Raw genomic sequence first — 143516 nt, forward strand, 5'->3', positions numbered from 1 at the left:
ATGTTTCAGAAGGAAATAATGTCTTGTATTGTGTTACCTGAGAAATACACCCGACTCTCCCCTTGGAGGCACGTACACCAGCGAAGAGCGCGACGGCTGCGTTGCGTTGCATTGTGCGGGAAGCACCTTGAGGCCTTAACAGAAAAGCTACAAGAAGTATTTTAAAGGAATACATATCGATAACCGGAGCTGCATTACGGGGAAGGAGAGAACTGTTTTCCTCGCGTATCTCGTTCAACCCAACTCACGATCCGGGAGCGTTTGATGACTCCAGAATCAGACTGCAGAGAAGAAAGAAACCAAAAGCAGTCCTGTCTAATTAACTGAACATATTTACATGTGTAAAACTCTCCTGTAGTCCTCGTAATGACTAATGCATAATTATGCACAGACAAATCCCCACAGTAAACACAAATATTTTTGTTTGTGATTATTTATCTCAGGAGGGCTTAGCAATTTGTCAGGGCTTTGCTGAGCTTCTCAGCCCAGCCGAGCGCGGTGTGGGCAGCGGGGGACTGCCCGGGGCCACCCCAGGAGCCGCTTTTGCCATGCAGCAATAGAGGAGGGCAGCCTTTGGCTCACAAACCATTTTTGCGTTGAGAAAAATGGAGGTTTGGGTCAAAAGAAAGTATTTTGCAAGTTTGTTCCAATTTCACAGAAATTACTATGGTTTAGAAAACATTCCCAGACCTTTTCATACCACAACCCTCTTTCTTATGCGCTGCCTGCCCCAGACTGCCGGGATGGGAACGGGCTCGTGTGTGGATGTGACGTTACCGGGTGATGTTTGTCCACCAAGAAAAGCCGTCTCCTCGTGGCTCCTTCTTCTGCCCACGTTCAGTTATCTGAATGGCACAGCTGATCTGCGGGAGGCAAACAGGATTGGCATCCTCGAGGATGTGGCAACCTCTAGCACATTGTGGAGGGGATGTCTGTAGAGGAAAGGGACATCCTCCAGAGGCCAGATCACTTGGTCCCTTCGCTATGAGAGAACCAGCATGGACACAGCAGGTTCCTGTAGGGAAATATTGTATTCTCCCAGGGCCTGCAGGAACAGAGATGAAAAAAACCACATGGAAAAAAATTAATCCTTGTAGCCAATTTGGAATGAAGGTTTTAGCTGGGACAGAGGGAGTCCGTTGGCACGTCGATCCACGCACCCCGCCAGCCAGGGGAGCACTGAGCAAAGCAGACAGCAAGAGCAATTGCAGGGTGGGAAAATGCAGGTTTGAAGTCTTCCCGCTGGCCTCAGCAGATGCTAGATCCTCCTCCTTTGACTTCAGCTTTCGTTGCCCGCTGGTTGCCCCCGGGGCGTTTCACAGCTCAGCTGCAGGGATGGACAAGTCTCCCCCACGCGCACGCCGACCGACGCGGGTTTGACATCAGCTCTGGTGTCCCCTGGTTTCAGTGGGGCACCTGTAGCAGAAAATCCGTAGCGCTCTCCTCTTAGACAGCGCGTGATGGTGGTCCGGAGAGATGTGGGGGAAGGAAAGCAGGAGGTAGCATTCCCAAGCCGACACTGCGGCTCTCGGTGGGCAGGGACAGGCAGCGGTGGGCCAGTCCGCCCAGTGCCCCAAGCTGGCTGGAGATGTGGGAGCTCTGATCCATCACCTGGACACTCCCACTGGTGTCACGTCTCCTCCCTGACCGTGCCACCAGCCTGCCTGGGAGCAGCGTGCGCATCTCGCCCCGCACCGACGCCTGCGCAGCGCAAAGAGCCTTTCCGAACCTCTCAGGAGTCACCAGGCTCTCGGTCTGCTCTCCAAGCCCTCTGTGCCATGTCATCTTAATCCATGGAGCCACGCAACCCCTGGAGAGAAATTCATCACTTAGTCAATGGCTTTCCTCCTAAAATCCTCTTCAGGGAACAATTCTCCTATGTCTGATACAGTGACTAATTGATAACTTTCTTTAAGGGGACTGCACAATAACTTTCTTTAACGCAATATATTATGATCAGTGGGTTTTCCAAGGAGCGGGCTGCTCTCTTAATTCTCACCTTCATTATTTTAATACCTCTGTAAAATGGATTTCTAATGGATCTATATTGCCATAAAACTTTAGGGATGGTGGGTGGGTGTCAATAAATTCTTTGCCATCCGAGCGGCTCCACCAGCGGGTGGGGTGCGGAGTGACGGGCTCTGAGGAGAAGCCGGGTCTTGACTCAGGACCACAGCTTCCAGCGGCCTGACCTTCCCTGATTTGACCCCATGCTGCCGTCTCTGAACACCTTGCAAAACTTCATTAAGCGGCATGACTAGTATCTGTCAGAAGCAATTCTTTCTCTCCCGCCTCCTCACCCCAGGGATAAATCATATCAGCTCTACCAAGAATACAGAAGCTGCCCCAGATCCAATCCAGCCCGAAGTGTTGATACCTGGTAAGTCTGTGCAGAATAATAGTGATCGCATCAGAGCATTTTCACCCAAAGATCCCAAGGCAGGCAGTAAATGTACATTATATTGGTGTCAGCCCCCTTCAAAACGTTCTCTGCTACCAAGGGGATGGAAGGCAGCAGCCACTGTCCCCAGCGTAATCAAAGGAAGGAAGAAGTGGATGTTATGGCCCTCTGAAAATACGGGCCAATTTTAGAGAAGTCAAATAGTTCCCACGGTGATAAGCCGGGACATTGGGAAAAAATCTTTTAACATTGGACCCGTTACCTGGTCTCATGAAAACTGCTCAAGGATCTTATTTTTGTCTTACCCAGGTTCTTGGGCTATAGCAACTCATTTTTACCTCGGACGTGGAAGTAGAGGGACCAGCAATCGCTTAGAAACAAAGCTGCAGCCGTAAGCGTTTGCCATTCTGCCACCCGTTGCCTGGAATAGCCGCCGGGAACAGGAGGTGTCGGAGGGAGGGCGATGCCGGCACTCCCTCACGCGCGGGCTGTGGAGGAGTCCCCTACCAGAAGCGTAGGAGACCCACGTCGGATGTGTCGGCTCGTTTCGTTGTGACCCTTTGAGGTCAGATGTGTCACTTACAGAGTCCTGCTGCAAAACCCCACCAAAGGCTGTCGTTCACGGAAACGGTGTTCGGCTGCCGCTGGCGCTGCAGAGGCAGTACGGGGACAGTGCCTGGCCTGAGGACTCGGGTTTCTTTTTTATCTTAACCATTTCCAAGTCCTTTAACCGTTGTTTTGCTAGCCGTTGGGCCGCTAGAAGATATTCTGCTCCCTACCGCTTGTTTCAGAAGAATTTTCCCCCCTCGGGGTTTTTCGTTCTGGTGCAGCTGTTTGAGCTATCCATGTCAAAAAAAAAGGTCAGACTGGTACATACAGCAAATTAACCTTTTTGTGGACTGCCTCCAACTCTGCTGTATTGCCATCGGGATAAGAGGCTTGCAAATCGGTAGGAAAACCAAAAGCGTCTTGAGCACCTGAGGAAAACATCTCCAGTGCTTTCCACGCACACATGAGGCTCTGTGTGGGGTGAAGATAAAAATCAACCAACTGAAGGAGACTCTGAAAAACCTTTTTCTGAAAGGCCTTTTTGGCAAAACCCCACTGGCACCTTCTTCCCAGTTCATTGAAAGGTTGGGTAATGTTTTTTTGGTTTTTTGTTTTTTTTTTTCCCTTTTCTGCGGCAGGGTTTTTATTACAGACACTTGGCTTGGCGTCCCCTCCGTCAGCCTGCCAGTGCCAGATGGAACAACTTCAGTGTTTTACTGGGGCTTTGCACACTCGGTGGTGGGTTTTCTGTAACATCTGCAGCCGCGTCTGGATGATGAGCACTCTCTGCACCACCAGAATAGGCGGCGTCTTCCCTCTGCTTGTTCCAACCCCCCTTATACCGATAAATGACGTCCGTGAAGGTAAAAACCTGAGCAAGAGAAGCCTGTTCTTGGAAACACTTCTACTATCCAGGAACATGATGCATCTCCACACTTTTTTCCAGCCTCTAGACTTAACTTGGGGTGCTGCGTTCACATGGACAACCTCTAAAATGTTGCCGACTCTTCCCCAGAGTAAGTTATAGGGTAAGCTATAGGGTCAAGTCCTGGGCTCTGCCCCCTCTGTTCAGGGTAGATTATGTATTTAATGTTAAACGACTATCGATAATAAGCAGAACGTGTTATCGCAGCTGCTGTGTGCTGTGGCGAGTAGGGTAGAGAGTCATGTGCTTCTTGCTTGCTTTTTGGCCTCAGGACACTTGTGTTCCTGTTTATACAATAGCTCCGCTTGGAGAGCAAGAATAAAAAATACCTTGTTTTTCCCCCTCACCAGATTGCTGTTTAGCATCATGCTACATCTCTCTCCTGGGAAATCCAGGTTCGAGACTCTCAGGTGGGGGAGGGAATTGAATCCAGATGTTACGTTTTCTGGGCAAGTGTTTGAAGGAATGGGTTATTATACAAAAAAGGGGAACCAGCTCATCCAGCCTAGGGGTAAAAGATGGCTTTCACGCTCCTGTGATGATGCTGGCTGCAGTGGGTTTGCTGAGGTTAAATGTCTGTGCCAGAGATGGGAAGGAACTCGGGGTACCGGGTTTCCAGGAGTCCTTTCTCCTTCTGGGCCAGTGCCACGGAGAAGACATTTCATAGGTGCATACATCCACCCTGGTGCTGGTTGTCTCCCGTCGGGGCATGGTCTCATCAAGTGGGTGAAGAACAGTTATTCTTTTCATGTGAAAACGTGGGGAGAGAAACACAAGTTATTAAAATGAGTTTTTTTCCATAAAAAGAATGATCTGCTTGTTCATTTAAGCCTTCAGCCTAAAGATGCAGTTGTTGGTAGGGTGGCCAGGAGGGATGTGATTGTGTCCTTCAGAGGGAACGGACTTAATGCAAGTGTCTTGCACATCCCTAACTCCCCTGGAAACCTGGGCAAGAGCCTGCTGTGTCCTGGATCCTGCTCCCCCAGTGTGGCCATAGCCAACTCCCTGCCTCCGAGCACCAGCTCAGACAAGGGAGGGCTTTTGAGGCGTAGCTTCCCCTTGCCCGGGCTCTAGGAAATCTTGGTCAGCATCAGAGCCCAGACTCTCCTTGAGGCATGAGGTTGCATTTGTCATTAAAGCACAGCTAGTGCTGGTCTCAGGCTTTGAGATGAATGTTGTGTGTGTGCTTGTTATTGCCTGGTGAGAAGTGCTTGGTGACTGGTTTCACCCACTGTTGTACTTGGTTGGATCATAGTAAAATAAGGAAGAGGTGTAAAGTCTACAGTGGAGAAATACTTTGCATGAAGACCTCTTCTTAGCTTAGCTTTGTCACTCGCAGCAAAGATAACACCGTGTCTGTGTGGTTCCTCACACTCACGTCCATCCATTCAACATGTCCAGCCCCCCCGTGAACATTTTGGTCACAGCCCTTTCGCCGAGACACGGGCGTATGAGGAAATTTGAGGTTTAGGAGGCAGCGGTGTGAGCTCAGGAATTCCTCCTCCGCTGCCGGCAATGAACTTCTGGCGTGGTATGTCCCTTTTCCTTCCCTCCACACTAGATCACATCTGTTCTTACTCATGCGTGACAAAAAAAAAAGGATTACCTGAGCGCTGGGGGGAAGGAGGGGACGCCCGAAGCGATGGCTCCCAAACACAACAGGCTGTCTGTGTCTGTGGGGCTGAGGTTACATCATGCTTTTTACGGTAATTTTTCCAGGGCCGAGAAAACATATTAGTACACAAATCACTTCCAGTTTAATTCCACTTTGACATTTCGGGGTGTCCAGCAGCTTGGCACCACTCCGCGGAGCCAGCCATTCTTGGCAATATTTGTGTGCTAGAAGTGCGTTTTGAGTTACAAACATTTGCACATTCACACCACCTAATTTGGGGCCTCGTTTGACCAGGAACAGTCCTTTGCGCGATTGCCAAGCAGAGCTGGCGGTGGAGGGCAGCCCTCCTGTAGGTGGGGTATGAGGATGAGGACGCTCATCCCGTACGCAGGCGAGAAGGGCACGTGGCTTTGTCTGTTCTGCTTATTTGGGGTTGGTGGCTTATCAGAAGAGCAAAACCTCTTTCGAAAGAAGCAGTGTGGCAACCTCCTGCTGCTCTGGGGCGGTCTTTGTGGGAAGGAGTCTATAGGTGCTGACCTACATTTAAGTAAGAAGAGCGAGCGGGGAGCTGCGCTGGCTGCACCGGGGCTGCTCCCGGGGCTGCGGCAGCCGAGGAGCGTTTTCGGTGTAGTCCAGGTCCGCCGCCATCGCGGTGTCTGAATTCACTCCTGGGGAAAGGTGCTAGACTGATATTCAAAACGTAGGGGGAAAAAAAGAAAAAGCCTCGTTCTTAATAATTTTTTTCCTTTCTTTGTGCTGACGGAGCACAACGGGACATTTAAATCTGATTTTTATAACATTTTGCATATATAGAGATCATGGTCTGACCTGGAGAAGCCACTTTGTTCTGACTACAACGATCTGATATTTCATATTTTATTATTTTGTGTCTTCCCTGTAGTATTTCCACCGCATTCTGGCACAATATGGGCTCCCTCCAGTGGTCAAGGGACTCCGGGCTCCTGCTGCCGCTTGCCCAGGGGCCAGAGGTGGCCCCGTGGCTTTGCTGCGGTGGCATCACCAATCTGAACAGAAACCATATCGGGGCTGGATTTTTCTGCTTTTCCCCCGTCTCCTGCTGCCTTGTGTCGTCCCGCTGGCAGCAGCGGACACTCCGCTCCATAACCCACATTCAGTTAATATTTAGGTGGAACGGCCCGCGCAAATAAAGATTCGGGCTCGAGATTTCCGCGCAGTTCCCGAACCCTTCGTTGGCCGCAGGAGAGGAGCGGGAACCGGAGCGGATCCGCTGAAAGGCTGAGATGCAACAATTTTTAGCAATAAAAAAAAAAAGAAAAAAAAAAAGAATCATTTTGGCCTTCCACTCTTCCCGTGGTACTTCTGACACTAGATCCCGGCTTTCGCCTCGAACCTGCCCACCGCTAATGTGGTTAACGGGGGGGGGGTGCCTGGTGCAGCCCAAGTGTGTATGTACATAGGTGTGTGTGTGCACACGCGTGTGCGTACATAGGCGCACAGCGGGCGCGGCTGCGTCACTGGACCGGCCGGGGCGTGTAGGTACATCCGTAGGCAGCGGGATGCATTTCTAAGGGCGAGGGGCCCCGGCAGGGCCTGGGGGTGCAGCACGGCCGTGTTTTACACACAAACACACACACACACACACACCGCCGGCCCCTTCTCACTGCTCCGTGCCCGCCCCCGCACAGCGCCGTATGTCCCCCGTCCCCCCCCCCCGGTGGGGATTGTGTAGAGTGGGGCTGGTTTGAACGGGGGGGGGGGGGAAGGGGGGAGGGGGGAGTGCACCGACACCCGTTTGCACGGGGGGGTGTGAGTGCGCCGACACCCCGTCACTGCCCCTCTGCACCCCTTTGCGGGGGGGGCGGGGGGGGGAATGGCCGCTCTCCCACTTCCCCCCCCCCCCCCCGCGGGTCGCGCGCCGCCGCGGGGGAGGGAAGGGGGCGTGGCCGGGACGCGCGCGGCCTCTCCGCTCTTTGGCTCCGGCCGCTGCGCTCATTTGCATGTGGCGGGGGCTCCCCTGTCACGTGGCCGCGCGCGGGCCGGAGGGGAGGGGGCGGAGGAGGCGGAGGCGGGTAGAGGGAGGCGGGGGGGGGGGGGGAGCAGACTTCCTGTTTGAGGTCAGCGCGGGGAGGGGAGGGGGAGCGCGCGGCGAAGCCTCCCCGCGGTCTCGCGCTGCCTGGCGGGGCTCTTGTCAGTTAGCAACAAAATGGCCGCGGTGGCAGCAGCAGCTTTGCTCCCGAGGACGGCGGCGGCGGCGTCCGTGGCGGCGGTGGCGGTAGCAGCAGCAGAAGCGGCGGCGGTGGCGGCGGCAGCAGCAGCAGCGGCGGCGCGGAGGAGCGGGGGACCGTCCCGGCAGCACTGAGCCTGCCTGCGAGCGGACGAGGCGAGAGCGAGCGGGAGAGACGGAGAGAGGCGCTGCGGCCCCCCCCCCCCCTCACCCCTTCCCTCTCACCCCAGCCTCCGCCAGCCGGCCCGGCTGACTGACCGGCTCTGCCCGAGGCGCTGCCGCAGCCCCCTGGGGAGACGCTGCCGCCTCGGCCCCCCGCCTCCCCGCGGGCGCCAGGGTCCCTCCCCCACGGCGAGGGGCTCCGCTGCCGCAGCCCCCCCTCCCTGTTCCCCGCCCGGAGAGCCTGCCGGATCCCTCCGGAGGAGACGGAGAGAGGCCGCGGGATCTCTTCTCCTCCTGCCCCCGGATCCCTTGGGCGAGCGAGGCAGACAGACTGTTGGGTTTCCCCACTCTCCCCCCCCCCCTCCTTCCCCGTCGCGTCCCCCCCACCCCCCCACCCCCCTTCGTGAAAGACTTTGCTGGATCCTCCTCCTCCGATCCCCTCCCCGCGCTCGCTCCTTCCTGCGAGAGGCTGCTGGATCCTCCTCCTCCTCCCGCCGGAGAGACGGCCGGATCGCGCCGCCGGGGTCGCTGCCAGAGAGACGCGGATCCTCCGCCTCCCCCGAGAGAGCGCTGCGGCTCCGCCGCCCCTCACAGCTCCGCGCAGAGAGAGATTCGGCGGGACCCTCCTCCTGCCCGGAGCCCCATGTGAGACTCCGGACCCCCCCGTGGCTCCGTGGTTTGGTGTTTGGTTTTTGGGTTTTTTTTTCTTGAAGGGGGGGATCCATCTTAAAAACTGTTTTCTGGGTCCCAGTTTCTCTTTTTAATTTGCACTTTTAAAAACAAACAGACAAACAAAACGAACCCTCAGATGCTCCTCCATGTGGACTGAGAACCCATCAAGACACACACACAAGAACTCATCCCGATCACCTCCAAATCCTTGCTTTCGTGGGTTTTGCTGCAACACATAAAAGCAAGCTTGTATTTAAGACACACTCGTGCAAAAATTTAGCTGGGGACTGTAAGGTGTATTTTGTCTTGGTTTCTTGGTCTTGTTTTTTGGTTTTTTTTTTTTTTTCTTCACTGGAAATCAAAAACTTGTTTTGGAATTGGACCTGCTTTTGCTGCACTTCTCTGGGCTGGATAACACTGAAGCTATTTGCTTTTCTACTTGGATAGTGTTTTCCTGTTGATCTGTTGTTTTCTTCTCCTGTGTGGCAGACTGTTTGATTTTTTTTTTTTTTTTTTTTTTGAGAGGGGGGTAAACAAACCGACAACAAAAAAAAACACCTTAATTTTTTTTGGCCGTGTGAGATTTTTTTCGTATTCAGATTCGTGAAATTACGGGTACACTTACAAAAAAAAAAAAAGAAGCATTAAAATAAGAAAGGAACACGTCAGAAAGACCCCTACACAGTAGACAAAATAATCGTTTCCTTACAGCAAGACTGAATCGAAAGCTGCCAAAGAGCCCCATAAAGAAAAGACTAAAAGGTAAGAAGGGGTAATAGCCTCTCTTAATCCGGGCATGGTAGAAGTTAGCAGTGCAAGAGACCTGCTAAACTAGTGCATACCTCCTTTTCTCAAGTCTAAACCAGTTTTTTTGTGGTTGTTTTTTTTTTTTTTTTTTTTACGGCTTGTTAGTGAATCAAGTAACACCACAAAACTCTTCAAAATCCATTTATGTTTATCAGATGTCTTTTTCTGCTTTAAACAGCTTGCGGAAATTTTTTTTTTTACATGCTAGAATTAATTCAGTATTTTGCTATGCACGTTTTCTCCGTTCTAATAGCAGTTGTGCACAAAATAGCGAACAGAAGTGCCATTTGCTGAAGACTGCTTCTGTTGCAGACATGACCGTGTGCACTTGCTTTATAACTTACACGTGTGAAAATTATTGCTGGGCGTGTTGGAAATGATCCTGAGCCTGGAAAATGAGTGGTGTGGGTATGGTTGAGCAGCAGTGTTGCTGTGGCCGGTGAGCAGCTGAGGCTCCAGCTTTGTCCTTCGTGGCTGCTTTCTGTTAAAAGTTAAGATCTCGAGATCCGTGTGTTTTTTGTGGGTGTTGTTTTTTGTTTTTTTTTTTTTCCCCCCTGTTTCTCCCCCCCCCCCCCCCCCCTCCCCCCCCGTAATGAGATTATGGGGAACTACTGTAATTTTCCCCTGAGTATTCAGAGAGAGATATCTTCGTTTAAACCTGAAATCTCCTCCGGTGGGAGAGAGAATATTAAACAGAATTTATAGTTTTAACTGCAACACTGAAGGGGAAGAAAATGGGGAGGGGTCAGTTGTTAACCTGAGAAATCTTGAAGCACTGGAAGTTTATTAATTGTTTGAATCTTCTTTGTTTGTATCACAAGTTTGTGTCAAAGGTTAATCTTCTTAATATGTAATTAGTTGAAGGTCCAATTATGGGATTTATTGAACTCAATTGGTTTCCCTCCCCCCTACTTCTTTTTCCATTAAATATAACACTGCTAGTCATACTTTGTGGCTGCTTTATTTTCTGCTAAAACTTAAGTGGGAAGGTATTTGTTCAATTAATGTAACAGCCAGTTTAAATTTACAAATAATCTTTAGTACGTCATACCCATGTCTGTTGCATATTTTTTCCCCTGGTATGCATATGTATGTATCTGACTATTTATGCTAATTTATATACTGAGATTTGCTCTGGACATTAGACCAGTTAAGGTAATTAAAAATCCAATAAATCCTACTGTTAGTGGGTTGCTTGATGATACAGAGCTCTAAATCAGGTGGATGGTGGTGGTGCTCTGTGGACCTGAGGACAATGCAAGTGCAGAGGAGCAGGAGAACATCTGCACTGCTCTTGGTATTGCTTCTGAAGAAAGTCAGGTCCTTTAAATCTTGCCGTAATGACATACTGCGGGTGGGTTTTTTGGACTCACCTACGACTGACAATTAAATTGCAGTTTCCTATTAGATATTACTTTTTATCGCTTCAAGAAAGTAGTAGAAAGGTACACGCTGATTCTTGCTGCTTCCCTTGTATGTCTTCCAAGGAAGTAGTGGGTGACTTGCGGTGGGTGCAACCTGTGCTTAGCAAATCACAGAGTTTTCCATAATTGCGGTTCCTCAAATTCGGAAAGCCCTTGGATATCTCTCTGGCTTCTTCATTGTGTTAATTGTGAGCTCAAAATGGTGCTGAGGAACGTGCCCCTGGATGCACTGTTCTTTCTGCTCTGGCTTCTGGAATGATTTCCAGAGCATTAAAGCATCAATGTCAGACTTGTATACAACTAGGGAGAAAAACGGCTTCAGCCTGTGGGATGCTTGTTCTTAAATTTGTAGGATTAATAGTGCTTTTTTGGGGGGAGATTACAGAGGCTGTGTTATGTATGGGTACTGGGTAACCTCAGTCTATGAAGAAAGCTACAGTAAATCAGATTAATTTGAACTTTTTGTAGTGGACATGACTGAGGGGACTAGCAGTAGTGTAACAATGCCTTGTGTTGCTTTGTCCTTATCTTCAAAGGAGAACGTGTCGCTTCTGACTTGAAGTTCCCCACCTGGCAGGTGGCTTGTGCAGTGGCACGGGTCTGGGTTCAGCGCTGGGGAACAGGGGCTGCCATCAGGGGAACGGCAGGAGCGGCGCGTGGTAATAGGAGCTGCATTTGAGGCAATATTCTCTATTTTTGACTAAATGTTTTGTTTCCGGTAATGAAAACAAAAAAAAACGCAGGGCAGACTGAACTCTATTTAGAGCTCTTCAGGCTTGCAGTATAAAATGCTCAGGATTTATTAATGTTTCTATTCTCTGTATGTGTGGGTTCTCGTGTTGACGAATTTAAGTATCGGTATGCATCAGGCTAAAAGCTGACTTGAACTGAGTAGTGTATTATATATGGTTGGTTTATGTATGCTGTTACCTCTGCTACAATACATGGATTATTTTGTAATTAGGCTGTCATGGATGCAAGGCATTAGTCCCACTTACTAGGAATGGACTTATGGGGAACTTTGGTCTGTGCCATTTCTGCTCTAGTAGAAGCTGTTGTGGAATTTGCTCTGGGATGCTGCCCTTGGGCCTTGATTCGGTGTTAAGAAGCATTTGGTAACTTCAGGGTTCGTCCTTTTGACCTGCCATCTTTGCATCTTTCAAAATCTGCCTCTGATCACCTATGAATGGGATGAGGTTTACCTCATGTGCTATTGCACAAGCTTGCTCAGATGAATGAAAAATCCACCTCTCTGGCTTAAATTATTATTTTTTTCCCGGGGTTTGTCTTTCCTGTTAAAATAACAAGCTATGCTTTTGATGGCTTTTGTGATCTTTCGCTGATGTTTAAGGGAAGGAAGGTAATTCTGTCCTTTTTTGTTTCAAGGAGTTTTTGAGACTTGGAAAAAATAATAGGATGAAATTTCCTTAATATGACAAATAACATAATTGAGCATAAGAGTACTTTTAACCTAAATGTTCTTTGTTGAAGTTCTCAAAGGTCCCAAGTTCCATACCTTGCCGAGCTGGAGTAACAATAAAACAGGGTCAAGTTAAAGGTTTTGTCAAGCAAGGGCTTGACATATAAGAGATTATACTCTTTGTGTCTTGAAGCAAACTGTTGCTGACTGGCAACCTTATAGAAAGTATAGCTTCAAATTAGTCTAGAAATAAACCCTCTTATTTTTCTGTTTTTCATTCACTTCATTCAGAAAGGCCAGCAAATTTTATTCATGTAAGGGATTTACTGCCTGCTGTTAGCTCAAAATGACCTACGCCTTTACAATCCGTTCAGATACTATATGCGATACAGACACCTTTTCTCTTTCGTGTTAAGTTTGTTATTAAAAGCCTGAAAGCGGCGTTTACTTTCAGTTTTAGCTGTTAAGACTTAACCAAGACTGGTGTATGTGGGAACGGGTAATATGTTAACTTAGCAGCTGGCCTTGCCGAGATAAACATGCGCTTTTCCAAATGCTGTCATCTGGCCCCCTTCCAAAACAAGCTGAAGGAGGAGGTCAGGGGTGGAGCCATCCTTTGCTTTAGTAAAAAGAGGCTTTCATTTGGAAAGAATTGCTAGATAGTATTGACTATGAGAACTGCAGATTTAAAAATAAAATAGCCAGACCTTTCCTAAGTAAACAGAATAGTCTCTGTTGATTACTTGTATATTAGTGCCTGTTACTGTGCTGCTTCTCTTTGAAGGTATAGTGACTTAAATGTAGAATGCATATTCCCGCTTTTTAAAAAAATCAGTGCTTTATATAAGACTTTGAACATGAGAACTAATGAAAAATTTATCATCTTTGGTTACAGTAGAGCTGTGCAACACAAAAGTGCTATTGTTTTAATTGTTTAAAATTCAGATTACAAGATAATGGTAATACCATTAGAAGGTTTCCCCTTGGCCTAGAAGCTGCAGGTAGGAGCCTGTCAATCCCTTCGTATTAAAGATGAATGATAAGGAAACCTCTTGAATGCCTGTGACGCTGCAGTCTAGCCAATTTAGGATCAGCTGATGCCTTCTAGTGATAATGGCTTGAGGTTTTCAGCTGTATTATGAAGATATCAGCCAGGGCAAATAGTATTTAGAAGTATACTTTATTGAATGGGGAGATGATCTAGAAGTGACAGTAGATTGCATTACAGAATGATCTATGCGCTCTGCACAGTCTCTTCACTGGTAAATGCTAGTGGTAAAATGAGAGATGGTTATTCTTAATGTATGAAAGCAGAGGAATCAAAGTGCTAAAGGAAGATCAAATAATAATCTGAGCTATTTATGAAAATTGTCTACCAAAAGCATGGCTTAGTTCTGCATCTTAATTAACCAGATGTAGCTGTACTTACACTTACTCTATCATTACTTAATCGTGATTAACTTCACTGTGGATTCTCATACACAGCTATAATGCTGTTTTCTGAAACTTTATTTGTGCAGCTTCCTACCTTGTCACTAATATATTTTAAAATCTCCCACACAAGATAAAAATGTCTGAAGTTGTTCATAATAACAAACTGTCTGGTTTTGCACAGAATAGTTACAGTGCTCTTTAAGATTGTATCAGATTGTATCACTTGTGGACAATGCAGCTGTACTTTAAAATATGCATCTGATTCTTTTGTCTTTTGAATGTAACATCTCTCTCTCTTCATCCCAATAAAAAGGCTTCTTTCACTGAAGGCATCCATAAAATAAGTAGCTCCACTAGTCTTGTGGTTCAGGGTACCAGGCATCAAAATCTGAGTTAGTTTTGGTCTTAGCCCTAGATGTGAATCAGCACTGTAATTTTTCAGTGTTGAGGTCTTGAATGTAGCTGTAATTCAAGCTCATAAAATATTAGAAGCTTTGACGGTAGTGAGGTCTGCTTTCTGGAGCTCTTCCCTGTGGGTTTACAGCCAAGGATGGCTTGAGAGTGAGAACAGTTATCTGTGCTGCAGCAGTGATGGTTTATGGCTGGATGCCCAGATTGTCTAGCTTTGCACACAGCTTTATAGTTTGCCTTTGAGGGCTATGGAGGTGGAAGTCATTTGTAATAAACAGCTATCTGCAGCTTGCATTTTCTGTGTTTTGAAATGTACATCCATTTAAAAAATTGCAAACTGGATACACATTTACTTAGATTTCAGTCAGGAAATTGTATGTTTTAGAAGCTCACTTATGAGCAATGTTAACAATTACTTATTGCATTGTATTCAAAATAACTAATATTTATCCCTAGACTGGGCTCTTTTAGCAGTAAGCTCTGAATTGATAGTGAATGAGGGTTTTTTTTTTAATATTTTTTTTTTTGAGAGAAAAATTGACTTGTCAAATCGATTGGCATCCTTTGTGGTAATTAAGCCCCAGAGAAAAATATGTTTATAGGTCTCAAAATAGCTACCATGCAACTACCATCTATAGGCTCATTTAGGAAAATATAACACCCAGCCCCCTTGCACCGCAAGGAAAAAAACCACCCTGGGCTATGGAGTGTTTAGCGTCTGCCCATGGGTGTTTTCCTGAGGCAGATCCATTCCCACCCCCAGCTTCTTGTTAATGGGGTCTGTGCATGTTTTCCCATGGTGACTTTCTGAAGTGATAGTGGGGAGTGCCTTTGTTATGATCTTGGTCAAGAACAATCTCCTGGAATGGCAAATCTGTTTTTTCTTAGATGTGCTGTTTTCCTTCCTATTCTTTTTTTTTCCCTTCCTGTGTTCTGTCTGTGTGTTGTCTGCTTGAAGTTTACAGTTTTCTCTCTAGTACTGCATTTGCAAGACTTCCAGATGAGAAGTGGAAGAGGTTTTTGTTTTGTTTGAGGGATGCAGAGTACCCGGAGTGGCTTGGATACTATTCTGGGTGGTCAGTATGTACACATATCGATTGTTAGTTCAAACTGACTTCTGCCAAGTCTATTTTAAGCTCAGCCAGTTATCTATGTTGTGTCAGTCTGCTTTTCAGTCCTACTATAGTCTTCTACTCTCAGGTTTTTTAGTTCTTCAGAATTCCAAAATGTTTTAATGGCTGATGTTAACAAACGTCATTGGTGCTGACAATAGAGATGCCTGTTTTCAAACAGTAGCTGTTTACTGATAAACAAAAGAGCATCAGCCCACTGCTTTAATACAAACCATTCTAGAAAAAAGCAGCAGTTCAGTGAGAATGCAAAAAAAAAACCAAACCCCGAACTCAAAACAAAACACCAGACCAACTGTAGAGATGCATAATGTGCTGACTGCTATTTTACTTTTACATTTACATTACATTTTCTTACAAGGTCATTAATAAAGGACCATAGAAGGTGGTCTTTGGTATTTCTTGTAATGTTTTTGCTTGAACTCAATGTATGGTAACAATAGCCTTAAAGACGATATTTTGTATGAAATGTGAAGTTAAAAACTTGACTAGCACTGCAAGCACAGCCTAATGGAGTGTATGTAAATCAAGTAAGTGTATTACCAAAGCTAGTCTAAAGCTGAATTCCTCATTATCCATCTGCTAACATCGTTCTTTCTGTCTGTAGGTCTCAACTTTCCTCTTCTCTCAATGTTTTTAATCAATTGCACAAGCTTACTTAATATAGGAGAATTGCCTCCAGTGTTTGTGTTGTCTGATTTCCACCCCCCCCCCCAATTTCAGCTTTGAAATGGATGCTCCACTTGAAAGTTTGTCTCTTGCTGCCTGGCTGTGTAATGAAAGATGTTACAACTGTGCAAATCTAATAATTTTTGTCTCTTTATGGTGTCATGGCTGTAATGCTATAAGTGCACAGTATTGTGCCTAGTTCTTGTTTTGTGATGCTGCAAAAAATTGCTGTCAGTTAAAAATAACCTATTAGCATATGAGTGCTGATCACATCTGTTCATAACATACCTCTTCATTTTCCTGCTTAGGAAACTATTTGGTTTCTCTTTGCATAACATTAGCTGATGTAAACTATAAAGAGGTCTATGGTTTATCTTTTTAAGCCTTTAAAAAATAAATTAACATGGAAAATGCAGCACCTTCTTGTATGGAAGGAGAAGTGTGGTGGTGGCAATCTAAATGCTGTTAAATATTTTCTAGTATGATGATCATAAAATATAGCTGTCTGATCCGGGTGTGGAACTAAATTAGGTCTGTCACAGTAATAGAATTGCTGCTATTGAGGAGGAGAGTCTCTGTAAAAATAGCACTGTTTGAGGAGGAAGATGTTGTTATACGGGACTTACTGGAGCTTGGTGAATGTATGACTTTTACTGTTTCTATTCTTATAATCAAACTTTTTGAAATCCTTCACCCTTGAGAAGAATGATCCAAGTTAAGTCTTATTGGGCACCAATGGTATTATGTCAGTCTATGCTGAGCTACCACGCTTATGTGTAATAATTGAATAAAGCAATGGTTGTGTTATTGGATGGATGCTTATATAAATATTTGCTTAAAGACCCTCACATTTAATTTTTTCTTGCATTTGTGAAGATGGACTGTTCTTTGTAAATTTCTAGGTGAAATATTACAATGATAACAAAACCTCATGTTTTTGAAGCAAATAACCCAGACTGATAGATATCATCTACTTTATCTCAATGATATTGCAGCACTGATAGCCCAGCTGCATTGAAATTGTGATTTCCGCCCTCCCCCTCTCCACCCCGGTCCTTGTCCCTCTGTCAGCATCCATACAGGAGCTGATCTCTCTGGAATTCTGTCTGCATCTACTGATCACATAACGTACTTGGAGACATTTTGGATATATTTCTGAGAATATTTGCTCCCCATGGCATTTCGTGGACTAACTGAAGGCATAAAGTAGTTATTACTAAGATCATAATTGACCATAAATTGATTTCCAAAGTGATATTTACTGCAACTGGTTTTCTTCCTGTCTCGGAAGATCATTTATGGCTATTTCCTTTCCCCATCTCTTCCCCTACTCTGTCTCTCCCTCCCCTGTGGAGATGCTATTCATTTGCTAAGTTGAAAAATGGATGATGGCCCGTTCTGATGGTGGTTCTGATGTTTTAATTTATTATTGGCAGGAATTGATGCTTTTACTGTGGGAAGTGAAGTGGAGGAACAGAGAACTTTGAAACTTGATGAACTTAATGGAAATAAGGATTACCTTTTCAGCCATGCAGAGTTAATCTTTTAAACTCTGGTAGATTTGTGGAGGGAAAGGTGCTAGCTTGGACCTTTCTCTTTCCTTAATTTTGGATGATAGAATTAAGTCGTCTTCTGAATTTTATGGATCCAGTTTCCAGCCTAAAGATAGGTACAGAGTAATGTAGGGGTTTCTTATCTCAGTTGAGTTATGTTGCTATATTAGTTTTTGGAATAGCATTGCAGCTGAAGATGCAGTGGAACAAAAACTAAATTGCTTTAAAATGCATTATCTTTTAGTTGAATGAAATGATCATGGTGGGCAGTGTTTTGGTTTTTGTAGTTAAAACACTAAGAATGTATAAGAAGTGTACAAAACAATTAAGTAGATTTTCTTACATTGTGGTTAAACTTTCACATGTTTGCAGGGCACAACTTTTAGTACAGTTTATTAGTCTATAGTATGTTTTGTCTTCCTTGACTCAGATCAAATTTGGTGTTAACCTCCTGTGGAGCATTCCAGGACCCCTGACACTTTATTGTGACTCTTGATTAGCTCACCAGGGTTCCTGCTAAGAATTCTTCTTTCATTCATTTGATAAATTGAATTCCCTATTCACAGTGCCTTTAAATAGAATGGTATTTGGAAAACTTGAAGACAACAACTTGAATGTTCAATGAGCTCACCCAGCAAATTTAAAAATGCATAAGGAAATTACGGGTTTATGTATTCTGAAATCTTTTCAAAGAATAAACATTTTACAATAACATAAGTCTCCATCTTCATATTACCTTTAATTTTATTTCTTTTCTGGTTCCTACAAGAAGGAGTTCTGTTGACATCTGTTTTTCCTTTTTCATCTTGTCTTCCTTGTTACGTCAGGAGCCGTGCATTTCCCTAACTTAGGTCTGTATCTGAGAGCAAGTATAGTAAGGTAGTATACGCCCATATAGTGGAACTTCAGCTTTCCAAGGCAGCATGTGTGCAGAGTGGAGACCATCTTGTTCTTTACAGCCAGTATACCCCAGCCTAGCTTATGCGTACCATATAGATACCTTATGCCTTTCACCTGCGTTTACTGTGTATCCTCTTACTGTTGCTGGTGATGCTGGCAGGGCTTGTACTGCGGAGAACCGTTCTGAGGTGTACAGCACTGGAAGTAGTGTTGTCACTTTTTTTTTCTAATTCTGGGTCTTGAGGGACATCCTCTCTGTGAGGCCGTTGTCCCTTAACTCCCCCATCCAGGTCTCTCTCCCTGAGCCTCCTGAAGTTGGGGCTGCAGCAGTGTACTGCACTTCCCTACCACTTGTGTGTTCGTTGTGAGGTGACACCTGGAGATATCAGTAGTGAGATGGCAGAGGCCCATTCGCTGTATAGGATGCCATCTTTGTAGAGGCTGTTTTCTGCAGTCTTCTGCCACACGTCTGTGAAACGATTTTAATATCATAGGAAAACTTGGGCTGGAAGGGACCTCAGGAGGTCATCTCAGATAGACAGGTCTGTATTTAAGTCGAGTGACATGTGCATGTCTGGTAACATGTCTGCTGCTACTCACTAGGTTGCTGGCATGTGTTGGTGTTATTCTTAGACTTGTCTGGTACAGTTTCCCTGCCTGTGGGTAGGAGCGAGGGAAGTGCATATGCGATTTTCTCCTGTGCCAGGAACGCTACCTAAAGGAGAGGTATTTCGTCCAGACCTCGTCTTCCTGTGCCTTTTAAACACACTGGAGCCACTCATGAATGTGGCAATGGACGTGTGTGGTTATGGCTGCTGTAAGCTGGGTGTCTGTTGTTGAAGATGTGTTTGGCACCACCTTTTCCGCAGAATAAGCCCAAGAGCAGCATCAGGAACGTATTTGTCTTCAGCATAAATTCTGCTGCCTACCTTTTGATCCTGTAGGTTGTCTCATTTAGCTTGACCTGTGTGAGAGAACCAGCCTGGTCTTCAGTTCCCGCAGTGAGTTGAATATGCTTTCACCTGCTGATAGCAAAGTATAGGGCTCAGAAATAGTTGAGTGCTGGCATGTGACTGCGATGGAAGGTGGGAAAGGAGGACTAGGGGTGTTGGAAATCCCTAGAGGCAAAATGGTACATCAGTTTAGTTATGCAAACTTGCTTTTTATTTTAACAAAGAAGCATAAAGGTTTAGCTGTGCTTGCTTGAAGGGTGTGAAGAAATGCTACACAGCAGCAGCGTTGCTAGCTGTGTGTCCTGTAGTGCGCATTGTCCCTCCTGACCCTATTACTGACGGACGGGTGACGTGCTGACCGGCTCCTCCAGCCTCCGTCCCTGGGAGTGGTCAGCTTGGGCAGCCCGGGGCTGTGCTGCCTGGCAAAACATCCTGTGGAGCTGTGGCTCCTCTTCCTGTTTCCTGGCCTCCTGCTTTGCAATATCCCTCTGCAGCTGCCCCAGGAAGGAGTGCTCTTCTGACATGTTCTTCAAGTCCAGTTTTGAGCCAGAAACCTGTCCATAGGTTGCTTCTGAGTCTAGGTCAGTTAACCAGCGATATTTAGTTGAACAATTTGTCAGTGTGGGGCTTTGCCTCTGTTGGCACAGGTCTCTCATCTTCTAAAGTATTTGCAGAAACCAAAATAGCAAACATAGTGTCTGGAGAGGGACAAACATGCTGCACTCTTGCTGAGCTACTGGATTCCAAAGCTGTTTTCCTTTGTGTATTATGTCCCAGGAAGACTGGGGAAGAGCTCTGGACCAGATGCTACATCAACTGCTGGTAAATACCATCGGGCCTGGGAGGGAGACAGTGCTGTGAAAGCAAATCTAGTTATCTGCACTGTTCACAGTCTGTAGCTTAATTTTCCAAGAGAGGAGTTGTTCCGTGTTTGCTAGGAGAGGAGAGACTTTGGTGATAGGGTGTTTCCTGCTGTTTATAGCCTGCTTTGAGAGGTGAATGTAATGCAGGCTTTTTTGGGGGGTGGTTTGTTTGTGTGTTTTGGTGTTTTTTGTTTTTTGTTTTTTTTTTTTTTTTTTTGTTTTGTTTTGTTTTTTTTCCCTTGGTCCTTGCATAGCCTGAGTGGTGCGCATGATGGGATACTTGAGGCCTGCTGGGGTGTTGTCAGCAGGCTGAGGGAGCAAGTTCTGATACGGTTTGTGCCCGAAATGTGTACAAGGGTGAGGTTTCGTGTACAGTGTTCTAGCCTGTGCCCAGATTTCCCTACTTAAGATGCTCCAGAGTGGAGCTTTTATATATGTTAGTAAGCCTGCATTGTGGAGAGCAACACTTTCACAGAAGAGATGGTGTACCTGTGTGACAACAGCTTCACCCCCTACAGGATCATCTACACTAGCGTGTTAATTTGTAGTGGGAGTTTGATATTTAAGCAAGCCTTCTGATTGCCCTCACTTGCTGTGCTTTGGTTGACATCATGGAGTGGTCTTGGAGTACAAAAGTTGGATTCCTTTTAAGTGAAACTTCACTGGATGATGTGCTCCAAGGGTGCAGTTAATGCTTTCCTGCTGCAAGTGAGCGTTTGGTACATGGGAGCAGACTGCAGCTAGTCTTAAGTAATAAAGTCACCTGAAACGGGGGTAGTGTGGCGATCAAGTCCTCTGCACCAACAGTTTTGCTCTGCAGTTCCACTCCCATTGGTCTGCATGACTTAGTAATGAAGATCTAACATACACCTCCTGAAACACTCCCATTTGGACTCCAGTACTCTCATTAGTATGCCATCTCGCTCTGGTAACAATCCAGTAGAAACTGAACAAAAGGAAGTTTGTAGATGAAAAACAAAAACCCCAAACCCTACAAACGTTCACTGGGTCTGGGGCAGTGCTCGAGTACGGACTTGACAAAATTCTGATGTCTCACCTGCTGCTTAAGAGTTAATCTGCATCCTTAGTTTATAAAGGCTTTTCTTCTCTGGGATTTTTCCTGACTTGTAGTGACTGGTAGTCAACTAGCAGAAGCTAAAACAAGGCCAGATCAGCATGTTTTTTAAAAATGTCTTGAATTGGATGATAGTAACTATCTAGTTTGCTTTATTTGTGTTCTAATCTAATTTACTCAGTAGTTGTTTACCTTGTGTGTACAGAAAGTAGTTAACACACACAATAAGTTAGCACTGGGTGAACTGGAAACTTCCAGTGAGAATCTAGGTCCTGCAGTAAATAGCATCTGGCGCTCTCCTCGAGGTGTTGCCAGTATTTTGTTGCTCTTTAACCAATAATCAAAATTATGCGTTAGAAACACCATGTGCTACTGCTGGAGATGCAGCCTTGAGACAAGGTGTGTAACACAGATGCTCCTCTTTCTTCTGATCATGGATTTTCTATTTTACAAGTTGTAAGAGTAGGATTATTAATTTAGTGTCTTGGGCAACCTAAAATCTACCTGTAGTTTCAGTAAGATATTTTAATATGTTGCTTTTCACACCCCATTCTCAACTAATGCTGTAGTATTCTTGGGTGTCTTTAAATGGTAGCTACATTCTGCTCCTGCACAAATTTCAGTTGTGAATGAAGCTGTCTGTGTGGCTTGCACCTTAGTCTAGTGTGCTGTGATTTAAAGGAAGCTTGGAAGGGAGTATGTAGGGATTGAGTCTTATCCCTCACAATTACAGGCAGCAGTGGAGAAGGGTCCACAGAGCATCATAAACCTGAAGATACCTACCAGTACTCTGTAACAAATCAAATAAAAAAACACAAAAAAGACTTTAGTAAAAGGAAACATCAAGGGCAGTATTAGCGCTCTGTTTCTGTGCGGGAACTTTGGTGGAATTTCGAAGTGACTTCAGAAGTCAGACTGCTGTCCCTGTTAGGAGGTCAGCTGTGTTACATGCTTCAACATAAGTTGACCATATACCGGGAGCATCAAAGTACCAGGCCCGCTGTTGTTGGTTAGCATGGATGATATTTTGATGTTTCAGAGGAAGGGAGGAATCCCCTGTCAAGGCAAATAATGTATTAAGGAGTGACAAGTGGAGGACAGCAACATAATTTGACAGCAAGAAACCCCAAAGCGTGGGATTAATAAATTATAAATTGAGGTCAAACAAAACCACTTATCAGACTTCCTTTATGACTCCCTGTAGGAATAAATTTTGCACCCAGACTTTCAAATTACAGGGTTTAGTTTCAAGCTGCGTGATCACACCTATAGATGTAACTTGTCCATAAACTTATCTTGTCCACAGTGGTGTGGCTGAGGGCTTTTCCCCCATTAATTCTCTTGAAAGGATATTGTAAGGTTTTACTTTGAATGGGTAGAGGCTTCCTGTTTCCAGTATAGTTGTCTTTGTGTCCGGGAGTCGGTGTGGCCTTGTATCAGTGTTACTTCTTAGTAAAACCAAGTCTTCCTTTCTTTAGGTTTTTTTCCTCTTCTCTTCCCTCAAATGTATACTTATAAAGATTTGTTGTGTCTTTTAATGTTGGCTCTTTGGTGGTGTTTTGTTGTTTGTTTTTTTTTTTTTTTTTTAATGCTACAGTGTGGAATGCTCTTCATTATGCCTAATCCAAATCTCCTTTGTTGCAATTTAAATTCAGTGCTATTTACTCCAACTGAAGTAGAAAGATTGTACTCTGTTCTTCTCTACCTCTATCGTTAACACCTATTTGAATAAAGGGGCTGAGGTCTCTTCAGATTAAGTGAATCTAAGTCTGAAGTTTTTTCCAAGGACCCATGCTTTTTTGATCTCTGACCTTTCTTGTTGCTGTTTTCTGGACTCTCTTCAGTTGATCTGTATCTCTGTTGCTGTAGATAGTCCCAAGGTAGACACAGTACAGCAGCTGATGAATTTCTGACCATTTGTGATGTTGTTACTTTGCCTTTGGATTGAGATCTGCTGTAACACCTGGTGTTTCTTCCCCCAAACTGGTGCTTGGACAGTTGTTCCCTATGCTGTATTGATATCTATGATTATTCCTGCCGAATGTGCTACCTTGCACTCCTCCTCACTGAATGGTACTCTACTTTTTTTGTACATCTCAAGTTTATCAGGTTGTTTCGAATACTGTCTGTCCTTAAATGTTTTGCAGCCCCATGACTTGACATATTCCAAAAACTTAGTAAGTGTATGCGTTTTTCCAGCAGCAAAGTGATTAATAAAAATTATGCTGCTGGGCATGTGGCTAATGCAACAAAAATCCACTGGTTCTCTGCCTTGTTGGAAGGGGAAGTGCTGAGGTTACTTGTTTTGTGGGTATTTTATTGTAATTCCATCTAGCTTATGTTCCCTACCTTGTTCTTGAAAATAAAAATAAAGCAACCATGTTCTTATTAACAAAAATTTGCATTGTGCTTGAAAGTCAATAAATTACTTCTGTTGCCTATTTTTTGTCCTTTTCAAAAATACCTGCAACTATGCCACAGGAAAAAAAAATCGGATTTCCCCCCCCCAGATCCTTGTTAGCTATTACTGATGCTTTTATCCCTTCCCCTTTTAAGTTATATGCACAACCTTTGCCGTTTGCTAGTGTTCTGGAGTGCCATTCGTCTTCTGCTGATTCTTTAAGGTAATCTGTAATGACTCAGACACAGTTGTTCTTATGGTGAATTGCATCGGGCCCAGCCAGCGGAAAAACATCCGATTTCTCTAGGGACTTTTTAAGTCTGTTCTTACTTTTGCTGGCCTGATTTCCTGTTTGGAGCGGTAGCAAAATGTTTATTTCAATCTCTGTTTTTTTCCTGCCATTTCATGGAAGTTTTGCTCTGAAGTTGGGTCGTTCCTCCTTCCCAGATTTGGGGAAAAGGCTATTAAGGGTCTTGAGATTCTTGCTTGGAGCAGTGTTCACCAGCCCTTTTGGGCGAGGAAGCCAGAATGGAACATTGCGGTGGTGGTGGCAGAGATCCTGGGGCAGGAGCAGGTTGGTTGTTGGCTCTTCACAGCCCCTGCCACCAGCTTGAAGCAAAGCCTCCCTACGTAGGGAAGAGCACCGCAAAATCCCTCTGTGAAGCTGTCGTCATCTGCAGGCTCAGCACCGGTTCAGATGGTTGTTGGCCATCTGTTCCCAGCTGACCTCTTTAGTGGATGCTAAAGCAGGAAGAAAAGTACTGTCACTTTAGCCCTCATAGGGTCATCTGTCAATAGTCCCCCTTTCCCACTGAATATCAAAATTAATCTTTCCTCTTGCTTATTAATGAAGCACTTAAAGGTTGATTTACTATTACTGTTTATATGCACAATGCTATACATTATTGGCCTTCCTCATTTTTGTTCCCATGTGTTTGTGCTGGTTTTTTTTCCTATTCCTTCTTATTTATTTTGACCTAGTTTCTGTGCTGCTTCCTTTTTTGAGGTGATTGGAGAGCTTGTAATTAGGGACCAGCTTGACTCTTCTTGATTAATGACTGAGCCGAGATATCAAGGGAAAAAAGCTGGCACTTTTTAAAGTCACACCAGCTTTTTGCTTTCACCAGTGTTTACTTTAGAAAGGTCACAGAGAGCTGGGCTGGATAAAGATGAAGCAGGAAACAAAATTAGCAATAGGCAGTTGTGGAGTTTTAGTTTATCTCTTCTAGTAGTCACGAAGACAAGGACTGCTGATGATATGGTGACCTCTTGCTTTATGTGGTGTTCTTCCTATACCTTAGGGTATCAGCATTCTCGTTTAGGTTCTTGGTGATTTCCAAGAAACAATGCCTGTCTCTTCCTATGTGACAGTATTTTTAGATTATCCTGAATTAATTGAAGCCTGCTTTTCCAGGATTCACTGCTCTTTATTTTTGTCTTTCATTCCATTTCATTTCCACCCTTCAAGTTGCTTTCTGCCTTTATGATCTCAGCCACTTCTTTCTTGTCATGTAGAATCAGATCTTGAAGAACTTCCTAAACAGTAATTTTTTTTCCCGTTTCTATTTGAAACTGAATGGTACTAGATTTTTGAGAAATTGGTTACTTTGTGTTTCACATCCATGCTGCCCAGACCCTCTGTTACCACCTGTGAGGATGCATGGCTCTGTTAGCTCCTTCCAGAAAGCCTGGTCAGGATGCTTTGGTAGCCTGCCATTGAGCGATTACTTGTCAGTTCCTTATAATTCTAGTTTAAAGATTGATTCCATATCGCCCTCCCGTCATCATTATGAGGAAAAACGTGTGTGTTCAGAAATGCATTATGCCCTGTTGTATGGTGGAGGAAGTCAAACCCAGAACAATGCTGGAACAATTGCATGCGATTTGTAGGATTTCTGTCAGTAACAGCAACTTTCACAACCAGCAAGGGAGGTTTTTCTGGCGTAAAGTAGGATGTGAATTTCTGGTACAAGAAGTGTTCCAGAATTAAGGTAGGGGAGCTATTCCCTCGTGGGGCTGAACCAGGCAAAGACATCTGTAGACCAAGATTAAGAATGCTATTTTGAAGAGGTATTTCAGACAGTTTTTCTATGCAAATAAACACACATACCTTCAGTGACTTAAATAGACGCCAGCAAAATCTGTTAGGCTGCTAGGTTTGGAGTTGTGTCTCATGGAGGGACAAGAGAGACAGGTCTAGTCCTCAGCTCTTGCAGGAACTTCTGAACCATAAAACACTGTATGGGTAGTAACCCTGCATGCAATAACACAAATAGACCCTGCTTGAAGTTTGTTTAAAAAAATATGATATTCCCAATAGGTGTATTGCAAAATCCTGTTAGAATGTCACATCAGCGTGAATTCAGAATACCAGCTGTGGCTTCAGATGTGAAAGCAATCCACTGTCTGATACCAAGTAGAAAACTGAAGTTCTTACTTAGCTTAAAGAAAATCAGACTAGATTTGTTAATTTTTTTTAAAGGGATCAATAAGCCTTTCTGCAGGAGGCATTGACAGAGCATAGGCGTAGTTCTCAAGTTGTTCTGACCATGACCTGCATTTTGTCTTGCGCTCCTATTCAGAGAGAGCTCTTAAGCATGTGTACTTTAAAGATAAGATAACCTTGGTTTAGGTTTGGATTTAATAAGCTAGTTGCATTCTGTAAAAACAACTCTTGACACTTGATGCTATAGCAAAACTCTTTGCTCTCTGCTCGTAAAAATCCCTCATGATTCTGGTAAATCAGATCCATATATATGAAAAAAGCAAACTCCTACAAATATATTGTAAGACTTCTGGTTTAAATCATATGAGCTTCCTATTCATAAATTTTTTTAGCATGTTTCCTGTAATAAAGATTAAATTGTCGCTCAGGAAGTAAGACTGCAACACATGCCTCTGACAACGTAATCAAACTTTATATAGCAATATTTTTATTGTTCTTCCTTTTGTTTTGCTCTTAGATGACTAATTTCTGCCTAGAAGTGACAGCAAGAGTTGCCATCTGAGAGGCCACTTGAAGCTTTATTTCTATTTTAAGGATATTTAAAGCACATGTGTTCAGAAGTGTCATTATGTAAATCAGTTTTGAAAATTGAATTCCATTAAAAATTATGGTATCATTTTCTGAGTTAATCTGAGGCTATTTTAATCTCAGAAATGAAATAAAAAACAGGTTTCCACTAGGAGTGGCACCTCTACCTCTTATGTTGTAATTGATATGATAATCTGGTAATAAAATACATTGTATTTTTAATGGCACAAAATGTTTGCTCTTCTTTGATTTGGAAAATCCTCTGACATGGTTTATTACCTGCATAAGGGAGGGGGTAACATCAAACAGTGCTTGGGAAATGTCAAAACAGAACCAGCTTTAAGAGGACAGAAAGGCTGGAGGTAGAGAAGTTCATAGCAGGGTCCAGCCTAAGTAATGAGACTTTGGCAGTGATGAAGGGAACTTGATCTTAAGAGGAGGCTTAACAAGAAAGTTGGGAAGTATGTACCTTCATAGTTTAAAGAAAACTTTGCAAATTAAGCCAAATGATGGTGGGGAGTGTTTTGGTTGGGTTGGTTTGTGTGTTTGGTTTGTTTTTTGTTTTTTTTTTTTAATACTGCACTGACTATTAAAAGGGATTTAAATGTAATTGTGGTGGTCTGGAATTGCTGTAATGTCATGGCTTTTCTTAAGTACTAGCAAGAGGAAACCAGAAAATTTCTCACTTTACACTGACTTGTTTGATTCACCTGCTTTAAAAAACAAAACAGGCTAAAACTTCCCTCGGCAATAGCCTGACAGTTTGGGAGAGTTCACTTGAAGACACGGGCTTTGTAGAGTGTGATGTGACTTGTGTAGAGAGCCCTAAAAATGAAGGGACTGGATGGTGTTACTTTGTAGTTACTGAAGTCCTGGGGACTTCTGTTCTTCTCCAGAGCTAACAGGAATAAAGTCAATTCTATTACGGTTTCAACTCAGTTTCTTTTTGGCGGTGTAAGTCATCACTTTTTGCGAAGTCCTAGAACAATCCATTTAAAAGTACAATTTAAAGTACCCTTTTCTTAAGTGTAATACTAAAGTATGTGGTGCAAATATGCCTGCAACTCTTAGAAGCAAATGTTTCCTAAATATTGATTTACAGTATTTGGAAGGTGGCCCTTTGAAATTGGCATAAAGCTGAGCAGTCTTGCAGGTGCTGAATTTTTGGTTATGATGGAAAGTTATTCAGTATTTAAAATACAGATATCTAATGCCACTTTAGATGTCCTGACCTCCAGTTGTGCACCAAGCACTTCCAGATGTGCCTGACCTCCAGCTGCTATTCCAGACTCTGGGTCTTGCCATATCTCTCACTTTTGTAAACAGTGTGAGTGCTGTAAAGTGGCTAAACAGACACTAACACCTATGTTTAGACCTCTGAATTTCTTACTGTAATGTTTATTGTTTTGGGTAACAGAAGGAAATGGAAGCTGGTTTTGGTTTAGTCTGGAGCATTGTGCAGGATCTCTGTAAGCATTAAAGCATCTACAGTGGCCAAAATCTGTATTTGCAGGCAAGTGAAAAAACCAAAAACCACAGCAACCCTCAACAGCTGAAATCTCAAAAAAATGACTATTTTTTTTTTTTTTTTAATAAAAAGGGAAACTCTAAGAATGTGCAGATGTTTTACAAAGGAAAAGAAAAGAAACAGTTAAAAGGCAAAAAGTTTCCTAGTGAGTGTTTAAAGAATCTGTTTTTCTTCCAGGTAAAGGGCAGCTCTCCTCCGCCCCACCCCAGACCTGCTGTGATAAAACAATTGAGCAAACAGTAGTATAACTAAAAAGACCTTTTTTAACAACAACAAAAAAAATCCAAACAAAAAAGGGGGAGTAGTTGTAAACTTTGGCAAGTTAAATGTAAAGCAATAATAAGTCAGGCTAAAAGTGGTCTTGATCTTGAATAATTGGAAGAGATTGAATCTAATAATAATGGTTTCAGCCCATCAGAAATGGAGTATTCTCAGAAGAACTGTAAGGCTGATAAATGATCAGGACCTAAAGAGCTGTCAAGGAAGATAAAATAGTTATAGGGAAGTATATGAATTATTTGCGTTGGTATTTATTTGAAAGGGTGTTGGGGAGGTTCATTGTTATAACCATTTATTACGGTGATGGACATAGAAAGTGTAGATGGTGAGGTTTCAAATACGTTTTCTTCTTGATTTGGGACACCTTAAGTTAAATTTTAACCAAGCTGCTACTGGAACACTCTTGGTTTGTATTAATGTAAATTCTTCAGCTAGAATTTAAAGGATGAACACAAAATACGATGATTTGAATTCATCTTGGCCTTTGTTTAAAATTGCTTGAGAACACCATTGATGCATATGAGCTTATACGATATGTGTTTGATCGAAAAAAGAAAGAGTGGTAAAATAATGTACTCGCTTATGATCTTTAAGGTATCTTGTGAATCATAGCTGTTGAAAGCCATCAAAACTTGGATTAATTACCTGGGGTTTGCTCTTTTTCTTCAGTTTTAGCACATTCTATGGAAGGAAAGTTTAATATTAAGTAGTACTTCTGAGTGGTTGTGGAAAGAAGTTCCAAATAGAATGTGTTCTTTCTGAATTTTCATTCCCTGCTATTTTATTTGTCATTGGTTTCAATTTTGCAACAGCTTTTTAAAATACTCTTATTACAGCTTTAGAAGCAGCCTTTTTTAGACATGAAATGTAGAAAATTAGCTGTATAAGTATGGATTTTTTACCTTCCTGGATAAATTTCATCTTACTGAAAAGCTCTTCCCAACCTTTATTCTTATCAGGGAGAAAGAACAAGAAACACAAGAAGAGGAACATTTGATGGAAGAAAAGAAAAAGAAAAAGCAGGAAGAAAAGAAAAAGAAGGAAGGTGCTCAGAAAAAGGTTTGTTCGTGTTACTGTTTCAGATGGTATCTTCACTTTTACATGTAACATACAGATCCTGATTCTGCGGCCTTTACTTCTGTGAATAATTCTGACGCAAGTGAGCAGTCCGGTTGACTTTGAGGTCAGAAAATCTCTGCAAAAGCAGTTGTGACAGTTCATTAGCACTCCCCAAGCTGCTTACCATCCCCTGATGGTAAGTTCCTGCTCCCACAGCTGTGTCACGTGAATGTTCTTCATCAACGTCAATGCAAAGTTAAATGGATTAGTCTGGACTGATACTGAAGTAACTGTGGATTCCGAGGCCATTGCGCATTTTCTGTGGTGTGCATTCTCCTGCCTCGTTTTCTGGATTACGTAGTTAGTTTTAATCTTAAGTGACCCTTAGGATGTGGATAGGAATTGATCACTGGCTTTTCCAGTATAGAAATTAGGCATCATCAGAAAAAAATAAAGAGTAAATTCCAAACAGATTAAAAAAAGAGATGGATCTTCACTAAATGTGCAGTTAATCTGTGTAAGCTAATAGTATGCATGGATTCAAAGAGGTACTGGACAAATTCACGGAAGTTAATTCTGTTGAGTGTTAAAAAGTTCATAAACGTACTGTTTGGTTCAAGAAGGCTCTGAAGCTCAAGTGACAGGAGGCTGGCTGGTAGATAGCGGTACTGTCAGACTGCTTGCCATGTTTTATACTGTCTCTGGCATCTGCTTTTGGGTTCAGTCAGGCAAGAGCACCCATTCTTACATTCCTAATACGTGGAGTTAAACTAACATTCTCCAGTCCTTAATGAGCACTAATGCCTGATTTATGTAAGCAGTTTCTGCAAAAAGTTAAATCTGCAGCCCTGTAATTGTTAGGTGTCATTTTGAGTATTGACAAGTAGTTGATTTGTTTTGTTCTTTTCTTCTTTCAGGCTGCTGAACAAAAAACCAAAGGTAAATTCCCATTTATTTGTGAATCATTTGATATTTTTGTAAGTTTGTTTACAAAATGCGCTTGTACTTCTTAGTGTCTTCTTAATGGGGAGAGTACATCTTACTAGGACAGTTCTGTTCGTAAAGTTTTGTTGGAGGAGCTGACTGTGTTGGGATTCTCAGCATGAGCTTTGTCTTCGCATGTCTTGCTGGGTGTCGTATAGCACCTTTTTGACAAGAATATATGGATTAAATTTCTGTGAAACATAACGCAACATATGTCATCTTTTTTGTCTAATGTCAAGACAGATGTAGTTTTCCATTTAGTTGTTACTGATCTGTTTCGAAGACAATCAATTGCTGCCAAAAAAGGTATATCTCTCCCCCTGCATGCACAATTCTGCTCAATTTAGTGAGTAAAGTAAACTCATTGAACGTATGAGAGAACTGTTTCTGCCACCGCCACCTACTTTTTTGTTTCCACGTGTATTTTCTGCTTGATAAGCGAATTGAATTGGTTTGCAGCATGGTCCAGGAAGCAGCAGAGGTAAGCAAGGCATTCTCCTTTCTGGGGCAGTGAACTCCTAGGTAACCTAGGAGAAACGTTAATGAAGCTATGGCCTTAAAAATGGTGAGGGAGATAGTCAGGGTAATGCGTCTCTTCTGCAGCTGTAGACTTACGCTTATTATATCTGCTCTGCCCTTTGATTTGCATGGCACCACACAGAACTCTGGGCTGTGGAACAGTTCTGAACGAGTTAATATGCACTGTTATTTATTGCTGGGTAATTAGGTGACAGACAGGCAAGTTGAGCTTCCCAGATTCCCAAAGGCTGGGAATTAGAGAAGAGCCAAGCCTAACATATGGGGTTGACAAAACAACTTATGTTTCAGACACTTTTTATGTGTTTATACAGCAGAAATTAAGTATTGCTTCAGTAATACTGAGTTCAGAAAAATGAAGTTAAACTACATTATGAAGAAACTGTAACAAATAATTTATTGCAACTCCATCCTTTTCTTTCCAAATTTTTCTTATGTGGAAAGTATGAAATCAGAAAATTTTAGTCTTGAGTTCTGTTGCAACTTCCCTATAAGATCTCATGTAGTTTGTAAAGTGGATTTTGCTTTCAGGAGAAGAAGGTGGCAGAAATAGCTAAGCCCCTCGAAATCTTAAGGAGCTGAAAAAAATCAGAATTAAGACACAACAGAATGATTTTTATCTAAATGAAATATTTCTGTTTCCATGTATTACGTTTCATTCTCTGTATCAGCTCACTTCTGTGTGAAAAGGTTTCACTGTTCTATAATGTATTATAATGACTTTTTAATATCATAATTTAATGGCATATGTTTTTGCTGTCAAAAGAACTGAGTTCATTTTCACGTGATAATACAGTGGCTCTCAATTTCCGTTAATATTGAAACACAGTGCCTTCTGCTTTCCTCTGTGGGATATTATTATTTCTGTCTTTGTTGTGACAGCCATGTTTTTAATTGCTTGAAAATATCAAGTTTAAGTTTTTAAAAGTAGCAGCTTTTCAGGTATGCTTGTGAGTTCGTTTCGTCCAAATTTAGGGACTACATTTCTCCATCTGTTCGATTTCCCCCCCCAGCCCCCTCATTATCTTTGTATTTAAGCATCCTATGCTATAAAATACGACCCGGGAAGAGACAACTGTAAATAAATGTAGTTATGTTAAAGATTAAGCAGTTCTGGCTTTTGCTGCTTCATCTGTCAGCAGCAGTAATGCACCTGTAGTTAGGCTTCCGTGGAAAGACTTGACCTGGTCTGTGGAGAAACCAAACCTCTCCTGTTCTTATTCAGTGCAAGGGATGATGTTCTTATTCAGTGCAAGGGATGATGTTCTTATTCAGTGCAAGGGATGATGTTCTTATTCAGTGCAAGGGATGATGTTCTTATTCAGTGCAAGGGATGATGTTCTTATTCAGTGCAAGGGATGATGACCCTTCTTTTGATTTCCCTTGGCAGATGACTGATAGTTGCTTTTAAGCTTGTTCTATGGGAATGTTTTATTTCCACTTTGATAGTGTTTTCTTACATTTATCTTCAGGAGGGACGTATGCAAGCTTATGATAGGTAGCAAGAATGTCTTAAAATATAGAAAATATTAATTCTAAATTAACAAGAGGAAAAAATTAGCTGAACTTTTTTTCACAGGATATTCAAAGTTGACTGTAACCTAATGCAATACTGCACCAAATATTTTATTTTGATACATTTTCAAGGTTGAGTGACAAATGCTATTAGAACTGAAAGGCAACACAGGGATTATAATTGAATTTAGTTAATTTACTTCATATCTGGGACACAGCAATTAAATTCATTGTAAAGACAGAATGACACAGTAAAACTGCAGCAGGTACTGCTGTATTAAATCAAAGATTAAAACCAGGCTGGAATTAAATCTTTTGCAGAATGTCACTATATTCATCTTTTGGTAGGTAAGATCTTTATACGTGTGACTTAATGTAGTTGCTTGTGGTAACTTAGAAGAAAATTTCCTTCTTTTTAGATATGTGTCATTCAGTTCTGCAGCTGGTTTGCTAAAGCAACGAGAGATGCTTACACCATTTGGGTCATACTGGAGAAAAATAAATTATACAACTGGACGTGGGATATGGAAGGATTTTTCAGTTTCTGTTTTTCAGCTGATTGGAGATAATATGCTTACACTGTTTTTTGTTTGTTCTCAGCTGTATTTTTGAAGAAGGCACTTTCTTGAACTAGCTAGGATGGGACAAACAGTGGGAGCCGATAAGCGGCAGGAAAGGTTAGCCCTTTCGGTTGCCTTGTGCTGTACTAGAAACCTATGCTGTGATCAAGCTGCTTTTTTGATTTTTTTAAATCATTATTAAGATTTCCATTTATTTCTCTAGCACAATGGCAAATGTGGAGATCCTGTCCTATCTAGTAATTAACTTGTATGCTTTGTATGCGTAGTTATAAATTGCTGTAAGATGATACTGGCTGTTGCACGTTCAGTGCTGGTGAGGCCTCAGGAAAGAGAAACTAGTAAGGAGGAAAGAGGTTTCCTGTGGGTGTGTGTGTATGGCATGTTGTCAGTTAAATATTGCTCTGAGGCCTCAGAGGGAGCTGAATGTTTCCATTTGTGATGTGGAGCACAAAACCCTTCCAAAATAAACATGCATTTCCACCAATAGAGGAAAGGTATGTGGCCGCTTCTGGAGTTACTTGTCCAGGGGTAGGAAGTGCTCCCTTACACAGCTCTTGCATCCATTTAAACAACTTAAATTGTTTTTTTTTCTGTTTAAACAAGGATCCAACTCTCTAAGTCTTCTCTACATAACAGCTTCTTTGGTTTCTATTTTTTTTCTGCAACCTTGTTTGCCAGAATACTTTTGTTAGGCTGAATCTTTTATAAATACCCTGTTGGCAACAATTCCAGGGAATGTGTGAAAGGAAAAAAGATTGAAGAGCTGATAAGTAGCTGAAATGTTTCTCAATTACTTGAAAACAAATGAAAGTAGTCTTCCTGTTCAGCTGGAGAGGAGCGCTGCAGAATTAGATGAGGTGGGAAATGAACATGTTTTTATTGCGCGCTGTGCATTGTACTTCCATGTTACTGTTCTTTTATGGTAATTTTTTGAGAACAGGACTATTGAGCAGAGCCTATTAGTGTTTATTTTAAATGTGTAAACTCTTGCCAGTTTATATGCACTTGATAAAGAAACTTTGTATATAAAGGCTTTTGTAATGAAAACGTTCAGCTGTAACTACAAGTAAGGGTTTTGTGCTGTATGGTAAATAGTCACTAGTATGGTAAACGGCTGTTACTTAATAACTACAGGGGAATTTTAAGAGAGCTATGTTTGTGATAAATACCACGAGGTCAACGCATTTTGCCGCCTGCTTTTCTTCTAGCTATGTTGCTGCAGGTTTAGTCAGCACACAGGGGGTCAGTTCCTTCACTGCTTTACTCCCATCCCAGCTGAATTCTATGCACTTTGTCTAAACCCAAGTTAGAGTGCTGGTATAAAATACCTTAAGTGGTTAGTTACTCAAACATCTGCCACGGTGACTCAAAGGCAAAGTATTTATCCAATTCTCCAGCATTATCTACAATGATAGTAAGTGTTAAATCTGCAAACATAGAAGTAAAAAGAGTTAAGTATATACCATTTTAGTCTAACATAGAAAATATTTTGGTAAATACTTGATTAGAAATGTAAGTCTGGAAAATACTTCTTTCCCTTTACTCTAAAGCAGAGATAGCGAATCTCTGCCTCTTTGAACTTCATGATCCTTGTACGGCAGTCCTCGGCATGTTCATGGCATGGGACCGACCAGGAAGAGGGACGTGGGCTTTCCAAGGGGAAAATGGGAACTTCAGCTCACTGCTTATGGGATGAAGCAGGATTGCAGAAGCTGGAATAGCTGTGATAATCCCAGGATTCAGCAGCCAGTCCAGCACAGCCCATCCTCTGGTAAAGTGGTACGATGGACCCTGAGCTGAGCATCATTACCTTCTGCTTGTGGTGTGTTTCTGGAGCTTTCCCCTCCCCCATGCTCTCTGTGCCGTGTGTCTTGGGACTCTTCGCTGCATGATGATTTTAATAAGCAACTTGCAGAGTCAGGAAGGTTGTCTGCAGACTGAGAGATGATTCTGCCAAGGTAGACACTTCAATACGTTTTATTTTGGGGCACTTAAAGAACAGAAAGCATTTAACAGTATGTGGTTGCTTGATAAATACGTTTGTGTCGCGAATGTTGGCATACTTTCTTCAGATTCTTCTTAAAGTTTGCATAGCATGTTTTATACTACGAGCAGTACTGTATATTCTATCTGGAGGGACATGGTCAACTGTATTATAAATAGGAGTTAAAAGGAAAAAAAAATGTGGGTGCAAAGATCCCGTCCCCTGCTCTGGCATTTCAATTTAGATGACAGAAGTAGTGGTGTACCTGTCTTCAAAGCCAGGTATTTTCATTTCCAAATCAGCTATGTAGCTTGTTCCGTAGTTTTAAATGGATTCTTTACTTACCCTACCCAAATGGGCTGTTATGTTCTCTGCTTGTACTTGTTTGGATGTGAAGTACCTTTCTGTAACGTACACTCAATTCTGCTCGTACAGAAATGCAGTTTTGTGTACGTTGATAATGTGCTCTTTCTGGTTGTGGGAGATGTTACTGATGTTTAATGGTGGCTCCACAGGAAGTAAGGAAAATTAAACTTTTTAGAGAATCTTACCAGCATTTGAAGTAGAATTATTACAGTGTGTAACACAATTGATCTCTGAAAATAAAAAGTTTTGAGTTCTAGTTTGTGTCATATTATTGTAGGGACCAGCAGAGGTTTTTACATAAGATTAGGAAATGTGTTTCAGCGTACAAATCAGGTATGATTTACAACAGACTTACAACCTCTGACTCATTTGAGTATTTATAGCTTATGCTTGAATATCTGCCTCTGCCATCTTGTTAGTTAAGTGCTATGTTTGTACTGAACTGCTGAACATTGTAGTGACAAAATGTGCCATAAATCATCATTGTAGAAGGAGGGGGAGCACTGTAATAAGTTCTTCAATTAGATCTTAATATGCAGTCATTTGATAACCTAATGATAACCTGTTGCCATACGTTAAGGCTTTATAACACAAAAATGTTTTCTTTTTGATAAACGTTATCATGGTGTTGTTTTGGTATTGTAAGTATCTTTAAACAAACATGAATTTGTTCTTATAACTGACTGAGATACCGCTTCTCTGATAGAGAAGTAATTGCGATTTTACAGTCTGCAAATAATAGAGTCCGAAGATAATTCGTAGAGTCCCTGCCATAATACTGCGTGGAAAGGAGTAGAACATACAAAAAGATAAGAGCAGACAGGTGGAGAGATTTGTATATCCAAGGAGACAAAGCAAGAAGAATGGTCTGGGAGGCTGGGAGTTAACTAGTACAGAAAAAACCTTTGGTTTCCTACTTACTGTTTCAGGTGGGATGGCTGTGGCAAGCCGTCTTGAGTTTCTAGTGGCGGTAGTTCAGTGCTATTTCATACGCTTTTTGCTCTCACAAGCATAAGCAACTTTATAAGTATATTACTTCAAATCCACATTGCCATTGTGAAGTGAAGGAGAAAAATGCAAAGCAACAAGCAAGTGTGTGGATAATCTTTACTAAACTGCAAGCCACGTTTGGCTTTGAGCACTTTCTGTGTTTGTCTTGCTGGTTTGCTAGTCAAAGATGTCCAACTAGAGATTAGTTGTGGCATTGAGAATTGGTGTCATTTTGCAGGAGAGAGGGTTTGTCAAGGCTGGACGTGCTGAGCCCTGCAACCAAGGATTGACAGTTCTGAAGGCTTAAGTCTTCTGTAGCTCTTATGAAGCTGTAGACTCAAATAAGAAGACTGCTTTCAAATAAACACTCTATTCAGACAATGAGGCACCAAAGCGATTACTACAGGTTTTTGGCAAACACATTTATCTCTTAAAGAAAAACAAACAAACACGGAACTCCAGGGTTATTTGAAAATAAAACTGAAACCATGAGATTTATTCTGCCTGATGTAAATCCAGCTCAGGACAGGAGCACAGGACAGCTGCCCCCTGAAGAGATGCAGAGCGCTTTAGCATCTTTGCTTAGAGTTGCTTCTTCATCTTACTGCTCAAGAAAGCACCTCCAGTCCCATTCAGTGGGTGCCTTGTAAGCTTTGCAGATTCCTCGGCTGGGAATAGAAAAGTAGATCAGAGACTTTGATATTCTTAGTACTCCTCAGAGGTAGTTTTTATTCTCGTTAGACATAGTCTGTTGTAGTTGGCCATCGTGCATATTTAGGTGTATACTTATAATGTAAATAACCTATTGCTCTAGTCTTCCGTGTGGTTTGCCTTTTCTCAGTTTCCTCAATTAGGAAATGATCTGGGCTTATCAGATTGAGGATGGTATCAGCCTGACCTGTATATATTTATTTTTAAAACTGGGTGAAAATGGGAGCTTTCAAACACTAGACATAGTTGATTGAAAGTATTTTTCAAACGCTGTAAATGTTGTAGGGGTTGATACCCTGTTTGAAGGCAGTAGGACTACATGCTTTCATCAGATTTCTCTTTACATTGTCCGTTGTCGAATAAATTTCAAGCCTGGGACATTATCTCCACAAGAGTACTCTGTGAGGAGAGAATAAGAACAAATGAGATAACACCAGTTTGGCTTTTCTCATCTAGACCTAATTGTCAGGGTGCCCTTGGTGGTAATGCCTCTCAGATAAATCCCTGGCTTGCTCTCTGAAAAACAAAACAACTGCCAATACAGTTGTTGATAACTGTCTATTATAGAATATAAATTTTAACACAGCTACACAATGATAATAGTGGTAGTTATGATCAAACTGCATGCTGGTTTATGGTTATTTATCTGCCCACAGTGTGTGCTTTCATACTCAGCAATAGACCGCTTTTTCAGTAATGGGCATTGCCTAATGCCGTATATTTAAGCATGTAGACTGTGAAACGCTCCAACCGCTACACTTTCTGGCATCACAGCAGTTCAGACAATAGCATATGTGTCTGTTCTTCTATCAGTCTGTTTATCAAATAACTATTTTCCAATTATAAATAGAACATTGTCTGATACTTGTCCACCAGAGCATGTATGCCTCAGTGCTAGAGACCAGATGCATGGTTCCATTTTAGCTTGCCACCACTATGTTCAGTATCTACTGATAATAATGGACAGGGAACACCCACCCTGCATCTCTTAGCTTTCTTACCCACCCAACAGAGTCTGAGATTTGTTTTCTTGCAAATGGCTTTGTAGAACAGCTCGCCTATTTTATTGGTGTGGTCCTCCCTGACTTTCTGAGTCTGTCATTTGCTTTTACCCTCTTTAAAAGAAACATGTATATGAAGGCAGTTTCTTGTCTGCCTTGAGGACTGTCTCACTTAGATCATTCTTTTACAGGAAACTGTTAGCTGCTGTGATGCCTTCTTCGTGAAAACCTATCAGCTTTGATTTACCTCCAGTGTGCTGACCACTTTCCATTATTAGATTATCATCTTACTACCTGGAGGAGGCTTGTATTGCATATAAATATAATATCTATAAGATCTGCAAACTGTAAGCTTGAAGAGAGATTCATCAGGAAAGGTATTCACTCAGTTTGGTACTGATTGTTTTGAGATATGTGCCAGTTTGCTAACATTTCTTGATCCCTTCCTTGGGAAGGATGAAACCAACTTTGAACTGGAACATTGGTACATGCTCTTCAGGTAGTTACTCTACAAATGCTGAAGAGGGTTATCTTGGGAAAACGAAGGAATTGAAAGTGTGTTTTGATTCTTTTACACTGTGTGTGATGCCTTTGGCCTGAGGGACCTTGTGTTCTCCTCTTGACTATCTGGTGTTGACATTCCTCTACTCTGAGAACCTAGGCTGCCTCTTGACTTCCCTGTGTTTTGCTAGATTATTGTAATGCTTTTCCTGAGTTGTTAAAGGTGGTAGCCCATACTTTACAAATTCTACAGGACTACTTAAAATGTCTGTTTAACCAGCTCACGCTCTGGGAAATGCTCTGAAGCATTCTGGTCGGGTTTGCGTCGTGCATCTGATCATTCAGGTTATTCCTGAACTGGTTTAGGCAGTGTAGCATGCATTAGCATCCTGAGCGGTGGTTACTCATGAAGTTGATTGTAGGTCCAAGATCACCGAGAGAGGAGATGACTTTCTTTTTAAGCATCCTGCCCTAGCTTTGTGGCACGGCAGCCGTGGCTCATATTAAGCAGTCTTGTGGGACCTGCGTTTAATAGCACCACTAAATGCTTTGGACACTCCTCAGCTGCCCTGAGCATGTCAGCAACTATTATTACTGTTTGCCCAAGGGAAACATCTGAACTTGTGGCATGATTCAGGCTCTTGATTGCCTCTTCCCATGTTAACAGAAGTAGTTCTCCTGTGTCTTACCATAGAATTTCCTGAAGATCTATCCTCCTGTTTTCAGGATGCTCTTAACATTTCTGATATAATTTCTGATTTGGCTGCTTCTGCTGTCTGGTTTGTTTTTTTTTCAGCAGCCTTTAAGGAGCTGGACCTTTCACCTTTCTAAGGCCAGACAGGCTCTTTTTTTGAAGCACAGGAATTACTAAGCTCCACAACTGATGAGTCCATTAAAAATTCAAATGCCACACTGAAGTCTTATTGTCAGACTAGATATGTCCTTCTAAATGAGCAAGAAGCCTTATCCATCTTCCCACTTTCAGACGGGCCCAACAGATGTTCTTGAAAGACATTTTGACTCCTGTTGGAAAGTCATCTTTGCACTCAGCCTGAACAGTCTTTCCTGTAACTTAAGCCTATTCTTTCCTGGCTGATTTGCCCAGTATGTGGAGAGCAGATCTTTCCCCTGCTCTGCAGGGACCTTTTTGTATATCCTCTTTTTTTACTTAACAGCCCATTCAGTTTTTCCGTGTGCTAGTGTTTTCAAGCTGTGTTTCAAACCACAATAATTTATGTTTCTCTTCTTTGGAAGTCCTTCCAGTGAGTCCAGAATTATTTTTTTAAATGCAGTATCTGTAATTGGAGGATTAGTAAGTAACCTTTGAGTTAACCTGTCCAACTATAACCTTACTACTGCTGTTTACAAGTAAAATCTAAGGCTTATTTTTTATGCCTTTTAGGCTCACTCCATTGTACAGCTCTGTAATTCAAGCCGTTTCATAACAGTGCTGTTGCTGATTCGTCTTGTTTGGTTATCTGCCCCTCAATTCATCTTGCTTTCAAGAAGCTCCTAGAGTTTGGATGCCCTTTTCTCTAATTCTATAGGGATCTGGAATTGGTAATGTGGAGTTTCTTCTTCCAGCTCTCCCCCTTTTTCCTTTTTGATGGCTAAGCATTTTCTCTCTGCAGGTAGTCCTCTGAAATATACATTTAAATGTATTATTTGCTTTAATTTCCCAACAGTTTCTGCTGCAGTTGTTTAGACCCGATTGACAAATGATGAGAAAACTTCCTGACTGTGTGATAGGTGATAGGCTGTCCTGCTGCATTTTGAGTTCTTTTCTGATGTATGTGTGAGGGAGGCCCTTCCCTTCTCTCTGGCATCATCTGAGTAGTGACACTCTCCTCAACAAGAGAAAGTCTTCAGAGTGAAATAGGAAGAAAATAATGTATTCGATGCTATGTTTCTGACCTAATCTCCGTCATAACTCATATCTTGCTAGCTGCCATCCTCCAAGAGTAAGGATTTAATTTTTTTTTCTTTGTCATATAGTTATTTCTAGTCTTGTCCAACAGTCACCACAGGAAAACAAATGGGAGGTCTTCTTGAGCCATCTCAGTTGTTTAGCTTTTCCTTCCCAGAAAGGACTAACCAGACTGTGGGTCAACGTTCTTCACCTTTTGTCCCATGCCAGCTAGCAAACTTGTGCCAACCCATGTCTTTGCCTCACTTTTCCTTCACTGTACTTCTCAGGAATGTGTTTTGCCTTGTTGTGATGTGCTTTTTAGTGTACAGAGCCTGTCCGTAGCTCTGTCCAATCCTTCCCTTTGTGAAATTTCCTCTATATTGTACAAGAAAGATACAAACCCCACTAAATTTGCTAAGGTGACCCTTTAGTGCCTGACCTCTGCTTGCTGTTGTAGCCTTCAGTTTTCTCGTCCAAAAGACAGCTGATCTTTTCACCAGGTCAGGTTTCTGTTCTCTTACTGAAGGTGAATGAGGCTTGCATCAGAAAACATTATTTCCCACTATGGTAATTTGGGGTCACTTGCTGGCTTATTCAGAATAGATTTTTCAAAAAACTTGCTTTTTGACTTCTACTGTTAAAACTTCGTGTGCCTTGTCTGGGCATCTGGGAAAAGATACTTCCTTAAACTCCATTGTGGAGTTTGTGACCATTATCCTTTTTCTGTTTGAGTAGTTGTGAGGACTGTGTTGATAACTGCTTAGATCTCACTGGGTAGCTCTCGGGTCATTCCCACTTCAAGAAAGAAACTTCTGCCATGAAAGTCACTGCACCTTGAAGAAGAGCTTCTGTCATGGTTGGCTATGGTGGGGGCACGAGCATCAAACAACAAAGTGAAATCACATCAGAATTTCACCGGTAGATATATGGCTTACTTACATTCTTCTAAAAAGAGAAACAATAAAGAGAAGGTGAGTAGAGAGTAAAGATGGTTTTATTTATTGACATGAAACTAAAACTCTTGGGAGTTTTAAAGGTATAGTAGCAATACCTGTATCAAATTGAAAGTTCAACTTGAAAAATGTTTTAGAGATTCCAAAATTTTTAGTTAGTTACTTACATATTAGAATAAGGTATTCTCACTATCTCTTGATGGTTTATAGCATCCTGTCCATTCAGATACATTTCTGTGCAATGTTAGGAGAAGTAAGACAACTTAATGAGCATGCACAGTATTTCTCCAGGTTGGTCCTTGAATACTAAATACATTTTTGAATATGAAGACTTAATGATTTGGTGCCTTATTATAGTTACTAAGCCTTTAAAAAAAATCTAATTCTAACTTAAAATTTCTGGATAATGACTTAGATACATAGTAACAATAAACACTTAAATCCATAATCGCATTTTACTGCTACCTGGAATGTAGGCAGGATGTTGTAAAGCTTACCTTGTCCCGCTCCATTGGATTGTCGCTGCATTACAGCACCCTTGTTTTTTGCATTTGCATTTAAGCGTGGTTTTAATTGATATTGAGAAAATGTTTTAAAATTCTTATTTACCATATTCTTTTAATGGAAGTGTTGACTTTGCTATGGCTGTTTAACAGAACTTGCACTGAACCTTGTGCTTGGGCTGACGTCATTGTCATCAGCACGGCCAGTGGCAGATATGAAAATACCGTGTGCTCCCCCTGCTGTTAATAGCTGCCTTCTCACGCGTCGACAGAGTTTCTTTATGAAAAGTAAAGTAATAATGTGGTTTGTAATTCTGAAAGATGATTAATGTTAGATAAGGCCCATTTTTCCCTGAAGTATTTTGGGTGAGTCTTAAGAGTAAAAGATAAAGTCAGGGTCATCAGGACAGCATTAATGCCATCAGTTGGCAATTATAGCTTGCCCTTTATTTACACTGGGAACTGGGGGCATCTTAGATTTGCCTCCCAGCTTGACTGTACTACTCTAATGTGCAAGAAACTACTTTAAAAAACAAAGTTAATATGTTGTTAGGTAGATCTGTAAAACCATTAAAAGAGTTTTTATTTGTGTGGCCTGCCTAGAAAGGCATGGTATTTTCATCTTTCTTTGCACTTGGACTTATTGCTAAAAGCATTTTTTTTTTTTTTTTTTTCCTGGAAAAAGCAGAAATAGAATTCTTTGGAAACTAGGCACAATTGTCGAAGGCGTGGGAATCTACCAAAAGCTTAAGGGTGTGTGGGGAAGAAAAATCTTAGGGTGTCACATTTTAAACCAAACTGTATTTCACAGGTGAACAGTCCTTAAAATGCTGGTGTTATTTCTTTTGGATGAGTTTAAGCACATCTATGTGAAATAAATGTGTGTGATGTATGTGGAGTAATTAGGTATTCCTTCCTAGTAAGGGAAGACATGTGTCTAAAATAAACTGAGCAGAATTTTTGAATTAAAATGAAGTAATAATATTAAGTTATTATTAGTAATCTTTATTAAAACATCTTTAATTTCTTTTAACATTCATGTAATAGAATCTGATTTACTGGGAGTGGCATTTAATTAATTTAATTCAATTTAGAGAGTTAACTCTATTACATATTAGTACAGAAAATTACCTCTGAACAGTCATTTCTCACTGGTGACATGCAATAAGTTAATTTAGCTTGGAGTTCGTTTGGGTGCATTGTGAGTTCTTAGTGAAAGTTGCTATGGTGACAGCCTGATCAACCAGAGCTGTCATCTAAAACAACAAATGCACCAGCCCCGCTTTGCCCAGTGACACCAGTGCTGCTGGGCTGTAAACACTTAACAGATGGATCCTCGCTGCTCCATGCTTTTTTTCCAGTCGTGGTCTTTTTGGTGAACTCGGTTGCTTAAATCTTGAGTGATGCCAAGGGTGCATCACAAGTAGTAGGGAAAAGGTTCCGAAGGAAGGCACAGGCATTAATAGACCTGCTGCGGCTGTACCTGCCTCACAAAAGAGGTTTTCTGTCAGATTATGTTCGACAAATTGAGCCTTTTTTTCTGGCTTCATCTTAGCTGCAGGGAAACGATTGCAGAATCCCAGTCAGATTTTAGTATGCTTTTATTTGGGAAATTTTCCTGAAGAATCTGAAAAGAAGGAGGTCTGAAAACTGCTGGAACTGCTTTCTTCATGTTTCTGAATAATTTAAATCCTGTTTTTCATATGTGGTATTAATGCGCGATGGCAGTGGAGACATAAGAAATCTGTTCAGCTTAAGCTGAATTGGTGAAGAGTTTGCTTCAGATTCTGTGTCAAATGTGAAATGAAGTTTGCTTGAGGTTTTCCAGGGTTCACTATTAGATAGATGAACTCTTAGTTCAAAATAAAAAGCTTCCAGTGAAGAGGCTGTCTTTGGGAAACTCATTCAGAAAAAGCCTGTCTTCATATTAAACATCATGCTTAGATTTAAAAGGGAGTATCAAAAGAACTGAAATATAATACTTAAGTCCAGTATATTTTTTTTTCCCTTCTAATCAGTATGCAGACTTAAGCAGTTGTTTGTTTGTTTTTTATCTAGAGCATGGCTTCAATTTAATTGGGTTTGAGTAAGGGATCATTGTTATTTTTGGACTTCAAATTTTTCTCAGCTGCTCATTTCTGAAGGCAGAAGAGTGACGTTTCCGCAGGACTGCTTGTCTTTCCAATACTAGGAACTGCATCCAAAGCAGGATGTGGAACTCCAAACGTTTTTCTAGGTACAAAATCTGTGAAATTTTGTAAGTATAGTCTCCTGAAGCCGTAACAATGTCCCTATGTCTTTTTGTCTGTTTTTTAAGAACCTACTTGTTCCAAGCATTGATTCTCAAAATAGTTTTGTTAAATGTGAATGAACACATCTTCGGTTAGCCCAATAATGATTCAGATTTTGAAATCTAAAGACAATATTTCAGGATTAGCTTTCACTGAGTTGGCTACATACCCGATTTCTCTTGGTGATGATACCTGAGACTGGGAATATCTCGGCGCTGCTGGGGAGGAGGGGAAGCTGGTCCATGCTGAACTCTGTTGGCATGACTTCAGTTATTCATGCTGACCGATTTGTAATGATAGCTCAGATATCTCTGTGCTATCTTTAAGACTGTAGTATAAACATACTTTTCAGCCTTCTCTTGAGATAGAATGTGAACTGGAAGCGTTATGCCAAAATTACAGAGGCCTTTTACTGGTTGCCCACAAAATTGTTGCTATTTTAGTATTGCACATAAAATATTCATTTGGTACCATAAATGTACATGGCAGTAGAGCCAAGGCGTCGTGTTTACTCGGGGCTCTAGTCAATTTGACATGTATGCGTAGTCCCATGATTTTCAGCAGCACAGCCAGTGTCAGTAAAAATTTACTTAGTATTTCACCTGCAGACTTGTAATCTGCAAGCAGCCGACACGTGCTTTCATAGAAACGTCTAAAAGGAGTTAAATAACAATGCAACCTGCACCCCCTGAAACAAAACCAAAATAATTGGAGAAGCTGTATTTCTAATTTCCAGAACAAAATGTGTGCATATGTATAGTGAACCCGCCGTGTCCAGGCTATGTTAGACGCGGTGTGGATTTGATAGAGATTGCTGTGTATGCAGGCTTTGGAGGCCATGGGCATCCCTCGGGTATCGATCTTGGGCCCGCGTGCGGGCTGCCTGCATGGCCGGTACGTCTGACGTGTCCTGCACACGTTGAGCGCGCTGTCCGCATGTTAAGGTATTGGTCCATAAATACACACAAGCATTTTCCAGACATTCCAGAAAAATAGCCAGAGTCTTTACATTCTTTCCAGCTCAAATTTCTAAGTGGAGAAAGAGTTTATACCTGACATAGCATGAATCCTTTGTATTTCCAGTTGTCCTGGGCGGGTGCCAGCGTTGACTGTCCTCTGGGACGCCCTGAAACTCCAGGAACGTCTGCCTGGCGTGCGCGGACCATGGGTGCAGCACTTACGTTCTAGGTGTGATATAACCTATGTGCTATGTGCCGCAGCTGAGTAGACTCCTGTAGAAGCAATCCAAGATAGGAATGATGGATATATGAAGTATCTCTTTACAGTACTCAAGCTCTTACGTATTTGAAACTGGAAGCATTTACGCTATGGTTCACTCTCTTCTCTTCAAGCCCCAGCTGAAAGGCTGCCTTCAGCATCTCTTCAAACCTCAGCAGCTGTATGGGGTGAGCGGGGTCCCCCGGACTCCGAGCGGATTCTGCTGCAAAAGCACCGATTCTAACAGCAGTTGTTTGACACAGTCTAGGCATTAATCACTTCCTGAGGCACAGGTTTGTTTATAATAGGATTTTTGCCTCTGCTTACTTACAGATTAATGCATGGGGTTTTATTTAAGATGGTGATCCGTCAGATTGCCCTGCTTTCTGTATTGTTTTAAACATGTCTTAAGGCTTGTTCATGTGAACTGTAACCTGCAGATTCATCACTGTTCAAGGTGCAAATGGAATTTTATGCTCTCGTATACAGTAAACCGATTGACACTGAGATTATCCTAATTGTCAGTTTCTTGTGAACGTACTAATTACTGTGAATTTTCATATTTATCTGTTTGTGCAAATAGTTTAACAATGAGTGGATTTCTACTGTAAAGAATATTTACTGTTCAGTCTGTGCCTGGAAGTGGGCTGTTGAATTAAGAAAAAAGAATGTTGCCAGTGTGATGACTTAGCACTGTTTGTAAATTTGGGAAAAAAAAAATCCTTCAAATATGAAAACTGTGTGTAAAACATTGTCTAATGAAATTAAATGCACACAGCTTAAAATTAAAGGATTCAATTCCTGGTTCTGCCCAGACTTCTTACATGACTCTGTATGAAGTTATTTAACCTGTTGTTATATGCTTGGATTTTCCCACTAGTACTTGCAGTGATGATAGTGTTAGCATGGTGTGATTTAACTCTTAGCTGTTGCCAGTCTTCTCTGACTCCTATTGTCTAGTTACTGATGGGGTTGCATTCCCTGGAGCAACACTTAGGAAGGGTTTGGAGGCTGAGAGCAGAGGTGAAGGAGAGAGCCTTATATATACCAAGTCCTGTCTGTGGCTCGTTCCTGATGTGTAAAATGGTATAATCCTCTACTGTGTTACCAAATTGTTGAGGTTGTGTGTTTGTGAGACTCCCATATCCTGTTGATGGGCTAGAACTTAATGCGTGTTTGCTGAGGGGGTCTTTTTAAAATTAGTTGATGGAGTTCAGGTGTTTCTAAATACTCTGAGAAGGAGTATCAGATATGAATTCTGTAGCTCTGAAAAGGGCTGAACTTGCTTTGTAGGAAAGTCTTATATCAGAAACTTGAAAAAACTCTGCAGTTTCTCAACACTAACGGAGCAATCCCTCTCTTCGTTCAGAGCTGCCTTCTCACTTCCTTGTAGAGTTTCTTGCACAAGCTGATCATCTCAGCAATGACTCTTATCTCCCTTCTGTCATTTTTAGACAGTTCTTAACGCTGTTGTTTCTTAATGGTATTAACACGAGTGATTTAAAAGCTTCTAATAGCTTTATTGTTTTCCTTTGTTGATAGGCAAGTTGGCTTTCTAATGTCGGTGTGTCCTGCGGTGGAGGTGGGAATTGAGTTTACAGGAGTCTAAATTCAAAGTTAGAAGTATAATGATGTGTTAAACCAAATATGCCTGTGTTGAAATGTCAGAGGCTTCAGGACAAATTTAGTCTAGAGACCAGCCATCTACCAAGATGGATTTACTTATTTATTTGTTGGTGGTTTACAATGGGTGCATATTTGGACAAGTCTGTGTGTAGAGTGATGTATGTGATTAATACTGGTATTTGAGTTACATTACAGGAATTCATAAATGTCAGCTTCACATCGCCTGTAAATTGGAGAACTCTTGCTTGAAAGAAAACAGACGAATTGTTAAGTCTTGAAAGTTACCATCTGCTATCAGTTCATGTCCTGAAGGAATGTAGCTATGATAATTTAACTGTTCCATTCCCCAGAATCTTGATTCATAGCTTGGACTTTTATGTTTGAGGCCTGACGTCTATGGTCCAATTTCTGATCATCAGTGAGGCCACGGCAAACAATGTGTGTATACTCAGAGCTTTTAATAAATGTGAGAGTTTGAGTTGCAGTGAAAGAGCGTCAGATTTGCTTTTGGATTATCAATCTATTGTTGATGACAACCTATCAACCTAATTAGCTGTACCATTTTTAATGGCACAGCTAATTAATTGTGAATTTAAAATTAAAATTATAATCAGTGCTAACATGGAGGAAAGCAGTGAGGAAAATACGACAAGCTGTTAAAAGTATAAGTATTCTTCACAAGACTGCTGTATGTGAAACCAACCTGAATGATGTAGAATAGAATTGAAGAAAACTTAAAAAAAACATGTTGAATCACACAAAACAGGTATCTTTCTCTCAAAAGAAGTATTCAGCACCTTGTCTGCTGACAGATCTGAAAGAAAAAAAATGTAGATGCTATTTAAGAAAGGGAAACAAAATCTACTATCTGAGCTCTGAAGTATGCAAGGATCTATGTTTTTATTAGGAGCTTCTCCAATTCTTAAGAGAAAAGTTATATTTGTGAATAGGACTGTTTGCTGCCCAGAAGGTCTGCGGCGGGGTGGGCTGTGGTGGGCTTACAAAAAGAATGCAAACCCATTTGTGGTGGAGAGGTCATGTGTCATTTGGTTTTGATACAATACCAGATTAACATTAATCAAGAACAAAACGAAGAGGGTCTGGACAAGTGAGGCAGATGAAGAAAGACAATGTCTTAAACTTACACAGCAGAAGTTGAAGCAAGTGCTGTGACTGTCAACCTGGGAGAAAAATTATTTCTTTGGCATGGCTGGAGAAAGTGGGAGAACTGAGTAAGATGGATTTAGAGCTTTGTTTTACACGTAGGATTGTAGAAAATAATGCTAGAAAGGTTCTTGAGAGGTCATCTATTCCATCTCCTTGCCCTGAGACAAGATCACCAAACTTGTATCATGTCTGCAGATAATCCTTAATCGTCCTTATTGTTAGAAATTTAAATCTTAATCTCCCTGGTTGCTATTTAAACACAGCAAGTCTTGTCTTATTCACCACGGGATGGAGCAAATCATTTCCTCCTCTTCCTTTGTATTTTTTTCTTCTTTTGCTTTGTGTACCCAGTGTCTAGAGTGAACTACTTCTTTGCCTTCTGTCTGCTGTGGTAGTCTGTGTTTCCAGATTTCCGTTCCCTTTGTACTCTTTACAGGTGGTCCAGGTCTTTCTTGAAGAAAGATGGTCAACCATGGGTATGGGCAGTGCTTTAGTGAAGGCTTTAAGATGCCAGTAGGTGAGGTAGATGGGTTACTTTGAGCCTCATAGATGGTTATTTATTCTATTATAACACTTGTCTTCTTAAAATAGCCTGATCTTTTTACTTCTGCTTGGTTTGTGATCTGCTAAGACATGGCGTTTTCTTTCTGTGGAACTGCTATGGGGTGAGTTGATGGCTGTTCTGCCTTTAATTCTTCCTCCCTAATAAAGTGACTTTCCTTACTGAATTGCAGTTGCTTTTTTCACACCACTTTTCCAGTTTATCATTGCTGAGTTCTGATTCTGTCATGCAGCAATCTGATCACCCCCATCTTCTTTCTCCCTACCTTGGTGTCATTTGCAGATTTAATAAGGATAGTCTCTAGTCCATCATCAAGTTGTTAACAAAAACATTGAACAGCATAGGCTCGGATCAAGTCCCCATGGAATCTATTCTGAAACGTACTTCTGTTTTGACAGCCAACCATTGATTCTCCCAGAGAATATTTCAACCAGTTTTACATTTAGCTGACATTTCCCCAGTTTGCCTATGATAATATCAAGTAAGAATTTCATGTCGAGACACCATTACGAAGTTAAGGTGTATGGAGAGCTTCCGATGGTGGGATGCGGATGGAAAATGTGAGAAAACGGGTAGAATTTGGAAATATGAAAATATGGGAAAATAATAAATACATTTTCTGGGTATGCTTTTGGCCCAGTTTTCTAAGGAAATGGGGCTTATGAGATTGGGTTGTGTTCCTGTCTCTGTCTCCCTGTTTAGTTTTAGAAATTTCTGGCTTACCCTGGCCAAATTTGGTCAGAGGTTCCTTAGATGTGCAGCTGGGTGCAGGACAGCACCTTAGTGCCATAACTTCCCTTTCCGACCTATCTGTTGAGGTCTTGCAGAAAGTCTTTAGTCTGAATTTAATGGTTATTTATTCTGGTTTGTCTGCCAATTGGCCAGTCAGCCCATGGGGAGCTTTGAACAAGCCACAGTACTGTTAATGCCAATGTCTGCTTAAGAAAAGAATGGTTAGTACTTCAAAAATTGTGAAATACAACCAATTGGAATACAATTTCCAGCTTACTTAAATATTTATATGGTTCTAGCAGATCCAGGAATGAAGATTAAAATAAAACCTTTAATTTCTAAGAAGTAATATGGAAGTCTCGCTCTTGGGAAGATGATTTGCAACTGGCTTGTCACTGTGGGCCCTATAAGTTATTATGATTTCCTCATAAAATACTGGTTTCCCACAGATGGTTATAAAATCTTTCTGGATGACATGTTTTCAAAGGAGGTTTCCCAGCACCAAAATTAGGAATTCATTTTTGACAGAATTGCAATCCACCAAATAGATAACAAATAAATTTCAAAGCTTAGTGCATTGCAATTTATGGTGGGTGGTTATCTGCTAACTTCATGCAATGATGATATGTCTGAATATAGTTTCAGAATAAATTTTGCTCATATCTTGATGAAGCCTGTGGAGTGTGTTCAGATGAGCAGATCAGACTGGGTGCTGCAGAGTGGGGTTTGAATTCATCCTAGCATAGATACCTTCTCACACGAAACTAGAACCGTTTGTTTATGGTTTGAGAGCTCCGTCAGCCAATGAACATATTGGTAAATGTGACTTAAACAGCTCCAAAATAAACAAGAAAGCCCTCACCTGTAAGTATTTCCTGAATAAAATGTCTGTCTTTTTCAAAAACTGTTCTTTTTCCTGTTGTAAAAAGACTTTTCAAATATGATTTGGGTTTAAGCTGGTGCAGGTGTAGATGGGTAGATGTGTATTCAGAGCTTTAATTTCTTTTTCTTTTCTGGAGTTGTAAGCTCTGGCTGTTCTAATTAATTATGCATTGTCTAATAATGCATTAAAATACTAGTTTTAATCAGTTGCAGTTTAGGTAGTGTATAAGGAATAGCAATTATTAAGAACTAAAGCTGATTTCTGGAGGCGCGAGGCTGAGACTGGCAGTATGTCCATCCCATGTACCATCACTCCTTGTGAAGCAGAGAGCAGACTAGAGCAGGGATGGGCCTTTAGATAGTACAATCGTGGTTATCTCCTGCCACTGAATTACACAAAATGGAGTTATTGAAGATGCTCAAGAAATCCTACTAATTGATTTATAGGTTTTCCATGAACTTTGCAGCTTTCCACTATTCCTAGTCTGACTCCATATTCCCTGGCAAAAAAAAAAATCAGGTTCTGTATTGAAGGTCTAAGTTGGTAGAAGTGAGAGGAGTCTGTTATGGTGAGAGGTTTTAGAAGTGGGATGTTGAAAGGCTAAGGAAGGTGGCAGGAAACATTGCAAAATTCAAGAGAAGGAAGTGGAGAGGAAATGGCTGGAAGACGAAGCAGGAAAAGGTGCACTTGTGGTCAGCTAGGAGGTCAGAGGGAGAGCAGAAATAAAGTTCAAACAGGAAAAGACTGAATTTGTTCTTAGTATTAAATAAAAGGCATGTTAAGGAATTAATACAAAATCGAAGCATTTCTTTAAAGAAATGGTATTAAAGCTCTAAGGCCATAATAATGCATGTAATTTTACTTTTAACCCTGAATTTGGGCTTTGATGTCAAACTTCAGCTCCTGGTTACGTTTTTAAAACTATTGGAAACTAATTTTGGGATTTCTCTTGGCTTTAGACTGCAACTTTTTTGCTCCCCCCCCCCCCAAGTTTGTACACTTGGGGGAAGGGAAGATCCAGACAGAAAACTACCCGCTTTTGTATAGAAACATTAGGAAGTAGGGTTTTATGCAATAGTATACTGAAATACTTTTAGTTTTGCCAGTAGATGTCACTGTGGATAAAAAATACCAGTGCTTAGTAGACAAAGGAGGTAATTTGCTAAATGAAAATTCATCCTTTGAAAGTAGATTGGGGGGAAAGAATTTTTTCCTAAAGAAAGACTTTTTGTCAGCATATAAAAATGGATTTCTTACTAATCAGAACATCTGTTCTTGCCCACTACAATCCTGTTTTTTTTTTTTATCTGCGCCTGACTTGGGTAAGTTCATGGCTTTCTGTCTGACTTCATCGGGGTGTCTGTGTATGAGCATTCTCCTGTTCAGCTTGATGTTGAAAGCATTTAGTGTTTGGAGGATGCTTTAATAAGCACCAGTTGTCGCTGCAGTGTGTATGTGCGGGGAATTGGACATGGAGGAAGTGGCTTCATTAAGGTTGATTTGGAGGGGGGAGCGAGATGAGGAAAAAAAATTGCCCCTATGATTGGCTGGGAGAATAGCTCTGAATTATGGGATCCATCTGTTTCCTGTAATGAATTCATAAACCCATCAAACAATGACCTGAACGAATTGCTGAAGGAAAAAAATAATACACTGGCATGATATGTTTAACGCAGTGAGGCATTGGCATTGTATAATCAAAAATTCTTCTCACATCCAGCACTTTGTAATGGAGCTGCTGTGTTTAATAGAAGCTGTAAATAAATCCTGTCACAGTAGCAGCCAAGAATGCGTTTCTGGGTTTAACTGTTTCTCTTCTGGAATGTCTGGTCCTCGCAGGCTTTAGAAACTCAAGTTTTATAGAGCTGGAGAGGGGGATTCTGAAATATAGAGAAATGTTAATGAGGTGAATGAAAGGAAAAAGCTGCCATAAATCAGTATTATGTGGCTTAACCGGTTTCTTTCATTTATGCGTGCTCTTTCCTTATGTCATAGAAATGTACTTAAAAGCTATTGTTGTAATTGAAATCTGTTAGACTGATCCTATTCATTATATTAATAAAATCCACCTACAATTGCTTGTAACACTTTTTTATGCAGTTGGGATTCCCGAGATTGTAATCATCAAAAAGCATATGGAGTAATTATTGGATTTGTTTGGGTAAAATTGGATTAAGAAGTTTAGATACCATTAAGTACTGATAATTATTACAAGCAAGCTCATTGTTTAGTATACGTGCAGCTCTCAGAATGTGGAATAAGCAGATACCCATCACAAACATCTTAAGAGCAAGCAATCTCGAGGCTTTTATTTTATGCCTTTAATTGTATTTTTGCGAGAGGCTTTCTACTTAAATGTTTCTGCTGTAGCTCTTTAATCATTTGCTAGTTATGAAAATCACTTTGTATTAAATCCTTACCCCCATACATCTTAAATAATATTTTGAGCGTTGAAGCAAATTTAGCCATAAAGGCTACATTTTAATTCCTGGATTTCAAACAGCTGCCCACATAGCATTAGCCGTGACAGTGTGTGACTTTCAGGTGAAAGGGGAGACAGGCTGCTCCTTCGGGGACTGGCAAGGTCTCTCTATAGATTGGCAGGTCGGCCCTTGGGGCTGATTAAATGTATAGCGCACAGAGCATCGGTGTTCTCGGCAGCCCCCGCTGACCACAGGCGCTGCCGTGCCGTATGCGAAAGGTTGCTCCCTGGTTTGCTTTTAGCCTCCAGTTTGCAAAAATGTCGTGTCTGTGTACGTTGGGTGTTGTGCAAGGGATAGCCATCATCTCAAAATGCAGCCGTTGCAGGAAGGAGAATGGCTAAATGGTTTATAAAGAAGCTCTTAGAACAAGTACCGTATGACCATTAATTATTAGGAAGTCTAATGTAGACCCTTTGAACGGTAGCTGTTTCTCACAGCGCATATCAAATGAAAACTGCTGCTTAAATATTGCTGAAGATGACTTTAATAAATGGGTGTTGAGCTTTTTCAAAGAATACAGTCATATTGTCTCTGTAACATATATTCTCCAAATATTATTGCTGTATTTGAAGTCTAAATTTGAAGGCTAAACTCTAGCCTGATATAAAGCTGGAATTTGGGAATCAAGCCCATTCCTTTTTGCTTTAGTTCCTGTCAATGGTGTAATTAAACGGTTATTTTCCAGCTACCATGATTTGTATACACAGTATTCTTGCAAGAACTTCCATTTAAGTAGCCTTAAAGAGATTGTGATGTACAAAATTAAAAATCACTGTGCTGATTAGAGCTAAAAGCAATAATGTTAACATGCAGAAATATTTTTTCTAAAGTACAGTGTTTCTGGTATTTTGATTTTCTTTGTTCTTTTCTTTTATGTATGATTCAGATATGTAGAGGGAAACATTGTTTCTAACACTGCAACTGGGTTTCTCTGGCCACACCTTTGTGATGAAACAGCTTTGTCAATTTACATTAAAGCAAAAAGTGTTGTGTATTCTACGAGTTTACATTAGTAATGGTTTGTATATATATGCACACATATTTGGAAGTATCAGATGTAATTTATATATACACAGTACTGAGAATATAATGCTTTTTAAAAAAGCAGCCTGCCTTGTGCTCTGAAATACATTTCAAATTAATTAATATTCCTTAAGAAAATCTCAGGGCCAGGCAAATACTGCCTCCGCTGGCGTTGTGCCAGTTGGTGGGTTTAATGCTCTTGCACACTTTTTTAATTCCATGGAAAAATCATTTCTTTATTTAAAAAAATAGGCAAATTGGAGCAGGCTCTATTTTCTCACTTTGCCATGTGGTTGTCCTTTCCAGCCTTTATTCCCCAGCTGATCAGGACCTTGGAGTACTTCAGTGTTCGGTGGCCAGGGCTGGGCTGGCTCGGTGAGACGTTGGGTGGCAGTGATGGAGGGAGCAGTCCTTATCCTCACCCGGCTGCTGCCTCTGCCCGTCCCCTTTCCCCACTCTTCCCTGGTGTCCCCTCTGATCTGCTGGCACGAGGGCTTGTGTGGCTAGTCTGTATCCGAGTTGGAAAAACTCCCTGGCCAAACTGGTTTGTTGTTTTCGGTAGATCAGACTGTCTGGAGTGCTGTTTCTGAGTCTCGTGGCCATGGGCAAATCACATACAGCTTCATCCTTCGCAGAAGTACTGAGTACTTGACATTTCAGTGTTGGTAAACGCTTACATCTCTGTAATAATAATAATAGTAGTAGGTAAATGCTTACCTCTCTGTAATAATAGTAGGAGTAGTAGAAATAATAATACCCCAAGATCTCTAATTTTCCCTTTTCTGTTCTCCATTTCCCAAATGAAATGGAAATGTACACTCTGTTCAAAAACATAAAAGTCTGATACTATTTCAATTATCCTTTCATTTTGTCAAAGCAAGCAAAACTAAGGAGGAGTTGGGTTTTGGTACCGTTTCAGGTTTGGACAACAGGCACTCGGATACACGCATCTACAAGTCTCAGGTGGTGCAGCCATCCCAAAGCCGGGATGAGGGGTGGTGAGAGCCTGAGCCCGTGTTTTCCCTGCGGCAGGTTTGGTGCCTGCCGGCCGGGCAGCAGTGGTGGTGGTGGTGACCCACAGAAGCTGTGCGTGCCCCCGTGGCAGTCTGTCCAGAGAGCTGGGGAGGCATTTGTCTCCAGAGGGACTGCTGTTCAGTGACGGGATCACCTTAATTCATAGGCTATACTACAGTTTTTTTGAAGGCCAGGTGGAATGGTGAAGTCGACAGGACTTAATTAAAAATAAGTAATATTTGGAAGCATGAGGGTGACAGACTTATTTATATTGTGGAAACATAATAGTTTTTACGTACATGTTGAAGATCAAATTTGATATTTGAAATCAGTTATTCTGCATTTCGTAACGTTTTTCATCTACTTTTCTAATTATCAGAGTTCTGATAAACTGTTCATTTTCAAAGCTGGTGGTATATCCTGAAAAGGTGAAGGAGGGGGTTTTTTTTCTGCTCTTCAGATGTTACTGGCACTTTTAAGTTTTTTTTTTTTTTATAGTCAAAATTCCTTTTTTGTTCCTTTTTTTGCATAGGCGAAATTGTTTACGCTTCCAAAATAAGTCTTGGAGGAGCAAAGTGCTGATGGTTGTTGTCAAATTTGGCATATTTTTGCTTGTCCAAGTCTCTGCTGGCTTTAAAACCACCCATGACAGTACCTTGGTGCCTGTTCATTACTTCTGTTGTGGAAGTCAATCGGTTTTCCAGGAGTGTCAAAGCCTGGAGAGAGGCTGAGTACTGGTTTACAGTGTATGTATAACGACACGAGATGCGATTCTGCGCTTGTTGGACATACTTGTGACAAGCTGGAGGAGTGCTCGGTTCTGCGTGTCCAGGAAGCCCAATGGGTTTCTTTCTTCTGGGTGGCTCTGGTAGATGCTGCCAAGTGAGCTGAACAAACCGGAGCGGTTCCCCGCCAGGCACTGCCATCCCCGTTCCGCTCTGCTCCTGGTACCCCCACCCTGGCTCCCTCGTGCCTGTTCCCGAGGAGACCCAGCACTGCCCACCTCTCCGTGCCAAGCTGTGCCGGCCAAGTCCTCTGCAGACCAGGGTGGGTCTGGCCTGCTCATTTCAGGCAAGGTTGGTATGAGGCGTATCAAGTGTATGCCTGGAGTGCAAATGTAGAAGACTGGGATGTCCTGAGATGCTTGATACAAAGGTTTAGGTAAAGACCACGAGAAAACAAAAGCTTCGCGTGAGTGCTGAATAAGCTGGTGGATATGAGGTATTTTAAGTTGTTTTTTGGGAGATCATGGGAAGCCTGAAAACTTATGCTTTCATGACTAGAGGTGGTGTGATTTGATGATAATATTAGCAATCTCACATCCAAAACTGAAAAACTGCTGAACAGTGGCAGTGGGTGCTCTAGATGGGTGCGGTGGATTACCGTGCAGTTCAAATGAGCATTCTTTACGATACTAAATTGTCACATCTCCTCTCTCTCCTCCTCCATCCTGTTTTAAACCATATGGAAGATTTGTTACAGTAAGGAATAAAAGGTTCCAGTACTGTAACAGGCAATGCGTTTTGCCTAAGCAGAGAATAACCAGAATTTATCCTTATTTTTAAAACTTGATGCTGTTTTAATTCCAGTACTGTTTATAAAACATTGTATTTTGTCCTGATAGTAAAGAGGAGGCTAAAACTATGGAAAAGGAACAGTTGAGACACTATTTCAAATGTTTAAAGCTTTTAGAGTTGAAAGATTTAAGAAAAGCTTGTGTTACTCTTGTGTGGAAACACTAATGTACAAATAACTAAAAAATTATTTCTCTGCAATGTTAACTTTAGTCACAAATTTGTCTTCAGCCTATCCTACAGTCTGGTCAGTACACTTATTAAATCAGAGTGAATTTCGATGCGCTGAGCTGTTCTTCCTGTCCTAGTGCGAACTGGTTGGCAGCAGATGAGCTCTGCATGTACTGGGCAATTAGTACCCTTCTGTGAAAGGCAAAACCTTTGTTATCATTAAAAATAGTGCTAACGTTGATTAAAAAACGTTCATGCTTTACACATTGGAATGCATTTTGCAGCTGAAGTTGAGCGCTTCTTACTACAGATGAGAAGGTTTTCCTTTAGGCACTTGTGAGGTGTGGAAGAATGGTGTGGGCTCGTTTGGCCTCGTCCCCACTCACCTGTGTTCTTGCAGATGTGTAACTTGGTATAAAACTGAAATGTGGTTTACTTTTTTCAGTTACTACATCTCAGTGTCAGTTTAGAAATGAGAAGCACTCCGCAGAAAAGCATTGTTAGGTAACTTTGCAAAGTGCGGCCATGGTTTTTGTGCTCTTCAGTGGGGTACAAAAACTTGGTGGTTTTGTAAGACACCCAATTAAAAAACTATCCCCCCAAAATAGACTCGTTATGGCAAAAGAGTTCTGTAACTCACCCACTCTTCCCAATGAAAGGAACTAATTATGATCAGAGCTTTAATCATAATTTTTGAAAACATGAGGCCCATATTTCTGAAGTCCTTAAAAATATTTATTGAATAAATTGCCTGCAAGCATGATGATTTCTTTTTTTAAATCCCAATACGCAGAACATACTTGTGTGTGATTGTAGGTACAAAGTATTTGCACATGTGTCTGCATATTGGGTTAAGCAGGAATAACACTAAAAGTTTGCAAGTAAAGATTCTTAAAGTTTTTCGTTAACTGGAAGCTTTTCCGCCTCTCTAACAGACGCTCTTTTTCAATTAAATTAGTTTTCTGAAATTCAGATTTCACAGCATGCTACCTTCTGTGTCCTAATAACTCTTCCAGTTTAAAAAAAAGTTACTTTGTGCCACTAATTTTTATTTAATAATTATATTTTTCTGCATGTTAGTTGAACAAAACAACAATTATTTCTAGCCATCCTTTTATTTATTGGGCTTTTATTTACTGTTCTAGTGTTCTTAGACATCTTGTTTTGGGAAGAATCCAAGATGTCTTAGAAATGCTGGAAGTGAAAACATCTAAGTAGTTTTTTCGCTTGTTCTGTTGTAAAAGTGATAGGAAATCAGTGTTTTTCTTCTTAGTGTTGTACTCTCCTAAATCATATTTAGTATAAACACCCAGGCACATACACGTTTGTGTATATGAGAGCCATTTGAGTATTTCCGTGAACTTGGTTGCATATACACGAATTGTTCAGTCTTCAGCCTATGTGCTCTCTCCTCTCCTCGTGCAGTGGGTACCAGATATTTATAGAAAACAACTCCTCTGTTGTGTGCTGCTGACTCCTGACGCAGCCTCGGGCGCGGGAGGTGGGTGAAATAAGGCCGGGGGGGGTGGGGTGGGGGATGCCACAGCGCAAAACAGCTGTGTGGGCTCGCACAAAGCGCTGGGTGTGAAGCCTTTATCAGCTCTATTCTGGTACATACATTTTACAGCCGTACATAATCAGTGTTTTTAGAGGTAGATTTCCAAATTGTTATATAAAATGTTTCAGGATAGTAAACTAGCCCTGAGTTCTGGTCGTAACACTCTTCTATTTAGAATATATTTTACAGTCCATGTTTTGCCAACTGTTGTTTGGGAGACTGAAAAACATTATTCCTTTTCTCAGTTCCAGGAGGGAAAAAAAAAAACAAACCAAAACAAAAAAACAAACCAAAACAAAAAAACACCAAACCCACAACTTTTCTGATATTAAAGGAATGTTTCTTTCTGTTTTTCTTTTTTTGTTTGTTTGTTTTAATGTAGTGCCAGAACCTATTAAGACCAGTTTAAGCCAGCCCCAACCTGCCGGTACCGGTACCAGTACTTCCACCAGCACTATTACCAACAGCAGCAATGGCAAGCGTGCGTCTGCTAATGGGCAGCAGGCAGCTGCCTCCCGTTACCTGCCTCGTGAGGTGCCTCCACGCTTCCGCCAGCAAGAACAGAAGCAGCTCCTAAAGCGGGGGCAGCCACTGCCTACTGGGACTCTCACCGGCACCAGCCCAGCACAAGGTACTGGACAAGCAGGGGCGAGTCCTCCTCCGCAGCAAGGAGCAGGTGGACAGCATCATCCCAGTAAGACCCAAACCGGTAAGAATCAAAATCCAGTGGGATGTCAGCTGGTTCTTTATGTAGTTATGCCCTCCACTGTTAGCATGGGTGTTGCAGAAATTTAAGGAATGTGAAGAATTGTCTCAAAATAGCAGGATTTAAAGTGAAGTGTATGCTGTTGCTCTCTTTCTTAAAGAATATATAATGTTATTTCTTGGATCCAGTTCTAAAACATTTTCTTATTTATTTAGATGCTCAGACCTGTGGGGTCTCTTTCCAGTTTTTATCTGTTTCATTGGTAGTTATAATGGATATGACCTTCAGGACATTCAAATACTTCCTTCAGCGATCGTTCTTGCAGAAGAATTGTTAATTTGGGTATTTCCAAGTTTTTTACTATCATTTTGGCAATTTTAGTATCCTTTAAAGAGAGTTTTGCCTATAGTTATATGTAAATCAAAAATGGGAACTTTGCTTGTGTTGTGGCACTTTTATGCCTTTATTTGCTTATGCTCTCAATTGTTATTTTTACATTAGGAAAATAATATTTTGGGAGAAGTAGTTCAGTATCTTAGGCCTTTCTACCACTTCGTTCCCCGTCCTTTGCAGGTAGACACACTGACCTTCTTTTGGCTATTGGAAATAGCATATTGAGGAGTAAGTCTCTTAGCTACCTTTTTTTTCCCCTGAAGCTGCTGATGAGAGAATAAGAAGCAGGTCTCGTCTTATGCGCCTTCTGTGCTAGAGATCATGTAATTTTTACTTTTACAGTGGAGATGACCTTAGTCAGTAATTGGAATAAATAACCTTTTTCGTCACTGCTGTATATGTATGTTGTGTTAGGCAAAGCAGGGAGTGTTCTAAGGGACAGTTATCTACGACTTAGAAAAAGTTATCTGGACTAAGTCACAAGGAGGGTTTTGATATCTTGAATATTAGTAATTTCTGTATGATCTCAAGTGTTGCTCATTATCACGCATGCTGTCAGACATCATAAAATTTGGATCTGAACTGTCTGCAGTTTTTCCCTTTGGGCATTAGTGAATCTTTCACTATTTTTGCTATGCTTGCTGCTGTGATACTGAACTCCAGCAGAGAAAATTATTTGGTGTTGGCTTTAGAAGTTTTAGTTAGATAAGAAAATCATCTCTTTCAGAAATTATAGCTTTTGTGGTTATCGAGATGCATTTGAAAATACTACTCAACTACTCCCCAGGAACACAAATCTGAAAAGGCAAAATAAAACAATTGTTTATTTACTTAAAATGTTGTTGTTTTAGTGAGGCGAAGAGGTTCTGCTTCTGTATTCCCGAGTATTTGGCTTTAGTGAGATGGAAAGTAATCAGTTCCCACCAGTTAGAGCAGCGTTCTCATCATCTTTGCAGATCACGGTTCAGCAGGGATGGTGGCGGACATTTATGGCTTCCTTTTGATTTGGAGGTGTTTGTTAACTGTCAGATTAGTGTTCGGGGTTAGATAGATATATTTTTATATATAAATGTATATATGGAGAGATGTGTTTTGGTTTTGGAAATCTATTTATTATTTATATGGTAGAGACAGATTGACCAACTCAAGTGGCTCAGGGTGGCTGAGGGTCAGTATTAGACTTCTTCCAAGCATCATTATAGAGGTATCTGAAACATCTTTGTTTAGTTGTTAAGAAACATACTGTAGATCATCAAAGTCCACTGTAAATCATAACATAATCCGCAGAAGAACTTAGCTTGAGAGCATAGTACTAACTGTCTGGCTTTGATCTTGCCAGATGCGTTTGTACCTCGAGGGTTTCGACTTCTTTTCCTGATTCCTATTTTAAGTTGCTGTATAAAATAAGCATTTGTTTCTGTAGTTTGTCAGCCTGGCAACTCTCAGCAGATGTTTTACACTGTTGAATTAGTTTGGTTTTTTACTGTTACCATTGGGAAAGTTCAGAATACAGTAAAAGCTAGTACAAATGGCAGGAGGAGCGTAGCAGCTTTTCCACTTCATATTATATTCCATATTGCACAAAAGAACTTAACGCACATCAAATTCTTAGTAAAAGTATTACTTGCAAGCAATTAGTGCACAGGCTCAAAATCATCAGGTTGTTGCTTACGTAAAGACAAAACAAAAGCTTCCAAAGGCACCTGTAAATCTGTGCACAGTTCTTGGAGCAGGGAAGAGAATCTTAACCAAGCTAAATCCTTGGCTACTTTGTTGTCTGCTGAGAGCAGGAGGTTGTGTTTTGAGACTAAAATGGTTGCATCTTCCTCATAGTAAGAACTCGCTGAATACTAGAGCTCAGTGAGTTCGCTTTCCAGCAGGTGGAGCATCAGTTCACTTACTAACTACAAACAGTTACAGGAGAAAAAAACATTACTTCTATCTAGCTCAGTTTGTAACCACGACAGCTGTGTGCCTGGCTGCTTTGTGAGGCCCAGAGAGGAGTAGAGCATTTCTCACTCCCGAGAGACTGTTGTAGCTGTGAAATACACATACTGACAGTCTTATTCGGTCTCGTACTGGCTTCATCTTCACCTTGCCGAGCATAAAGAGCAAAGAAGAAAGAAGAGTACTCAGGGAAGGCCAAGGCCTTTTCATCTCAGCTGTTAGGATTTGAGTAACTAATAGCATCGTTGGGATTCAATATCCTGAAAACCTCCAGCACTTAAATTATGAATTTTCCATGAAATTTAATTCAAACTAGGTCATATTTTTGTGAATGCGAAAATAAAGAATTTTAAAAATGAGGATCCTGACTGAGCAATATATTGTCAGGAGGAAACTTCTTGCTTTCCTCCTTTTATCATCAGTGGGAACTGTATTCCTTTAAATACCTGTTTTGTTGGGTATTTAACTTTTACTTGCAAAGACTCTCGTAAATTACCTGGGGAAGTGAAGGGAAGAACAAAATAATCAAAGTTGTTCAGAAGAGAATTGGCATAGGTACCTGATCCACATATAATCAGGAATTTTGTCGTGTCTGAACAGCACCGGCGTTGTAGAAGAGTGATCACTTCGTGACCATTATTAGACATCTTCAAAGTCTAGAGGCGGTCAATAATACATCAGTGCTCGGGGCTTTCCCCCCCTCTGGTAAGCTGATTGCCTACCAGAGCTTGTTAGACCTGTGCTGGATTCTGCCCAAGTGAGTCTCTATGTGGCTGCTTTATACTCGTGATAAGCAATGGTAACTTTCTTTTGATGGATGACCTGGTATTAATCAAAGAGCCCGGATCGTCGTAAACTAGCATCTTGTATCCAGAAGGTGCTTGATGTAAATTCATGTCTGTAGCTTTTCTTTTTATAGGATCAGATTCCTTCATAGTTAACTTGAAATTATGCAACCATGTTCCTTCCAGTCCCTATTTATTAACTACCTGGGTATGAGGAAGGCTGTTAGAGAGGCATTGCCAGCCTCTTCGCTCTAAAAATCACACTATTTTATCTCTTTATTCTCTTATCAGCAGTCTGTGTTATCTACTGCCGTGGCCTATCCAAAACACTTCTCAGAACTAACTGCAGTGTCGTGAATTAAAAAGGATGTGTTCTGCCCGTGTAAGGAAATTGGGAATTAATGACCACTAATGCATTCTCTGTCAGGTTTATCATCTGGAAATACCAGTGAAGTGGCTGAGAGGAGTGATTTTTTTGTTTCTCTCTTAAGGTAACCTATAAAACATTAACTAGACAAACTGTTAAGAGAAGACCTAAAAACATTTCAAACTGCTTAGAATATTTTAGAAATCTTAGCCCTTGAAAACAGTCTTTTATTCATTGTTAACTATTATGAAACTTATTTTCTGTAGTGCTTCAGAGCAATTTCTGTAGAACAGTTATTTGTCTGGAGCTTCTTTTGAGCTACAAAGTTTGTTCTTGACATGCCCCCTGTGTAAGCCTTGCCAGGGTTACACTGAAGGAAAGCTGTACCTGTAATTTATGAGCAGTATTTCAACATCTAGTCTAGTTTGTTATTTTTACTTAGCAGATGGAGCTTTTAATCTCTTCCCCTCCCCACTTTGTCAACTAACTCCAATAAATGTGGTGAATAGTTAACTTCCATTATTAAGGTGTGACTCGTTAAGGGAATGATCCTTTTGCCATGTGATTTAAAGAATCGAGGTGATTTCTGGAAACTACCATGGGAGATTAAAAATAACAAGTAATACATCCTTCTTTGTTTCTTTACAAATTATGAAGTTTGTATAGGAGTCTCCCGACAACCACTCTGTTTGATGATTATAAGAACAAAGATCAAAAGAAGTAATCAGTTTTTTTTGAAGATGCCTTTCACTTTTCTGCAATTCAGCAACATGAAACCAACATCCATCAACTCAAAAGAAATGTACCATGTCCTGCAGGAGTCATGATGAAACTTCTGCACTTCTTTGTATTGGCGAGTAGAGTATTTTTTGGAACGGATCTGTAACATATGTTTCCGAAGTCTAAAAAGAAATGAAAGCAAGTAATTCATGCAGTAGTTAAAATGAGAGAACACACAAGCATTGTGGAAACTGAGTGTTACGCTTTTAATTTGCTTTATCTGTTGTTTTCTGGGAAGTGAGAATTTGACAGCAGTTACAGAGATTTGTTTTCCTAATGTGGGCTGATGCCAGATTCTGTGCTGAATTTTTCTCTTCTTTTCTGTGAAGCTGGGAGCTTTATTTCATGTTTAAAGATTTCTTTAGCTGCAGTTTGCATGTTCATGCGTGCATGTTGAAGTAAGTGTTGTGGGCACCTGGAAGTTGCTGAGTGCCATTGTGTGGCAGGTTAACTCATCTTATAAATCCATTTGTATAAACTTTGGCTTTGGTAAGTTTTTTAGGAAGCAAGAGAAAAAAAAATTCTTACTGTTAACATCATGCCTGACAATGCTCACTTCAAACATCCAATCCTTTAACTGTGGATTACTTTAGAGTTCCTTCTAATAGGGCAATTTTACACGGTTGTAAAGTCAAATTTGGAGAAACGTTTTAGGGAGAGATAATATCCCTTAAAACCAGTAAATATGGTTGGAAAACACAGATAAGCTTTGACATACAGTTGTTTCATCAGATGTAGCAAAGTAGTAGTGACCTCCATGCTAAATGCACATTTGAGGAGTTGCCCAGTTTACCTTATTGCACTTTGTGATGGCTGAAGGTAAGGCATATATATGCAAAAGTAGTTCTGTGGTATATGAATAAAGTCTCGTTTCAAAAGTTTGAAATAAGCTTGAGCCTGATTTCCTGGAGGCATGGCAAACAGGCCGGTTTTTGACAAATAAAGCACATGTGAAGACTGCCTTTATGGAAATGATTTGCTGAACTTCATCTCTTTGGGCCCGTATTCTGTAATTCCACTAGCAGAATGTCTTTGTTGGCAAAACATTACTGTGATTTTGCTTTTGGTTGGAAAACTACAGAATTAAAACCAGAAACTTTTAGAAATCGATTTATTCTGGATTTTCCGTAAGCAGTGTTTTCCATATGTAATAGTTAAAACACTAAATGCTATAAAGTAGAAATCAAGGATTAGGTAGTATATTTATTCGCCTTGTTTGCACTTTATTGTATATAATTTCACACTTTCTATAGCAAATACACTTTTTAAAAAGTGTACTACCTAATATCTGGAAGATGTTCATTTCTGTATCATGGCTGTTGATCTTGAATGAAGGAACTAGCATGGTGATGTTTCTTCGTAAACACAAGAATTGGCTATTTTTACTAATTCTGTAGAGGATAACTGTAAAATAGCAAACACGTAATGCTTATCTGCAATAAAACTCCTAACAGTTCCCAATTTTTATATCACTTGACTAGGTGTTATCTGTTATTTGCAGAGCAGTTCACTGTACAGCTCGTCACTATACACAACATTTCTGCAATGTGGCTATGCAAAGTTTTCCTACTAGTGGGATCAAATTTATGTCAGGCCATTTGGTTAAAAAAATATGGAAATTACCAGAATTTGTTTTGATTACATCTTTTGCCAAGAGTCTCATCGGATTAGCGTTGTAAAGAGATGTTCAGGTACCATTAGGGGTTGCATGAGTGGTGATTATGTTTCTTCTGGTTTTGTTCCTCAGGGCTTTGTTTAGCATTTGGCAGTGCTTGTTGTCTGGTACATGTCCCTGGAAATCAGGCAGTGTTACCAAAGGTCAATAGTGACAGGTATATGTTTAGACAAAAAGAAGTTGAAAAAAAAACATGGTACAAGGATAAAAATGTAGCAGTTCAGATGGAGACGGGATCTAGCCAGTAGGTACTGTCTGGGTGTACTCCTGAGCGATGAATGTCTTCTGAAATGCAGTAATGGGCAAGTCTGTGAGAGGTGAGTCTCGGCTAGTAAAGGGTTTTGTCTCCCATGTAAATTTAAAAAAATTCCATATGATGCTTGGAATATAGATAGAGAAGTAGCAACCACTGTGTAGCACAAATATGGGCATTATGAATGAAAAATGATGGTAAAAACTCATCAGTAAACTAATCCTTGGAATGAATTTTTCTGTATTGTGTATGTTATCTGACATCAGGCAGCAGACCGTGAAAAATAAATCTGCTGCCTCAAATCTATTTGACAGTGATTAGAATTTTTCACCGGGAGAAGGAAAAATAGAAATCTGTAAAAGGATAAATAACTGAGATGCCTTTATAGTTTTGCTGTCCTCACTTTCAAAGAGCGGGGCTGTGCGAAAGCATCACAACTCGAAGGGCACTGCTTTTGCTCTGGAATCAGCAGACTTGTGTCCTACCTCTAGCGTGCTGTGCTTTGGCAATAGCCGGGTACGGGAGCTGCCCGGGTGCCTGGGCAAAACGGTCAGGAGACAAAGAGTCTGGCGAGTTGTTAAAATGTGCAGATGGCAGTTTTCTGACAAAGCATGTGAAGAGACCGAGTGGCAGGACCTGTCTCTGACGGTGGAGAAGTAAAAGGTAGACAGCGACTAACTAAGGTCAAAATAATTGGGGAAATAAAAGTTCAGTCCTTGGGAAAAGCAGAAGGGGAGTAACATCATGTGAAAATCACCAGAAAGCTGAATTTGTACAGCTCAGGAAACAGGTATGGTGCTACAAGAAACTTAAAAACCACGGAGCTTTGTAGCTATTGGGGGAAAAAAAAAACAAACAAACACAAAGAAAGAACAAAAAGATAACAAAAGATAACTACTTCCAGTAGTAAAAGGAAGGCCAATGGAACTGGTGTGATGTTCAAGAAGAACTATTGACAGATGGCATCAGGAATACTTAAATGCCTCTTTCTTTTATCTGTAAAGTAGTGATTGACTTGGAACTAAGGCTGCCGTGAGTTAGAGTACTAAGGAAATAAAATGTTTCCAATTGTCTGGAAGTGATGAAGTTCACAGTAGACTACGTTGAGGATGGGTTGGAGCAATCTGGCCCACCCGGCGGCATTCTTCTGGAGTGTGAGAACTAGAAAACAGAAAATGAAACAACTGATGTTAAAAGGTGAGAAAGGAGAAACTGAGGAATTACAGATCAGCAGAACCTGCTAGAATTCTAGGAAAAAATAACCACAGCAGCTATTTCTGGGGGTTTAGAACTTGGCAAGAGAGAAGCAGAGAGCCAACATGGGTTAGTGGGGAGCAGGTGGTGCCACAGGAGAGTAGTTCCCTGTCAGCAGCGTGACCTGCACTGCAAAATGGGGGGGAAAAGTCAACTTTGTACAGCCTTTGACAGTGCCTCAGAAGACTTTCTCGTGATGGATGTGTGGTGGTGTAAATAAGTGGGAAGAATAAGATGAAACTATTGTGAGAAGTGTCGTAGCTGCTTGGGAAGCTGTAGACAGAGAGAAGCTCTCAGTCCTGACCAGCAAAATGAGAATGTTTAGAGTGAGAGTGCAAATTTGTACTCTTTGATATTTGCATCAGTCTTTCAGCTGTCAACAACAGCCTTCATTAAATTTTTTGAATGGTACCAAGCTGGAGAAGAGTGCAAGGCAACTGCAAGATAAAATTACAGTATGGAATAGTGGTGACAAAATTGTGTAATTGAATAAAAAATGAAGAAAAGGGCAGGCACTTTATTTTGGCCAGAGCAGCTCTGCACACAAATATGGTTACGTGAGTATCACTCTGCAAAAATGGGTCTGGCATCGGTCGCAGGGTAAACCAGATTAATGGTGTCACACTGTTGAAAAGATGACAGACGTACTGAGGGATATAAACAGTTATTGCTTCCCATGAGGCACTTCTGATAAGGCCTCTGAATATTTGAGTCCAGTTTGGGGTACTGTGCCTTCAGAAGGAAGGGAACCAGCTGGAAGCAGTGCAGAGGAAGGCTTAAATTTCAGCAAGGAAGATTTAAGGTTAGACATTAGGAAAAACATGCCGATATGAAAGCTATCTTAAGAGGCAAGAGAGAGCACTTGGGCATGTGCCGTCTCTGGTGGAGGGCTTCCTTGGTGGGGTGGGCAAATGTCACTCAGTGAATGTCAGGAATGGCTGTTTAGATCAGGTGAGAGGTCTGCATAACCTCTCAAATCCCCTCTTTAGTCTTCAGGTATCTGTAAGGATTTCAAATTTATCACGCCCGTGCCCTGCCGAGGTTGCTACAAGACGGGGCACGTGGAAGGGGACGGACGCTCTGGGCCAGCGTGGGCTGGAGTGGAAGATGTGCTGCATTTTGCCCCCAAAATTTGGTGGGGGCTCGGGCCCTGACTTTTCCGTGGGGTTCTGCATTGCCCTCCTCTGTACCCCTCTCTGGTAAACACAGCCCCCTTGATTTGGTGCCCTTTGTAAGCACCTGCCTCCCTAAATTGAAGTTGATTACTGGAAGCTTATGTTAATAATAAGAAAAAATACAGAGAATATGGGATTCTGTCTTATATTCTCTTCCAGATTTGACATAGCATTTTAACTAATGGAAATTTCAATCATGTATAGCTGGTATTAAAGGAATGTAGTAAGCTGCAACGGTACTTCCACTTTAAAGATATTGCAAAATTGACCCTCAAGCTTAGTTTCTGGATGCATTTGAAATAGTTTTCTGAATAGAAACAAAACCAAACAGATTTGGTTTTCATTCATGATGAGGTTAAACCCGTCTGGTATTCAGAGGCTATTGCAAAGAAACAGAGAATAAATGTCTTCAGAAGGAAACCAACTATTTTCAGGAGTACTTTAGTGGAACAGTTCTTGAGCCAAGAATAGCAGCAGGGATTGTGCTTTGGTAGTGAAGTGGCAGCAATTCGGAGACCGCAGCCAAACCTTTAAAGAGACATCAGTTGTGTGCGATGCGGTGCAGAGGGGTGAAACTGCTCAGATGAACACCTGACAAGGATTGAAACAGCAAATTTAAAACGTGCTCCATTTACTGTGTAATTAAAATGTATTTGGGGCAGATAGGAGGAGGAGGAGGAAGAGCAAGGAGGTGAGGAGGGGAAATAATTGTAGAGGCGTGCGTTAGACATACTGGAAGTTTTTGTGTAAATTATCCTTTGAGATTTGTATACATGCATTGATAAAAGTTCACTAGGGGTGTTCTCGGAATTTGTGATGATATTTAGGTCCTGAACACATTAAGTTTCCCCCCCCCCCCCCCCCCCCCCGCCCCGTTCCGTTCACATTCTGTGTGTTGATATGTCTTAAATAGAACCCGTGCCGGCGGGTGTTCAAAGATGGTGGGTCCCCTTCTGCGGGCGGCAGGACGCGCCATGCACCGCGCTGGGCTCTCCAGGGCAGTTGTTCTCTGCGTTTATAAACAGCAGCGCCTTTGATTAATACGCTCTCGTGCTTGGCACTTAGATCTTTTTGAGATAGAGGCAGGGAAGTCATTACGGGGCTTGGCGGCGCGCCAATACGCGGCTGGGACTCGGGCTGCTGCTCGCCCGCTGGCGGGAGCTGCCGCTGGGGCAGGGGCAGGCAGGGGCTGGGGGAGGCAGAAGCCGGGGCGGGAGGAGGCAGGAGCTGTGGCTGGGACGGGCAGGAGGGGGCAGGAGCTGAGGCAGGGGCAGGCAGGAGGGGGCAGGAGCTGAGGCAGGGGCAGGCAGGAGGGGGCAGGAGCTGAGGCAGGGGCAGGCAGGAGGGGGCAGGAGCTGTGGCTGGGGCAGGCAGGAGGAGGCAGGAGCTGAGGCAGGGGCAGGCAGGAGGGGGCAGGAGCTGTGGCTGGGGCAGGCAGGAGGGGGCAGGAGCTGAGGCAGGGGCAGGCAGGAGGGGGCAGGAGCTGTGGCTGGGGCAGGCAGGAGGGGGCAGGAGCTGAGGTGGGGGCAGGAGCTGAGGCAGGGGCAGGCAGGAGGGGCAGGAGCTGTGGCTGGGGCAGGCAGGAGCTGTGGCTGGGGCAGGCAGGAGGGGGCAGGAGCTGAGGCAGGGGCAGGCAGGAGGGGGCAGGAGCTGAGGCAGGGGCAGGCAGGAGGGGGCAGGAGCTGAGGCAGGGGCAGGCAGGAGGGGGCAGGAGCTGAGGCAGGGGCAGGCAGGAGCTGAGGCAGGGGCAGGCAGGAGCTGAGGCGGGGGCAGGAGCTGCAGGCAGGAGCGGGCAGGAGCTGCTGGCCGGGCAGGCGGTCGGCATCGCCCGCGTCTGCTCTTGGCTGACTTTCAAAAGCAGCCAGGGTGCTAATTGTAGCTGGGTCCTGAAGTGAAAATGTTTTGTGACAGTTGAAAGAATTTAAAGAGGAAGGAAGATCCGGTTTAGTGTCAGCTGCAATTAGGTAATCAAAGCTTAAAAATCCCACTCCGTCGCTACCTTCACCTAGAGTTGCAGAGCGCGGGGAAGGGGGAGGAGGGCATTTCCATCGGCAGTGCCACCGGGGCCCGGCCGAGCTCGCAGGTCGTCTGGGCGCACGCTTGCACAGAGAGATTTTCTTGGCAGCTCTACAGGATGAGGCTCACACTGTACACAGCCGACATATTGAAGCCGAGAGCCCTGGAGAACGTAGATGCAGGAGTAGAAACAGCTCCGCACACAATGTAGCGTCTCCTAGGATGGTTGGGCGGCTCCTTTCTTCAGGTATTTTATTACCCGTCAGCCCTTTTTAGAGCCAAAAAAAAAAAAAAAGGAGAGAGAAAGTAACCCTAACCCTGAGAAAATAGCATCTGCGTCTGTTAAATCAATTTATTACATAACATTTGAGGGAGAGCAGCAGCACAGCGTCCTGAGCTTTTGGCAGCATTTCAGGTTTGATAAAATGGCGTCTTCGCAGTGAGCTGCTTTGCTAAAGATATGTTGCACGGAGCAGAAAAATGCAATTATTCGGTGTTTTCTGCTGCTGCTTTTGTTTTGGAGAGGCGGCTTTTAGTGGAGTCTACTAATAATGAAAAACGTTGTTTGTTTTTGCTTGTTTTCCTAATGCATTTAAAAGCTTTCAGCATCAGAGGAAAGGAACTACATTTTAATGTTGTAGTGCAAAAAATTAAAACAGAGTAACAGGCTTTCCCGCTTGTGTACTTAACTGTGGTTTAGTTTTAAAATAAATAAAGCTGCTTTATTCAATGCTTCTATCTCTTTTCTGTCGTTCCACATTATGTACGCTGTTCGTGATTTCAGCTTCCTAACATCTGTGAGACTTGTAAGTTAGCTTCAAATAGATGACAATTTTCAAATTTGTCCTCAGCCTCAGACAGCGTATGCATAGAGCTGGATGTAGCAGGAAACCTGAAATATCAGCACCACAATTCCCAGATTTCCTACTTTATTATGTTTCGTTCTTCAGAATAGATGCTTGTGTCACCTTTTCTTTTTATGAAATTAGCGTACGTTTGATCTAGCACTTAAAATGTTTCTGGTAATTACTATTTAATTCAGATTTTGAAAAATTCACGTATAGTCTTTTAAAGATCTGCTCACGTTGAATTGAAGACTTCCTTTTGGGGGGAGAAAGTAATATGCCATTTTTTTCTCAGCTTCCTACTCAAAATCACTAACCTTTTGTGTGACAAGTAAAATCCCCAGTAGTACTGTCACTGGCCTTTGGGATTTTTCTCTTCTGCATGTCAAAGCAAAGAAATACGTCTAATCTGTCCTTTGGGCAGGACAGGGCGAGCCGATGAATCTGGTTGTTGTTACTCTGACATGAATTCAAAACTAAAGCTAGTAACAAGAGAGGGAGTCACTGTTAGATCTGATTGAAAATTGGATGAGCAAAACTTATTAATAATGTGGTTCTCCTTAAAAGTTTATCCCAGGCTTTGCCATTTCCCACCCTCTCTGTATTTCAGTTCCTAAATCAGCTGAACATTATATTATAATTCAGGATGCATAATTTTACTGCGCAGCATTTGAGGTAATTGCTGCAATGGAAGTTGTGAAGATACAGTTACTTTTGATGCAACTGAATGAAAATGTAAAATATTATTGTAAATAACATTTTCAGAGGAGGATTGAAATTCTGGATAAACTGCTTCTACAGGCAAAGTATTTTGCTTTTTGAAGAAATGCATACAACAGCTCCCATTTCACTCTACTTGTACTTTAGATTTGTAATCTCTGTAAACATGAAACTGATCTTGCAACTAATGATTCATATTCATTATCAAATACAGCCAACAAGGTTTTCTATTTTTAATAAGTATGGTAAAGTATGGTAAAGTATGTTAGGTAAAGTAATAATAACACCAGCAATCTCCTTCCGTCCCATTAAGGATATTATTTAAAGTCAAAACCAAACCCTCGTGCTTTTTGGTAACACCGGTGAAGGCTCTGCATTTTCCAGGTATCATGTGATTGCAATTTGACAGAAGTTATGTTTAAAACAAATTTGAGCTGTTATTCTTGGTATTAGATTAATTTGCCCTTCCTGATTGCTGAAGAAATATTGTTAATTAAAGGACTCATATTTTATAGAAGATGCATAAATAAGATTTTTCAAACACAAAGTATTGATTTAAAAATCACTTTCACTTTGCAGTGTACCCACACTGGGATTTGGTAGCATGACATACCTGTGGTTCCTGTTCCTGATGCTTTGTTCAAAACCTTTGGTCAGTTCACAAGGGAAGGATAGAAGTGCTTCTGATGGACTGCAGTGCTTTTATTTCTGATCTTCGCATAAATAAAGAGGAACTGGTTCTTAAGAATTTTTTAATGGGTTTCCCATTTCAGTTTTAACAGGTTTGAAAATAGAAGAAAATATTCACAATTTATATGAAGAGTCGGTTTCCTAGAAAGTTGGAGGAAATCTATGTGTTCCACAAAACCCTCAAACTAACAAAAAATTCTCCAGATTTAATCCTATAAAATATTTTACTGTCATTATTTTTCCCAAATGTTTAAAGTCCTTAGGCATAAATTATGATTGTGTTGCTAGTTATAGAATTTATAGGAATAAACTCCTTTTTCTCTAGAGAAAATGGAAAAATGTATTTTGGTTATTTGCTTCTAGAGACAAGAATGTAAAGAATCCTCTCTTCAGGGTCAGTTCTGTACTCAAACTCTGTTATGTTTGTCCAGCAGCAAGGTCACAGTTTTTGCAGCTTTCTGTTTATATTATACATTTTTTTTTCATTCTCTTTGTTATCTGTCCTGTTGACAGGTACACTGCTGCTCGAGGGGGCGCTTGCTTATTTTGCCACCTAAAAAATTATTGTAATCCTTATCAAAATAACCGCTTGTGGATTAGTCAGTGCTTGTTGTAAAGGTTTTAGTCTGAATCTCAGTAAAAGAAGCTATGCTGATGGTACACAGAAGTGAGTAATCGTGGAGTTGCAAACCCTTGAAAGGCAAAGGGGTTTGAGCTGCATGTGTGCTGCTTCCAAGGCAAACATACTTGGTGTGCAACTGGCCGGAGTGGATGTGCTTGTCCCAGCTGAGGCGTTTGGCCATTTTTTGCTGTTTACATGATCATCTCTTGGTTTCTATAGTTCCCCCTCATAATTTTTTTTTTTTTCTTCTTGTTTCTCTGCCTGGTCTTCAAAACCCTCGTATCTTATTTAATGAACCATTTTGCTCCCTACTCTCGGGAATCTGTTTTGTCATCTTCCTCTTCCATTGCCACCCCTTCCCTTTTATTTTCTGTCTCCCGAGTTCTCTCAAACTTGAGCGTTGCTTTAACCACCATCTTTGGGGGAGAGGAGAAAGAAAAAGAAACGATTAAACAAGCAGCTGCTTTTCATCTCATCTTGTCAGGCCCTAGTGTGGTTTTTGTGAGTATTGAGAGTCTTGCGCTGTGCTCGTGATCCTTCTGCACAAACCTGCCCTGCACACTCTCGCTTGCCTTGGGCAGCACCGTCGTTCTCCCCGGCACTTGCATATGTAGCTTAGGTTTTGGCTTTGACAAGACCTTTTTATTGGAACAATGTATATCAAGCCACTTTTAAATCTTTCTGTCATGTCTGAAATGTAGTGCCGAATCTCACCACCCACAGTGTTGAAAAAAAATTTCGCGACCTCCTCTTATCTGATTCTTTGGTTGCCTCAACTTCTTATCTTCTGGCCTGGACTGCTGCTGCTTTTTCTCTTTGTTCATTCCTGCTCTGCTAAGAACGCTGCTTGGCTCATTTTTCTGACCCTGTTGACCCTTTTAAAGTCGTTTCACAGGCCTCGTTTCCCCTCCATGTCTTATCTGGGATTCTGCTCTCGGTTTAACACCTGTGTAGCAAACCTAGATTATCAGGTAAAATTTCAACCTTCTTCCGTAGCTCTGTAATGTCACCAGTCAGCTTTATCCGGGAATAACATGATACTTTCTTCCTTTCTAGCCACTGCCTGTAGGGGAGAGAATCCAGGTAAATCCAAGTGGCACTTTTCAAATTGTCATTTGGATTTGGCATACGCACGTCAATTATTGCGCTCTTTCTGTGAAACGCTAGGCTTTTCCTGGCACCATGAGAAGACAGGTGATGAGCTAAGACTGTTTTCCCCTTCCTTTCTCTGGCATTCACACTCTTGCTTCAGTTGGTTTAATTTTTAAAAAAAAAATAAATAAATAAAAGAGGAAATACACAGTCTGTCCTGGTTTAGTGTGTTTGTTTTTCATCTTGATAAATCTTAATGAGGCAATCTCTCTTGAAAAGCTACAGGTGAAATGTGCGAATAAGACTTTGTCAAAGAGTGAGCTTTTTTTTCTATTCTCGGAACAATTCTTTTTTGCAGTATTAGAACACCTCTAATTGGAGGCAGTTAGGGGAACTAATCACACCAAAGTATTTGTGATTTAAATTAATGCATATTGGGCACCCACTGTTAACAGCTTATTTGGGAGGTTTGTTGCATCCATCTTCCCCACAAAATATTCTTCTTATTTTTTATGATTTGAATAAGTCATGCTTCTGTAGATTTACAGCAAGTAAAAATAATTGATACCCAAAATGTCTAACATATATATGCAGTTTTCTCCTTTATTTTGAAAAGCAGTTACGAGGAACTGTTCTGCAGATGCTCTCTATTACATATCCTTGGGATCAGACTGAATTACTTGCTATAAAATTCCCATCAAAAGGAACTAAAAGGAGTAATCTGTACTAGAAATCTTGTAGAGAGCAATCAGGATAGAAAGTAAATGCAAAAACTTTAGCTAAGCTTGAGTTCTCAGCATGAGAAGTGTTGTGACTTCCAGTTTTACTTTGTACCCTAGCAAGCAATTAGATGCTCAAGAGCTTTAGTTTAAATTTTTGGATTAAGGTCTATGTTTGAGGATGTGGGAGGTGCTCCAAAAAGAATGTCTTCTGAGTACCTGTACATCATGACATTGGTTTGGGGGGGAATTGGACTATATGTGCAAGTGCAAAAGAATGTTTAAACTGCGTGTAAATTCTTTAGGAGATAAGTTCTTGACAAAACTGTCTTATTTAGAAATGCCCAAGTTCTCTGCTAAAATGTAAGTTACAGTAGTGGTGTTCAAATGTATAATTGACGCTGAGTAGTGAAGGTGACTGTCCGAATTTGTTCCTTTATTTACAGGAAGGGTTGAAAACCTAAATGCGGTATAAATTTAGTGTGTTGAGTGTGATGTGGGTATGTATGTAATATCTAATGGCAGGCAGGCATTTTGCATTCTTTATTGGATGCTCCTTCTTTGTGTTTCTCTGAAGAATGAGAATTGAGTCAAAAGAAATGGATAAATGGTAAGAGTCTGCTGGATATTCTTCTGTGTTTTTTCCAAGTTTGCTTTTTAGATTTTTCACATAGATTAGTGTAATTGCTATCCTTATTTATTGCCTGCTTATTATTTCTACGAGTGTACTGAGGGATACAAAACACTTTAGTTGCTCTGTTCTAAAACGGAATTGTTCCATTATTTTAATTCAGAGTTTTGCCAGATTAAGAAAAAAACCCCCAACTACTAAATATGAGCATCACGCTTTATTGTTGCGAGGAAAATTACTGTATTATATTAGAGAATGTAGTCTAAATTTTAGCAGAACGCAGTGTTGTTGCTAGCAATGTAAAATAGTACTTAATGGAGGGCTTTTGCAGTGCTTGAACAGAGGACTCATTCTTAACCTTGTTGGATCCTTTCAGATCTCAGCCACAGTGGATTGGGAGACCATTATGAGAATTCCCACTGGGGACAGCAGCCCGCTTTCAGGAGTGAAGGCAACTGCAGCTGGGATAAAGTGATAATAGACAGGACTGACAAGGAAGCGTGGCCTTCCATTACCGGAGCCGAGACTGAGTCTGCCTCAGAATGTACTACAGACACTGACTCTGCCTCCAACTGTGGCTCAGAGAACAGTAGCATGGCTACAGGGAGTGCCCAAGGCAACTTCACTGGACATACAAAGAAAACTAATGGCAATAATGGCGCCAACGGAGCACTCGTCCAAAGCACTTCTAACCAGAGTGCCCTTGGAGCTGGTGGAGCAAACGGTAACGGCAACTCAGCCAGAGTGTGGGGGGTGGCTGGGGGCCCCAGCTCTGGCCTAGCCCACTGCTCTGCCAGTGGCGGGGATGGAAAGATGGACAACATGATGGGAGATGGTAGAAGTCAGAACTGCTGGGGTGCTTCCAACTCGAATGCTGGCATTAATCTTAACCTTAACCCTAATGCCAATCCGGCTGCCTGGCCTGTACTTGGACATGAAGGAACTGTGGGAGCAGGCAACCCTTCCAGTATTTGCAGTCCAGTCAGTGCCATAGGTCAGAACATGGGCAACCAGAATGGGAACCCAACAGGCACCTTGGGTGCTTGGGGAAACTTGCTGCCGCAAGAGAGCACAGAACCACAAACGTCCACTTCTCAGAATGTGTCTTTCAGCGTACAACCTCAGAACCTTAACACTGATGGACCAAATAACACTAACCCCATGAACTCTTCACCAAACCCTATCAATGCAATGCAGACAAACGGACTGCCGAACTGGGGGATGGCTGTTGGTATGGGGGCCATCATCCCGCCCCACCTGCAAGGCCTTCCTGGTGCTAACGGAACATCGGTTTCTCAAGTCAGCGGGGGCAGTGGTGAAGGAATGGGCAGTTCAGTGTGGGGGATGTCCCCAGGTAATCCTGCCACAGGAAACAGCAATTCTGGGTTCAGTCAGGGGAATGGAGACACTGTGAACTCAGCATTAAGTGCTAAACAAAATGGATCCAGCAGTGCTGTGCAAAAGGAAGGAAACGGAGCGAGTGCGTGGGATTCGGGGCCTCCTTCTGGTCCTGGGGTACTAGCGTGGGGCAGGGGCGGTGGCAACGGCGGCGTCGGTAGTATGCATTCTGGAGCTTGGGGCCACCCCAACCGTAACGCCAGTAACGGTGTGAACGGTGAATGGGGCAAGCCCCCAAACCAGCATTCCAATAGTGACATCAATGGGAAAGGATCAACAGGGTGGGACAGCTCTAGTGTTACCAGTCCGAATCCTGCCATGCAGCAGGGCAATGAACAAATAAACTCTTGGGCCAAAGCTGCAGCGTCTGGCACCACAGCTAGCGAAGGAAGCAACGACAGCGGTGGCAGTCAAAATGAAGGCAGTACTGGGAGGGAGGGGGCTGGAGAGGGCAGGAGGAGAGACAAAGGGATGATAGACCAAGGGCAAGTTCAGTTGCCAAGAAATGACCTTGACCCCAGGGTCCTGTCCAATACGGGGTGGGGACAGACCCCTGTAAAGCAAAACACTGCCTGGGAATTTGAAGAGTCCCCAAGGTCTGAACGAAAGAATGACAATGGAACAGAGGCCTGGGGTTGTGCAGCTACTCAATCTTCAAACTCAGGGGGGAAGAACGATGGGTCCATCATGAACAGTACAAATACCTCTTCAGTATCTGGGTGGGTCAACTCTCCACCGGCAGCTGTTCCAACAAATACAGGTTGGGGAGACAATAGCAACAAAGCACCAAATGGCCCAGCGGGATGGGGAGAGTCAGCAAGCTCTACTACTGTTAATAATGCTGCTGCTGCCAAAAGCGGCCACGCTTGGAGTGGGACCGCAAATCAGGAGGACAAATCACCTACCTGGGGTGAACCTCAGAAACCCAAATCTCAAAACTGGGGAGATGGACAGAAATCAAATCCAAGCTGGACTTCAGGAGGTGGAGATTGGACAGATTCGTCGTCTGTTCCTGGACACTTGGGTGATGGGAAGAAGAATGGATCTGGATGGGATTCTGACAATAGATCAGGGTCTGGCTGGAATGATTCCACAAGGTCTGGGACCAGTGGTTGGGGAAATGGCACAAACAGCAAGGCTAATACAGGTACAAGTTGGGGGGAGTCTTTGAAGCCGGGCCCCCAACAAAATTGGGCTAATAAACCCCAGGACAACAATGTGAGTAACTGGGGAGGAGCTGCTTCTGTAAAACAGACGGGGTCAGGGTGGGTTGGTGGGCCAGTGCCAGCCAAACAAAAAGAGAACTGTGAGGCAACTGGCTGGGAAGAGCCGTCTCCACCGTCCATTCGTCGCAAGATGGAAATCGATGATGGTACCTCAGCTTGGGGCGACCCAAATTACAACAACAACAAGACTGTAAACATGTGGGATAGAAATAATCCTATCATTCAGAGCAGTACCACAACCAACACCACCACCACTAGCACCATTATCAACACAAGCATGGTTGAACCTCAGCCATCGCACCAGTCAAGTGCCCAGCCGAACCGGTCCCCGCTGCTTGGTCCAGGTATGAACATAGTTTTATAAGACGTTTTATACCAGTACCGATTACTGAACGCTGCCTGGTTTTATCAGTGTGTGGTTACACATTAAAGATAAAACCCCCATATTTATGTCATAGAATAAGTTTATTCATTTACTTGGAAGCGATGTTAGCTTCTTGTCTTGAGGACAGAACCTATGGAACCTGACACACAAGCTTCCGTAGTCCGAGTGCCTGCGAGAAAGGCTTGAAACGCTCCCTGGTCGTTAACGCGCTGGGTCCTTACATCGGTGATTGGTATTTATTTTGTCAGCTCTTCCACAGTTACTTAGCACCTTCTTCTGATTCAACCATGGGAGAGTTTGGGGTCTTTTTGCTAACCTTTTTTTCTCGTCTTCTGTTACCATTGCTCAGTCTTTGTTCCTGTTTAGACAGTACGCATCTGTTTCTTTTCTGCAAACCATATCTCTTGGCAACAGATGTTTTTTAAGGGTTGCATGAATCTAGGCTGTTGCTGTTTCTCTGTCTTCTGTTTGGTGTCTTTTATGAAGAAATGGTTCTCTTCCATACTTAGGTCTCAAGCACGGGTAGTATCCTGGACTTTTATGTGCTTCTCATAAAGCTGGATTGGTTAAAGATGTTAATATTCAGGGTGGCTGGGAAAAGTTATTTTAACGTCAGCTGTGTTCCAAAGACAAGGTTTTAGGCATCTAGGAATTTTTCTAATCAAAGACGAAGTACTGTTGTAGACAAGCAGCAAGGAATAAAAGTGGGGGGAAAATGAGAAAAACGCTTAGGGGGGAGGTATTTAAATAAAAGTTCCCAGCAGCCCTGCTCTATATCATGACCACAGACTTCTCAAAATAAATCTAATCTTTCAATGCTCTTTGAAATTCTTCATCTGATTTTTCTGTCCAAGTTTTTGTTTCGTCTTGGTCATGGCTAAATATTGACTTTTTAACCATGTTTTTCTCCAAGTGGGATTTGTTCTACTTCTCTTATTTCCATGATTTTTCTCTTTGATGTCGTGAAATAATTCATACTTACTGTAATGTCTGGGTAAAAACACTCTCGTGTTCCCTACTCTGGTTAAATATTTTAACAGTTGAGAGTATCTATTTTAATAAATCAATGCGTGCTCCAGAAGGGGAAATCTTTAAATAAGTTTGTACTTGGTCAGTTCAACATATGTGATCTGTAATTTGTTTACCCTGAACTGACTTCATTCATCTTTAAAACTTTACCCATGAAACTGACCATTCACATTTCTGAATTGTAGTGAAGATATGATGAAAGTGGGGTTTGGGGTGGTGGGGTGTTTTGGTTTTGGGGTTTGTGGTTTTTGGTTTTTGTTTTGGTTTTTAAATTTTTTTTTATTAAGCTGATTTTTGGGTGATTTTTGTGGGTGATTGCACAAAAAACTGCTCATATACAGCAGTATATTGTTGATGCTGTTCAAAAAATCTAACACCTTGCAGAGGAAAACTTACTGTTCTGAGTGCTTCAAGTTTTTGAAAATGGAATTTAAAAACTGCTGTCAATCTACAGTGATTCCTCTGGAGAACAGAGGGTAGAAAGGAAGGGATTCTTTGAAGTAATATGTTTGTGCAATCAGGGAACTGCTTCTTAATTTAACCACGCGCTCAAGCTACCACATGAGCGGGTTAAAATGACAGTATTGTGCATCTTGCAAAAATGCTCATTAGAAAGTCTTTAAGATACTAAAGCAAAAACATCTCTCAGATTATACTTAAGACAGCATGAAAGAAAGGATAAATTGAGTAATAGTGAAGATGATTTAAAATACCGTTCTGATATTAAAATTTAGATCGAGTTATCGAGGGCCCTAAGTTGGGCCTTTTGTTGTGTAGTTTTGCTTCCATGAGCTCACAATTGTGTACATAGATACAGATACAAAGGCCATACATGGAAATACTTTGAAGGATTATTGTCCAATCTGCAAATGGAAGGTAGGAGCGGTCCCCCGGGTCTTTGTGTTACTTTTGACTGTGCCTGAGAGGGGCTGGTCTTGTGCTAGCGTAATTTAAAATGGCCCAATTAGTTTCCCCATTCCAAGTGCAGGAGAGCTGTTTTTACCATTGCAGACAGCACAGAGCGGCTGTAGAGCCATCTATCTCCTCTTGGTCATAGTGGAAATGTACACAGACTTACAACGTCAACGAATCATGTCCCATCCGGGACAGCTAGCAGATGAGAAGCGAGTAATGAGCGGCGTTCCTGCGGCACAGACATGGGCTTGCCGTTTCTTGTCGTGCTGTTGAACCTTATTTTTTCCTCCTCCAATTCCGTGTCCCATTGGCTAGGCGTCTCCAACCTCTAAAGTAAGAGAGACAAGAATCCTGTAGCCAGGAGACTTCTGTAATCCACAACCAAATTTTTTCCAACAACAGTTTTCCACGTACAGTACTACTGTGCAAAATATGAGTGTGTAATTAAAGGTGGTTCCATAGGGCACAGGTTAAGTGCTCATCTAAAATTTTACAAGACTCGAACTAAGTAGTTACCGCTGGCATTTTGTCTCCTGCATCGGGCATGACATGCTTTGCCAATCGTATTTGTCATTCCCACTTACTCGGGGAATATGATGAATAAGGAGCCCTGCATTCTGTTCCTGTATTAGCAGGGAGGTCTGCGTAGCTGTAAGATGGCACAGTCGCGCATCCTGAAAGTGAAGAAGTAGATTTTAATTTTGCTGTAGAGCACTAGTTAACAGTTGACAAAGGAGCAGCAGTCCCTTGTGGGTTTTAAGTTTATTCTATATTAGTTTAGAAGTGGAGGCCAAGTTACAGTCTTGTTATTCAAGTTGTCACCCATCCCCAGAAGTTTTCAAAATTCTTTGAATACAGAACTTAAAAGCTATTGATGGGAAGCAGATGTTGGTACACGCTTGGTGAAAATGCATAATGCTGTAAGGAGTTTCTTTTTCTTTTGGGGGTGGAGAGGCAAGGGAGATAAATAATGTGATAAATGTAGCCCTTTCTGGTGATAGGAGCTTGCTCCCACACCATCGGTGAGTTACTTAGAAAGACAAGTAGAAAGCTAGTGGTTTTGATTCAGATTCAGTTTTGATCTAAATTACTTGTGCGTAATTCTTACTAGCACTCTTCACTCTTGCAACTTTGATACAAGGGGAATAAGAAGTGAGAAAAGGTTTTTGCAAACAGGGACGATTAAAAGAGAGATTTCTGGACCCCAAGCAGCACTAGGTCCTTCCTCCAAATGCTGGGGAGTGGGCTCGGCGCTCTCCTGTTCCCCTCGGGTAGGTACAGGCTGGCAGGGTCCCTACCGCCCGTCCTCCGGCTGAGAAAAGAAACAGCACAAGAAAATGTAGACTTCCCTTCCCTATGGAGACTTCAAAATGCAGGCCTTTGTGGTTCCTAGAGAGTAAGGAGCTTAAGTTTTAAAAAATCTGAACCAGGTCTAAATTCTGAAAGCTCTAAATATCTCTGTTCCTTTTATAATCCAGTGCCATTGTCTCAGTGGCAACTTCTGTATCGTTCATAGCATGGAATTTATGTGAAACAGAGAATGCGAGTGATGCGTTTTCCTCACGTTGAACTTTCATCAGAACGGATTTGAAACCAGATCAGTTTTGAGCTCCTTTAGGATGCAGATGTAAAAACCTAGAATCCTGTTGTGGGTGCTCAGCCCTCTAGCAGCCCAGCGCGGGGGTCAGCCGGGTGGTACTGGGAAACCCGCGCTCTATTTTCACACGAGGTTGATCTCATTGCTGAAAGCCAAATAAGAGCTTCCCTAATGCTGAGCGATAAAAGCAGGCACGGAGCTCTACCGCATGAACTGCAATACCTTTCAGGAAATAAAGACAGGAAAGGCTAAGGGTTACAAGCGACTCCTAAATACAGATACATGTAACCCTCTCTTTTCCACACCCCCCCTGTACCTTATTTCTTTTCTATTATCAGCAGACTAACTAGTGACTCTTTAGTAAACGATCTCTTTTCTACCTAATTTCTTCCTTTTTTCTCGACATAAGGCCCTAATATTTTGGTTTGCCTGCATTGTACTCAGATGCTCTGGTATTTATCATGGACCAAACAACTTCAAGGAAAACAATTTCTGCCATCCAAATGGCTATAGGGTTATTTTGAGGGAAAACAACTGCATCCTGCCACAGCTTAGTTAACATTTCACTTTCCCTTGAGGATTTCCTGTTGGCTGAGGCCCAATGTTAATTATGTTTTTATTTCTATAAAACAAAGCTCTGCCAATGTGTCCATGTTTATTACTCACTCTGATCTTTTTGTTTCTTGCAATTCTAACAGTGTTTAAAAACTTCAGTATTAAAACCTCACTTTCTTGCCAAAGAACCCTTTAACAGAGCGTATTCTCTTGCAAAACAACATCCGTGCAGATCTGGGTGTTTTTTAAGGCATGGAGCTTTTTCTCAGGAAAGCCGATACGCGTATTATTTTCATAAAGAAAACAGTAAGTTCTCTCTGAGCAGAATGTCTTAAAATTTCAGGCAGGTTCAGATTTTGTGACCAATGTGAAGGTGTTTTCCTTCCAAACAGCTGCGTAAAGGTACTTTAAATGCAGCTTCTTTCTTTCCTTCAACCCACTGTAACGCCCTTTGTGAGCTGCCTTTACCGCATGGTAAATGCCAGTACTGGGAAGCATCGCGCTGCCAGAGGCAAGCTGTTGGGACGACAAACTCTTTGAACTAATAGTCCACCTGCGTCTGTTTCAAATATGAAGCATACTGGGTTGTTTTTAAAATTGAGGAAAAACCTTGCTTAAAAAAAAGTCCTTTGGAGAATACAAAGTAAACTGCTTCTTTCACCTGTAGAATTTTGCATCCTTCATTCAAAAATGTAGCTTTATGCACCTTTTTAAGTTTCTAAAATAGAGTCATATGGAGTTCTAAAACAGTAGCACAGAGAGAATAACATTAAGAGAGCAGAGGGGAAAACAGGTTCCTCGTTGAGAAGTACTCTGGAATTTACAGAGAGGTTAATTTTTGCAGCGCACTAGTTATTTTTCCAGCAGCCTTCAGGTTTTATTTACTGATTTCCTGCGCTTCATGTGGTCTGTTAAGGTAGTTTTGAAAACTTTTAGTTGATACATTTTGTTTGGTTTTACATGCATGCAAGTATTATCTTTTAGTAAAGGCTGGCTCTCCCTCATTATTTGTAATCCCGTATTATTTGCTGCTCAGCGCATTTAAAGCACTTAAAATAACTTTGGACACATCTGTGGTCTTGAATCAATGTTGAATTTATAGTAAAGAGCAACAGAAGGACCAGTTCTTTTGAGTTTTTTACCCTACAACCTAGCACGCTTTGCCTTTTCAGTGTATGAATTGTGTTTTAAGATTGATTTCATAAATTGAATTATTTAAATTTTTCAGTATAGGTTGCATGGACCCAGGGAAATATCGCTATTCTCCACTCTGTTTGTGTTCTAGTTGGTGCTTTAGAGATGGTTTGTTTTCTGTTTCATTTGCCTGCAGTTAATCTTTTTCAGATGCCAGTATGATTAAATACACGCAGTTGTCTTACAAGGTTGCCTCCTGAGTAGCGAGGCAGAAATTCAAGTAAAGCATTCCTAAAATAAAGTTGGCTTAAAGTTACAAGCAGAAAGAGTGAATAAGCATTTTAGCTGCAACACTAATGAAGTTGAGGTGTTAAGTAGAGGTTCATTTCTTTACATATGTGAGTTTGTCTTCTGTCCACACTTTAAAATAGCCAGAAATTTAAGATCCGTTGACTGAGCTTAGAACATAGGATTGTTGTTTCAAATGGAAATCAATTTAATGAAACAGAAATTTGGGTTTTTTGCAGGTGTATGTTTTAAAACACAATGAATCTTGCTGGTAGTGAAGGAGCCTTATTAAGCTACGTGTTCCTCAACATGTAGGCTTAGTTTGGGTATGTTTTATGTCATATACAGTTTTATTGGTATCTGAGAGAATTGCAGTTGCTTTAAGAAATAGAGCCTAAAATAAACATGTAATACAGTAACACTGGAGTGGTGGACAGATACGAGCCCATGGATTTGAAAGGAATTTTTTTCACTGCTAGCCAGTGTTTGAGTTACTGTTGGTGGCATATGTTGCCTGCAGGCTCGAATAACAGAAATTCTGTTGAAATCAGTAAGTTCTGCAAAGTCGTCCAGCAAGAACTCTGCTAGACTTGTTGCTCAGTGTTACAGCATTGCCTAGTTAGTTTAATTTCAAGGTACTCTTGGATAAAGTTCTTCGGTGGCCGTTTTCTTCTTCCTTGCCATTTTCTACCTACTCTAGGTGTCAATTTGTGCAGAAAATGTTATGTTTCTGCTCTTTGAAACCTTTCCAGGGTATTTTTACGGATGGCACTAGGGAGCAGAAAAGGAATAGTGCTGCAGCAAAGTGGGCATCTAGTCCTTAAATTTCGAAATCTGTGAAATACAGTAATGATGCACTTCTTGGGTAGTAGCAAATCCAAGTTTGTTTCTCACCGGATCTGTTCCCATGTAGTGAGCTGCTAGAAGATTTGGCAAGGTTTGGTAAGGCAAGAGTTGATCAGAATAACGTACCCATACTTAATAATATTAATCTCCAGTGAAAAGAGGGCAAGTTCTTGAATTAGCAGCCTAATTAACAGTGAACGTTTTAAGCACACTGAATTCTGCAATACTTTTTGAGATCTTGGTTGCCGTGTAACGTAATGCTTCTTGTGATAATTGTAGAAAAACAGGTTAATATGAGCTATGTGTAAAAACTGTTTTCTTGCCTGTTACCTGTCGAGCTCTTTTGTATACTTTTTTTAAAAGTACTTAAAACTCCATCTGTGATCCAAACGTGTCTCTTCAGAATTTTTTTTTTTTTATAAAGAGGGTATGGTCATTTTAAATTCAACCAACGCTTTTGCTGTGTTGGTCAGTGTTGCTCTGTAGGCCTTAGAAGCTATATGGCTGTTCCTGGTGCGTTTGACTTCAGTGCTAAAATCGGTGTCATATGGATTTAAGCGCATTATATCCAAGGCAGACTAAGACAGTTTCTTTATAGTAGCTTATGTTTTTCAGTGAGTTAAAATAATGCTCTGTAGGAAAACAGTGAGTGCTGCCTGCCATTCCTTATGTTTGGGGTATAGATTCTAATTGCAGCCTTGTCTAGTTCTCTTTAAAAGTCGTGTTTGTTATAATGTAGAGACACGGTGACCAAGGGGTATGTAGGGAACACAGCCAACCATGAGCTGTAATAAAAGCTTTAAGGAAGGCATACAGCAACCTGTATAATCTATATGGAAAGTGGTAACAAACAAATATCTTACTCATGGGGCATCGGAAAAGAGATTGGATAATTCGTAAATAGTTAAAAGGAATTGAAATAGCTTAAAGTGTTTCAGTGAGGCAATGCCCAGCTCAGATTTGGGTCATGGTCTTCTGAGCACTCCCACTGCTGCGTGTGCTCCCCGAGCGTGGTTGGGTCCGCTCTGAGAGCGGCACTGGGAGCAGCTGCTCCCCTGGGACCAGGTCCGGTGCTCACGGGGCAGCCAGACTGCTCCTGGCTATGTTGAAAAATACTCTTTCTGTCTCGACAACGTGGCATTAGTATTCAATTAAGAAAAAGACTTTTGAGACCAAATCAAAGGAATTTTTTTATATCCTTAATTAAAGTCACTGTGTCTGCTTACTGGTTCATGCGTGCTCTTTCCAAAGACTTTATTACAATGACCGTCTTTGAAATTATTGATAGAAAAACCCTTTCCTCTCACCACTGTTCTCTCTCCTTGCCTTTGCTTTAGCAGGCTGGGGAGAAATGCCTACTGTCCACACAAAGACCGAAGCTTCTTGGGGAGAGCCGTCGTCCCCTTCTGCTGCAGTTGATAATGGCACTTCAGCATGGGGGAAACCCCCCAGCAGTGGTACAGGGTGGGGAGATAATCCTGCCGAGTCGGCAGGGACATACGGAAGAACAAATGCTCCAGCTGCTGCCCCAGCACTGTGCAAACCAGGTACGTGCGTGGATGTCACTGTCGTAAGAGGTTGGGGTGAAAAAGCCAAAGTGTGTTTGCTTCTGCCAGTATTTTTAAACACCGCTTCATCTGGTTTTCTGTGTACTTAAATCTTGATAATTTCATTCTTAAAACTCCATTAGCTGACTCCCGACATTGATATTCCAGGTACAAAAATCATACAAAAATATGAATAGAGTGCCTTGATCCAGTAAACTTAAAGGTGTTCCTTAGAGTATTTTTGTGTACTTCGGCAAGCAGTATAGTATAAATTGTAGAGATGCAGGAAACTATAAAACTGCAGAAGAATGTGAGACAGTACTTACCCCTCACTGCCTAAAAGAAACCTATATTGGGATGAGAAGCAACTGAGCTCAGTCAAGATAGGATTGGTTCTGGTAGGAAAAGAAACACTTGAGAATAACTGTCATAACTTCCCTGTTCTGTTAAACTGAGGGAGTCGATATCCTCCTCAGCTATTAAAACTGTTGACAGGTTCAGGAACATCCTGAACTATTTACTGCTTCACGATTCCTAACTAATGTTTTTTTATAAAAATTCTCCATCTCTAAATGCTGTGGTGGCTGCGGGGCTTGTAGTGGGCTTCTGTTTTGGCTGTGGTAGTCTTCAAGCTTCACTCCCGCAAAATGCTATACTGAGAGAGAGACAGGAGGCCCAGAAAACCTAAACAGAGGAGAGAGGGATCTTAAAACAAGTAATCTCAGCTTTAAACAGAAAAAAAAAAAATGGAACAAGGTAACACAACCTCATTGCTTCATGTAAAGCATTTCCCTGCAGCCCACGTGCTCCTTTCAGGTCCTGTTCTTCTGAGATGGGAATGAGTTTCTGACCATTAGTGACCTCAAAACTTGGGTTTCTTCATTGGAAGAATGTGGCAGCTAAAATGGTGAGATTCATTGAAAGCAAAATAGCACTTAACAAGTGCGTGGTCATACTTTCGGTTCCTTGTTCCCAGGAGACTGGAATGACCATGACCACAGATCCTACTTGTTCAGGAAAAAGCAAGACTTGCTGTTGCTGGACTTTTTCTTCTATTAAATATTTAGAGAACTTTTCTTTTTTGCTAGCTTCAAAGAAGGAGTACTTATCATGCAGTGCCATTTAAGCTACTTGATGAACCTCTGTATCTCTTGAAAATACTGAAATGTTAGCACACTGGCATAAAAAGAAATTGAATTTCATTTTTCTTCTCCCTCTTTCCTTTCCCTCCAGCTTCAAAATCTATGCAAGAAGGCTGGGGCAGTGGTGGGGATGAAGTGAATCTCAGTACTAGTCAGTGGGAAGATGAAGAAGGAGATATGTGGAATAACACTGCTTCACAAGAGAGCAGCTCCTCCTGTAATTCCTGGGGGAACGCCCCGAAGAAAGGACTTCAAAAGGTAAGACAAAAATAAAGATGCTCTCTAGAAAAGAGTGGAAATAGCATAACATTTCTAGAATAAGGTGTCGCAAATTTTCTGTTGCATTACACCTGAACTCTTAAATTAGACCTCTGACACCTGAACACAAACACAGTTTGCCACTACAGTGGTTCAAGTACAGCCTACCTGCTTACAGGGGGAAGTGGGAGATCTTTGACTTTAAGCATGTCAGGTGCTTCGGGAGGTGTTGGTGTTGTTGCATTTGTTCTCTCTGAGTTTTATAAGCTTCCATGTATTCTGAAGAAATGATAATGTGTAAACAGAAACAGAAAAAGTGTTCAGGGGTTGTGTGTTCACTTTCTGTCATGGTAGAAAAGCGAACAGTAGTTTTTGATGAAGTGGTTCAGCAAAAAATACCTATTTCCTATTTGTGAGCAACAAATAGATAATTTTAAGGTCTGTACTGGTATGAGAACAAAGCAAATTTGTATTAATGCCGCACTCAACCAAGATCATAGACAATTATATTAGGAAGTTTTCCATTGCACAGTCTTTGTTTCAGGACAAGGCCAGGCTGTAACTTAAAGGAATTGAGAATGCATTTAGCCAGTTTGTTTGTTATTCCATTAGCCAACAGTTAGGCCGGTGATTTGATCAAGTATGGTTGTTTCTTGTACTGTCCGCAGCCCAAAACAAATCCACGCTTGTCCCTTGGTACTTTCTGGAGAACTGAAAGGAAGAGACTTCTTAAGGATTTTGTGATAGAAAAGCTGCACAGAGATCTTTTAAAGGTGTTTATCTAGACGCTCTTGTTTGTTTTTAAGAAAATACACTGAGTAACATTCTTAACTTCAAGGTTGAAACTCGGTTTTGGGAATGTTTTTCAGGAAGTGTTGTACTATTTCAGAATCTTTGATTTCATTATGTTTTTCTGCCAAGGATTAAAATGAAATACTTAAATTCAAAGGTGGCTTTAATTCAGTGGTCGGCAAATCAAATACTAAATAGTACACTGAACACCTATTCAGCTGAGATAAAATTTGTACACTTTCTGGGGGAAGAGAATCGGTAGTTATGTTGTTCGGAGGGCTCTTCAATTCTTTCTAAATTAATGTACTAATATATCTTTCGGTAGCATGTATTATTAATAAGAAAAACTTACCACGTGTTTTATGTACATCTCACTAGTATGAACATGGGAACCAGACCATTAATGGAATTTCCCATTTGTTTACTAAGGGCATGAAGACATCTAGCAAGCAAGATGAGGCCTGGATCATGAACCGTCTGATAAAACAGCTCACAGACATGGGCTTCCCTGTGAGTAGTGTTCATAGCTACCACACCTGTGGCTTAGCTTTTGTAGCTTGTAGTTCTCACTTTCCATGTTCCGGACTGTAGCAGCAAAAAAGATCTTCAGTCTCTTCCTCAGGCCGGGAAGTAGTTGTGTTACCTGCATTTAGACCTTTACTCTAGTTTTGGTAATCTACCATAAGCTAGTAGAGTGCGTTCTGAGGTTACTCGATGATATACTTTGTGTGATGACAGTTATAGACTTTCTGAAGTTCGGAGTTTTAGAACAGGAAGTGTTACTTTGAACTTCACTAATAATTCCACTCTGTTCCCCTTTTCTTATTAAACAGGTGAAATTAGAGTGTAGCTGGGTTTTTTTGTTTGTTTTAGGAAAAGGCATATCATAGTGATACTTCATTTGTCTGTATTTAAAAAGGAAGAAATTTGAATAGAACGGTGTGATTTGACCTTGTAGACCGGGTACTTGTCAAACTGAAATAACTGAATTGTTGTGGGAATTGGCAAAAGCAGAAGACAACGTACGCAAACGTTATTTGTGCTGCTGAGTAAATATTAAATCCAGCGTTGGAGACGTATCTGTTTTCTCAGTTTGCTTTGAAATCATATAAGCAAAATTACTTCCCTTAACATAATCTGTATTTTTAACAGAGAGAGCCAGCGGAAGAGGCCTTGAAGAGCAACAATATGAATCTCGATCAGGCCATGAGTAAGTATTTGTGTAACTAATTTTTTTTCTTCTTTAAAGCAACACAGGAACCGTTCGTGATTCTGAGAGTTTGATCTCATCCAGATGTAGTTGATAATATTTATTTTCTTGCTTTTGCTTCTGTAAGCCAGACCTACTTCTCTGAACTACCGATGTCTTTGCATCACCTTTTTCAATTTATTTCCCCTTTCTGTGAAGGTGCTCTGCTGGAAAAGAAGGTGGAAATGGACAAGCGTGGAATGGGAGTGACCGACTATAATGGAATGGTCACCAAACCCCTTGGCTGCCGCCCACCACCAATCTCCAAAGAGTCTTCCATGGACCGCCCCACCTTCCTTGACAAGGTAAGTTCAGAAATATGAATGTTAATTCCAAGTCAAAATGGTACACAGTATAGAAATATTGATGATTTCCACTTTCTGTTTTGAAAGCAGCAGAGAGAAATGTGATAGATAATTACATATTGCTTTATTCTTTTTCTTCTACTTTTTAATCTTGTGGGGAATTTAGTCCTTGTGGATGATTTGATTCCCGCATAGAAATAAACAGCGGTCATCCCCAGTGTTACGCTTGAAAAGAAAACTTAACTAAGGAATCAGTAATGCAACGGAACTAGAAATGAGAAAAGCAAAGAAACAGAGCACAGAAAAACTTTTGCTCTGTAAGAGACCAGAGAGTCAGTGACCCTTGCACGAATTAACGATCAGGCAGGACCAAGGCCAAAATCTTCAAGAATTGGGCTCCTAATTCCTGTTTTAGTTTTGACCTCCTTACAAGTTTCAGTGAAAGTTCAGTACATAAATAGGAATGAGGAGCTGAGGTATTTTTGTGAAGTTAAAGAGCAGACACGCACAGCCATAAATAGCTTCTCCGATGAGCTTCCTTTTCTGTGATCACGTATGACAAATTTTCTAGGACCATTTAATGAGTGAGGAGAAGGCTCCAGACATTCCAGTGTCCAAGATTCAAAGTGCCTTTAAAAAAAAAAAAAAAAGGATGTAGGGAGAAGTGAGAAGTGCAGCCAGATCTCCAGTGGGAAATGAGATTTACAACCTGACAGAAAGTCCTACAAAGAGACTCACCAAATCACCCTGAAAATTACTAATAAGGAAAGCCCAATCTCTGGTGCCATTCTTTAGTTTACAGGTTAATTGAAATGTTCATAAAGATGGGTGGTGGGGGGTTCTGAATGCAAAAATCGGTGCTTTTCACAAACTGTGCTGAAACCAATTCATTTTACGTAAACTGTTTACGGAATGTGAGACAGTAATGGTGTCTAGTCTTGTTAACACAGACTGCATGAAAACCTTTACTGACCCTGAATAGCGACTATCTTTCCAGTCCTCCACCCTGTGTTTTCTTATAGTCTTAACTACAGCGTTATCCTTGAAGTCACGGTTTGTGTTGTGACGGGTTCCCAGGTGTTGCGCAGAGAAGATGCGTGTGGCACTAGGCTAGGACATCTGATAAATACTGACCTTTTAATGGCAGCTATTACTATTTCTGCTGTCATCACAGTCTAAACAGCTGAATTTTAGTGATGGTATGCTGCAAACTGTAAACAAGTTAGTTTGATTAAACAAATGCACTTACATAATTACAGGTTATTTATATTAATAAGGAAAAATTAGCATGTATATAAAATTTGCTTTGGAGGGTCCTTACATATGAAAAGGTTTTGTGATAGTTCAAATGCTTCCGCAGTGCTGCATAATGTAGTGTCGTGGCAGTTTCCACCAAAGAAAACTGCTGTTCTGCTTTTGGGGGAGTAAGAACCTGGGCTCCCTACTTATACCGGAACGATGTGGTGTTCCCTAACCAGACTAGACTGCTGTGTATTTCCTACAAAGTAAGGCTCAACCTGGCTCTTCTTCCTTCGTTTTCTCTTCCTGACATGTAAAGTTCGTTCTTAACTATGGCAAATCTATTTGCTTATGGCAAACTTAAATGAATATGTTAATTGAAAGATCTCTTTCCTGATGAAGCTCACAAAATTCATGCATGCATGCCAGTTAACCTTTTCTTTTCTAGAGTAACAATATCTGGAGCAGTAAAATTATTGCCAGAGAGAGCGGTACATTATGTGCAGCATGATGCATAATTATGGAAACATATGTTAAACACAACTATTGAGAAGGGAGTACTAAAATCATTAATATTCATACAGCAAGTAAAATCTGTCAGTCTAGGGATAATCTGTCACAATGACTTTACTATAACAAAGGAAATAATTCCAAACTATATTTGTTAGCTATCAGAGTGTTGAGCAACTTGCTAAGTGAATTAAACAAATATAGTTTCTACTCCAGCCTTAATAAGAATAGGTATTTTTTCCAAAGATATTTCCAGATTTACAGCTCATGCTACTAGAGCAACTCCTCTTCTCCAAGGCCTTTTTCCCCTTTGAGGTACGATATCAGAGCATGAGCCTGGAGCTGTCTCGTTTCCTGCTCAGGTCATCCTTGGTCAGTGAACAAGCTCTCCGCACAGCTGCACAAAGCGCTCCAGCCAACGTTCCTTATTTTACTTATTGTCTTATCAAGTCATTATCTTTTTGCTTCGCTTTGCTGAGTCTTTGGGAAGTTATGCGAGGTTCCTCTTCATGAAATTGTAAGTTGGGTTAGTGTGCTCATTGCTACTGCTCTTTCTCAGCTCACCTGAGCTGCGACTCCATGATTTTTCTCCTCCGCTTTCTTTGAGAGGTAAAGCCAGCACTTATTTTTTGTAACCTTATGCATTTGAGGAAATAGAATTTCCAGCCCTGACATTTGCTTCTGGACCCATTGAACTCCCTGTTCTCTCTGGATTAATAGCGGTCTGTGCAACTAAACATCACCTTTGAATGTTTGCTTTCGCTTGGTCTTCCTTGCTTGCTGCAGATACTCTTTATTCTGTGTCACACTGAGTCAATCTTTGGCACTCAGTGCTTTGTTAATTGTATTATTTTTCAGGATGTTATCTTGCCCTGTAGCACCATAAAAGGAGAAGGGAGAAAATCCAATGGCTTCGAGGAAATAAAGATCCAGCCTAGCAGTACGCTGATACGTGATCTCAACCACATTCTTATACTTGATGGCGAGCATGCTGTACTTAGATATCAGGTTTGCTTGAAGATGTTACCTGTTGTCTTCCGGAGCCATCAAATTTGTAACGAAAGCATGTAAGATTTTCCTGGAAGCATCCTAAAAAATATTGGAAATAAGCCCAGAGTGCTTCAGAGGATCTTTTCTTGAAGTGTAGGGATTTGGCTTGGGTACCACTCCTGAGTATTGGGACTCAAGTTTGGTGTGTCTTCTCACTCCACCTATTGAGTGGTCTTCTAAGCGCAGAAGAAAAAAGCGGTGGTTTGCTGATCTGCACTGACCATCCCGTAATTGAAAATCCTGAACCGTACAGAGATGTCACAATTTTTTTTTTAGCACAATCAGATGTGAGCGTTGAACTCTGGACCATTGTATTAGATGTATGTGATCAAAAGTCAGGTCAGCTCTCTGAGGAGAAATAACGTCAGCCGCCTTTGGCATCAGCTCAAGCTTGGCTTCTGTTAGTTCCGTGGCAGATTCCATTTTCCTTCCTGCTCTTCTCTTTGGTGTTTTTTTTATGCTTTCTCCCATATTGCCAGCAGAGAGTCCTGTCTTCCTTTGACCTGATGCTGCTTCCAAACTCTCTGCCAAATTCTTGACCATATAGGAGACTATGAAACTTGCCTTACAAATTCAGTCTCCTTTTCTCTACTGTCTTATTCACTGATCAGCTGCTCCTCTCTGCTATTGAGAAATCCACGTCTACAAGTTCTGATGCCTGTTGACTGCAGTCATGTTCTGACAAAAATATTCTGACTAGGCTTTTTTCTTGTTTCTAATTCAAACATAGTGTTTGGTTTTTTTCAACTTTGTCCTTCACATTCTGATCCCATTTGTCTCTGGTGAGTGTGATTGCTTTTTGTCTTTGGCATAATGAATGGGATGCTTTATCATTATTAAAAATCCACTTCTGTAGGCCTTGCAATTGGATGATCACTAGAATTTTAAGGTTGACTTTTAAATTCTTCTTTCCTTCATCTCTGCTTCCTATGATCCATTGATTGTTTCCTTTTTGAATTTCCAAATTTGAAACCTCTTTCATATTCCCACGTTTCCAAAATTTAAAATACCAGTGATGAGCACTTCTGTGAGTATTGCGTTTCCTGCAAGTTTCTTTTGCCTGTACCTAATCCTGTCAGATTTGAAGAGAATTTACTTTGAGGTGAGTTTTTATTACTTTAACTTCCTCTTTTGGAAAAGTTGTTTGGTTTTTTTTTTTTTTTTCTGTTTTAAAGAAGTTATTAATGTATATTTTCTACTAACTGCTTCTGTAACTGACTTTGTATAAAGACCTCTGGCAAATCCATCAGTCTCGCATCTGTCTGTTGGGACATTTTGATTCATAAAGTGGCAGTTGTTGGCCGGTGACTGCCAAAGTGTCCAGGAATCCTCTGCTAATTTGTCCATATCTCAGAGGGCTAAAAAATCTTTGAGCCACGCTGTTTGCATTCTGTCGTATTTGGTACATGCGACTATTGAGAGAGACTTTCCAAAGTCCTGAAAGTAAGGTATTGTTGAGCGCCAATGTGGTGCTTTGTGTTGGATAACTGTAGAAGGAAATACTGCGACTGGTAGGATTTTACAGTTGTGTCAAGTCCCCTAAAAAATTTTAATTCGGTTGAGCATGATTTTGATGATTCAGATGTAGGGGATTTGTTTAATTGACTACCTTGAGGGAGAAATGTAACATGAGTTTGTAAGAGAATCCCTGAAGAGGAAAGGTTAGGCAGTAAATATTTATTCTTTAGGATACAACTATTACATAAAGGAACCTGCAAAATATTGGATCACAAACCATTGTCAGCTGTAAAGGCAGCACCTAGTCTAGGTTGAGAATGACCGAGGAGTACTTTATGTTTACCGATTAAAATGCTTTATGTGAAATGAATTGATTTCAGCTTCACTTACAGAGCACAGACTTGTGCAGCACAGTTGGCACGTTAACGTAAGTTCAAATTAAAAAAAAATAGGACAAAGTGACTGTGAGCTGTGTGTTATAAACTTGCTACAAAAGATGTTTGCTGCAGTTCAGCCAAGGAACGCACTTGTGAAGGTGGCCTTGGGGCAAGAGTCCTCCTGTTCTGGAAATTAGATGCCTGAGTCTCCAGTGTGGCTTGTCCTCCACCGTCCCTGGCACTGCCTGTTTCCAAAATGAGAAAAAAAAAAAAAAAAAAAAATAATGTCGATGAGACAAGACTTGAATAAATTTTGGAGGCAGGGAGGGATTGCATCGGTCTGTCATGGTCAATAGGTCTGTTCACGCAGGAAACAATGGCATCTGAAGGAGAGAGCACGCACGAAGCTTGAAATTATTTTCACTTTAAAGGGGGAAGGGTAGAATTGTAAACATATGTCTGTGATCTAAGGAGAAATCCTTGAACCTGTTACTGTCATGCAAGCTGCAGTTGTTTGTGGAGTGTGACTGATGTCCAGTAGAATGTAAAATATCTTGAGCTGAAAGGCCTTGGGGATATCATTAGAAAATGTCAGTGTCCCCCTCAGGATAGTCAGATAGCATGTCAAGTGTCACTTTGCCTGATAGTAAAGAAACTTTTTCTTTGCATCAAAGGAGAGCTGTTGAAAATGCGTTTTTCCAGGATTAACTTAGAACAGAAAATTTACCGAGCGTGCTTGCTGCATTAGGTCATTTGTTTGGGTCTCTGGTTAGCAAACTGGGCTGCTGTATGAACAAAGGAGGTTTTTCAGTATCTCGCAATCTTCTGGGGCATTGAATTTACTGGTTGAAATAACCTAGCTCCTCACCTCTTTAAAAGCCTTTCTTTGCAATGAATATATTGCCTGAAAAACACCAGTCCGGCACATTGCAAATTAAAGATTTTTCACTCTGCCTGTTTTTGGAGCTCTACTTTGTACACAGTGTTATTTGATCATGCTTGCCGCAGGCTTCCCAGACATCAAAGCACAGTTTGAGATAGAACTCGGTACCCCACTGTAATACGAGCTAGATACCTACCTGTTTGATTGGGGATTATATGATTTATTTTATTTTCTGACTTGCTGTTTGCCCCCCGTGGGGGCTGCCTTCTGTGCATCGTCTCTGTGATCAGCCACGGCTCCTTCCAGCCTGGTTGTCAGAGGGCGCTCCTTATGTCTTGCTAAAATCTGCCTCCTCCTGGGGGAGGTTCAGGCAGTGTCTTAATCGCTTTCCTAGGCAGGCTACGCAGACAACGTCGTCATTATTGTTTTTAAGGGTTTTTTGTGTTCATTGGGTGTGTTAGAGTGCCATGTTTCATAGTGGCTAATAATAACTCAGTGCTATGTGAATATTAAAAGAGGCTCATGTGTCTCAGTTAGGAAAGGGGATTAATGCAAAATGCTTTTTTAAGAGCAGAGCTATGATGTGGACCCAAATGCGGATTGATACCAAATGAACTGATGTGGCCTTTCCCGAGTTCTGGGGTAGCAAGAGCAGTGTGTCGAGTGTCTGTGCTCCGCTGCTGAGAGTTCATCTCATAACAGAAGACTTCCCTGAAACGTGCGGGGTCTCTTCTTGCCTCTCCACCTCTCAGTCTGGGGGAGAAGAGGGGAGAACATCTAAGGGGGGCGGAGGCGATGGCCGCATGATAGCTCTGCGATCAGTTGCTAGAATCCCTCCTTTCCTTCGGGAGAGGTGGGTGAGGGTGGTTGTGCATTTGTGGATTAAGTGCAACAAAGTAAAGCAAAACAGTACCTTAATCCTATTTCTCTCTTTCTTCTCCTTTCACTCCATACTTTTCATTCCCTGTTATTCATGCTTTTTTTTTTTTAAATATTTTTATTCATCCATGCCCTTTTATATTTCCATGGGACACTGTTTTGTGCGCTGTCTGCTCCTGGGCACCGCACACAGCTCACCCTTTCTTTCTCCAATCAGGATGGCGGCCTAGTGGAAGAGCCCACTACTTCACCATTTTTGCCTTCACCAAGCCTGAAGCTCCCCCTTTCAAACAGTGCACTCCCTAATCAGACCCTGGGCGGGCTTGCCTCAGGGCTGGGCATGCAAAACTTGAATTCTTCTAGACAGGTAAGGCTGTTGGGGGAGATCCCAAGTTGAATTTCGGCTCTCTTGGACTCGCAGCTAGTGCCCATCACTTCCCCGGGGAAAACGGCGCTTTACACTGGAAGCGCGTGCGACGTCTTTGTTGACGTGAAATATCAGTGGGGAAACTACCTGCCGTGTAAACGTTTCACGTTACAGGACGTAAAACAACTGCTTAGTTGTAATTAGTCTGCTAATTACACGCATCCATTGAGAAGAGACTCTAGTATTCTGGATTTATACCGCTGCAGCCTGGTATAGCTCTGCCGTGATTGATGGGAGGTTTCTTTTTTTTGAGACGTTGCTATTGTCACAGAGTCTAAGGCAGAGACATTGCTCTAATTCGTCTTTCCTGGCTGGCATAATTATTCAGTGATGAGATGGGTGAGAAGTGATGAAGGCTTTTGTATTCCTGCTGTAAGTGTCAAGACAGCTCATAGCTTTGACAGGTGGTAAGAAAGAAACTGTGCTTCCAGCACCTCTGGTCAAACAGAGCGAGCGTTGTGGCAAGAGCGATGTTGTGGCCCCTGGGTAGAACATGCTGAAAGGGAAAGAAAAGCAAAGAAAGGAGATGGAGGGGAAGATTCGTAAACACCACGGGACTGAGAGGTCGTAAACTACTGTTGATTATGAAAAGGTTATTTTTGCCATATAAATTGAAGTTCCAGCAAAGATAAGAAATAACAACACAGAAAAACTCTTACCATTCTATGGTGGCTTTTACTGCATATATTCTTTTAAGTTTGTTTTCTGAAGGCAATACTTGCCCATTAAGCATATCTTTCAGGCGCGGAGACTGCACTAATAAATACCATGTCCATTATCAGTAGCTTTGTAAAATGACTATAAAAACTGCCTCGATAGTTTAAGGATTGGAATGCTGTGAGTTTAATGATTCCATTCTCCTGTTCCTTGCTACGCAAATACAAATGTTTTTGGCGAGTACTTTTCAGTGTTCATCTTGTGACCCTGTAGGGTTATTTATCCCTATACAAGCAATCTTCAGCTTTAGCTACTTTTTGTTCAGGCATCTGTACAGAGTTTTGGAGGTTTGGGATGTTGGGTACATGGTGGTCTTTGCCATGCCTGATTGTAAACCTGGTTGTCAATACATTCTCTATGTACTGGTTTCTTTATCCGTGCCTGTTATAATCACTGAGGGTAAAAACTGCACAGATAAGTAACTTCCAGGTTATATGTTGAGTGATATCTTGAAATGCCAATGTTTTTCTTGTCCTGCTGTAGATACCGAGTGGCAATCTGGGTATGTTTGGCAATAGCGGAGCAGCACAAGCCAGGACCATGCAACAGCCGCAGCAACCGCCAGTGCAACCTCTTAATTCATCCCAGCCTAGTCTTCGTGCTCAAGTGCCTCAGTTTCTATCCCCTCAGGTTAGACGACCTTCCATGCTCGAGTTTTCTCTTTCCCTGGAACTCTTCCATATTCGTTCCCCTCTCCGTATGCATTCTGTCATGCTCCTGAGGCTCTGCCGCTACTGTTGCTTGGCTCTGTGTTGATTTATTTACCAGCCCATAAGCATGTTTCATGGGTGTATACTCTGTACGTTGTCTGTGTCGGCACATTCTCTTGTTCCTTTTCACAAAAAATGTCGTGTTTCTAGAAAGCTGAGGCGTTTGCTCTGAGCTCTTTTTCTATAAATGGACATTTGAGTATGGTTATGGAGATTTGTATTAGAGCCTCTTGTTATTTTTTTGATAGCTCATTGTACTGCTTCTGGTAATAGTAATATTTTCCAGATGCCTTGTGACTCTTACCTAATGGCTCACACAGTTGTCAGTGTTAAAAGTAAACATACAACATTTAACACACTGCTCTTTCTTAGGTTCAAGCACAGCTTTTGCAGTTTGCAGCAAAAAACATTGGTCTCAGCCCTGCACAGTTAACCTCGCCAATTAATAATCCTCAGCATATGACGATGTTGAACCAGCTCTATCAGCTGCAGCTGGTAAGTTAAAAGACATGGCAAATAAGCTCTAAGTCGGAATCGAAGCCATGAAGATAGAGTAAGAGGATGGCTAACTAAATTTTTAAATGGACGTGAAAGATCTTCGAAACAATCAGATGCTGATTTCTTTGGTAGAGTTTCTTTTTCAAAGAAACAAAATGATGGGTTTTGCCTCAGGCTTTATAAATAGTCATTTGTGGAATAATTGTCCTTTACAACGGATTGGTGGAACTAAAAAGTCAGTTGCCTTCGTGCTGGTATGGGTGTACTCTCAAAGAGCACCAATCTGTGTATTGCGTGCCAACATATGCAACTGATTGACCAACGGGGAAATTTGTCACAACACAGCGAGAGAGAAGTCTTGGCAGTGCCGGTCACCTGAGCTACCTGCACAACTTCCTTCAGTTGCCTCACTAAATCATAGAGTGTACGGTAAATGTCCCCTAATTGATGGAATATATACTAAACACATCATGTGATAAGAACTACTTGTTTTTTTAAAAGTCGTGTACTTTTGCTATATTTGGAAATTTTATATATGTGTATATGTGTGAAAATATTTAACCGGATTTTAAGAATATTTTAAAAAGAGATACTGCTACCAGTAGGTCAGTATTTGCTAGGGTTAAACATGAAATTAAGTGTGACAAACCAGCTTAGTTGCTGATCTCAATGTACTGGTCAACCTCTTATTAGTAACAGTGTTTGATACTATTATTCATTTCTGGTTATGTTTCCTAGTTTTGAGGAGCACAGCACTGACCTCATGCCATGATAAGTGAACAGTACCCAGCTACTTGAAAAGTATCTGTACAGAACTCCTTTGGATTTTAAATTCACGTGTTTCAGAGAAACACCTTGGAAAAAAAATACTTAACTGGATGAACTGCCCAGTTAACCACATTACAGTTGTAGAATTTTTGTGGAATACATCAGCACAACTGATTAAATACAAAGTGTTGTCAGAACTTAAAATGGCCAAACCAAAAATAACTATTGGTATTTATCCTATTTGTATAGTATTATAAACTTCTATTTTAATTTTTGCTTTGTGTTACACTTTTTTCAGAAAAAAAAAAAGGTTCCTATCTTTAATGACCACTTATTGCCTACAAACTTACTCATCATTTTTTTATTGATGTTTATTCGTTTTAAAAAAAGCAATGAACACTGGACTTAAGCTGTATTATGAAATCCATTTGGAGCACGGTTGTTACTTTTGCTTCATTGACTTTTTTCTGAAAACTCCAATGTTTGTCTCTTCTATTTTGTAATGTCCCAGAGCAGTTCAAGCAAGCTTGTTGGGCTTATTGCATATATGTTAGAACCTCTGACCTCTCATTTCTGTCTTGTAGGCGTACCAACGTTTACAAATCCAGCAGCAGATGTTACAGGCTCAGCGTAATGTTTCCGGACCCATGAGACAACAGGAGCAGCAAGTAGGTTTTCCTGCCAGTTCAATCTCTCCATTAGAGTTTGATTTCAGTAGCTTAAAGAGATTCTACTGCATTATACCAAAGCAGCTGAAGCATCCTTAGAAACAATAATATAGTGCATGGCTTGAGTATTGAAAAGGAAAGAGTGCCGGAGTAACACACCTAATTCACAGCATTCGGTTGTTGGAGGAAAGCTCTTCAACCCTTAATACAGTCATTTTTCATTTGTAAAGAGATCTATTGTGTTATTTCACTGTAGAGAAAGCGCAAGAAATCTAGTGTCTTTTGTTCAATTGAGCATTTATTGATTCCTTTTCTCGCCAGGTTGCACGTACAATCAATAACATGCAGCAGCAGATCCAGCAGCACCAGCGCCAGCTGGCCCAGGCCCTGCTTATGAAGCAGCAGCCGCCCCCTCCACATCTATCTTTGCACCCCTCTGCAGGCAAATCAGCCATGGATAGCTTTTCACCCCATCCCCAGGCTCCCGGCCTACCTGACCTGCAGACCAAAGAGCAACAGTCTTCACCGAACACCTTTGCTCCTTACCCTCTTGGTAAGTGTCCTTCGTTGAAGCTGTTCCGTATGAAAAAGACAGAGGGGAGTATATTTCGTTAATTCAGCATCTAAATATTTTGCTCCACAGTGTAACAAATACAGAAATAGGAAAGATATGTTTATTAAATAATGTTGAAATGCCAAAACAAAATCATGGTTCTACATGCCCATCTGGTAGCTGTACAGGTGGGCTCTATTTCCTCACCTCTACTCAGCCTGCAAAGGTCAGAACAGAAGAGTCGCTTAATTAACTATCTACATATGTTGGTATTTATGAAGTAAAAATAAACTACCAGTGTTGTGTTGCAAAATACACAGATGTCATATTGATAAACAGGAATATCATCTGGAAGTCATGCAAAGTCATCTTTCCACTCTCATCAGCACTGGTAAGGCATCAGTTTTGGTCAATGTATTTAAAGAAAGATACGGATCCGTATGAAGGAATGCAGAAAGAGTGTTGTGCAGATGATTAGAAGTTTCAAGAATGTGGCTGCTACGGAAAAACTGAAATTATCTGCCCACTTTAGTCTAAAGAGAAGACTTAAGAGACATGTAGGAATCTGCAAAAATGTAAAAGATAGCTATGAAGAAGTTTTCTTGCATGGGGCTAATGCGAGAGGTAATAAACTTTTTTTTGCATAAAAGGAGAACTAGGTAAACATTAAGGGTCACTTATTTGCTTTAAGCAGTGTAGAGTACTGGAATAAATTATCCAGGAGGTTTCTGAAATCTTCTTCACCGGTCATTTTGTGGTAGGTTAGACGTAGATCTGTCAAATACGATTGATGTCAAAATAATCGATTTGGCCTTGAGACAGGGTGAACAAGAACAGCCTTTCAGAACTGTTTGCCGTGTGATTGATGTGTGCTACAGACTTCATTTATGACATAAAGGAATTAATTTAATCTCTTTGTGACTCTCTTTATGCTGTGTACAATAGAATTGCCAAGCTTTATCTACCATGCAGCAGTTAAGAAGGTAATTCTGCCTGCTATGCTGAGCTGTTATAGCAGGGAGCAGCAGAAGGCAAAAGAATTTTTGAACTAAAGGCCTAAGTCTGAGAGGTTCTTATCGTATCTCAGCTTCCTGTGATCTGCTAACATTCAGGATTATATATCAAAAAGGACCCAGATTCGTGTCACAGAAGCATGTCAAAAATATTCCCTAAGTATAGTGTGAGGGATTTTTGTCCTGTGTATACAAAATCTGCGCCCAAATAGCGCAATACCTGCTCTGATGAATACCAGCTGTTTGTATGACCTTTCAATTAGTTGCTTTGTTTGAGATTTTAAAAAATGCTGTTAGCAGAATAAAATGGCAGACATCATGGGGGTGTGCTGAAGAGACGTAAGGAATATTTCGGCTTAGCAATGGAATGCTGCAAATTCTTCACTGGTTTAAACGTAGCGTTCCAGTGCATTCTTCCAGAATGCCTCTTCTGAGCCAAGTGACGAGACTGCAAGAAGAAATACTGACAGCTTTAAAATATTATCCCTACAGCTTTTTTCTTTTTTCCTTTTAGCAAAGTTTTAACATTTTCTGAATTCATGGGAGTTATATCAGTGTTCCCATAAAAGCAAAGGTTCTTGACAGCAGGCTGAAAATGTGCATAGTAAATTTCCTACACATACATACAGATGTCTGAAAATCACTGTTAAATAATTTCTTTAGCTGGCTTTTTTTAAACACATCTTTTCATCCTCCAGTATATGATGGATATCTAATGACCTGTTTCCCCTTAGCTGGACTGAACCCGAACATGAATGTAAATAACATGGACATTACTGGTGGTTTGTCAGTGAAGGACACTTCTCAGTCCCAGTCTCGCCTTCCTCAGTGGACACACCCCAACTCAATGGATAATCTGTCTAGTGCTGCTTCTTCACTTGACCAGAACTCCAGCAAGCACGGTATGTCGCACTTAATCGCTGTGTCAGTCCGGCTTCTTGAGACTTGAGTCATACTGCAAGTGTAAATTTTTTTTTTTCTCATGTTACTATTTTTAGTAAGTGCACATAAATGGTTGGTACAGAGCGCCCTTTGAGACTGTGATGGTTTTAAGATGATTTCTGCAGTCACATTCAGCAATGCATTGAAGTTCTTGCAGCTATCGCTTCCTATGTGCAACAGAGGAATGTGATTTTTTTCATTTGCTGAATTTTGTTGCTCAGAACATGGAGTTCAAGTAAAACGAGCCATTAGTGTTGGCAAAACAAGTCCCACAAGCTTCCCCTTACTCCAGATCTGCATACCTTCAATCCAGAAAAACTTTACATTGGCTTTCTCCCACAGTGTTTCCAGTATCATCAACCTTTCACAGCCAGTCCTGTACAGAGGCGTGATGGATTACATAATTACTCACCCTGGGAGTTAGGAGCACAAACTTTGTATTTTTCCAGCAGTGATTGCTAATCTGTTTGAACACCTTTATCCCTAATGCCTCCAGCATCCTGAGTCGTTTCTTCCTTTATTTCCTGTACCGAGTTTATTGTTAGAACATAGTGCTCTGTTAACTTCATTGTATCCTGACTTTTATTATGAGCAGCGTGAATTATTTCTTTCACCATAGTTTTGCATTCTTCAAGTAGCTATACTGCTTATGCCAAATTGTTGTTTGATAGTTTGTAGGAACGTGAGAAAGGCCATTTCAAATCATGGACCCCATCAGCAATGCATTCCAAGAGAAGGACGAGAAAGGGGCTTGCCTACAGTGCTATTCCTCAGTATGCTCTCTCAGCAAATTCCTATTTACCATCAGTGTGATGACATGAATTCCTTAGTCTCTTTGGCAGTAATGTGATCTGAATCTTTAACTCAAGTGTCTAGATTGTACCAGCAGTTTATGTCACAGCTTTAATTCCTAGTAAGGCTTCAGAGGCTGTGAAGCCTTGCTTACTGTGTTAATACTTCAGTTTTCTTTTTTATCTTTGCAATACAGAAAGAAAAAAAAGAAAATGATAACAAAATACAGGGACTGATGAAATTTCATACCCAAAATTAGTCCCACTCCTAAACAAAGCCTTTCCATTTCATTCATTACAGGTGCTATACCTGGAGGTTTAAGTATTGGTCCTCCGGGAAAGTCCTCCATTGATGACTCTTATGGCCGGTATGATCTGATTCAAAACAGTGAATCGCCCGCCAGTCCACCCGTAGCTGTTCCTCACAGCTGGTCACGTGCCAAAACCGATAGTGATAAAATTTCCAATGGCTCCAGCATAAACTGGCCACCAGGTAACAAAATACAAAGCATTTGTGTTGAAGTGATGTCCTTGAAGTGATGTCCTTAAAACATATTGTTGGCTTTATTTATTGAATCCTCATGCCTTCTGATATACAGGAACTTTGGAGAATGAGAATTAGGACTTTATATACTCTTATTATTATTATCTTTGAAACAGAGTTTCATCCAGGAGTGCCATGGAAAGGACTGCAGAATATTGATCCTGAAAATGACCCTGATGTTACTCCTGGAAGTGTTCCAACTGGCCCTACCATAAACACCACGATACAGGATGTTAATCGCTATCTTCTCAAGAGTGGAGGTAAACACACAAATGACTTTCACATCTGTTTATACTTTCATTTTCTTCCCCAGGAAGTTGACTTCGTATATTATGGATGTAGTATATTTTCACACGTAATCCTAATCTAATAACCTTCTGCTCTGAACTGTCACTGAAAATCTAGAAATACTTGACTTAAACATGGGACTACGAAGTTTCCGGTTTTCCATTGGAATGTAAATCATTTAATGTTGGAAAACTCTGTGAGATGCAATACAAACTCTTGTGGTCACTGAAAGTTTTTGCAATATGTAACACTTAGTTTTGAACAAGATTTTGCTCTCCGTACTGACCAACCTCTTACATACATTTTGTGAAATGTTCAGAAGACACAATACAAAAGTTCCACAGTTGTTGCGGAGTGGGCTTCTGTCACACTAATTAATTATAGCTTTGGTAGAAGACCAGTCGGCAAAATAAATTGGACCTGTTTTATCCCCAAAACCATCAAAGAAAAGAAAAAATAGAGAATTGACTAGTAAAGTAGTATTTCCCAGCACCATTTCCATTCCTGTTGTCCTAGCAGTGTTTACTCCAGGATTAAAAGTTTATTCTCTAAAACAATAAAGCGTTGAGACTGTGCTACTTGTTAACTAGGTGTACTGAAAGCGGATCAAGGGAAAGGTGGCCTGGTTTAATTGTGATCAGCATGCTCAAATAGGCAAGTTATCTGTACTCGTGTTAGAGCACTCGTAACATGCACAGGAATAGTATAATCGGGACCTGCCTGGGCTAAAAATGTGAGGTTTGTTTTAGTAGTTACATCTGTGATATCCGTGTAGATTGTAAATCAGAACTGGGCTTGAAACGGGTTTCCAGCTCTGGCTTTGTTAACTCGAGCGAAGGGATGTGAAAGGTGAGGGAAGGAGGCAGGGATGCTCATTGCCGTGAGTGGGTTTCGTTGTCTCGTACCAGAAAGCAATCTTTATTTAACCTGAAACACGAAGCATTTGTCTGCGTGAGTAATGCTGAACTAACTTTTAATGACCCAAATGTAGTTCAAGGGGTTGGCAACCTGGATGGTTTGAAGTTATAAAAAGAAAAGTACGAAGACATAATTCAGTCCCAGTTCAGATATGGCGCTCCCAAGAAATCCTCCCTTCAGGCCCAGTGCCTACCCCCACGGAGCTGGCCCTCCCAGTTAGACGATACCTACTGCAGGCCGTCCTTCTTTAGAGAAGGAAAGTATACATTAGCTCTGCTCTGTTGGCGTGTGGTCTGTCTGTGGAGTGAAGAAATAATTACGCTGCTTAGAGGCGGTCAGTATAGATGGTCTTTGCAGAAGTAAACAGGCCCTCAAGAGCCAAAACCTTGTGAAAAGCAGTGACTGTTGGGGTCCAGGTACGCTGCCTTTCCTCGTTAGCTTTTTAGCTTGTTAATAATATGGTAAAAAACGTAGTTGCTGAATCTATTTCTTTATGGTCATGTAAGTGGGTGTTTTCTAGGGAAGATGACCTGTTGCTGTCAGTGCCCCTCCGTAGGAGATTGGGGCTTTCCTGACACGCTGCCAGGAAGAGTCGGGCTGTCTTGGAATGCTGCAACGTGAAGTACAGGGATTGTATTAACAGAGCTGAAATCCATTTAGAGGGCTAGGCTGTGGCGTATGCCACCCTTTCACAATACACTTAGAAACAGGCAAAACAGGCTTTTGGGTTGATTTTTGTTTTACACTGTTTGCTAAGGAAGCTTTGCAGGATCAGCTACCATGAGCTGAAAGTCGTAGCCACATGGCATCGGGAACGGTTGCAGCTTTGTGCACGTATGGGCCTTTGAATCTGATATAATTCCCTCCCTCCTTCCTGGGGAATAGATTATTTCCAGAGAAGGCCTCAATATAGAGTTACTTTCCTTGAGCCTGCTGCCTGTATTGGTGTGTTCTGTGGAGCGCAGTGAGTCTTGATAGCGTAAAGTTTGGTTGGTCGCTGTTCCAGTTGAAAATGCAGCCTGTGTTTTTTTTTACTGAGCTGTAAAGCATGAGGTTGTCCTTTGATTTCCTCCCTTCTACCTCACTACAGCGTCCTTTCCCAAAGAACTCGCCTATTTTTATTAGTCAGTTGAAGATGTTTCAGTATCACAGTCGATCTGTGTATGTCAGGAATGATAAGTCACCTAAGATACTTAATTTTGTTGGTGGCTAGAGAGAATACTTTTAGCTCTTCTGGTCTTTATAATGAAGATATTTTATTTTATATTCAGTTTCTTTCATTTGCTGCCAGTAAGGAAATTGTATGTATGCTTAGATAGCTCCTCAGATTGTAAATGATTTACCAAGATGGTTTCAGGCTATTTCGTTTAATGTTATCAGTTTGAGAAGAGATTGCTAAAATACATCCATGCTTTACTGAAAGTCTGCAAAAATCTAAAGATGTTTGTGGGCATTAGGATGTAGGAGAAGTGCTTACCTCGAGTAATTTAAGAGAAATCACCCATGGTAAGAGGTTAGTTTATCATGTACATCTATGCTCATCTATAGTTGCCATTGCTTAAGTCAGCTGGCAGAGCAGCTTTATAAATGAAGCCTGTTCCTTGAGACTATAAACAGTTTAACACTGATTTTTTTATTTTTTTTTTTCAGTCGCGTATCTTAAAGGAAATGCAGAATTTATCTTCTGCACATACGCTAGTACATTTGCTGCTGTGCCAGCTTTCTTTTCTTTTCTACTAAAGACTTCTGCTTCACTTTATCATGCTTTCTGTAACATTTCATTCTTAGACTTGAGAGACCAGGCTGATTAAGGAAAATGCCTTGCATGGTTTGTATTTGCTCATAATAGATTTGCCTATGTCACACCAAACATCATTATGCCCATCTTTCTTAGTTGCTTCTCTGCTGGTTCTGCAGGGTCATCCCCAACATCATCTCAGAATGCCACGCTGCCTTCATCGAGTGCCTGGCCGCTTAGTGCCTCCGGCTACAGTAGCTCTTTCAGCAGCATTGCATCCGCACCTAGCATTGCAGGTACGAAAAATGGCCTTTCTACTTTCGCATCCTTCTGCATTCCGAGAGAAGGCCCTAGAAAGTGCTTTCCCAGTTACTGTAGTAGTGCTACCATAGACAGAAGCGTATTTTTTAGGACTGTGCTAGGTAGTCAGCTCTCCTGGCAGCTCTTCAGTGGTGAGCGTTGCATGGTATGCCTGGAATTGCGCTAAGGAAAAATGTATTTATTGGTGCCATGTGCTGTCACTCTGCATTGGTGTCAAGATCTCTTAATCACCATTTCCATTGCAATTTTGAGGAGGGAATATTCTATTGTCTAGGACCTCAGTAGAAACACCCCTACTAGACCCTTCCAGTAAAAGCTGATACAAAATATTTGTTAATGAACTCACTGTTAAAAGTGAACCCTCTTTGGCTCAGGAACAAGCTTAGTAGTACCTCAAGGAGGTACTCTGCATGGCCTGGAAGGGTTGGGTTTGGGGCTCTTAAATGTCTTTAAATAGTTCAAAGCATGATGCTCCCCTACATGGCTGAGCTTGTTAGATGGTCTAAATAATTACTCCATTCTTATTAATGAGCTATAAATTCTGGAGCATCTCTCTCTGCAAATCATGGAAGCTTGCGAACTGGCTGCCTAAATATCCAGTTTGTTCCATTATAAAAATGTGTTGGGGCAGTTGTATGGATTGTATTAGCATTTTCATATCAAATCAAGGAAAATGAAGCTGCAGCCTCCGGGTCATACTGCAGAATGCAAAACAAAAAGGGGTTGTTTGAAATGTTTTACTCCAATGACAGGAAGGAGTGGCTTGCTTTTCTTTTATCTGCCATGCATTTCTGCTTTATTTGCTTTTTATCTTTTTGCAGTGTCAACTAATCTTTGGGTTAACCCCATGAGCAGTAGTGACATAGCAACATCTGATCTGTGGTTATGTGCGTGTATCATGTGCTACATCGCAGGCTGAGCTGCTCTGAGTTCTAAAACTCAGATTTTCACCCTCCCCTTCTCCCCCATTTTACCGTTGTTAATGTCTTCATCGTCAAATTATTTTTTGTTGCTACAGTTTGCCAAGAAGATGGGAGAGCGGTTGCCCTTTCACTTTAATGGCTGCGATTCAGTGTAAAATCATTGAGTTAAATGATACAGATAAATAGAGGCAATTTGGGGAGTGTGTATGTAACTGAGGCTGATTTGGTAACTGGTAAATTTGGCTTTAGGACTAATAATAAACCCTCAATGGGTGCCTCATGCAAAGCACTGATTCAGTATAAGCTTAATCTGCCAGTTCAAATCTGGTTTTAGAAAAATTCACAAGGTTTTTGCATCTTGTGCTCTGTCAGACCAAGTATTTTCATACTGTCTGCAATCAGCATTAAAGCATTAAGGCAGTATAATCACAGTATCATTTGCTCTGGCAGAAGATGCAGTGATGTGACCATTTCAAACATGTGCTGGTAATGTTAGTAACTGGGAATTAATTTCACAACGTATGTTGGTACAAGGAAGAAAGGCAGGGATGTGTAAGTCTAAAGGTGAATAGAGAGTTTTGGTTTGATATCTGTAATTCGAAACAATTTTATCTGCCACTCTGAATGCAAAGTTGTATTTGTTATTCTTGGGTTTTGTATTATTTTAGAAAAGTCTGATTTGACAGAAACAGTAGTAAGATAGTTTAAAAACTGATTAGGGAAATAACAAACTGAACAGTAAAAGGTTACAAAGAGTGATAGGTTGTGATATGTTCCAGTCTTCTGAAGACTTCATTTTTCTCAAAGACACTTGGAAAAAAAGGGTATCTGTTACTTTGAATATTCAGAAATACTGTTTTTGTTGGTCTTTGATCTTTGGAATTTTAATAATATATCAGAAGAACATATGGATATACTGGTTACTTTATATTAGATAAAATGAGTTGTGTAAGAAAAAATGGTTAAGTTCTATCAGACCTTTAAAAGAGACAATCTTGAAGTGTTTCATTATAATTTTGACGAAATTAGATTTCAAATACTTATGTCTTTTCTGGTCTTTTCATGTGTCTATTATTGAGAAAGCAAACTAGGAGATTTAAAAAAGGGAACTGTGTATGTAACAGGTGTTGTCAGTTTAATTTAATACAAAAAATTTCGAAAATGTAAATACTAGTGTAAGTAGGTTCAAAGGATACAGGATTTATATCACTGGATGATAGAGAATGCTATTCCTTTCTCTCCTGAAACATTGGAAGAATGTAGTCGATGCAGAAGTTTGACGATTACCCATCCTACTTGGTTTAACAGCTGTTGCTAACTAAAAATACACAAGTGTGTTTTGTTTTGGTTTTTTTTCTATTGCAGGTAAATTGTCAGACATCAAGTCTACGTGGTCCTCTGGCCCAATCTCTCACACACAAGCCTCTCTATCCCACGAACTCTGGAAGGTACCCAGAAACACTACTGCTCCTACGAGACCACCTCCGGGCTTAACAAACACCAAGCCATCATCTACATGGGGTGCCAGTCCCCTGGGTTGGACCAGCTCTTACTCCTCCGGTACTCTTGGCTTCTGTGTTCTATAACACCACGGTGATGCCTTTTTACAATTGTTTGGTTTTACTCTGAGTTACATCAGTGAGGCACCCCATAGCTGTGTATTAGGCTCCAGAAACTTGAGGTTTAATACAAGCAGAGTGTGTCTGTTTTGGGGATGAAGCTCATGTCTGTCTGTTTTAGGGATGATGAGTTTTAAATGAAGCTGTCATCTTTCAGACGGTCATATTAGTAATTTCAGGTAGGAATTGCCAAATTATCTCACTCCAACTAGGATTTTTTTTCCTTAATTTCTAAAAATATCTTTTCAACGTGTTTCTTGTTTTGTGGTAGGATCTATGACTCCTACAAGGCTTCAACATGAGTGAATCAGCCCATGGAATTTAAAATGGAACACATTTTTGGAGCATGGATGTGAAGCATTTAGGACCTGATGGCATTGCAGAGCCCTCAGGGAATGCCTTCATTTTTTTCTTGCAGACTCCTTTTATAGATGTCACTGTTTTGCTTAAATACAAATATGAGAAACCCTGGATGTGGCTATATAAATATATATATCTCACACATGTTTGTTTGTGAAGTATTGTCAGCTTCAAAAGTATTTCACCTATTTTATGAATCTGGCTATTCTATTAATCTGCTTTCGCTAAATTGGGAATTAAATGTTCTTCCCTCTTCTTGCCATTTATTTTGTATTAGTTTTCTTTACCAAAACCCCACCTGGTGGGCAGATATTGCTGGTGCCATGATTGTCTCTGGAGCCTGGTCACGCATGTGACTACGGAAGAACTGCGGTTTCTCAAATGCCACTCATAAATATCAAGCCTGTACAGTTCCTCATTGTAAAACACCAGGCTGAAGTTGAAAAAGCAGTTGTTGGTGCTTGTGTCCTTGTATCTTTAATCAGAACATTGTCAGTGCAGAAATACCTGTTTTGAATAAGTTATATATATCAGTTATCATTGGTGGGAGAGCAGAATGCTGCAGTGCTATAAAAATCTTTAATAGCAAGCAGAAATCTGAGCTTGGATACCTGAATTGCTTTTAAAACATGTTTTCCAGATTAATTCTGATGTAACCTGAAGATACGGTTTGTTGCAGTGTCATACCTGCATCCGCTAGTTTTCTAATAGTTATTGTGGGAATGTGAAAAATGCCACAGATCTTTTAAATGTAATGAAAGCAGATTTTCATTCAGCAGCCTTTCCTTCCGAAGACGACAATAAATCAAGATGTGAGGAAACTGCTGTAGGATTTGTTTTCAGTAGTAATAACGTTTGCTACTGTGTTGTGATTCCAGATAAGTTTTCTTCCTGTAATATGCTTTCCACACCATGATAAAATGTTTTGTTGTGGAATTTATATTGTAGGTTCTGCATGGAGTACTGACAGCTCAGGGAGAACAAGCAGCTGGCTGGTTCTTCGAAACCTCACACCCCAGGTAAATAGAATTGGACATAACGAGTTATGAGAAGAGACTTGTGACGCTTAAGAGATAAGAAGAACGTTTATCAACCTTGGTCATTTGGTTCATTTGAAGGGAAAATAATTGTTCTGCATTTATTACAAGTGTCTGTCTTCTACAGGAAATTTGTTACGTTTTCAAAGTGCTGTCAAGTCATGTATGAACTTTTAAGACTGTAATTAGTCATTCATTGTGCACAATTTACATATGTGTAAGCTTGGAGGTGAATGATGCTTTAATGTGGATACATAGATATAAAATCTGCTTTTCCTATGGGTTGTTTTTTTGTTCTTCTCCTAAGTCTGTCAAATCCTCTGGTCTTCCACATAGTGCCATTCTCAAGAACATAAGTCTCAAAGCCTTGAATGTAAACACCCAAATTAATCTTGGGGAAAATTTAGCTATGTTTATGAAAAATGTGTTTTTCTGTTGATTTATTTCTGAACTTCTGTGGACTTCTAATGATAAATATCATTTGTATTACCTAAATTGGGAAATTTTGTGCTTAAAAAGTCTTAAAGACAGTGATAAATCTATAATTAAATTCTTCTTATGGAAGACAAACCTATTTTTCTTTCACCTTCACTTATTCTTTAGCTTTTAAAACTTGCTTAGTTAAAAAGCGTATAAAGTAAAATTGCAAAGACACAGATAACCTTTTCCCCCTTCCCTCTTACCAGATTGATGGTTCCACACTGCGGACGCTGTGTTTGCAACACGGCCCTCTGATAACATTCCACTTGAACCTGACGCAAGGGAATGCTGTGGTCCGATACAGTTCCAAGGAAGAAGCAGCCAAGGCCCAAAAGTCTCTGCATATGTACGTTTCTGCTCTCTCTGTCCTTTGCGATGAAGCCAGTTTGATCTCAGAAATTATTTTCTCGGGCATTTATTTGCTGGGACTCGGAACTGGTCACTAGTTAGTTTAATCTGATTTGGGAAATAACCTAATGAGAGAGAGAATAAATAATGGGGGAACAAGATACTCATACTAATGAATAAGAGGTGATTACAAAACTTGATAAGAGATATTCACCATTAATAGCGTGCTCTGTAAGGATTTGTCACCTGTAAGACTGCAAAGAATTTGTAAGCTTTAATAAGAATTCCAAAGGAAGCTGAGAGCATGAGACAAGGTTTTGGCTTAGAAAGCAACAGAAAGGACAAGACAATGATAAATGAAGAATGTGTTTGTGGTCGTCACCTCTTTTAAAGGAGTTCTGAAAGAAATTGAAAGAAATGTATGACAATAAAATGTGCTTTTTAGGTGTTTTAAAATCCATGGCACTAATTGGCACACTGCGCAAGAGCTAGAGGATTTGAGTGTCAAAATCGGTGACATTAGGGAGGATTAAGAATATGAAGACTGATGTTTCAAAAGAATACTTAAGCGCTTAAAGTTGGAAAGCAATTTTCTTTGTCAACAGGTTATAGCATGAGTATAATGAAAAATACTGGTCGTAGTGGAAACAGTTTTGGGAACTCTCTGTACTGCTGGCCTGATTACCTTCCCTGTGCTTAGAGATTTAGGAGCAATGGTCACTCCATATGTAAAGTGTCAACTACTTTCCCATTATGAACCTGATTATCAGGAATTGTAGTAATAGTAATTATATTAATGACTGTGTTCCTTTTTTAACTGTTGACCGTTCCTTAATTAAATACTATGAAGCGTCATTCAGAACAATTGGAGGTGAAAAACTGACCCGTCTTAGTTACAACACTTTAGATGTGGGCATCAGGTAAAAGAAGTGATGCCAAAGGCAAAATGAATACGCGAGTTTAAAGATAAGTGCTTATTTTAAATGTGTACGTAGCAATGGCCTTACATTATCAGTGATCTGGAAGGCCTCTGTTAAATAGGATTTTTTCAGTAGGTTGTGGTATAACTATAGTTACGCTGCTGGCACGGACAGGACAGACCTTTCTGAATGAAACGGGTCGAGCTATATATGTGTTTGGTTTGCTGGCAGGGTGACAATGGTAAAATACAATGGGATTTGTGGAAGCCAACAGGACAGTATTAGAGTTCCAAGAGATAACGGCCACTGTTTCACATGGAGCTGATCGCTGGAAAATACATCACAGGGCCAGCGCTCTCGGATCCCAGCTGATTTGATGTGAGAATAGCTCCCTCACACCCTCCACCTTGGGTTGTGTGAGGGTTTTATTGCTATGTAAATTAGGAGCAGCAGTGATTAATACTTCTTGAAAAGGAATTTAAAACTTTATGAAGAATGCATAGTTTTCAAAGGCTGCGTTTGCCTCTCTTCTCTTACGTATGTAGGAGAGGCAGAAATTCTTCCGATGTGATTTTCAGCAAGGGGCATTTGCACAAAGGCAGCTTGTCGATGGCTTCCAAACCGGGGGCTGCAGGCAGGCGGTGAGGGGGAATAGCCATTACAAACACAAAATTCCAGCGAAAGCGTAGTTGTTAATGTATATGGTCAGAGTTCCACACCACGCAACAGGGAGACTGAGCTAACACAGAGAACCAGCGCGTTTAGGCAGACAGTGCTGGGTAGATTGATTTTCCGTTATTCTTTGAAAGATCTTAGGTTGCAAAATAAATTGTAGAAGAAAAGAAAAGGTAGGTTCTTGCAAGAATTCTGCATCCATTGCACTGGTCGCACCGTTATTCTTGTCAAACATATACAGAGGAAATTAATTTTAAACATACTGTTACAGAAAAGTGAGGTTTCAGGAAATGGGACGGGGGAAGACAGAACGTTCAGCTCTGCGGGATGAGGGGTGAGTTGCATTGGAGGACAAATCGGTTTTCAGAATACAGATGTTGGAAATGTGTTCCCAACACAGCCAGTGGGTTTCAAGTATATCTTTAAATAAAAGCAGGAATAAGCATTAGACACAGGAGAGTTGAACTGTACATCGAAGAGTTGATGTTAAACATTGTGATGGGATAAGACCTTTAAAGGTATGAAAGCATACTTGTTCGCTACGTCTGAAAAAAGAAGGATTCTTTAATCTTTCTGAGTCTCTTTATTCTTCTGAGAATACTTAAAATAGGAGGAATTACACACCTCATGGTCCGGAGTTTGCTTTGCTACATTATGTGCTGCATTGATGGATGTATATTTTGTATCTTATCTTTTTAGTAAAGCAAAATGCTGTAATTGCTACAGGTCCCACTGCCCGGTGCTCAGAAACACTACAACACTTACGCAAAAGTAGAAGTGAGGAAAGGAGGCAGCGTGACCGGGGGCTTGAGCGCAGGCTTAGAAACAGCATTTCAGCTGTGGCTGTAACTAAAATGTTACCGTGGAGTGTGGTGGCTGTAGACATCCTGAGGTGCAAGGTGTCTGGATTGTTTCTGCTCATATATCTGGCAGATTTATTAAAAAAAAAAATAGAGAGAGAGAGAGAGACTTCTTTTCCTGGTTAGTTGATTTTGAAATACGCAGCAAACGATTGAATCTGTTGCAGGATTTAAATACTAGAATCTATTCTTAGATGACAAATTAGTGTGAAGAGAATAGTTTTTGAAAATGTGTTATAGTAAATGTGTTGTTACTGGCATCATTTGCTGCTGACAATGCTGGTGTGCTTGTATCTTCATGCCGAAATAGAGTTCAGCCTCCCGTGATGCACGTTAGTTAAACGAGGTGCTCTCCGTACGTATGGCTTTGTGTGTTTGCCTGTGGGTGTAGAACGGTAAATAGAAAATAGGACAGAGAAGTCTGTTCAAGAGATGGGATTGCTGTAAGCGCGCAGATGCGGCGTAAATCTTCATCTCAGATTCAGCCTGGGGAGGAAGCGGATTTATATCCGTCTCGGATATTTCCGACAGTGCCCTTCGCACCCCTTGTTTCACGTGGCTGCTCCTTTTGCTTCCGTCCCCAGGTGTGTCCTGGGAAACACTACCATCCTGGCCGAGTTCGCTGGTGAAGAAGAAGTCAACCGTTTCTTAGCACAAGGCCAGCCGCTGCCGCCCACCTCCAGCTGGCAGTCCAACACTGGAACCAACCAGACCCGCCTGGGCTCCTCCGGCAGCTCTCACGGCTTGGTGCGCGCCGACGCCGGCCACTGGAACCCCCCCTGCCTGGGGGGCAAGGGCAGCAGCGACCTGCTCTGGGGTGGGGTGCCCCAGTACTCCAGCAGCCTTTGGGGACCCCCGAGCGCCGACGACGGCCGAGTTATCGGAAGCCCGACACCTTTGAATACTCTTCTTCCGGGTGATCTTCTCAGCGGGGAGTCCATCTAGGAAACGAGAGAAACAAAACGGAAATAACAATCATCAGCACTAAAGGAAAAAATAAAAATCGTAACCCTTTCCAGTCCCGGGCTTGATGAAGAATCCAGCTTTAACAGATCAGACTGGCAGCCCTTTTTAGTACCTCTGTCCAATATCGAATATGAAACTGCAGAAGTCCTTGTGAACTGTTCGTGAAACAGTATGGGCTACTTTTGGTCAGTGTCACATGCTAATGACAGGTTTTATTATTTTTTTTTTCATGGCTTTTTTGTTTCATGTTGTCTTTTTATGTTTGTATGGTGATTTTAAAAACGAAGTATAAAAGCTGCTTAGAATAGGTCTATCATGAAGGGCACTTTTCAGAATTTGGGCTGGAAAGGGTTATTTTATCAGCTGGGGGGGAAGGGGGAAATGAAAGCCTATTTAAAATGAGCCTGTGACTATTATGCACATTACCAGAGGCGGACCCAATAATCAGAAAGGGTGAAGTGTGATATTTACCATTGGTACAGAAAAGTAATGAATCTGAACGGTAACTCTTGACTGTACAGGTTGAGCGGGGGGGGGCGGGAGGGCAGGGTTGGGGTATCTCTGTGTCCACTACTCCCATGGATCTGCCTATGCACATTACCCTTGTTTCATTACTTTTTCATGTCATTTTTTTAGTCCCAAAAATACAAAAAGTAAAAAAAAAAAAAAAAAAACCAAACAAAAAAAAAAAACAACAAAAAAAAAACATATCAACATGCAAATACTTGAATCCAGCAGGCCAATAACAAAATGTGAACACTTTCTAAGTCTAATTATTACACTTCCAGGTCAGCATCAGTACACAAAAAACAGGCTCTAAGAATTTTTTTTAAAGTTCAGACTATATGTTTTTGTTGGAACAGCTGTATGTATGTGAGTGTGTATGTGTGTGTGCGTGTATGTGTGTGCCCCCTGTGTGGTTTAACTAAAAGTGTGAATTTTTTCCTTTTATTCAGTATATGCTTTTTATTTGCTCATTGGTCAAATGTTTAATTGTTATTAGCTTCTAACTTTGCACTGAGTGTCCGCAGCCCTTCTTGTAGCTAATCCTATAATGTTAAAAAAAAAAAAAAAAGAAAAAAAAAAAAAAAGAAAGAAACTGATAGAAGGGGCCGGCGACAATTCACGTGTAAATGTTTACTCAAGGACTCTTATCGCATTTTAAAAATTACAGTGTGTATCTCTGGAGAATAATATGTATATCTACCTTTAGCGGCTTTTTATTGTGGACTAATGCAAGAAAATTATTACCGGAGTATTGCACCATTTTTCCATTCGGAATATAAAGTTTAAAAAAAAATACTCTTGTTGAACTGTGGCCATAGATAATTGTAAAGAGTGGATAGTTCCCTTGCAAGCAGGAACAGAAACAAGCACTTGGACATAGGTTTTGACTGCTTTTGGAGGAGCCAGGAGTTTTGGCTCCCACCTGTTTACAGACCTTTTTTTCTCCTTCAAACTTTAAAATAAAAAAGGAATTAAAAAAAAAAAAAAGACAAAAAAAAAAAAAGACTTCCATCGTAAAGAAAACTATTTTCAGAATGAAGATATGCTACTTCAGAGCTCTGGGATTGAACAGTGTTGTTGTATTATTCTTTTCTTTGGCCATTGCTGTGTACTATTTTTGTTGTTGTTTTCCTCCTCTTCGTCAAAGTGGCGAAAACTTTGTGATCACTATCTTGCACATGGTGGAAGATGTCTCAGGAAAGCCGGGTTTCCCGAGGAGCAACTCCACACCATTTCATGTATTTTTAAAACCCAACTCCTAGCACTGAAGATATTATTAAAAAACAAAATAAAATAAAAAAAAGACAGTAAGAAAGAAGAAAATACCTAATCTAATGTGTAGCAGTTACATATTTACCAAATAATGGACTCAAAAGAAATAGATGTTTGAAGAGTGCTTTATATATTAAAAAATCGCTTTATGTTTAAAAAAAAAAAAAGATCAATGTTTTTGATTGTTTTGAAAGGAAGAAAGACAATGGAATAACATACACTTCAAGTATGTTTTAAAAATTATATGAACATTGTGCTCCCTGCCTGCTTGGATCAGGAAACTTGTGCATTACATTTTTTTTTTTTTTTTGGAAGATTAGCTTTTTAATGGTTTTATCAGATTTAAAGGGTCCTGCAAGATTGCAAATTAACAAAAGCTGGTTTTATAGAGGATCATGAACTATGCACAAACTGGGTTCAAGACTTGTTTTTTTTTTTTTCTCAAGTTTTAGTAGTGTATTTAGCTGAATAACCTTTCCTCAGAGTAATTGCATCTCATTGCCATTACACGCCTCCTACATATATATTTTATATATATATACACACACTCTCTCTTATATAAAATATGTATGTGTGTATGTGCGTGTTTACATACAATTTTCCATGCTGAAGTTTAGCATTGAGTTGTAGAAAAACTCCTGATATTTTAAAATTGGGAATGAAAATTTCTGTTTAAGGGTTTGGGGAGGGGGGGATTTCTGTTTTGGGGCTGCTTTTTTTTTTTTTTTTTTTTTTTTTGCCTTTCCTTTTGGATTAAAGATGTCTGTAACTCTGAGATTAAAAAAAAAAACAACAAACAATTGTGGCTTTTAATGTTTATTCTCCTCATAGAATGTGATTGTTAAAGAACATGCACCGAAAGTTGCTTTCAAGAGTACGAAGATTCTTTGAAACTTAATAAATTGCAGTTTTTTCTTGGCTGTTCAAATAATGTGTATTTTTCTTTTATGCAGGGGATACTTAAAAAAAAATTGTTAAATTTGTTAACGGTATTTCATGGAAGAAGTTTAACTCTTTCAATACTAACGAGAATTCAGTGTACAGCCGGGCAAATCGCTCCTGTAAGTGTAGTCACACACCGCCCTTGTGCTTCTTGGTGATGGCATCCTCATGAGCTTCGCACATCGCATCCGAGAGAGCGCTGCGGAAAAAGCAGTCATCGTTTTTGTCTGTCTGTTTGTTTGTTAGAATTCTGTTTTCTTCATTTATTCATGTCATATAGTAGGGGAATTGCTAACAGTTGGGAGTATTGCCAGGCTGAGGGCTCCTCTCTGGCTCTCCCGTTCAGCCACCCCGTAGCATCCCATCTCCTGCACCTGGATGGCTCCAGCTCCAAACTGCCAAGCCCACGGCATTTGCCGAGAGGGGCAAAATAGCCTGTAAATAAAATAGGGTAGAAACACCAAAACCTCTTTATGTTTGGCCTTTCAGGTTTTGAAATTAAGGTGGATATTTACAGAAGGTTCGTGGAGGGCCCCAAACTTGCTCTGTCTCCATTGTCTAAAGACGAGCTCGCGTTTGGAAGCTCCATCCCTGGAGGTGTTCAAGGCCAGGTTGGACGGGGCTTGGAGCAACCTGGGCTGGGGGGAGGTGTCCCTGTCCAGGGCAGGGGGTGGGACTGGATGAGCTTTGAGGTCCCTTCCAACCCAAACCATTGTGTGATTCTGAGTCTCCTCCCACCTCCCCGCAAACCAGTTCTTCACCTCTTAGTGGTGTGGAGGGGATTGGTACCGAGAGTGATGTGCAGCAGGGCTGTCCCCGCCTCCCCAGCAGTTACCAGTTTGTACAGTAAAACTCATTCTGCGACTTCTTTTGTCAGTGGGATAGTCGGCTGCTCTGCCGTGAGCTGAACATTGAATAAGACAGACCCGGGGTTGGGGGGCCTCATGCAACCCTTGAGAGTCTGCTGGTAGACAGGATACAGTTTAATGTTATCAAGTCTGGATTTGGGGGTAACTTGCGTTATCTAAATAGTTAAAATACCCAGTCTGAAGCCAAAATACCCAGTCTGAAGCCAGTTCTAGTTGTGTTACCAATACTGCCCCGAAGTTGCACAGCTGTTGCCGTGGTTGGTTTTTTCTGTGAACAACTTCTCATCCCGTCTCCCCCTTGGTTTTTTTTCCTTCTTCTCCCAGGTGTTTGTGATGAAACTCTTAGAGTTGCCTTCTCTTTTCCTTACTTGTTTTTTGTTTGGTTTATAGTTTTTTCAGGTTTTTTTTTTTTTTCCCTTAGCGAGGAGGCCTTTCGGTTTCAGCGTCCCTGTGTTTTGTTAGCCTAGGCTGACATCAGTCCCTGACAGAGTCGGATGTTTTAGCTAATGAGAGCTTTTGTCTTCTGTAAGGTTGGCAGAGACGGCTTTGTGTAAATCAGATGCACTCTTAAAATTTAGTATCCACCCTGGTATATTAAAAGAAGTCTAGCTTTTGGCCAAAATCCATCTTTTTAGTGTTTGCGTAGCTCTTTTTATTTTCACCGTCATACCCTTTGCTGCTTTAATGCTGTCCGATATTTCTGAAATTGTAAAGATCGCTCCTGATGATAAGGATTCTCCTTATGGCTCCAGAATCTTTACAAGAAAACACGTTTAACAATTTGTGTTTCTCTGTACGTTGCATCTGCTGTGTCCTCCATAGCGCTGTCACCGCATGGCTCCCCTGCCTGTAGGCCAAGAGAAGTTCTCTTTCCCGCGTGGTCTGAAACTGTCAAACTTCTTCTTAGTTACTTGTCTCGTTTGTGGGTGGCGCTGGCAGAGCGGATCGTTGCTGTTCCGCTCCAAAAATATATTATTGTTCTTGATAATTCAATATATGATTGTGTATGTGAAGGAGCATTTTAATTAAACAATGTATATGGATATCTGTATATGTTAAGAATTATTGGAGTTGGAAGAGTCTGGAAAGGGAATTGAAAAGCCCTTTAGGATGTGGGTGATGGGCAGCTGTGGTGTGGAGCGTACCTGTGGTGCCAGAGGAAGGATTGCCGTGGTGCCCCGTAGGCTCATCTCCTGACGTCGTATATGAACTGCTGCTAAATGTCTGTTCGAGTTCACGCATTGTACAAACGACAGGTGTACTAATTGTATCGCTGTATTGATGCTGAATGTACAATCTCTGCTCGAGTCCGGCGTAGCCACTTTCAGGGAAGGGGAGTTCTGAGAAAATCGGATATCGAGCCCGAACGAACTCTGTCTGTAAACTGCACGGATCCTGGCGTCGCCCGCGCTCCCCGCCAGACCCCGAGGGAAGCGACAGCTCCGTAAGTGTCTGGAAGTGTCTGTGATTCACAGTGTTATCCGTAGCGGGAATTCGAAGGAGACCGTGGGCCCGTCCACGCACCGCACAGGATGACTTTCGCTCCCTGCGGGTCTCCCGGACTGTTTCACCCAGGTCCTTGCGTCGCTTCGAAGGCGGTAACGTACCCGCGAAACCTTCGCGTCTACGGGAGCAGCCCAACTTCTGTCCTCTCACATCCCCCCTCGTTCCCAAGGGGTCTCTTCCAGTAATTACACGTGTGTGCTCTTGGAATTTGGGAGAGGCGCCTCCGACACTCATCCACATTGTAGCTTTCCTGAGGGAGGACGGACGGACGACTAACGTGCCCATGTTCTAGTGGGGTCTAGGTGTCTTCCTCCAGCGGATACACCCAATCTCTCAGGTTAACTGTTGCTTGCTGCGAGTTGCCAGACTCCATCCTCTGTCGGCCCATCCAGCCTGTGCAAGGACAGTCGAGTTGACCATTTTCAAGCCCTCGCGCTCCCACCGTTTGCTTCTCTCTAATGAAAAAGTGCTTCATTAGAAATGAATATGACACTTTGTCCTGTGTGTGCCCCCGGTGTTGGTTTCTTTTTTTTTTTCTTTTTCTTTTTTTTTTTTTTTTTTTTTTAAACTGTCGGATGCATTGGAAACGAGTTGCTTGTAAATTTTCTCTGATGAAAACGTGGTCCCAGTGCAGTCATGATTTCAGGGTTATTAAAATGTTATCAAACACAATAAGCTGGGAGATTGCTTTGCTTTCAATAAATGTTAGTAGTAGTAAAGGTGGCTTGCCCTGAGCTAGCCGTGAGGCTGCGGACTCTTGATGACAATTCCCCCCCCCCCATCTGCTCGCTGCATAGAGTCCGGCCCGAGTTAATTAAATAGTTTATTGCTTTAAATGCTCATTTTGTTCAGGGGAGTGGACTTGAAAATATGCAAAACTGTGGCAGAATCCCCTGCAATTTCTCTGTAGTTTTATCTCCAGGATCCTCTGCCCACTTCTTAATTTAACTTATGCTAAAAAAAATGTATTCAAGCAGACTAAAGACTGTCTAACTGATGCTGTCGGGCCGGAGCAGATTCTCTTCCCATTTTTGCAGTAGGTCTCCTTGGTTTGGTTATAGCATTTATGGTTTACAATGGTGTTTTACTGCCTGTACCCCACAGGAACAGGAAAAATCAGATTTCTCATTATTTTGTCTGATTTCAAGTGGGACCCACTTTTCCTGCCTTTTCCCGGCACGTGTCTGTCTCCTTCCCGACCCTTCTCTCCTACAGAGGTCAGGAAACTTCTGATAATGGCAGAGGAGATGATTGTCCTGCAGGTAAAGAACTGGGATGAAGTGTAAAGATACATTTCTAAGTATACGTCTATATACACTATAATCCCTGTGCTCAGTGGGAGGTTCGGCACAAGCACGTGATATCGGAAATATATCAGAGGGGGCAGACTTTAGTCCCCGTAGCTCAGCTTTTCTCTCTCTTTTCTGGGATGATCACGTGTTCACAAATATGAGTGCAGAAAGCATGGTAATTGGCAAACAGCTCTGATTACTTGTGATGCTTTTATTGCCGAATAATTTCCCCCAAACCTACCAGGGTGGGGAGAGTTCCCCTTTCCCACGGTGTCTCGGGGAGCAGCAGGCGGAAAGGCAAACTGGTGAGGAGTGGGGGGAGCTCAGGGACAGGGCTAGAAGGAAGCGTACAAGGATGTAGTTGAGTTTCACTTCTGAAATAGCTAGGAATTGCTAAAAATTAATAAAATAAAAAAAAAAGGGGGTGGTGGTGGTGTCCCCAAAAGCTCTGGCTTAGTGCTGGTTTTCTTTCATCAGTGTGTAAAACTGAGCCCGTAGCAAGGCGGTTCTAAAGCTCTGTTCAACATATTGTGTCATTCTAATATCCGTTATTTCTTGCTCGTCAGCGTGGTTACTGCGCGTTCTGGCGCTGTCTCCCTGAACTGCTTTTCAAGCGTTTGCTGCCTGTTCGTGTGTGGGTTGCGGATCACACCGTAACCTGGGTGAGAGTGTAGTCAGAAGCAGTTTCAAAACCATTTCCCCGGGCCGCTCCAGCATCTTTGAAAAATTCCCTTTTCCCGGGGCCCTTCTGAAGCGCGGCTGCGAGATGGGAAGTTGAGCACTCGGGACCAGCGCAAGTGAAGCCACGAAGCGACTCCAGCCCAGCACGGGGCCTCCCGCACCCCTCGGGGCTGCTTCAAGCACAGACCCTTAGGGACTAAAACTGAGGGTTGATGCAGAATAAAGCTTAATGCTTCGTCTGCAGCAGAACACTTATTTGGTCATCATTTAGTGGAGTTTTAAGCACAAAGCACTAAACCCTCAGAATATGAAACATAAGTAAATAAGTTGTGCTTGTGCCCCTAGATGAAGGGCAGGAGAAAGAGGGAAGGGAAGAGAAAGTATCCAAAAAGAATGGGATCTGATATGTGGGTGAGAGGTCACATCTGGTATGGACACCTCCAAGTAAAGAGAGTGATCTTTACCGCCTTATAGTTCCAACACTGATTTTTTTAAATCAGTTTTCTATAATCCAAGTCTTCTAAGGTGTTTGGAGATTTACCACTGCGGGCACCATCTCTAGCTGAGAAGAAAGGGAAAGTTTTCAGAAGCAAATCTGGTTGAAGAAGTCTCCCCTTGGACCTTCAACAAGGCTGAGAGGCCAAATATCACATTTTCCAAATGGAGTTATTCTTTGTGTTCTTGCCAATACAGTGCGTTTCAATTGCAGCATTCCACCTGCTGTAACAAGTGAGGGATGCATCCCTGAAAATGCTTTGCCGTTGTCACGGTCAGGGGTAGGACCACAGAGACATCAGTTGTGTGTCCGACTTCTGTCCCGTATGGCCCGAGAAGGAAGAAACACCAAGTTAGAGGATCTATCCCGTCTTTTACTGTGCACCATGGCAGAGGCCAGAAGTTCATGGTCTGCAAAACCAGGAGATCGCTTATCGGCATCTCGGCTTCTCCCCGCCGGTGGCAGGTTGTAACGCGAGTTGTCGAGCAGCACAAGCCACACGGGGTTTTGCTGCCCTGTGATTAAGGGCCAGAGCCCTAACGGGGATGAGCAGAGCTGTAATGGCACGCGGGGAAGATGCTGCGTGGAGTTGGGATTCCTGCTTTTTTTTTGGGAGATGCTGCTGCTCCAGCCAGCCTCTGCCTGGCTCCTACTTCTCCGTTTCTGAGGCTCGGGGAGAGATGCGCTGCGGCTCCACTGCTCGTGGCACTACTTGTGTTGGGAGAACAAACCCCACTTTTCCTCTCTCTGCCTGTCTGGACGAGCCGCCCTGGTTTATTAAGGTTGGAGCACTCAGGAGCTTACGTTGGCTTTCCTGAAGGCTGCCTGGGTGGTCAGCACGGGAAAGAAGCTGGGCACAAACTCGGGTGTTTACGGGCTCGTTTCGGCTCCTACATGGAGGCTTTTGATCTTGAAAAGCCGTTGTATCAAGCACAGTTCCGCGCGCTTGTCCCCTGTCAGTCGAGCTGTCAATCCAAAGGCAAAGTACGGCAAATCCACTTTGCGAGCGCTCCGAGCGCGGCGGCGTGCGTGTCCCGGGGCTCCCGCGGGCTGCGCTGGGGGCAGAAGGATGTGCGGGGGACGCGCGTGTCGGTGGTTATCCGGGCGCAAGCGAGCGCTGGGTGCCTCAAAGGGTTCATAGGAAAAGTCATATTTATGGTGACCAACGGTGCCGTATCCCAGTGTTGCAGAGTAACGTTTTTCCCTCGTATATACAGTTTCGTGCACCGAAATGTCTTCTCAGAAAGAGCTGGAGGCTCTGCCTAAAGCCCAGGCCCTCCCCTCCTCCTTCAGCCCCCTTCCCATGAGCAACCCACCCCCCGCCGCTTTTCCAGCCGGGCCGGCAGGGAGGAAGCCCTCTCCATGAACAAAATGTCCCCGGCTGCAATTCCCAGTTTCCCCACCAGATGGTGGCCGGGAATTGCTGTGAGCAGGCAGCGGCCGGCGAGGGGGGACAGCCCCGTCCCCATCTTCATCCCCATCCTCGTTCCTGTCCCCATCTCCTTCCCTGTCCCCATCCCCATCCCGGTCCCTATCCTTGTCCCCATCCCCGTCCCTATCCTCATCCCCATCCCCATCCCCGTCCCCATCCTCATCCCCATCCTCGTTCCTGTCCCCATCTCCATCCCTGTCCCCATCCCCATCCCGATCCCTATCCTTGTGTCCATCTCCATCCCCATCTCCATCCCTGTCCCTATCCTCATCCCCCTCCCCGTCCCCATCTCCATCCCAGTCCCCATCCCCATCCCAGTCCCCATCCTTGTCCCCATCCCCATCCTTGTCCCCGTCCCCATCCCCGGTGCCAGCAGAGCTGCTGCCCACTCGCCCCCCACCCGGGGCATCACCACCCCCCAGACCCCCCCGCCTTAGGGCCAGCAGCCCCTGGGGCAGGGCTATTTGCCAAGGGCTTTGCCAGGCTCCCAGCGACACTGTGTGTGCCATGGGGGCACGCTCCCCTGCTCTGCCCCCCAAAGTGGCCTGGATTAATTAAAAAGTTCCTGGATTTTAAAGAGTTCCTTGCTCGGAAGCACTTTCATGTTAAGCCCATGTTGCAGGTGGGCGGAAGGGGCGTCCCCCCCCCCTCACCACTGGGACACAAAGTGACAGAGCGAGGGGTGTCTGCGAGGGGCTGCGCGGAACCGGCTCCATCGCTCGGGCCATGGGTGCACAGGGCAGGCGGCCCCTGTCACGGGATCACAGGATGGTGGGGGCTGGAAGGGCCCTCTGGAGCTCCCCCAGTGCCACCCCCCGCCAGAGCAGGGGCACCTCCAGCAGTGGCACAGGACATGTCCAGGCGGGTTTGGAATGGCTCCAGAGGGGGAGACTCCCCCCCTCTCTGGGCAGCTGTGCCAGTGCTCTGCCGCCCCCACAGGAGAGAAGTCCCTCCTCAGGTTGAGATGGAACTGCCCATGGTCACGTTTGTGCCCGTTCCCTCTTGTCCTGTCACGGGGCACCGCTGACAAAAGACTGTTCCCGTCCCCCTGTCCTGCGTGTGCCTTTACTGCCCCGAACTCGGGGGAGGGTCCCGGCCCCGCTGCCCGCGCGGACCCTCTGCGGGACGGCCCCGAGAGCCCTCGTGGGGCTCTGCCGGTGCCAGGACAGCGCGTTCGCTCCCACCAAAGCACTCGGCACGTCGGCTTGTTTTCCCCGGTGCTGAGCCTCACTTAGCGAAAGGCCCTAAAGACAAATACAGCTAATTATATCCTCAAAGAGTAAGTGCCGCTTTTCGTTTTAAAATGTTTTGCTTTCTCGTTCGGGTGTCCTTGGTTTAAGTGTTTGTGCCGTGTCTTTACATCAATCAAGACCTGAGCAAACTGCAGGAGCCAGCGCCAATTAGGCACATCAGGGTCTCGCAGCTGATGCCCCCCCCGCGGGCCAGCGCGGCTGTCACCGGTTGTGCAGCTCTCGCAGGCGGCATCTTGATTCTCCCTGATTGTTTGTGTACACAAATTAAGCGGGAGCATCTCGCGGCGGTTTGATGGGATGTGCTACATGATGCGGAACAGAACAGGAGGGATCACACGGAGCTCTTCTCCAGGGGGTGACGCAGGCTGGCGGCTGCTCTGGAGGCGAGTCTGGAGCAAAATGGTTTAACTGGGGGAAGGGGGAGGCAGAGGGAGGTTAGAGAAAAGAGTTGTGATGGAAAGACATTGAGCGTCTTTCAGATATTTGGGGGATGGAAAGAGCAGCCCTTGGTTCCGCACATGGATGGTCAAGTTCATGGCAATGTTTTGGGTTTTTTTGTAGAAAAGCGGCACTGGAGACCACGGCAGCAGCCGGGGCAGCGCTGAGGGGTGCCGTGTGTCCCACACACCGTCATTTCCAGAGCAGCCCTGAGACGGGAGAGCGACTTGCCCCGGGTCACCCCCCAGGGACAGGGACCCCCGGGTCCCTCTCCCGCTGTCGTGCCCAGCAGAACACCTCCCTTCCCCGGTACTACACCTGGGCATAACAGCCCGCCTGTGAAACATCGACACAAACTTAAACCGCAGCTAATTAACTAAGAGGACGGGTGCGATGAAACCTCTCTGGTCCCAGAGAAGGGATGAGGAGGGGGAGCCCTGCTGCTGCCTGGGATGCCATCCCGGGGACAGCGGTGTCGTGCCTGTGCATGGTTCACTGCGGACTGAGGCTTCTCCCCGGATCATCCCGTGCCCTGGGATGTTGCAGCAGCCTCTGGCACACGCGACCGGAGGTGACGGCCCTTCACCCCCCAGCAGGGCCCGATTGCCCCCGGGCTGTGGTCAGGGGCATCCTCCCCTCTGTGCGCTGGGTCTCCTGCGCGCTGCGGGGGGAGAACCCCTTCCTCTGCTGTTCCCCTGGCCCGAAGGGGTGCCCGGGGTTACAGTTAACTCCCCTGTCCCCACAGCTCTGCTGGGGACAACCGCCCACTTCAGGGCAGAGCTCAGCTGGGGAGGACCCAGACGGATGTTTGGATGGGTCCCGCTCTGCCCAGGCTTTCCCCCGAATCCCCGGCACGAAGCATCCGCCCCGGCCACCCTCTCCTCCTGGGAGGGGAAGCAGAAGGAAGGGCAAATTTTGCTCCTCTCATTAGGTGTGTGCCTGGGGGATGGATGTTTGCAGGGACGGCTCTCACCACCCTCTGTGTGCACGGCTCACCCTGTCCCACGCTCACCGGCCGTCCCCTGACCTCGGCTTCCCGTGCCGCAGAGCTGCTGCGTTCGGTAGCTGCGGTTGGTGTCTGGGAAAGAAAAGCCGTTTCACCTATTGCCACTTGTGGGAAGAAAATGAGCTGCAGCTGTTTGGTTCTTCACCACATCCCACTGTACACACAGGTCTTTACCAGCCCTGCGTGACCCAGGAGTGCCCTGAGCTGCATTTTTCTGCTAAAGCAGAGGCTGAACCTGCGTTCGGACACACACCCCTCAGGCCACGAGCTGCGGGAATTGCTTATTTTGAACCACCCTCAGCACATTTGCAGTGGGAGTCACGTCTTGCCCTGCCCCGGCGCAGGAGACGCGCTGCTCGAGCCCCCGCACAGACGCGCGCGGGCAGAACCCGGGGGAGGGCTCCCACCGCTGTGTCTGGCACAGGTCGCTCCTCTGGGACAGGCACGGGGGGGGCTCTTACCACACTGCCGTATTTGCATTTTGATATTACAGCTATTCTACAACCTTCCTGCAGCGAAATGCGGCGCTTTGCAGGTCGGCACAGGCTGACGATGCTCCTGGCTGCTCTCCCTCGCCCTGCCTTCGGCACAGAGCCGTGGGGAGAAGGCATCCCAAAGGCTCCTGTCCTGCCAGAGTCCCTGCATGGCCAAAGCTCGCTAACCCCAGCTTCCATGCCACCTCCCTGCACGGCCAAAGCTCGCTAGCCCCAACGTCCAAGCGGGGCAGCTCTTTGTAACCCCGGCACAGCAGCCCCCGGCACCAGGATTTCGCATAAGTGTCTTAAAACCCCCCAGACCCGCAATGCCGCAGAGGGGGATTGTGCAGGTGTGGGGCAGGAGGGCCGGGGAGCGCTGCCCTGCATCCCACCAGCATCCCCGCCCAGGGCCGGGCAGCGGGGCTGCGGGAGGCCCCGGGGGGGTGGGGGTGTCCCGGCCGCTGGTAGAGCCGGAGCCGGCGGGGGGGGGGGGGGGGGGGGGGGGGGGGCTGTATAAGGCAGACAGGCATTGGGCCTGTGGTAGGGGCCGCTGGGGGAGCTCCTCCAATGGCTCCACTCATTGCTGGAGCCCAGTACTGCAGGAGCACCTGGAGCTGGGCCCGTGGAGAGGGTTCCTGCAGCTCCAGCATCTCGGACTGCACCTCCGGCATCTGGGACTGCACTTCCAGCATCCCGGACTGCAGCTACTGCACCGCCAGCATCTCCGTTTCTGCAGCTTCTGGAGCTCCAGCATCACCGTCTGCACCTCCAGGATCTCGGTCTTTGCATCTTCTGCACCCCCAGCATCTCCGTTTCTGCAGCTTCTGGAGCTCCAGCATCACCGTCTGCACCTCCAGGATCTCGGTCTTTGCATCTTCTGCACCCCCAGCATCTCAGTTTCGGCATCTTCCGCACCTCCAGCGTCTTGGTCTGCAGCTTCTGCCCCTCCAGCATCGCATTCTGCAGCTTGTGCACCTTGGGCATCTCCGTTTCTGCATCTTCTGCACCTCCTGTATCTCCGTCTCTGCATCTGTTGCAGCTCCAGCTTCTCGGTCAGCATCTCTGCACCAGTGGCTGCTGTACCCCGCAGGTCTTGGGCTGGGGCTGGCTGGGAGTGGGGGTCCTGAAGCCCCCCCGGGGGTTACTGGTCTGCCTGGGTGGGGCACGGGGCAGCCTCTCCCCACAGCAGCTCGGGGGGGGCTCCACCAGCCTGAGCGGGGGAAGATTTTTGGGACCCCCCAAGACATAAGGAGCTCTTTCCAGTTTGTATCATGGATCAAACCACACAGGCCACGCTGCGCAGGAGGGGGCTGCCAGGCAGCCTTGCTCATCCCGGCTTCCTAATTTTACACTGCAAAAAGGTGTTTTTCTGCTTTCGGCATAGTACTGTAAGCCAAAAAGCCTGGTGCTCCTGATGCTAGCGTGACCCTGCGCTGAAACCAGATCCCCCACCTCTCTGCAAGTTGTGAAACTCCTGCCAGGCTGGCTGATTCGGGAGAGGTTGGACGATGGAGGCAGGACCCCCTGCACGGTCCGGGAGATGCCTCACCGCGGCCAGGTCACCCCTGGTCATGGCTGAGCGTGGGCAGCGCTGGCAGGGACAGCCCCGTCCCCGTGTGGCCTCGGCGGGGTGGCCCAGGCGATGGGTACAGCCAAGGTGCAGCGTCACCCGTGGCTGCGCCCATCATCCCCCGTCCCTGCTGCGGGCAGGGTGCCACCACCGTGGGTCAGCTGCCAAAAGTGAAATTTCTTCATATTTCGTTCCCACCAGGCAGGTGCCCCGTTTTCCCCAGGAAAGGGCTCTGCCCTGGGCTGCTCCACGTGTCCCCGAGGCGCTGGGAGAGGAGCGGCCGCACGCCTTCGCAGAGCATCGCGGTGGCAGCACAAGGTACGTGGCTGCGAGACAGAGAGCAGTGAGGGCAACCGGACCCACGGCAGCCCTGGCCATCAGCAGCAGGTCCTGCCGGACCCTGCCTGCCCTCCCCGCTGCCATCTCCGGCCGCATCCTGCACCGCGCTCCGGGAGGAGGATTTCACCTGCCCGGAGGTCACTGTCATTGCGCCGGTGCCCACGGGGGAGGTGGCAGTGGGGGACCCCAGCGAGGGATGCCCACGGGGGAGGCTGGGCTCTGCCTTCCGGCACCTTCTCCTCCCCTGTCCGAGTTGGGAAGGGACTGGGAGCACTGGGAGCGATCCTGCGTCAGCCTGGCCATCTGGGCTGGGCAGGGGCTCACCGTGTTGTGGGGCTGGGCTCCCGAAAGCTGGGGACCCCAACCTGCCCGGCTCCCTCGGCTCTGGACCAGGGTGGGTGACTCTTCAATCCAGCAGGCTTTAATATTTTTATTTATTGTGTTTGTGCGGCTGCTGCACAGGCTAAATGCTTATTGCAGCAAGGATGGGCTGTGCCAGGGGAGAGTAAACGAGCGCAGTGCATGCTAAAGCCCGGCAAATACTGCCCTTCTGTGCTCTTCTCCCACTCCTTTTATCATCTCCTTTTAATGCGTTTATGGGATTTATTTCCATGGATCGGCTGTCTTTTAATGGTTGTTGTTCTTTTCTGTACTTGGACGTGAGAAGAGATGTTTTATTTTTAGTTACTCACGCTAGGTGAGAACTTTAGAGGTTAAATTGTCAGGAAAATCATAACACCAAATGTCCTGACGCTGCCAGGGAGGCTGGAGAGGTGGAGAGGCTCTGCCGGTACCAGGATGCTCCAGGTACGGATGGAGCACAGAGGAGGGAAAGCAAACGCAGCGATAAGGGGTCCGGGCATAAAACAGTGAGATCGGGCACTGCAGCTTTTGGAGTACAGGAGAAAGAAACCCAGGCGTTTTCCGGCTCTGCTTTGCAACAATATGTTTATTGGGTATGCTTAAAAAAAAATAAATCACAAAAAATAGAAAAGAGAAAACCAAAGAGATGCATAGACTGCCCTATTGCATGCTCTATGTGCCTACCCGAGGTACGAAATCAAAACTACTTTGGACACTGGAGCCGTGCCAGGAGGTTGTACGTGCTTGGGGCTTGGGGCGAGGTGACACAGGACCCGAACAAGACCCGGGAGAGCGGCACCGGTGGGTGCGATGCAGCTGCACAGACGCCCGCATCCGCCTTCTGACGCACGCAGCCAAAGACCCGTTGTTCGTGCCCCCTTTCCCAGCACGCGAGGAGCTGCCTGCCTGCCTGCCTGCCTGCCTGCCAGCTCGCCGTGGCACAGACACAACGTGCCACTGGCCAGCGGCGGTTCCCCAGGTACTCCCCCACCTTTTTTGGGCACGTGCCCTCTCCCCGCGCCCTTTGGGCGACCAGCATCCCTTCCAAGTCCCTCCGCCGCGTCATCTCCAACGCTCACCGGTCCCGGCGGGCTGGGTGGGGAAGAGGAGGGAAGGGGTGGGAGGCAGCAGGGTTGGTTTTGGCCGAGGCAGCGCCTCTCCCCACCCAGCCCACCTGAGCTTCCAGCCGGTGCCACTGCTGCCGGCGCCTTCCTCCCGGCCCCGGGGCGGGCGGCTCAGCACACCGAGCAGCTGTTGGTCTTGTTCATGGGAGGCCTCAGCGTCTGCTCCTTGGGCAACGTCTCCCTCCTCTTGCAGAGCGCCGGGCTGAGCCGGCTGGGCAGGTTGGCTTGCTGCAGCAGCTCCCTGAAGACCTCCAGGACATTCTCGTTGTCCTTGGCCGACGTCTCCACGAAGCGGCTGTTCCAGTCCAGCTCCACCAGCGACAGGGCATCCTCCACCGGCACCTGCCGCTCGCCGCCGCTCTCCGCCTTGTTGCCCACCACCACGATGGGAGGGAACTTGTCTTCCTTCACCTCCAGGATCTCCTCCCGCAAGCTCTTGACGCTCTCAAAGGACTCGGCGTCATCTACGGCATAGACCAGGGCGAAGGCATCGCTGTTTTGGATTGAGAGCTTCCTCATGGCTGGGAAGGAGTAGCTGCCACTGGTGTCCAGGATTTCCACCTTGACGGTGGCCCCGCTCACCTCGTACTCCTTGCTGTGCAGCTCCTCCACCGTGCGCCGGTGCTTGGGCTCGAAGGTGTCCATCAGGAAGCGGCGGATGAGGGCTGTCTTGCCCACACCGGCAGCACCCAAGAAGACCAACCGCACATGGTTCTTCTCCTTCACCACCGGGGACATGGCTGGGCGCAGAGGGGTCGGGGTGCTCCGCAGCTGGCGCTCACCTCACGGGTGTCCCTGGGTGGCCGCAGTCCTGGAGTCCGTCCGTCCGTCCGTCTGTCCGTCCTCCCTTGCACCGGCTCAATGCAGCCGGGGAAGTTCGGTGCCACCTCCCTGCAAACTTCTCCCGGCTGTTCTGCCGCGGACGCTACAGTCCCCAAGTCCGGCTCATCTTTTATCCTGGTTCCTCTCTGCCATGTGGCACCCGGCTGTCCAATCTCCGTGGGTTGAGGGTGCTGAAGGAGGGGGAGTCAGGGAGGGAGGAGAGCGGGGTGCTCCGGGCCAATCCGCGGAGCTCAGTCCTGGAAAGCCACTCCAGCCCTGGAGAGCACCGCGCTACGTTGCACATTGCGCTTGCATCGCCCGCCGCTGCCGGTAGCACCGGGGAGCCGGCAGCATCGCAGCCGTCACGCTGCGCGAGCCCTCCTGCCCTTTTGTCCTCCCTGGAGATTAACGTGTGGTTCTTGGCGTGGGCTCGCTGGCAGCAGGGGAGCTGGGTGGGGGTCCCCCACCCGTTGGGTGGCTCATGGCCGGACATGGCAGGGGGTGGCCGCTCACCTGCAGCGTTTCTTGCGCTGATTTGGGGTTGGGGACTTGTTTGCAGACGGTGTTGCTGCAAATGTGCCCAACTTTTCCGTGAGCCTATGAAATATTTGACCTGAGGGGAAAAATAAGCTCTCCCTGAAACCCGTGTGTCATAACCTGCACGTTCAGCTGTCAGTTATTCTGTGATTTTATGCAATATTTAATCCGAGGGGAAAAGAAAATCTCCCTGAAAATGATGGACAGCGATCCCCGCCAGCAGTCGTGGGCAGGAGGGCTGGCCGTCACCCGGCTCCGGCAAAACTCTGGCTCAGAAGGGTTGGTTGGTTTATCGGGCAGAGAGGTGGGGTGCGTGTCCGTCCCCGTCTCCGCGTGGATGAGCATCGCCTCTGGAAGCGGGTTTGCGCGTAGAGGTGAGGGTTGTCCCGTCTGGGGTGTGTCCTCAGCCGTCGCCTTCCCAATTTCATGCCAGAGTTGTTTCAGAAGCTGATTTGTGCAAAGTGCAAATACAAAGGGAACTTGCTCAAAAGTTAAAGTAAGTCTTTATCCTAAGTTTGTGCGTGTGTGGATTTTTCTAGCTTTGGACTAGTTTTTGTAGTTTTAATGCAGTTGGTTTTCTTCCCATAGCAAAGTACCAGTTTCAGCATTTAGTTCTGGCTGAATTTATCCTGTTGATTTCTAAAGCCCTTTTCACAAGAATTATTCCAGCCTCTTAATTCCCCAGTCATCGTTACATTTTAGCCATGTTAAGAGCTTTCCCTGTCTGATCTTATTATCAAGAGAGCCGAAAGATTGCCGGGGTGAGCAGAGCCCTGTCCTCGGCTCAGCCTGCCCTGGGAGAAGGGGAAGGTCGGGTCCCTGACAGGACTGGCAGTGGAACTGGTGTCCAAAAATACCCAGTGCACCGTGGCACCCAGTGGGGTTTCACACCGTCTGGTGATGCACCTTCACTCGTCAATGTGAAGCTCTTTGTGGAGAGACTTAATGTGCCGTGAGGAGAGCCCAAAGGCGATGCCAAGGACTGAGCCGCAGGAGTTGGAAGGAGCGGAGGATGCAGAAGGTGTGATGGCACGGCCATGGGACCTCAGCGGGCCAAAAAGCAGGAGAAGGGGCAGATGGGCAGCAGGTGCCGGGTTTGGGCACATGAATGAAGCAGTGATCAGGTTTGGGTGCCTGGCGTGCCATCAACATCAATGGAAATGAAGAACGGAAGACGGGGAGGAAGCAGGGCATGACAAGTAGTCTCACCTCAGGTTTGGAAGCTGTTTAAAGCCAGAAAACCATATTTCTTTGTAAATTAGAAAACAATTTGGTTAGTGCTTGTTTGTGATTAGTGAGACATAGTGACAGAGGGGTTTTCAAGAGAGGAGATGAAAGGGCTTTCCTGCGGTTCCTCAAGTTGGCAATGGCGAAGCTCCAGGAGGTGCCCATGAGATGCCCTCGCCGCTGCTTGTTTTCCCGGTATTTCATCCCAAAGGGCCTCAAAACATGGATCTGTTCAACCTCACAACACCCAGCGCCTCTCTTACAGGTGCAGGAATGGTGCCTGAGGTGAAGGAGAAACCCCTGGCAGGAGGGAACGGGGACTCCGGGCTCCAAACGCCCCATCCTGGCTCTAAACCATCCCCATTATCACCAACACCCCGCGGGGAAGGAGCCGCGCGCTGACGGAGGCTCTGGGGCACCCCACGCATCCACGCCGAGCAGCAACGCCGGCCATGGAGGGTTTCCCAAAGTGTGGCTGGGAAGGTGACGCTGGTGCCGCGGGAGCCACCAGCGGGTCCCACCAGTGTCGCTGTCTGCGCCTCGAGCCATTTCTGCGAAGAGCAGAGGTGTCCTGCGTGGTGCGGCGGGGGCGAGGAGCCCGCCCTGGCTGCCTTACACAATGGGGCGCGTTGCGGGTCCCCTGCCTCGGCGCTGCCGCCGCACACAGCCCGTCTGTGCATCCCCGGCGGTTTTTCACATCGGTTGTCTCCCCTTCGCTTTACACATCTGTGCTGCTATGGTTACCGAGAGCCTGAAAGGTTTTCAATCTCCCTCAGAGCAATGGAGGATTTCAGGGGTAATCTTGTTAAGAGATGAGCAATGAATATTTCCAAAGGCCTTTTGCATGAATACCTCGTTCCGTATGAGCTTATGTCCGCTGACAGCAGGGAGAGCGGAGCGCGGGGGGACTGTGTGCAAGGAAGGGGTGAAACCAGAGGAGGATGAATGCGGCGACTCGTTTTCCAGGCGCACTTGCCACCTTGGGTGTCCAGAATTGATGTGCTTAAATACCGTATTTTTCAAGGAGGGCTTGGCCAGCCAGCTTGGGCCAAGGGGTTATAAAAGAAAATAATAATAATAGCCTGCGTTTCCCCCAGGGAAAGACTCACGGGACCTTTATGGGCGTTGGGAGGTGGGGAGACTCGTGGCTGGGGACAGAGACAAGCCTGTGTGCCGTGCGTTGGACTGCGGGGACCCGCCGAGGTGGCGAGCGGAGCCGAGATGGCTCTTGGCTTCAGCAGGGCTACAGGAGCCTCCGGGACCCGTCGTCCCCTGTGGGATTTGGCAGTTCAGGTGGAGCGTTGGATCCCGCAGCCAGGGCACGCGCTGCACCCGGGGGGACCGGAGCGTGGCGGGGACAGAGCCTCTGCCAGCGCTGAGCCACAGCCTGTGCCCGGGGCAGAGGGGAGCGTGACGCCCCGAGGAGGGAGGCAGTGACCTGCCTGCAAGGGAGCGGGAGGGAAGGGCCCTGAGCTGCTGGCAGGGAGGAGTGGAGGCAGCGGGAGGAAGGACGAAGGGACGACAGCAGTGATGGGCAGGAGCTGGGACGGGGCACGAATGGGCTGGGGGGTGCGTTTGGGGCAGGTGGACCCCCACACTCGGCGTTCACCGGCAGGTCTGGAGCAAGGGGTGCTTGGAGATGTGCAACAAGAGGGTTCTTGGTCATCCTTACCCTAAAGCCAACCCTCTGCGGGGCCAACAGCCACAGAGCGGTGGGATACCCCGGAGGGAGGCAAGGGTTGGTCCCCAAGGTCCCGGCTGGTGCCGGGGCTCAGGCAGAGCCATGAGCTGAGCTTGAAACACCGGCCAGCCCCCGGCTGAGCTCAGCCCCCGCGGGCTGGGCAGCCTTCAGCCATCGGGAGAGGGCAGTTTGGGGCAGAATGCTGGAAAATGGCGTGGACGCTGCTGCTTCCCACCGTGTTTTGGTGGTGGAGGGCTGGGGAGCAGCAGCAGATGCAGGGACCAGGGGAGGCGCAGGGACGAGGGCAGAGGAGGGGGAGCTCCTGGAAAAAGCCAACAACACTTAGGATGGGAGAAACTCTGGGCTCTGCACAAGTGCCACTCTCCCCTCCCACTGCTCATCACAGCCCGGGACGGGATGTGGGACACTGTGGTGCCTCTCCTGTTCCTGACCCAGCGCATGCACTGGGGGGACAGAGCCCCTCTGATGGAGGGGTGTGAGCGGAGCTCTCCCAGTAAAGGTCCTGCCAAGTTTCGCAGCGTCTTTTACAAACGTTAATTTTTATTTCACTAGCAAGCCTTATGTTTGGTGCCTTGCAGTGATTGTGCGAGGGGTAACGCAAAAGGGCATGCAAACCTTCCCCACCGGCCCAGCGTTCCCCGGCTCCGCTGCCGGACACGGCTCCGCTGCAGTGCTGAGATGCGCTTTGGTAAGACAATTTGCAAACTTCAGGAACTGCCCATGCTGCGTCTGGATGTGTTTTCGGGGAGCTCATATTTTAATGCTTAGATGTGATGGTTCAGAGGGGACGGTGAACACTGAGCAAGCCGAGGTTCTCCAGCACTGCACTGGAGCAGCCGGTGCCGGGCATCCTGCGTGCAGTGCCCCAGTAACCCGCGCTGCCCCGTGAGCAGATCAGCACCGTGCGATCACACACCGGATGCGCTCTGCTCTGGTCACACACTCTGCTCTGGTGAGACCCCACCTGGAGTACTGCGCCCAGCTCTGGAGTCTTCAGCACAAGAGGGACATGAACCTGTTGGAGCAGGTCCAGAGGAGGCCACAAAGATGATCCAAGGGCTGGAGCACCTCTGCTGTGAGGAGAGGCTGAGAGAGTTGGGGATATTCAGCCTGGAGAGGAGAAGGCTCCAGGGAGACCTTATAGACCCTTCCAGTCCCTAAAGGGGCTACAGGAGAGCTGGGGAGGGACTTTGTACAAGGGCATGTAGTGATGGGATGAGGGGAAATGGCTTCAAACTGGAAGAGGGGAGATTTAGATTAGATATGAGGATGAAATGTTTCCCTGTGAGGGCAGTGAGCCCCTGGCGCAGGTTGCCCAGAGAAGCTGTGGCTGCCCCATCCCTGGAGGTGTTCAAGGCCAGGTTGGACGGGGCTTGGAGCAACCTGGGCTGGGGGGAGGTGTCCCTGCCCAGGGCAGGGGGGTGGGACTGGATGATCTTCAAGGTCCCTTCCAACCCAAATTCTATGATTCTATGAAGCACTTTCCTAGCTGACGGGAGCGATGTGGGCATTGCTTGCGGGCAGTGAAGCACCATTATAAATGTGGTGGCAAATGGTTTGCAGCACCGTCCAGGCCAGCTTCTGGAAGCTGATGGAGCTGATACATCGCTGACGCCTGCGATGCCCAGTGCCCCAGCACCCCATGCCTTTGCACCCCGTAACAGGACACAGAGGCAGGGAAGGCAGCCCGTGCCTGCAGGATGCTTCCGCCCCACGCCACCCACTTGCGCCTCTGCCTCCTGTTTCTGCCTATGGTTAAATTCATGGTGTACGTGAGAGCGGCTGCGTTTTCAGCGGGGCTTTCTGGCGTTCCAGCTGAGAAGGTGAGAAGGAAGCAGTCAGTAATGAGAAACCCCCGTGAGACCATCTCTGCCGGGCGGCGTGTCCCCAGTTGCTGCCCATCGCCGCGGGCAGTGGCCGGGCAACGGCCTCGCGGGGTGAAGCATCGCTTCTCCCACCCGGAGGGAGCCCTGGACGGGAGACCAGGCGAAAACGGGAGAGGGGAGGAGAGGGCTGGCAGCGAGCTGCCTGTCTGTCCCCTGTGCCAGAGGTCGGCGAGGCACGTCCTCACCCCGTCGTGGGGACACCCGGCCACGCAGGAGAGGGTTAAACCTGCCTTTCCCGGAGATTAAATCCAAATGGCCTTTGATTTAGTGACAGGTGAGAGGAGAAATCTGAACCGCTGTCGCTTCCGCCCCCACTTTAAAGGGGAGCCGCAGCCCTCCCTGATGCATAGATGGATCAGCCATACGTGGTGCTCCGTGCTCTGTCTGGAACAGCGTGTCGCCGCACGGATCTTGTTCCCAGCGCCGGCGGGGCCACCACGGGGTACGTGCCACCCCGAGCGGGGAAAGCCTACGGCTCACCCTGTTTTAGAAGGGATGACCAGCCCTGGAGAAGGTTGCACCAACCCCGGCTCCTGCCCCGCTGCCTCCCTGCGGCTTGTGACCCCCAGTGCCGGATGGGGTCAATGGCTTAAAGGTCGTAATTGCAACGTGACATGAGGCAGAATTTGGTTGCAAGAGGAGAGGGCTGAGGTTTGCCATAGTCAGTGGGGAGAGGGGAGGAGAGCAGGGCTGGATTTGGGCTCCTCCAGCGCTGGCGGAGGAGGGCTGGGAGGAGATCCCTGCTGGCATCACCAACCGCTTTGGAGAGACTGAGGGCATCCTCTTGGTATGCCCTGCCTGAGGGGACGGGCCCCTGCCCGGGGATGGGGCTGATCCAACCCGCAGCCGGGCTGATGGAAACCAACGGCACATGTGTGGCCATCAGAGAGGACGCTCAGCCCCGGTGTCACGGCCGCGGCAGCCGCTCTCGGGCACCAGGGGCAAATGGAAGCTGACCCTGGCACGGGCGCTTCCCAGCTCATCCCTCCTTCAGATGACTGACCTCTTCCAAGCGAAAGAGGTCATCTCAGGTTTGAAAACCCACCTTGACCCAAGCCAAGCCCCGTTTGCTGCTCCCCCCCCCCACCTCTGCCGTGGGGGCCAAGGGACCCACGCCAGCGCCGGCAGCACGGGGGGGCGGGCAGGGAGCCTGCGAACAGCCTGTACTAGACAACCCCGGGTAATAAAATCTAGTCTCCCTGTAAACAAATGTCTTGCTGAGGACTAAAGGGATTTAGCGCAGCTGTTCTCCAGCTTGGAGGAGTTTCTATAGCATCTCTTATCTTGCCCTGGCCGGGATTATTAGCTGGAGCGAAAAGCTCGCCTCTCTTAGGGCCACCGACACGGCTTTTCCTCGGGTGACATGAGGTGACACACTGCGGCAACGCTCTCAGGTCATCAGGAGATGAAATGTGTGATGCCGGGGTCTCAGATGCGGGTCTCTGCAGCCCCGAGGTGCCATGCGGGAGCAGGGCTCCAGCCCAGCCCCTTTCCCGGCAGGCTGCCATGGTCCCGGTGGTCCCAGTGCCCGGCTCTGCCCAGCTTTGCCCACTGCGGTGGCATTGAGGAGGGAAGCCCAGCCCCAGGATGTGCCTTAACCTCTCTAGACACAAGCATATGGCTTCATATTAGCGCTGATCCACTCTGAGGGCCAATAAAGCCTTCAGTCGGTCAACTGATGTGGTGTTACAAGGTACATTGAGCAGTCGGTTTCCCCCGCGCTGCTCCGAGCAGGGCTGAGCCACGTGGGGTTGAACCTTGAACATTCTCCACGTGGGTCTGAGCCTCTTCCATGGGGGTCTGAGCCTTCTCCACGTGAGTCTGAGCCTCTTCTATGGGGGTCTGAGCCTCCTCCACATGGGTCTGAGCCTCTTCCGTGGCGGTCTGAGCCTCCTCCACATGGGTCTGAGCCTCTTCCGTGGCGGTCTGAGCCTCCTCCACATGGGTCTGAGCCTCTTCCATGGGGGTCTGAGCCTCCTCCACGTGGGTCTGAGCCTCTTCCATGGGGGTCTGAGCCTCCTCCATGGGGGTTGCAGCCGCAGAGGCAATGGGCGGGTGGGCTGGGGACAGGGGCTGTGACCACCCGTCCATACACACTCCCTCCATTCACCCTCGGCCACTGCAGATAAACCAGTCCAGGCAGCAGTGGGAGGCTCTCGCTGTATGGCTGATGCTACTGTAGGCATGAAAGCCCCAGGTCAAGACCGGTCTTGCTCTCCTGGGTTTGGGGTGCAAGTGAGGAAGGGCAGGGAGGGGGACCAGGAGCAGACGGGGGGATGAGGATGCTGAGAGACCAGTGGGGCTGAACATGAAAGAGGGATGAAAAGAACAAAGCATAATAGTGTTCACCAGGGCAGGACTCACAGGGACATACCTGGCAGTGCAGCTCCGGGTGACTGACACCTGTCCTAGCCTGCGCGGGTAAGGTATTTCTGGGAGAAAAAGGACAGAATGAGGTAAGAACACCCCTGAAATACAGTGTGGGCTCCTGCCATTGTCCAAGAAACTTAAATGTGAAGAGAGGAGCTATTTTGAAGCTCAGAGAAAGCCTGGCGCCTCCGATGGATGACTGAAGGGCTTTGAGGAGCTGGGTTTGGATATATGGCTTCTCGTGGCAGCGTCAGAAGGGAGATGGGATCTTCAGAGGACGCACATCATTAGCACAAGGTCAGGTGCAGCAGGGGCTGACGCTGGCAGGAGATGCCCGAGACCCCGGACTCGGGAGATGGGAGCAGAGAGAGGGGTTTCACAGGCGCCCCGCCAGCCTGCCATGGAGCCGGACCAAACCCCCCTGCCCGACTTCACCCATCCAGGGTGCTCCTGCAGCTCGGGCTGGGGACACGGCCCCTCTCTCCCAGGCTGTCACCGAGGCTGCTGCCGCAGCCAGCGTCACGTCTCGCCTCGGATCCCACGCAGCCGCCCCTGTCCCCCAGCGGCGTTTGCAGCAGTGCCTCCCCTGACCCGTGCCTTAATGCGAGCAGCGCTCCGCATCGTGCCCCGCTGCAAAGGCAGGCAGACGTGACGCTTTCGCCCTGAAAACCAACCACTTTTCAGATTTTTTTTTTTTTTTTCAGAGTGCATGAAAATGTCATGTTGTAAACATCCCCCAGTGATGCCGCCTGCCCGCGGGAGGCTGCTGTCGCTGCCCGGGAAGGCCGGTTCCCTGCTGACTGTGTGGCCTTGACTATGGGCTTTCATGCCACGGTCCTCTACCCTTTCCCCAGTGACCCCTTGTCCTTAAATAACAAAATAAACCTTTGCATCACTGGGGAAAAGTGACCTCAGTGTTGTCCCAGATCTGAGCTGATTTTTGCTGTAGCGATGTTTATGGTCCAACTGCGCCTTCCTTTTCAGGGCGTGAGCAGAGGATGGATCTATCAAAAGGAAGGTTGAAAAAGAAGGAGATTTTCATTCATTTTACAAGGGAGCTTGACGTTCCCTCTGAACATGCCAGGTCCCACGCTGTGGGCTGCACGTCCCCTGTCCCGGCGTCTTGCGAGCCAGGGGACCGGTGACCCAGGGCAGCAGCTCCTTGGCTCTTGTGCCTCAGCATTTTGGTCTGGCTTCCCCCAAAACCTCTCCTCCTGCCCCTTTTGGGTTCGGGGGAGGATACCTCTGTCCTCTCCTCGCACCGTCCCCGCTCCCCGGCTGCCCTCTCGCCGAAGCCGGTGTCACTGTAAGAGCTCCTGACAGTGCTGCTTGAGCAGCCGCTGCCTCCGCTCCGCAGACTGCGCCGGGGGCTCCAGCGCAACCGCGGCCTGTCAGGACATTTCATTTTTAAAACATATTTTCTGTCGGTGAGTATCAGCCGCAGCCGTCCCTGTTCAGCCCCGGGGGCACCATCCCGCTGAGTTCTTGCGTGCCCGGCTCCACGCGGCTCTCCGGGCTTCTGGCATCCACCCAACCCTTGAGCTCTCTTGGTTTCCCCAGGTTGTCCCTGTTTCAAAGGAAGCAAACCGGCGTCGGTGAGCTGTGAAATGGCACCTTCCCCCTTCCTGCCCGCGGTTGGAGTCCGCTGCCGTGGGGCTGTGCTACCGTGGGACTCTGCCGTTGTGGGACTCTGCCATAGTGGGATTCTGCCCTGCTCCAAAGGACGAGTGTTGCCATGTCCCCAGTTTGCAGAAAGCCCCGGCCACCTGTAAATCAACTGAGAGCGAGAAAAGTCCCCTCTCATGGGGTGGTTGTGTCCCTGTGTGAGCAGAGGCGTTGGGGACTGTCCCCAGCAGGGTAGAGACTGCCGGCTAAGCCAAGAGGAGTGATGTTCTGGGAATAAAAGCTGAGGAGCCCAAAAGCAGGTTTGCAAGAGGGGAGTGGAGGGCAGGGGACGTGGCAAGAGCCAACCTAGGGGTCTGGTGGGGAAAAGAGGGTCGCGGTGTGCCCCTTCCCCGCAGGGCCGTGGTGTCTCCTGCCATCAGAGTTGCTCCCCAGTGCCTGAGCAGAGCTCGGTGGCTCTTCGGTGACTTCGAAGATGGGGAACGATGTGCGCTGTGCTTCCGTCAGCCTCCTCCAGCATGAGTGGGAAGCAGAGATGAGCTGGCAGCGGGAAGATACACCGTGCAGCTGCGTTATGCTCAAAATCAGGTCTCGTTTGCGTCAAGGGCAGTGGCACCGGGAGGGGAGGGGATGCTGATATAACACCAGGATTTGAAGACCTCTTCTCATCTCCCAGATGGGGCCAGGCTCACCCCGTGGGTCAGGCAGGACCTCCTGCAGCAACCGACCGGCTGCATTTTCCTTGTGCAGTGACCTGTGTGTGCTCATGTGTTTCTCTCCTCTCCCTTCCAATAACATTTAAAACAATTGTCCGTATTTAACCAGAGCTGATGGATGTGGCTTGTTGTGCTGAGGCCGGCCAAGTTCCTTCTCGTTTCACAGCAGGGACATGGGAAGGAAAAAAGTCCCGACCTTCAATCCACAGCTCCGGTTCCTCGGCTCCGTCCCTCTGGCTGAGTGCTTGGTGTTGCCAAAAACCGCTGCGGGAGCAGCAGCAAGGGGGAGAGAAGTTGAGATTTTTTTTTTTTTTTACAAGGTAAACTGAGTCAAGGCAGGCAAAGCACTGCTTTCACAGAGCAGCTTCTTTAAAGGTGAAAATAAAAGTGCAAAGCTGGAAATTGCCAACTGCGGCGGAGATGCATCCACGGGGGCTGCAGCCGGCTCCTCTGCGCGGGGTCCCCTCCAGCCCGCGGTCCAGCAGGGCTGTGGACACCGAGAGGAAAGCGCCCAAATGCCTCTGAGGTGCTCCCACGTGCTGTCCCTGCGTGCGCAGAGGTGTCCTGAAAAGGCACCTCATCCTCCCGGGGGGCTGCTCACCGACACCTCGCCGGCGCTCAGACCCATCCCACGTGCTCCCTGGCTGCTGGCAGGTACCAGTTAATCTCCGCAATTAGTTATCCACCAAACTCGCATCCCTTCCCTGCCCTCTAGCAAGGTCCAGAGGGGGCACGAGGGGTCCTGAGCTGAACCGCAGCAGGAACAGGGGCACTTTGCGGGCAGCAGCGTCGCTGGGCTCTGCAGCATCCCTCCTTCAGGGCTTGACAGGAGCATGAGCCGTTGCCGTTATCAGAGGACTGAATATCCGGAGGAGAGCGATCCCCTTGACCTGCACTCTAAAACTTTCTTTAAAAGTGGTGAGACAGGGACCAATCCTGCCTTAGCACAGGGAAAGGGGATTTTGGGCTGCTGCAAGCTGAGGGGTAAGAGCCAAGCGTGTTTATTTACCCAGCCCTTGCTCTGCATCCCACCGCAGGGCACGGCCGGAGACAGCACAGGCGGCATCGCTTTTACCCGAGGGTGGGAGCGGAGGGACGATGTGCTGGCGGCGATGTCTGTCCCACTGGAGCAGCACCGTGCTGGTCCCCCCGGGCCTGATCCACACCCGGTGCCAGCGCTGGTGGGGAACCCTGCCCCGTCTCCGAGAGGGGAACGCGGCGAAATAGGGGCTGCAGCGCGGGCTGCCGGTCCCTGCTGGCAGGGTCATGGCACCGGAGCCTTTCCTGGGATGGATGGGGAGAAGGAGCCCCATGAGCATGTTAACCTGCAGCCACCACAGCAGAATCACCCCACAATTTAATTTCCAAAAGCGCTGCTGACTCTGCCGCTCCTGCCCGCCCATTGCAAGGAGAGCAGCAACCCAGTTAACTCCCGTAACCTCCCATTTCCCGGGGCGATGTGCCATGACTCAGTAGAACCCAGGAGTGGGCAGGCAGCATCTCGCCGGACTCGCCAGGTCAGAGCTGAGCTGTAACAGCCTGAGACGCCTTTGGACTCGGGAACAACTCCCAACAACTGAAGGTGTTTCAGGACAACTCATGGCACGTCCCCACCACCACGGTCACCTCCATGGACGCCCCTGGCCCCTTCAGAGCCACCCTGAGTGACCGGCTCAGCCCAGCTCACGCTTGTTTGTTTGAGAAGAACCATCTGGATTGAGCCCTTCCTTCAAGGATGCTGTTTCTTGTCATTCTGTCACGTCCACGAAACGCTAAGGCAGCGCCGTGAAGCATAAATGACACGTTCTGGCAGCTGACATCTCCAGGAAGAGTTTAGCATAAAGACAGAATAACCCTACGGTGAGTTAATGTTCCCGAGCTGCCGTCCTACAAAGCCCAAGACGCTCGTGATGCCCAAACAGGAGAAAACAAAGGCGAGGGTTT

General features: G+C 44.0%; 2 protein-coding genes across 2 annotated transcripts; one reads left to right on the forward strand and one right to left on the reverse strand.

Moving 5' to 3' along the window:
* The first annotated feature begins 9248 nt into the window (after window positions 1–9248).
* TNRC6C (trinucleotide repeat containing adaptor 6C) lies at window positions 9249–116222 on the forward strand. Its single transcript, XM_082491997.1, has 23 exons — window positions 9249–9292; window positions 29371–29470; window positions 30388–30409; window positions 58690–59016; window positions 75354–77945; window positions 85688–85897; window positions 87131–87297; window positions 88519–88599; window positions 89242–89299; window positions 89498–89643; window positions 96233–96406; window positions 97667–97813; window positions 98266–98388; window positions 99744–99827; window positions 100149–100380; window positions 102128–102295; window positions 103428–103619; window positions 103787–103930; window positions 106794–106910; window positions 109224–109418; window positions 110786–110856; window positions 111561–111700; window positions 114742–116222. Exons 2-23 carry the CDS (start codon window positions 29408–29410, stop codon window positions 115100–115102), a joined length of 5814 nt encoding a protein of 1937 aa, XP_082348123.1. The 5' UTR covers window positions 9249–9292; window positions 29371–29407; the 3' UTR covers window positions 115103–116222.
* A 14578-nt stretch (window positions 116223–130800) lies between these two features.
* On the reverse strand, window positions 130801–131427 carry LOC309678842 (GTP-binding protein Rhes-like; the record flags this gene model as incomplete). The annotated part of the gene is made up of 1 exon (XM_082492016.1): window positions 130801–131427. The coding sequence occupies one exon, from the start codon at window positions 131425–131427 to the stop codon at window positions 130801–130803; it is 627 nt and encodes a 208-aa protein (XP_082348142.1).
* Window positions 131428–143516: the final 12089 nt, after the last annotated feature.

Source organism: Vanellus vanellus (assembly GCF_965231255.1).
Source record: "Vanellus vanellus genome assembly, chromosome: 17".
NCBI lineage: Eukaryota > Metazoa > Chordata > Aves > Charadriiformes > Charadriidae > Vanellus > Vanellus vanellus.

Excerpts from the sequence above, each read along its gene's own strand:
- TNRC6C (XM_082491997.1), top strand. The coding sequence starts at position 29,408 with ATGGAAGAAAAGAAAAAGAAAAAGCAGGAAGAAAAGAAAAAGAAGGAA. Across the intron at positions 29,471-30,387 it reads AGGAAGGTGCTCAGAAAAAG|GCTGCTGAACAAAAAACCAA; the intron begins GTTTGTTCGTGT and ends TTCTTCTTTCAG. Across the intron at positions 97,814-98,265 it reads CTCAGTTTCTATCCCCTCAG|GTTCAAGCACAGCTTTTGCA; the intron begins GTTAGACGACCT and ends GCTCTTTCTTAG.